This window comes from Zingiber officinale, chromosome 6B, assembly GCF_018446385.1.
Source record: "Zingiber officinale cultivar Zhangliang chromosome 6B, Zo_v1.1, whole genome shotgun sequence".
NCBI lineage: Eukaryota > Viridiplantae > Streptophyta > Magnoliopsida > Zingiberales > Zingiberaceae > Zingiber > Zingiber officinale.
The window spans coordinates 135,378,662-135,519,990 of record NC_055996.1 but is presented as its reverse complement, the minus strand read 5'-3'; the positions used below and the strand labels follow the sequence as shown (position 1 = coordinate 135,519,990).

Genomic DNA, 141,329 nt, shown 5'->3' with positions numbered 1-141,329 from the left:
TTCGGTTGACCGATCCTTCTTTTCGGTCGATCGAACAGGCTCCTTCCCTATTCGTCGAATTTTGCCAAGACCCTCATTTAATGCTGCATTAATGTTGATTGGTTCGGTCAACCGATCAACTCTTTTTCCTTTTGCTTCTGATCGATGCTGATGAACTGTCTTGTGCTGAGTCATCATGGTTCGGTCGATCGATAGTACTGTTCGGTCGACCGATCAAGTTTTGACCAGACTCTGGTCTGATCTGGTCTGATCTGGTCTAATTTGAAATCTGCTTTGATTTAGTCTTGTTCGATCGACCTATCCTCTGGTTCGGTCAACCGATTCAGCTAGACCTACAAAACAGTGTTAGACACAACATCCTGCAAAATAGATGTTAGCACAGTAAAATAATAATGCATGAGTAATATAAGATAGTAAGACTGTCTTGATATCAACTTGGAAACCTTCCCGGTTTCTTCAATTGGATCAGCGACCTAAGGTTGTTCCCTTCGAGAACTCGACCTCACTGTCGCTCCTCCAGTTATTTACCTCAACCTACCTGTCAAACTTTGACCCTCCAGATCTAGTTTGGACTTTTCACTCAGCCTTGATCGACTCGCCAGGACTTTTCTCTTGATATTCGGTCCTCCAGACCTCTCGATCGCATCGCCAAGCATCGGGTCCTCTCGACCCACTTGGACTTTCACCTGGGTTCCATGATCTGCTAAGATTTCTCTTGCCTAGCCTCCAGCTAGGTCTTTTCCGGTTGAGTAAACAGTCTGCACACTTAGTCAACTTGTTAGATCATAACAAAACTTAACTTGAACCTTTGACAACATCAAAAATTAGGTTTGATTCTGGTGCAACTTGCACCAACACTAGATTCTTCCTGATGTCGGGAACATGGAGCACATCAATGAGCGTTAGCTCTTTCCCAGACATCAATTTCAGAACAACTTTCCCGAATCCAACAATCGGGGATGTCATGAAATTGCCCATATAGAGCTTTCTTCCACTTATCGGAGTATACTTGGAGAACACCGTCTTATCAGAATAGATATTACGGGTTGCTCCAGTATCGATCCACCACTGCTTCGGGTTATCCATGTTAGAGTGTATACTAAAAGCCTGACTTTTGTATAAACATTTATTTAGAAATAAAGAATCACAATGGTCAAATACCTACATTTATATACTAAGTGTAGTTGTTCAATTAATTTATATTGTAGATGATATGGGTTAGGTCTAGTGGGTCCCCGATAAAAAGGAGATAGTAGAATTAAGCAAGCATGAATATAGGACGGGATAATACCTTAAGAAAGATAGGCCAATATTGGTCAAGATAATACCTTAAGAAAGATAGGCCAATATTGGTCAAGATAATACCTTAAGAAAGATATGCCAATATCGGTCGAGATAATACCTTAAGAAAGATAGGCCAATATTGGTCGAGATAATACCTTAAAAAAGATAGGCCAATATTGGTCGAGATAATACCTTAAGAAAGATATGCCAATATTGGTCGAGATAATACCTTAAGAAAGATAGGTCAATATTGGTCGAGATAATACCTTAAGAAAGATAGGCCAATATTGGTCGAGATAATACCTTAAGAAAGATAGGCCAATATCGAACGGGATAATACCTTAAGAAAGATAGGCCAATATTGGTCGAGATAATACCTTAAGAAAGATAGGCCAATATCGATCGGGATAATACCTTAAGAAAGATAGGCCAATGCCGGCCAGGTTTACACGTTTAAGATAGATAAACCAGGATTGTTGGAGTTATCACATCTGGACATAGACTAGTATCAAGTTGAGTGTATATGATCACACGGGTATGAAAAGATCTAAAGCTTTATAGAATTGGTAATATATTACTAAACAATTAGTTGAATGATAATGATAAACCGACCGAACAAGGTCTGGGTTTAATATTCGGTCAATACAAAACATGGTATAAAACCAGGCTGTCTATAACATAATAAAGACAGGACGAACAAGTAGACTCATAATTAATTTAATAAAGATATCTGTATGTGATTGAATAACAGGTTTACCTATTTGGTGGGAAGTGTGCTTCTAGATTTTTCTGCAGGTACTAGACGACAAAGAAGGTACATCTGGGGTACAAAAAAGATTCCTTAAAAGCTATTTTCCATAAATACGCAGCTTACGTCATCTCATAACAAACTCTAACAAACCGGGGTTCACTTCATGACTACGGAGGTTATATGAAGTGGTATAAAAGGGGGAATCCTCTCCGTTGGCCAGGTAAGTTCACATCATTGCGCACATTCATAACCCTAATTCTCAGCTACTATTCATCTTCTTCTTCGTTCTTCTTCCACACCAAGAGAGATCACTGACTTGGGCGTCGGAGGGCCTAGCCAGGGATTCCCACCCCGATCTTAGGTCACTGACGATAGTGTTGGTTGGTCTCTTGTGCGCAGGAAACTTTGGAAGATTCTGGATCTAGGTTTTCTCCAGTTGGATTTCTTTCTCGCCACCAGAGCTTCGCACAAGGAGTACATTCTGGGACTTCATTCTTCTTATATCCACTTTGGGTTTCTCGGATCGGCGTTCTACAGGTATTATTCCTCACCAACAGTAGGTTTTTTCTCCCAGCTCTCCGTTTTGTCAAGCTTCTCAGACAGGATCAAATTTGGCGTCATCTATGGGAAATTCACCTGAATCTGAGACTACAAGATGGAAGAGGCTGGAAAATCAAATCTACTCACCATTAGCCGAGAGGATCTAGATTTCCTCATCAACACTCATGTGCAGAAGGCTCTGCAACAACAACAACAACAACAGCAACAAGCTCATACCGGAGCCACTCTGCAGGTAGCTCACAATCCAGTAATTTCTACTACTGAGCACCGAAAGGGAAAAGAGCCCGAAGGGGAAGAACATGTATATTTTCCTCCAGCCATGGTTTCTCCGACAAGACATCCATGAGCCTTTCTCCGTACTCCTATGGAGCAAGGAGGACGAAGGCCCGTATTTCAGGAATCTTCTGGTGAAGCACTAGATAGAGAAAAGCGTAAAGTTAAAATGATAACTAGTGATAGCTCGCCGGAAAAGTCATCTCTCCATTCTCTCAAAGCGTGCTGGATGATCCGCTTCCTAAGCGGTATCAAAATTTACAGATCGGCGAGTACACTGGGACTACAGATCCAGAGGATCATCTATTAAAATTTGAGAATGTAGCACTACTGCAATAATTTTCTGATGGAGTGAAGTGTCGGATGTTCCTCACGACACTCGGAGGAGCCGCGCAGCGTTGGTTTAAGAGATTGCCGGAAAAATCTATTTGAAAGTTCAAGGACTTCAAGAAGGTTTTCCTACACCATTTCTCTAGCAACAAGAGGTACCATAAAACTCCCTGGAGTTTATTTTCAATTAAACAAGCACCTAAGGAGTCCATTAGAGCCTATATCAAAAGGTTCAATCAAGTAGCTATCGATGTACCCAACGCTACTACTGAAATATTAGTAAGTACTTTTTCTCAAGGTCTAAATGATAATGATTTCTTTAAAGATCTGGTGAGAAATCCTCCTGCCAATTTTGACTTATTAATTGAACGTGCTACTGAGTTTATTAATGTCGAAGAAGCTCAGGCTGCACGCCGAAAAGAAGATACCACTTCTTCTCCTGCTCCTATTAAGGAGAAAACTCCTGCTCATGTTCCTCCACCAAGAGGACCTAGAGTAATTCACCCACCCCATCATCATCCAGAATATCGTCCATAAGCAATACAACATGTGGAGATGCAGCAAGAAGCACCAAGAAGATGGTGCACTTATCACAAGACCAGCAACCATCATACAGAAGACTATTTTGTTTTGAAAATAAGAAAGCAAATAGGGATCGTTATCAAAGGCGAAACTATTATCAACAGCAATATCCCAGGCAACAAAGTCCGCTCAAGTATCTGTCAATTGGGGGCTTTAAGTAGGAACCGTCCAGGCTTCCTTAAGGATTCTCAAAGACGTTAAAAACATCACAAGGTTGGTGCAAGCATTTTAGTTTCCCTCAAATAATAGTCGATCGGGAAATCTCTTGAAGTAACCCGGACGGGTCTTCTTGAGAGGAACCGGAGACTTTAAACTATCATGAATATAGTCGATCGGGAAATCTCATGAAGTAACTCGGACGGGTCTTCATGGGAGGAACCGGAGACTTTAAACTATCATAAAAGCATAGTCGATCGGGAAATCTCTTGAAGTAACCTGGACGGGTCTTCTTGAGAGGAACCGGAGACTTTAAACTATCATGAACATAGTCGATCGAGAAATCTCATAAAGTAACTCGGACGGGTCTTCATGGGAGGAACCGGAGACTTTAAACTATCATAAAAGCATAGTCGATCGGGAAATCTCATGAAGTAATTCGGACGGGTCTTCATGGGAGGAACCGGAGACTTTAAACTATCATAAAAGTATAGTCGATCGGGAAATCTCACGAAATAACCCGAACGGGTCTTCTTGAGAGGAACCGGAGACTTTAAACTATCATAAACATAGTCGATCGGGAAATCTCATGAAGTAACTCGGACGGGTCTTTATGGGAGGAACCGGAGACTTTAAACTATCATAAAAGCATAGTCGATCGGGAAATCTCATGAAGTAACTCAGACGGGTCTTCATGGGAGGAACCGGAGACTTTAAACTATCATAAAAGCATAGTCGATCGGGAAATCTCATTAAATAACTCGGACGGGTCTTCATGGGAGGAACCGGAGACTTTAAACTATCATAAAAGCATAGTCGATCGGAAAATCTCATGAAGTAACTTGGGCGGGTCTTCATGGGAGGAACCGGAGACTTTAAACTATCATAAAAGCCTAGTCGATCGGGAAATCTCATGAAGTAACTCGGACGGGTCTTCATGGGAGGAACCAAAGACTTTAAACTATCATAAAAGCATAGTCGATCGGGAAATCTCTTGAAGTAACCCGGACGGGTCTTCTTGAGAGGAACCGGAGACTTTAAACTATCATGAACATAGTCGATTGGGAAATCTCATGAAGTAACTCAGACGGGTCTTCATGGGAGGAACCGGAGACTTTAAACTATCATAAAAGCATAGTCGATCGAGAAATCTCATGAAATAACTCGGACGGGTCTTCATGGGAGGAACCGGAGACTTTAAACTATCATAAAAGCATAGTCGATCGGGAAATCTCATGAAGTAACTCGGACGGGTCTTCATGGGAGGAACCGGAGACTTTAAACTATCATAAAAGCCTAGTCGATCGGGAAATCTCATGAAGTAACTCGGACGGGTCTTCATGGGAGGAACCGAAGACTTTAAACTATCATAAAAGCATAGTCGATCGGGAAATCTCTTGAAGTAACCCGGACGGGTCTTCTTGAGAGGAACCGGAGACTTTAAACTATCATGAACATAGTCGATTGGGAAATCTCATGAAGTAACTCGGACGGGTCTTCATGGGAGGAACCGGAGACTTTAAACTATCATAAAAGCATAGTCGATCGGGAAATCTCATGAAGTAACTCGGACGGGTCTTCATGGGAGGAACCGAAGAATTTAAACTATCATAAAAGCATAGTCGATCGGGAAATCTCATGAAATAACTCGGACGGGTCTTCATGAGAGGAACCAGAGACTTTAAACTATTATAAAAGCATAGTCGATCGGGAAATCTCAAGAAGTAACTCGGACGGGTCTTCATGGGAGGAACCGGAGACTTTAAACTATCATAAAAGTCTAGTTGATCGGGAAATCTCATGAAGTAACTCGGACGGTTCTTCATGGGAGGAACCGGAGACTTTAAACTATCATAAAAGCATAGTCGATCAGGAAATCTCATGAAGTAACTTGGACGGATCTTCATGGGAGGAATCGGAGACTTTAAACTATTATAAGTAAAATCATGCGAGATTGATACAGCATAATAATTTGTGGACCCGAATCACTCAGGATCACACGCCCGACCGAAATTTAAAAGGCATCTGGATTTCTTGTCACTCAGAATTACACTCCTGACTGGGATTCAAAATTCAGTGGGAATTCTTTCAAAATTATACTCCCGGTCAGAATTCATAGTCTTATGAGATTCTTATGATTTCCTTATATATTACTGCTCAGGATCACGTGCCTGATCAGAAGTTACAATCATATGGAGTTCTTTATATATAATCATTCAAAATTATACTTCTGGTCAGAATTCATAGTCTTATGAGATTCTTATGATTTACTTATATATTACTGCTCAGGATCACGTACCCGATCAGAAGTTACAATTATATGGAGTTCTTTATATATAATCATTCAAAATTATACTCCCGGTCAGAATTCATAGTCTTATGAGATTCTTATGATTTCCATATATATTACTGCTCAGGATCAAGCACTTGATCAGAAGTTGCAATCATATGGAGTTCTTTATATATAATCATTCAAAATTATACTCCTGGTCAGAATTCATAGTCTCATGAGATTCTTATGATTTACTTATATATTACTGCTCAGGATCACGTACCCGATCAAAAGTTACAATCATACGGAGTTCTTTATCTAAAATCGCTCGAGGTTATACTCCCCACCGGAGTGCATAAATCCTAGGGAATTTTTCACATAAAGTTGCTCGGGATTATACGCCCTTCTAGAGTACGGATGGAATCTTATATATATATATATATATATATTTATAGTCATGCCTGATTGAAGTTCAAGGAGTTTATGGAAAGTCTTATTGTTCAAAATCATATGATCAATTAAGATACCACAAATGGAGGAGTTTATCAAAACAGTGCCTAACTTCGAGAAATAAGAAAGAATTCTTGAACAAGATAGTACTTATTCTCATCTCTCACAATCATCTCAAAGGAAGCAGTAGCAAGATAACAAAGGTCAGAAAAACAGGTAAGTATAAATTTTTATAAAAATGCAAATATTTGATTACAAGTCTTTTTTGAATATACAATCATGCTTACTCAAAATTACTTGTCAAAGTTTTCGAGCAATTCCTGATTAAGTCTGCGACGGTTTATGAATAGAGAGGGGGGTTCTCGAGATAGATAACCACCTTCCCTCAATTGCTGAATAACCCAACTGAACATAAACTCATGTCTAGTCAGTCGGCTGACACCTCCTTCGACTAGACTTGGAGGGAAGGCTAGTGATATGGGTTAGGTCTAGTGGGTCCCCGGTAAAAAGGAGATAGTAGAGTTAAGCAAGCATGAATATTGGACGGGATAATACCTTAAGAAAGATAGACCAATATTGGTCGAGATAATACCTTAAGAAAGATAGGTCAATATCGGTCGAGATAATACCTTAAGAAAGATAGGCCAATATTGGTCGAGATAATACCTTAAGAAAGATAGACCAATATTGGTCGAAATAATATTAAGAAAGATAGGCCAATATCGGTCGAGATAATACCTTAAGAAAGATAGACAAATATCGGTCGAGATAATACCTTAAGAAAGATAGGACAATATTGGTCGAGATAATACCTTAAGAAAGATAGGCTAATATCGGTCGAGATAATACCTTAAGAAAGATAGGTCAATATTGGTCGAGATAATACCTTAAGAAAGATAGGCCAATATCGGACGGGATAATACCTTAAGAAAGATAGGCCAATATTGGTCGAGATAATACCTTAAGAAAGATAGGCCAATATCGGTCGGGATAATACCTTAAGAAAGATAGGCCAATGCCGTCTAGGTTTACACGTTTAAGATAGATAAACTAGGATTATTTGAGTAAGCACATCTGGACATAGACTAGTATCAAGTTGAGTGTATATGATCACACGGGTATGAAAAGATCTAAAATTTTATAGAATTGGTAATATATTACTAAACAATTAGTTGAATGATAATGATAAACCGACCGAACAAGGTCTGGGTTTAATATTCGATCAATACAAAATATGGTATAAAACCAGGCTGTCTATAACATAATAAAGACAGGACGAACAAGTAGACTCATAATTAATTTATTAAAGATATCTGTATGTGATTGAATAACAGGTTTACCTATTTGGCGGGAAGTGTGCTTCTAGATTTTTCTACAGGTACTAGACGACAAAGAAGGTACATCTGGGGTACAAAAAAGATTCCTTAAAAACTATTTTCCACAAATACGCAGCTTACGTCATCTCATAACAAACCGGGGTTCAATTCATGACTACGGAGGTTATATGAAGTGGTATAAAAGGGGGAATCCTCTCTGTTGGCCAGGTAAGTTCACATCATTACGCACATTCATAACCCTAATTCTCAGCTACTATTCATCTTCTTCTTCGTTCTTCTTCCACACCAAGAGAGATCACTGACTTGAGCGTCGGAGGGCCTAGCCAGGGATTCTCACCCCGGTCTTAGGTCACTGACGATAGTGTTGGTTGATCTCTTGTGCGCAGGAAACTTTGGAAGATTCTGGATTTGGGTTTTCTCCAGTTGGATTTCTTTCTCGCCATCAGAGCTTCACACAAGGAGTACATTCTGGGACTTCATTCTTCTTAGATCCGCTTTGGGTTTCTCGGATCGGCGTTCTACAGGTATTATTCCTCACCAACAGTAGGTTTTTTCTCCCAGCTCTCCATTTTGTCAAGCTTCTCAGACAGGATCAGTAGATAACATGGTGTGTGGTGTCATACACAGAAGATCATGTTATCAATTCCTTATAAATTATAAACAGTAGCTCACGACTAAGATGGAAAGGAACAAACCATTGGAATAGTCGTAGTGTAATTAGGTATTAGTTTATCTTGACTAATAAATTACACTAGTACACTCTAAGTGTATTGAGTAGGACCATTTAAGGTAAGTTCTTTTTATACTGACTTAATAAAAGAACAAGACCTTAGTTATTATGAAAGTGTGTGCTATTGATCCTAATATAATAACAAGCACATATATTTAGTACTTATTTCTTTGACTTATCAAAGGGTGAGATTTATCTCGATAAATCAATAGGCCCGATAAGTTGAGAAATGATATTACTTATAGTGTGTGTTGTTGATTATAGAAGGAAACTGTGTCCTAGTAGTCTAGGTTGAGAATGTCTCCAAGAGGAGCTCATAAGGATTGTCATGTTAAACTCTGCAGGTGGACTTAGTCCGACATGATGATAAGGTTGAGTGGTACTACTCTTGGACTAAGATATTAATTAAAGAGAGTTGTCAGTAACTCATTTAATTAGTGGGCATTCGACATCTTAAACATAGGGAGACTAACACACTCATAATAAGAAGGAGCCCAAAACGTAATTTGGGATTGGTGCGGTAGTTCAATAATAATTCTTTAGTGGTATGAATTATTATTGATGAAATTAAGTTGGGTGTTCGGGGCAAACACGGGAAGCTTAATTTCATCAGGAGACCAAAACCAATTCCTCCTCTCGGTCTCTATCGTAGCCTCTTGTATATAGAGAATTATACCCACCTATACCCACCTTCCTACCCACTCTTTTGTGGCCGGTCAAGCTAGCTTGGAGCCCAAGCTAGGGCCGGCCAAGATCAAAAGATTGAGCCAAGTAGGGGGTCGGCCAATGCTTGGAGCCCAACCATGGTGTGGTCGGCCCTAAGTAAATTAAAAGGATTTTTATTTTAAATTTTTTCTTATGTGGATTCCATGGTTTTAAAAGAGAGTTTAAAATTTAAATCTTTCATTTTATAGCTTTCTACAAAAGATTAAGAAAAGATTTGATATCTTTCCTTATTTGTAGATTGAAAGGAAGATTTTAATTTTGATAAAACTTTTCTTTTTTGTAACCATGTTCATGATTTAAAAAGGGAGTTTTAAAATTAAATATTTCTTTTTATAAGTTTCTATAAAAGATTAAGAAAAGTTTTGATATCTTTCCTTATTTATAGATTGAAAGGAGATTTTAATTTTAAAGATAATTTTCTTTTTTGGAAATCATCCACATGTTTAAAAGAAAGATTTTAATTTATAAAATTTCCTTTTATAACCAACCATAAAGGGAAAAATTATTAGAGAAATTTCAATTTTAAAATTTCCAGAAACAAATAAGAAAGTTTTAATCTTGTGTTTAAAACTTGCCTAATTTTGAGGTCTTAAGGTGGCCGACCATGATAGAGGTTAAAAGGAATTTTTATTAAATTTTCCTTATTAACCAATGACAAGGAAAATAAAGGGAATTTTAATTATAATTAAATTTCCTTATTTGCCAAGACCAAGGATTATAAAAGAGGGGGTAGGAGTACCTTCATGAGACACAACTCTATTCTATTATCCTCCCTCTCTTCCTTGGTGGTGGCCGGCCCTAGAGCTTCTTCTTCTCCTCTTCTCTTCTTCTTTAGTGGCCAGTTTCTTCCCTCTCATGGAGCTCTTGTTGGTGGCCGGTTCAAGCTAGGAGAAGGAGAGAAAGGAGGCTTTGTTTCTTGCATCCCTTGGAGCTTGGTGGTGGTGGCCGAATCTCTACATCCTTGGAGGAGTCTTGGTGGCCAAAATTTGGTGAGGAAGAAGAAGGGCTTGGGTGGTTCTCATCTCGGTAGATCGTTGCCCACACAACTGTAGGACCGTTGTGCCGACTAGGAGGGGGTTGTTGGATATCCTGCTAACACAAAAAGAAAACAAACCCTCCTCAAACTCTTTAAGCTAACACTTGCATAAATAAACTAAGCAGTAAATTAAAAGCATAAAGAAAAAGCGAGGCAAAAGTATTTACTTGGTTACAACCGATGTGGTTGTTAATCCAAGGAAGATTAAGCTCAATAAAACTCCTTCAGGCGGAGAAGCCTCGTACAGCAATGTAGCGCAGAAAACAGAAGCTTAGACTAAAAGACAGCGTGCAAGCACTGGATTTACAATCAGTGAGTTCATTTGAAAGCTTCTGGACCAAGGCTGTATTTATAGCCTTGGTCGGGGCGCCTGGAAGGGTTCCGGGCGCCCTGGGGGGGGATAAAACTTATCCCTCAACGTTTAGATCGAGTCAAAACTCGATCTGGTCAACTTTACTGCTCAGGGCGCCCCGGAGGGTTCCGGGCGCCCCGGAGGGCTCCGGGCGCCCCGGAGCCCAAAGTCAACAGTTGTTGACTTTTTCGTCCGGGACTTCTTCTCTGGTTCAGTCCCGCCTCGGTCCGGTTCTTCTCCTCCGGATCCGCTCGCTTGGGTGATCTCTGCCATCCGGAAAAGGGCTCACCCGAACCCAACTTCCGGTCTTCTCGAGCAGCCTTCCGCTCCGGCTTCTCGTCCCTCGGAATTGCTGCGTGTTTCCTTCTCGTCCACCAGCGTACTCATCCACAGTCTTCGTCCCTCGGTCGCACCGCGTGCCGACCTTCTCGCTAGCTGCGTCTCTTGCTCCCCGAGCAATCTTCCGCTCCGGCTTTCGTCCCTCGGAACCACCGCACTCTTCCTTCTCGTCCACCGGGGTACTCTTCCGCAGCACCTCGTCCCTCGGACGCACCGCGTGTCGTCCTTCTCGCTAGCTGCGTCTTCCGCTCGAGTACCTGTGCTCCTAAGCTCCTGGACACTTAGACACAAGGTTAAAACAACGCAGGACCTAACTTAACTTGTTGATCACACCAAAATAACCTTGGGGTTCCAACAATCTCCCCCTTTTTGGTGTGATCAACCCAAGTTAAGCTAGGGTTACTAATAGACATAGAATAAAACAATTTATTGCAATAACATGCAACATGATAGAAAAAATTGAATTTCAAAAATTTTAAATTTTAATTTTCAATTTTCTACCTCCCCCTAGACTTATACTTTTCCCTTCTCCCCTTTTGATCACAATAAAAATGGGGTTTCAAGAAAAACAATCTAAGGGTTTATACTTAGAAACATAAAAATATTTTTCAATGATTTTCTGGAAAAATATTTCTAAGTCAAGATAAATTTCTAAGTCAAGAAATAACTTTTGAAAAAAAATTTCCAAGTATTTGTCATCAAAAAAAACTTTCTAAGCCGAAAAGTTCATGCAAGAAAATTTAAGAAAGCATAAGAAATTTTCTATGCATTTATTTATTTATTTTATACTGATACTTATATCAGCAAGTTTTAAATTTTCATTTCAATTTTTCATAACTTCTTAAATTACACTTTTTCAAATTTAAAGCCACAGATATTAAACATGTAATAATTTGTATCATGTTAATTTCTATTATTTTTTGAATTTCAACTTCACAAAAATATTCAAATAGCATATATTCTAACTTGATAAAATTTTTCAACAATATAAAAAATTCTTTCAGCAATGTGCAAAATTTGTTTGAAGGAATATTTTGTAATTTGCAAGAATTTTTTAACAATAACAATTTGCAAGAATCTATTAATAATAGATTTCTTAATCCAAAATTTTTTTTCGATGAATTAATTTCTAATTCACAAAATTTTTTCAATAAAGTAATTTGTAATTCGAAAAAAAATTTAGATCCGGAAAAAGTTTTCGAAAAAATACTTTGTGATTCGCAAGAATCTTTCGTCAAAATATTTTGTAATTCGAAAAAAATTTTAGATCCGGAAAAAGTTTTCGACAATATCTCTAAGTTGCATAATTCTTTTGAAAAAATATTTTGTAATTTGCAACATTTATTCGACCGAAGATTTTCTAATCCGAAAAGTTCTTTCGATAATTCAAATTTTGGTTCGTAAAAAGCTTCAGGTAATTTGATTAATTGAACCAGTTGTTCAGAGGGTAAAGGCAATACCTTACTTACCTCGTCGGCCGTTGGTTCTCCCCCTGTTGATTTAATTTCTTCCGAAGTCTCTCCCTCTTCATTGATGGTCATCTGAGTTGAGCTTTCAGTGTCTTCGGGATGAAATTCAGTTGTCTCAGCAGTTTCCTCGTTCTCGGACTCTTCAGATGGCGGATTGGTGTTGGATTCATCCTCGACTTCAGCTGATTCTTCGTAGATTTTTAAGAACTTTTCCCAAAGTTCTTTTGCGCTTTCGTACTCTGCGACTCTTTTGAAATCTTCCTTTGGTATTACATTCAGAAGATGATATTTTGCCCGCCCATTTGCCATAAACTCCTCACGTTGCTTTTCGTTCCAGAGGCGTATGTCGAGTTTTTCTCCGTTCGTGTTCTTCGGTGCTTCATAACCAGTTTTCATTATTAGAGAAATACCAATATCAGAGTTAAGAAATACCGTCATTTGTTGCTTCCAAGAAGCAAGCTCCCCCTCGAATGCTGGTGGGTAGTCGCTAGCTCCGGCCATTGTTTTGTTGCTTCAGACGGCGGTTAGTCCTTCTGAGGTGTACTCGGCTCTAATACCACTTGTAGGACCGTTGGGCCAGCTAGGAGGGGGTTGTTGGATGTCCTGCTAACACAAAAAGAAAACAAACCCTCCTCGAACTCTTTAAGCTAACACTTGCATAAATAAACTAAGCGGTAAATTAAAAGCATAAAGAAAAAGCGAGGCAAAAGTATTTACTTGGTTACAACCGATGTGGTTGTTAATCCAAGGAAGATTAAGCTCAAAAAAACTCCTTCAGGCGAAGAAGCCTCGTACAGCAATGTAGCGCAGAAAACAGAAGCTTAGACTAAAAGAGAGCGTGCAAGCACTGGATTTACAATCAGTGAGTTCATTTGAAAGCTTCTGGACCAAGGCTGTATTTATAGCCTTGGTCGGGGCGCCTGGAAGGGTTCCGGGCGCCCTGGGGGGGATAAAACTTATCCCCCAACGTTCAGATCGAGTCAAAACTCGATCTTGTCAACTTTACTGCTCAGGGCGCCCCGGAGGGCTCCGGGCGCCCCGGAGGGCTCCGGGCGCCCCGGAGGGCTCCGGGCGCCCCGGAGGGCTTCGGGCGCCCCGGAGCCCAAAGTCAACAGTTGTTAACTTTTTCGTCCGGGACTTCTTCTCTGGTTCAGTCCCGCCTCGGTCCGGTTCTTCTCCTCCGGATCCGCTCGCTTGGGTGATCTCTGCCATCCGGAAAAGGGTTCACCCGAACCCAACTTCCGGTCTTCTCGAGCAGCCTTCCGCTCCGGCTTCTCGTCCCTCGGAATTGCTGCGTGTTTCCTTCTCATCCACCAGCGTACTCATCCGCAGTCTTCGTCCCTCGGTCGCACCGCGTGCCGACCTTCTCGCTAGCTGCGTCTCTTGCTCCCCGAGCAATCTTCCGCTCCGGCTTTCATCCCTCGGAACCACCGCACTCTTCCTTCTCGTCCACCGGGGTACTCTTCCACAGCACCTCGTCCCTCGGACGCACCGCGTGTCGTCCTTCTCGCTAGCTGCGTCTTCCGCTCGAGTACCTGTGCTCCTAAGCTCCTGCACACTTAGACACAAGGTTAAAACAACGCAGGACCTAACTTAACTTGTTGATCACACCAAAATAACCTTGGGGTTCCAACAACAACGTCTGAGATAAGAAGAGAAATACGATAGAAGATCAAGAGGTCGTTGCATACAAAGAAAGATATAACTAGTAATTATTTTCTGCATCATGCTAGTTTTTCTTTGTATGAATTCCAAACACAAGAGGCGTATGATTCTAGAGTTTCGAATTTGTGATTTGAGTTTGTGTTTTTTTTTATTTTTCGAATTTGTGATTCGATTGTTCTTTTTGGTTAAACCTAATGTTATTTTAGGAAATTAAATATTGAATTTATATAAAAGGCTTTGTCGAGGCAGTGGTGGATGATCCCATACCCAAGAAGGCCAAGTGCCTCGCCATGTTTGACCTGGGAGCCGATTTTAGAAATAAATATTTAATCAACTTTGTAACATGGGTCGGACTTGGATCAATAGTGTTAAGTTTCGCTTGCGATCCAAATCTAAACCATTAAGAACAGATAAGTTAAATTTGGAATCAATGATGTTAAGTTTCGTCTGCGATTTCTAATTTAATTTCTAAAGAACACAATAGGTTATTTAGGAAAGGTTCGACACTTGTACAAAATTTTTATACAGTGGAACTGGTACGATCTTCCTAGGACCAACCAACAATCCACCACCGTGTTGGCTTCAAACACGACTGTAGTGAGATCCAATTCCATGTTGTCAGAAGTTATGACTTGGTTCGCAGCATCCTTCTGACTCTTGGTTGGTTTCTTCGGGCGTCTGCAATCCTTGGACATGTGTCATGGCTTTCCGCAGTTGTAGCATGTGCCCTTGAATTTCTTCCCTTGAGCATTCTTTTTGGATTGCTTCGGCTTTTTGGCTTTTTGGCTTTTGGCTCAGCCAGGTTGGACATCTCGTCGACTACTCGCTTCGTTCCTCTGGAGTCGGACATCTTTCGATTATCTTCCTCTATTCATTGCCTCAGCATTAGATCTTCAAGTCTCATCTCCTTTTGCTTGTGCTTTAGGTAATTTTTGAAATCCTTCCACGACGGAGGGAGTTTCTCGATTACCATGACTACTTTGAATGACTCGTTCAGCTACATGCCTTCGGCATCCAGATCATGCATTATCAGTTGCATGTCTTGGACTTGAGATGTCACGCTCTTGGAATCCAGCATTTTGAAATCCAGAAACCGGCCGATGATGAATTTCTTCAACCCAGCGCTTTCGGTTTTGTATTTCTTTTCAAGTGACTCTCATAGATATTTTGTCGTCTCTATTGAACAATACACATTATACAACGTGTTGTCCAATGCGTTGAGAACGTAGTTGCGGCATAGGAAATCTCTGTGCGACCACGCATCGCATGCAGCCTTACTATCAAAATTACCTTCCGTAGCGGCTGGCAGGTCTTCATGCAAAAACTGTACGAGGTTTAATGTTGTCAGGTAGAACAGCATCTTCTGCTGTCATCTTTTGAAGTTGGCTCCGTTGAACTTTTCCGGCTTCTCTCCAGTTGGAACGTCGTTGATTCCAGCCATCAGTTTGCACGACGAAAATTCATCTTAAAAATGTTGGGTGCTTTATTGCTGATGCAAACTGAGTGTAGGCAGAATGACGGTATACCACCATTTTCGACTAAGTCGAGGCTAAAGTTAGACTCTATCTCTTTAAGATGAATTTGCTCCGCACACGGTGCTCACGGAATATGACAATCGTCTCCCAAGATACAACGACTTTTATCTTGCGATAGCAGCATTGCAAATCACAAGACATCCAAACCGAGGAAGCTTCTTGAACTCTCCAATGCAAGAATGCAATGTTTGCTTTGCTTGGAAGGAAGTGAGTGAATGAAAGAATAAGTGAATGAGTATGTGAGGGACATTATTTACACATATGAAAGGGTATAAGAACCTCTTGGTTCAATTAGATCTTATCCATCCATTTCAAAATCGATGATGCATGGGGATTCGACATTATCTCATCGACAGCCTGCATTCCAACCGTCGTTCCAATCGGAGAGAAGCCGGAAAAGTTCAATGGAGCCGACTTCAAAACATGCCAGCAGAAGATGTTGACCAAAGAAACCGACATGCTTATAATGGGCAGTAATCATGAGGTAATAATGAGTACAAAGAAAATGTTGACCAAGAATTTTGATATGAAAGACATGGGTCTAGCAAATGTTATATTGGGAATTAAAATTCTCAGGACATCTGATGGGATAGTTTTGACACAATCCCATTATGTAGAGTCAGTATTGAAAAGGTTCAATACAAACGATCTCTCTACAGTAAAAACACCTATGAATCTAAGTCAACACTTAGCGAAAAACCATGGTGAGCCCATATCGCAATTGGAATATTCTCGGATAATAGGCAGCTTGATGTATCTCACAAATTGCACACGTCCGGATATTGCATGTACGGTCAACAAGCTGAGTCATTTTACGAGTAATCCAAACGACACCCATTAGAAAGTATTGATGCGAGTTCTTAGATATTTGAAATATACTATGAACTATGTGTTGGAACCCCAAGGTATTTTGATGTGATTAAACAAGCTAAGTTAGGTCCTGCTTTGTCTAACTCTTGTGTCTAAGTGTGCAGGAGCTTAGGAACACAGGAAGTCGAGCGGAAGACGCGGCTAGCGAGAATGATGGCACGGGAGAGAGCCGACGGGCTCGGTGCGTCCGAGGGACGAGGTGACCGCGGAAGAGTACACCGGTGGACGAGAAGAACGTGCGCGGCATTCGAGGGACGAGAAACCGGGAAGGAAGGCTGCTCGAGGAGAAGGCCAGAACTTGGGTTCGGGTGAGCCCTATTCCGGATGGCCGAGATCACCCAAGCTAGCGGAGCTGGAGCAAAAGACCCGGACCGAGACAAGCTGAACCGGAGCAGAGGTCCTGGACCGAGAAAAGTCAACTCTGTTGACTTTCTTGGTCTGGGTGCCTCGAACCAGTCCGGGCGCCCGGACCCGGATTTTGATCAGGATCGCGTCAAACACGATCTGATCGTTGGGGGATAAAATTTTATCCCCCCCAGGACGCCCGGAACCCTTCGGGGCGCCCCGACCAGTGCTATAAATATAGCACTGGTTTGCACAGATCATTTAACACACTTGTAATCAGTTTTCTCTGTGCTTTCATTTCTGTTCTTTTTATTTGTGCTGTCAACGCTGTAAAGAGGCTACTCCGCCCGAAGGAAATCATCAGATAGTGCGCTTACTTTCCTTGGATTAGCAATAAGGTTTGTGTTTTTTTTGTAGGGAAATTCACCCCTCCCCTCTTGTCGGCCTCCAAAGGGACCAACAAATGGTATCAGAGCAAGGCGCTTCAGGAGGACTAACCGTCGATCGAAGCAACGAGATGGCCGGACCAAGCATCGTTCCACCAAAATTCGAGGGGGACTTCGCAGACTGGAAGCGTCGTATGGAGGTATTCCTAAAAATTAATTTTGAAATTCGGTCTATTATGAAGTATGGTTTTGTAGCTCCGATGAATCAAGATGGAGAAGAAAAAGAAGAGAGCCATTGGACAAAGAAGGAGCAGAATGAGTCTGTAGCGAACAGTCGTGCGAAATATCACCTACTGAGCGTGTTGCCGCCTCAAGAGGTCAACCGCATCGGAAGTTATTCATCTGCTAAAGAACTCTGGGAGAAGTTCCTGGAACTCCACGAAGGCACGTCCGAAGCGAAGCTCGCTAGAAGAGACATCCTCCGGAACAAGTTGATGAACGTCCGTCTTGAAAAAGGTGAGAAGGTAGCCAATCTACACGCGAAGGTAAAAGAACTGATTACTGGTCTCGAGAATCTCGGAGAAATAGTAACAAATCGGGACACCATACGCTACGCACTCAACGCGTTTCCCAGAACTTCAGAATGGACATCAATCGTCGACGCCTAATACATTTCGAAAGATCTAGAGGTAAGTACTTTAGAAGAACTGTTCTCCACTCTTGAATTACATGAAACCAGGTGTGCAGGAACAAAGGAATCTAGCCAGATGATCGCACTAAACGCAACCAAAAGGGATGAACCCGAGTCAGACTCAGAAGATGATCAGGAAGCATACATGGTAAGAAACTTTAAAAAGTTTTTTAGATCTAATAAATTTAAAGAAATGTAGAATAAAAAGAATCCAAGAAATAGAAGAAGGATGTGTTGCTACCAGTGTCAAAAGGAAGGACACCTAAAAGAAGATTGCCCAGAACTAAAGAAGGACAAAGGCAAGATTCCCAAGAAGCACATGAACCTAAAAGCTACTTGGGACGACACTTCTTCATCTGAGTCCGAGATTCAAGAATATGCTGGGATAGCACTGATGGCAAGCTACAAAGGACAAAGTACATCAGAACCCAGCATCGATGAAGGGGGAGCGACCTCAGATGAAAGTAGCAAAGCAGGGGGAGATTCAGGCTTCAAGTCTGATATGGTAAGTGAGGTATGCCTCTTATCCCCTGATCAACTTTACTTTGGTATTAAGGCAATGGCTAAATCCATGTATAAATTAGAAAATAAAAATACCAAATTAGAAAATGAAATTTTAGAAACAAAAAGAATTTTGGCAAAATCATGTCTTATAGAGGATTTTGATAAATTGAAAATTGAAAATGAAAAACTAAAAGAAGAAATAGAAAGATTGAAAAAATCTAATGGTTCAAATATTTCTACTTTTAGAAATTATAGAGGTTTAAATTGGTATTATAGATTTCATCAAAATCAAATTAGAAATATATCAAAAGTCTATGTACCTAGGAAATACTTGGTTAATCTTGTAGGTAGGAACCTCTATTGGGTTCTGAAAACATGTTTAACTTGAATTTTAAATTAAACTTAGCATCTTTCAGCAAGAAAGTTAAACAGTTAGTTTCTTTATGAGGCTTTGTCTAAGAAAGTGGTTGTTGCTCCAATAACCAAGAAGGCCTAATGTCTCGCCACGACCTGGAAGCCAAAATACTGAAATCAAATGTTTAATTAACTTTCTGGAAAAAGTATTAAAGTTAGAATTAAATAATACTTAAAAGTTGTTAAACATTTATTTTGGAAATTTTGTTTAAACTTAGAAAATGTTTGTTATATTTAGAAATTAAAATTTTTTTCATGTTTTTAACATAGAAATTTTTTTAAAAATATTGCCTTAGAAAAAAAATTACCTTAGAATTTTTTTTACTTATGGAAATTTTTTTAAGGAAATGTTGAAATAAGTTTCAAACTTAAATTTTAAGAAATTTTTGTTAACACTTATGATTATTTTTTCTGAAAAATGTTTTACTTAAATTTTTTTCGAAAGAAAATTTTGAAGAGTGTCTTTACTTAGACATTTTGCTTAAACTTTTTTATACTTAAGATTTTTTTTTTAAGTGAGAATTTACCTTAGACTTGTTTATAACCCCAATTTTTATGTGATCAAAGGGGGAGAAGTATGTTAAGTCTAGGGGGAGGTAATTATAATTTTTTCAATTGAAAAATATTTGGACTTATTTGCATATTAACTATTTTTTGTTATGCATCTATTTTACCCTAACTTAACTTGAGTTGCTCACATCAAAAAGGGGGAGATTGTTGGAACCCCAAGGTGTTTTGATGTGATCAAACAAGCTAAGTTAGGTCCTGCTTTGTCTAACCCTTGTGTCTAAGTGTGCAAGAGCTTAGGAACACAGGAAGTCGAGCGGAAGACGCGGCTAGCGAGAAGGACGGCACGGGAGTGAGCCGACGGGCTTGGTGCGTCCAAGGGACGAGGTGACCGCGGAAGAGTACACCGGTGGACGAGAAGAACGTGCGCGACGTTCGAGGGACGAGAAACCGGGAAGGAAGACTGCTCGAGGAGAAGGCCGGAACTTGGGTTCGGATGAGCCCTATTCCGGATGGCCGAGATCACCCAAGCTAGCGGAGCTGGAGCGAAAGACCCAGACCGAGACGAGCTGAACCGGAGCAGAGGTCCCGGACTGAGAAAAGTCAACTCTATTGACTTTCCTGGTCCGGGCACCCGGAACCATTCCGGGCGCCCGGACCCGGATTTTGACCAGGATCGCATCAAACGCGATCTGATCGTTGGGGGATAAAATTTTATCCCCCCCAGGGCGCCCGAAACCCTTCGGGGCGCCCTGACCAGTGCTATAAATATAGCACTGGTTTGCACAGATCATTTAACACACTTGTAATCAGTTTTCTCTGTGCTTTCATTTCTGTTCTTTTTATTTGTGCTGTCAACGCTGTAAAGCGGCTACTCCGCCCGAAGGAGATCATCAGATAGTGCGCTTACTTTCCTTGGATTAGCAATCCCCTGATTGCAAACCAAGTAAACCTCTGTGTCTGATTTGCATTTTATTAGTCTCTTTATTTTTTATTACAAGTTCTTTTAAATTAGTTGAATATCCGAGAAAGGTTTGTATTTTTTTTTGTAGGGCAATTCATCCCTCCCCTCTTGCCGGCCTCCAAAGGGACCAACACTATGGATTACATTACGAAAAGTATCCCGCTGTCTTAGAGGGATATTGTGATGCTAATTGGATATCAGATACAAAAAATTCCAAATCCTCTAGTGGGTATGTATTCACAATCGGTGGAGGAGCGGTATCTTGGAAATCCACAAAGTAGATATGCATAGCTCGGTCAACTATGGAATCCGAGTTTATAGCATTAGACAAAGCAGCTGAAGAAGCTGAATGATTGCGGAATTTCTTGGAAGATATTCCAAGCTGGACGAAACCTGTGCCCGCCGTACTTATACACTGTGATAGTCAATCGACGATTGGAAGGACACAGAGTAGTATGTATAATGGTAAGTCTCGACATATACGTCATAGACACAATACCATTAGGCAGTTGATCTCTAACGGAGTGATTGCAATCAACTATGTCAAGTCCAAAGATAATTTGGCAGATCCTCTTACGAAGGGGCTAAGTCGAGATCAAGTATACTGCTCATCGAGAGGAATGGGATTAAAAATTTACAACTAAAAATGACTGTAGCGGTAACCCAACCTTGTTGATTGGAGATTCCAATATCTTGGTTCAATTGGACAACAAAATTACAGAAGTTAGGTTACAGCACATGAGATATATTATCATTATCTATATCCCAATCCTAGGATGAACTTGTGTTGTCCTACCACATGTAGTGAAGTTAAGATTATGCTTTTAATGACTTCTATACCTTTATAAGGTGGAGTATGGTAGGATACTCTTGATAGAAGTGTCACCTATGTGAGTGTAAAAACTGGCTGTTTCAATGAAACACTCATGAATCCAAGATGGTATCCATGGCCAAAACGGAACCAACCATGAGAACCCAAAGTAAGTGAGATAAATCTTTGTGTGGGTGTTATTGTCTTAGTATACACAAACAACTCAGCAGTTCAAGACATCACGTTCACTGCGCAGCCTAGTATGCTCGATAGCTTTCCACTACGAAAGGTTCAAAGCCACAAGTTACCTCTCCCGATGCATTGACTTATCGATTGAACTCTCCTTAGGTGATAACATGCATGCATTATTTTTCATTTATGTGGGGGATTGTTAGAAATTATAAATGAAAAATTAATCAAAAGGTGCAAATGCCTTTTAGATGATTTAAGGGTGCATCTAATGAAGAGGTAGTATGCCTCTTAGTAAAGGATGCGATCTACATCACCCATTTTGAAATGGATGGATAAGATCTAATTGAACCAAGAGGTTCTTATACCCTTTAATATGTATAAATAAAGTCCCTCACATACTCATTTACTCATTCATTCATTCACTCACTTCCTTCCAAGCAAAGCAAGCATTGCATTCTTGCATTGGAGAGTTCAAGAAGCTTCCTCGGTTCGGAGGTCTTGCGATTTACAGTGCTGCTATCGCAAGATAAAAGTCATTGAATCTTGGGAGACGATTGTTGTATTCCGTGAGCACCGTGTGCGGGTCAAATTCGTCTTAAAGAGATAGAGTCTAACTCTAGCCTCGACTTAGCCAAAAACGGTGGTATACCGTCATTCTGCATACGCTCAGTTTGCATCAGCAATAAAGTACCCAACATTTGGGACATGTGGGTTATAGGTCCACCAAGCTTCCGCTGCACCACTCTGATTTTACAAAGTTGTTTGACTGGAACACTAGTCTGAAACCGGTCCCAAAAGGCTACATCTAAGGAATTGTTATCTTGCGAAATGGATGGATAAGATCTAATTGAACCAAGAGGTTCTTATACCCTTTCATATGTATAAATAAAGTCCCTCACATACTCATTCACTCATTCATTGATTCACTCACTTCCTTCCAAGCAAAGCAAGCATTGCATTCTTGCATTGGAGAGTTCAAGAAGCTTTCTCAGTTCGGAGGTCTTGCGATTTGCAGTGATGCTATCGCAAGATAAAAGTCGTTGTATCTTGGGAGACGATTGCCGTATTCCGTGAGCACCGTGTGTGGGGTAAATTCGTCTTAAAGAGATAGAGTCTAACTCTAGCCTCGACTTAGCCTAAAACGGTGGTATATCGTAATTCTGCCTGCGCTCAGTTTGCATCAACAATAATGCACCCAACATTTTTAAGATGAATTTTCTTCGTACAAACTAATGGCTTGAATCAATGACATTCCAACTGTCGTTCCAACCGGAGAGAAGCCGGAAAAGTTCAACGGAGCCGACTTCAAAAGATGGCAGCAGAAGATGTTGTTCTACCTGACAACATTAAACCTCGTACGGTTTTTGCATGAAGACCCGCCAGCCACTATGGAAGGTAATTCTGATAGTAAGGCTGCATGCGATGCGTGGTCGCATGGAGATTTCCTGTGCCGCAACTACATTCTCAATGCATTGGACAACACGTTGTATAACATGTATTGTTGAATAGAGACAGCAAAATCTCTATGGGAGTCACTTGAAAAGAAATACAAAACCAAAAGCGCCGAGTTGAAGAAATTCATCGTTGGCCGGTTTCTAGATTTCAAAATGTTGGATTCCAAGAGCATGACATCTCTAGTCCAAGACATGCAACTGATAATGCATGATCTGGATACCAAAGGCATGAAGTTGAACGAGTCGTTCAAAGTAGCCGCGGTAATCGAGAAACTCCCTCCGTCGTGGAAGGATTTCAAAAATTATCTAAAGCATAAGCAAAAGGAGATGAGACTTGAAGACCTAATGCTGAGGCTACGAATAGAGGAAGATAATCGAAAGATGTCCGACTCCAGAGGAACGAAGCGAGCAGTCGACAAGATGTCCAACCTGGCTGAGCCAAAAGCCAAAAAGCTGAAGCAATCCAAAAAGAATGCTCAAGGCAAGAAATTCAAGGGCACATGCTACAATTGCGGAAAGCCGGGACACATGTCCAAGGATTACAGACGCCCGAAGAAACCAACCAAGAGTCAGAAGGATGCTGTGAACCAAGTCATAACTTCTGATGACATGGAATTGGATCTCACTGCGGTCGTGTTTGAAGCCAACACGGTGGTGGATAACCCGAAGCAGTGGTGGATCGATACTGGAGCAACCCGTCATATCTGTTTTGATAAGGTGATGTTCTCCAAGTATACTCCGATAAGTAGAAGAAAGCTCTATATGGGCAATTCCATGACATCCCCGATTGTCGGACTCGGAAAAGTTGTTATGAAAATGACGTCTGGGAAAGAGCTAACGCTCATTGATGTGCTCCATGTTCCCGACATCAGGAAGAAACTAGTTTCTGGATCAGCACATGTTAAGGTCAGTTTCAGACTAGTGTTCCAGTCAAACACCTTTGTACTTATGAAAAATGATGTATTTATAGGTAAAGGGTACTTAGAGCAGAGTCTATTCAAAATGGTTGTAATGACTGTACACCGTGAATTTGATGGTAATAAAATAAAAGCTTCTAGCTATGTTGTTGAGTGTTTTAATTTATGGCATGATCGACTTGGGCATGTCAATAATAATACTCTAAAACGTCTCGTCAAGTTAAATTTATTACCAAACGTCAATGTTGACGAAACACACAAATGTGAAGTGTGCGTGGAAGCAAAAATGACGAGACTACCTTTTCATTCGGTGGAAAGTTCAACGACTCCTCTAGAGTTAATACATAGTGATCTATGTGACTTAAAATTCGTGCAAACTAGAGGAGGTAAAGAGTATTTTAATACTTTTTTCGATGACTGCATGAGGTTCTGTTATGTCTTTCTTTAAGAAGTAAAGATGAAGCCTTAGAAGCTTTCAGAACCTATAAAATAGAAGTTGAGAATCAACTTGATAAACGAATTAAAATAATTCGTAGCGATAGAGGAGGAGAATATGGTGCATCGTTTGATGAGTTTTGTTCAGAATCTGGCATTATCCATCAAACAATGGCGCCTTACTCGCCTCAATCAAATGATGCCGCTTAACTTAAAAATCAGACACTAAAAGAAATGATGAATGTCTTGTTGATAAATTAAGGGTCACCCCAGAACTTGTGGGGGGAAGCCATACTATCAGAAAACCACATTCTCAACAAAATCCCTCACAAGAAAAATGATAAAACACCATATGAACTATGGAAAGGCCGCGAGCCATCGTACAAATACCTAAAGGTATAGGGATGCTTAGCAAAGGTCGAAGTACCTAAGCCAAAGCAAGTAAAGATCGGACCTAAAACGTTCGATGCAATATTTGTCGGATATGCTCATAACAATAGTGCATATCGATTCATAGTTCACAAGTCAGACATTCCTGATATTCATGTGGGAACAACTATAGAATCTCGGAATGCGATATTCTTTGAAAACATATTCCCGAATAAGAAGGGAAACGTTCAAAGTGATAACAACGGAAGTTCTAACGAAAATGACGTTTCTGAACTTAGTTGTCGTAAAAGGACTATTGACAATCAAAACGAAGAGTCACGTCGGAGCAAACAAGCTAGAGTTGAGAAATCGTTCGGGCCAGACTTCATGACTTTTATGTCGGAAATGGACCCAAGAACATTAAGCAAAGCTCTCTCTAGTCCCGACGCCCCAATGTGGAAAGAAGTCGTCAATAGTGAAATCGAGTCCATCATGAATAACCATACTTGGGAACTAGTAAATCTTCCTTCTGATATCAAACCATTAGGTTGTAAGTGGATACTAAAATGCAAGTATAAAGTTGATGGATCAATTGACAAGTATAAGGCCAGACTTGTAGCCAAAGGGTACAAGTAAAAGGAAGGCTTTGACTACTTTGATACCTACTCACCGGTGACAAGGATTACATCCATACGAGTGCTGATAGTCATCGCAGCACTGTATGACCTTGAAATACACCAAATGAATGTTAAGACTGCGTTCTTAAATGGTGAGTTGGAAGAAGAAATCTATATGGAGCAACTCGAGAGGTTCGTAGCTCCATGAAAAGAGGAAAAGGTGTGTCAACTTGTTAAGTCATTGTATGGACTTAAACAAGCGTCTAAACAATGGCACGAAAAATTTAACAAAATAATGTTGTCAAACGAATTCAACATAAATGAATGTGACAAATGCATTTATGAGATAGAGTCTAACTCTGTCCTCGACTTAGCCGAAAAACTATGGTATACCGTCATTCTGCCTACGCTCAGTTTGCATCAGCAATAAAGCATCCAACATTTGAAATGGGTGATGTAGATCTAATTGAACCAAGAGGTTCTTATACCCTTTCATATGTATAAATAAAGTTTCTCACATACTCATTCACTCATTCATTCATTCACTCACTTCCTTCCAAGTAAAGCAAGCATTGCATTCTTGCATTGGAGAGTTCAAGAAGCTTCCTCGGTTCGGAGGTCTTGCGATTTGCAGTGCTGCTATCGCAAGATAAAAGTCGTTGTATCTTGGGAGATGATTGTCGTATTCCGTGAGCACCATGTGCGGAGCAAATTTATCTTAAAAAGATAGAGTCTAACTCTAGCCTCGATTTAGTCGAAAATGATAATATATCATCATTCTACCTGCGTTCAGTTTGCATCAGTAATAACACACCCAACACATGATGTATCATTTAATTTCCTTAATCTTTAAGTTATGCTACATCATTGGATGTAGAGTGCTCCAATGATGTAGCATAACTTAAAGATTAAAAAATAAAAATAAAACCATACATTTCAAACACCATAATTACACATTTCAGACACTCGTATAAATTAAATGTTTATAGCATCAAATTAAATATTACTATCTAATTAATGGAACTTAAAGCATCTGCCGCGCGAGGATAGATCGCTGACGGCAGCCAACCGTGAAGCACAGACGACAGTCGACCGGAGAAATTGAGAAAGGGAGAGTTTGGAGAAGATGAGGAAGAAAAAATCCAGTGACAGATCAAATCAGCCGCCGCCAGCCATGGGAGCAGAATATACCAGAGACGGCGATAAAGGAGGCGACGGCTTCATTGCATGCCTTGATTTTATAATCTTGTTTAAGATTTCCTCGAGGATTTCTTTTCTAATTTTCCTCAATAATTCTGATTTTTTCTAGATTCCTTTCTTAAATTGTTCACTTGCTAATGATTTTTTAGTTACGAGAAACTTAAAGATTAAAAATAAAAATAATAAAAAAAATAAAATGACATAATTCAAACACCGTAATTCTTTATTTATTTTTAAAGAAAGACACAAATGTTTATTTAAAAAGGAAATCAAACACTAGCTAGCTACGTACATAAAGCAACTGAAGTGAACATAAAGGCAAAAATTTGCCCTCGGCCATGGTTCAATGGTAAATACTTGGGGCGTGGTCGTAGAGGTCAGGGAGTCGAATCACGGTTGCCATTTGGGCTTCTTGGTGTACCTCTCTCAGCCTGGGGGCACTAATTCCACAATTTTTTTTTTAAGTGATTATAGACCTACTTACAAATTAATGGAAGGAGGTTGAGGGAGGCTGCCAATATAATCGGACAAAAGTCTTGTTGTCAATGCGACAATTCAGAATTTTTCTGAGCCAATTTCTTTCCATAAACATTAATGGCAGAAGGTAGACAGACCGAATGGGGGCAGAAAACTGTTGCAAATTTACTAGATCTTCAAACATGAGCCGATAGTAGGCGTCCAACTCTGTTTCTCCTCGAATATCTATTATATCGTAGTGATCATCCATGAAATATATAGAATTAGGTGTCAAATGTCCTGCAGGAAAATCACGAGGAGAAAGGCAAAATGGGTGGCGGCCGCCCAAGAAGACGCTCAAGTCTCCCAAGTCCTTGGCTTCTTCTCTTAGCATCGACAATTGCTTATCCACCACCGCCATGCTTTCGCTGTTGCCAAAGGACAAAATAAACTCTAGCATGTCAATCCCTTTTCCTACTCGCTCCTCCTCCTCATCATCATCATCTATCATCACCCTGTAAACCTCGACAGAGATGGTCTTCGTTTCATTTCTCTCCTTCCAAATACTCAAAAGATCCCCTCGAGGAGTCTCGAACAAGTAGTGTAGTTTGGTAAGATGTTGAGCTCGATCGACCACTCCAAATCTGGGCATCGCGAGATGTCGAGATCGATCGACCACTCTAAATCTGGGAATCTCGCCATGTCGAATTCGGGCCTCGTCCAAGTCACAAAAATACACTACCGAAAGTGTGCTCACATATAGTTTGCCTTTATGGAAGACCATATTTTCAATTGAAATGGAGCAATGTAATTCCAACCATTTCTCGTCGCCGGAGCTGATGAAAAAGATTCTCCCGGAAGGATATTGGATGAGCGCGACGGTGTAGCCATCTCCGAGCGACGGATCAGCAGATAGGATTGCTTTGAGGTGATGCTGTTCTAGACACAAATGGGTAAGGTTATAACCGTTTGTAGGGCACCGCCGTACCTGTAGCTCTTCTTCGTCCACTGGTATCGTCGGCATCCTGAAGCCGATTAGGCGCCCTGCAGTGTCGCGGATGGGGTGGGTGTGCTCGGAGAGCAAGACGAAGCCAGGGAGGTCGATCTGCGCGCCGATGATCGGGTTCAGCAGTTGAACCCGGAGGCGGACATCCATCGTGATGATCCAACCGTGAGCAGAGCCGAGGAAGATTCGGTCGCTTATGGGAGGGTCCGGGACGGGGATGGTGTACTCCCTTGCCTCGTCCAAGGCGTAGAAGGTGACGACGGCGGATCGATTGTCGTCGTTGTTAAGCACGAGCCAGTGGCTCTGCCCGCGGAACATAACGCATCTGCCGCGCGCGGACAGATCGCCGACTGCAGCCGACCACGAAGCACAGACGGCGGCCGACCGGAGAAATTGAGGAAGGGAGAGTTTGGAGAAGATGAGGGAGAAGAGATCAAGCGGCAGATGAGACCAGCTGCCGCCAGCCATGGGAGCAGAATATACCAGAGACGGCGATAAAGCAGGCGACGGCTTCATTGCATGCCTTCATTTTATAATCTTGTTTAGGGTTTCCTCGTGGATTTCTTTTCAAATTTTCCTCAATAATTCTGATTTTTTCCCCCTCAAATTCTCGATCACCTGTGTGATTTTATTGAATTTTTTTTTTATAAAATTCAAACAATATATGTCTTATTATAAAGTGATTGGACTCGATTTAATTAAAATGGGCTCTATCAGTATTCATCAAGTAAAATTTGATACATCATGATAAATAATTTTTTAAATATGAATTGCACTTTTTAATCGATTATTATTGATTTTATCTGGAATCTAAATGAGACGGATTGTTGGATGAGGTGGATCAAATATTGATCGAATCATGATATCCCAGAAGGAGTATGCTGAGATGACTTCTATGTCGACAGAAATCCTCTGGTCAACATTATCTGCAGCTACTAGCTAACGAACGGATCGTCCCGGTTCCTGGTATTCTGATACTCGAGGCAGATCCAACGAATATGTAAGTAATAGACTAAGACGTATAATAATAAAATACGTATAGAATATAAATATTGGAGAACGTACCCTAATCTAAGGATGTTCTTGGATAGATCAATGAGCTGATCGAGACGCTGCTCGAGTGATCATGATAAACGAGAGTCGGAATGGGAGGAGAAATCTACAGAGACATGAATGCGACGGTGATAAAGCAAGCGACGACTGCTTTCCCCCTATTTTATAATCATGTTTCAGGTTCTTCGAGTATTTTTTTTTCCAAATTTTACTAGTAATCCTGATTTTTTTTCCTCAAATTCCCAATTACATGTGTTATTTTATGTAAAAAATTTTTGATAAAATTCAAATAATATCTGTCTTAATTTTGAAAACAAGATTAAACAATTATTAATAATTCTACGTAAAAGTAAACGAAGAAGCAATTTACTGAATTTGATTATAATATTTTTCATCCTAGTAAATTTGATAGTTTCTTACAAGTTATTTAATTACCTTTTTCATATAAGACAGATAGTAAAAAAATGCATGAATGTAATCGTTAAAAAAACTTTAAATTTAAATTGATTTTGATATAATGTTAATAATGGAATATGCTTTTGAAGTACTAAAGGATGAAAATAAAGAAAAATTCGATGAACACCTCTGGATCAAAAAGTAGTACGATGAGTTTATGACAAATGACAAGACTAAGTTTCACCTTGTGAGCATATTACCAATTAAATAACTCGACAAAATCGACACATACAAATCTACCAAAGTTCTCTGGGATAAAATTCTAAAACTCCACAAAGAACCAAAAGAATATGAATCTGACTTTTCGATGAATATCGATTCATCTTCAAAAGAGTCTAAGGGGGGATTTATTCAATCAAGAGATTAAATGATTTTCATTGACTTTCTTTTAATGATAGAATTTTGTAGAGTTGATAGATTTTTATTGACTTGTATAGAATCTTGCGTAGTTGTGAAAAGAATTATATGGAGGTCTATAGACTTTTTTTGCAAAACTTTTACAGACATTTATAAACTTTTTCATGGAAACTTTTAATGATAAGTTTCGTTATTGCCAATGTGATAAACATCGCTCCACATTCAATTCGCTATTGTGTCTCTCTATGCATTGGCATTTGCTCATTGTTGTTCTTGAGTATCAGATAATTGATCAAAGCAATCGACATCATGAATTTGTTCGGGTAAGGATGATGAAGCTTCATTATCTGGTTCAACTAGAAATTCATCAGAACGACACTTCTTGCGTAGAAAATTATGTAATCCGACACAAGCTAAAATAAGTTTGACTTGTGTAATATATGTAAATGGAGGAGCTGTTTTGAATATTTTAAATAGTGATTTTTAAATATTCCAAATACCCTCTCAGTGACGTTACTCAAGGAAGCATGACGAAGATTGAACAACTCTTTCTCATTTTCTGGATGATGACATTGTCAGTGAATTTTTGGAGATGATATCACACACTTCAAAATGGAACAAAAAATTGATGCTAATTCAGATATTCACCATCCACTAAAAAAATAAAAAATTTTGTAAACTTTAAAAAAATTAAAGAAAAAAACATAAACTTTTTTAAAAAACTTAAACTAAAAAAAACGTAAAATAAGAAACGTAAAAATTAAAAAAACCATAAACTACCAAAAAAAAACGTAAAGTAATAAAACTCTAAAAAAACCTAAACTAAGAAAGCATAAATTTCAAAAAAAAACGTAAACTTAAAAAAAAATAATAAAGTTAAAAAAACATGTATAATTAGTTTTATAACATAGGGTAATCACGTCTGAAAATGGAGGAAAGTCTGCGGCTCAGAGCTGTGAGTCAGAGCGCTAGATTCTTTGCTGAATATGCGTCAAGTTGGACTATGTACTATTGTATTGGTAGGCTCTGGGCGGGACTCAAAGAAATAATCAAAATCGAGGAGCGGAAAGAGAAAGGACTTATTCGTAAAAAATTAAAATGATTTGAAGTCTATAGAAATCTCAAGGGCGAGGAGAAGACTTTTTATTTTATATTTAAACTTGTACCAAGTATTTTGGAGAGCTCTCATTGCTTAAAATTTATATCCAAGGAATTCTAAAAGAATTCATGAAAATCTATTAAAATTTTGAATACCAAAAGATTTTCATACCACATGATTTTTTAAAACTCTATAAAAATCTAATTTAGATACCATTAGATTTCTATAGAGTTTATAAAAGTCTAGATTGAATACACCTAGACTTTTAAAATCTATAAAAGTCATTCAAAGTAATTAAAAGTCCAGCATTGAATACACTCCCTAAGACTGAGGAGATTACTGGAACATCACAAATAGCTGAATATCTATTTGAAGACGATTAAAGTATTTCGGAAGATAGCATCAATGAAGGAAGAGTGTCTACTTACGAGTCCGACACTATAAGTGAGATAAGATTTATACTCTCCGATCAATTATATGAAGCTATAAAAATGCTAAGTAGATAATATCTGTTAGAAAATATAGTTATCAAAAAAATGACTTACTAAGTGGCTGCTTCACGTTTGTAGTTGTTACAACGTGTAGCAGCTAACGCGCAGATGTGGCTGTAGCCTGCAGGCGTTTGTAACCGGCGTTGTCCCTGCACGTTATATCATAGCGTTAATCCTTCTAATATATGTATGTTATAACGGTATGAAATAACAAATTAAAATGAAATGAATTACCATTGAGAATGGAGAGAGGTGACTTCAATCTCACAACAGCTGTGAGATTGAAGACGCCGGTGCAACTTTCCCGGTGGGAGCGCGAGGTCCGACGAACGACGGACGATGGAGACGGAGGGAGTAAGAGAGAAAGAGCGGCGAGGGAGATTTTAATTTAGAAAATTTCTCACGCAGAAGTTTTGAACAAAAGGCAGAAGGAGAGAGAGAATAAATGAAGTATTTTATTTGTAGCGAAGTCAAGCTGGCAACGGCAAGTATACGCGTCGCTCACGATCGTGTACAAAATATTGCTTAGCATATCAAATTTGTGTGTGTATATATATATATATATATATACAGATTTGATACTGCGCGCGACGCGCACAGTGCGCGACTGTGCGCGTCGCGCGCAGTATCAAATTTTTTTTGTTTTTTTTTAATTTTTTTTTATTTTTAAATTAAAAAATTTCTTTACGATTTTATTTATAGGGTTCAGGCTTTGGGTATAGTGTTAAAACTATTTTTTTTAATTTTTAAATTAAAAAATAATTAAAAAATTTCTTTACGATTTTATTTATAGGGTTCAGGCTTTGGGTATAGTGTTAAAACTATTTTTTTTTTTTAGATTTTAACTATAGGGTTTAGACTTTCTAATTAGGTTATAGTGTTTGGTTTAAAAAAAAATAATAAAATTAATTTAAGTATTTATTGAGTATTATAATGTGTTTAGGGGATATATCTATATATTAAATTTTAAATAAGGAAATGTTGAATTTTTAAAATTCAAAAAACAAAAAAAAATTAAAAAAAAGCGCTGTTATTGTGCGCGACGCGCACTGTGCGGTCGCGCACAGTAACAAAACTCTATATATATATATATATATATATATATATATATATATATATATTCCACACCTGAAGAACTAAAATGGTTCGAGGAGATTAGAGAAGTGGCTCGCAGGTCCACGGGTTCCATCTCGCCAACGGCTGATCGGTTCGCGATCCGAATCGAATCGGAGCTCGCCATGGCAGATCTCCGCTTTCTGCTGTGTGTTCTGTTCCTCTTCGCCATTTCCACGGCCGACTGGGTCTCGGCGGCGCGGTTCCCCGGTAGGATCTCGCAGCCGCCACCGTCGACGAACCAGGAGATGCTTCGGATTGCTGTGTTTGCTCTCGGGAGCTTCTGGCGATCCGAGGCGGCCTTCGGCTGTCTTCCTGGCGTCGTCCGTACTTCCGTCGGCTACGCCGGTGGATCCAAGACTAACCCCGAGTACCGCAATTTGGGAGATCATGCCGAGTGCGTCCGCGTGAGTCTTCTTTTCTAATGTGTTATCTGCACTGAAACTTGTGCTTTGTTGCTTCCTTTTGGTTGGTAATTGTGGATTGAGATTGATCTGTTCGACTGTGTTCCCTTTTCTGCTTCTATTTGTTATGTTGGACATCTAGGGCTTTTTGTTGGGGGACATGTCGTATGTCACCTGGAAAATTACCCAACCAAAAAAAAATCTAATTAGGATTATAGGAGGTGCATTCGTCTTTACTTCGAGCTTTTGACGGACTTGGTCGAATAAATTTGCGTAAGATGTAATTGCTTTACTCCTCCCCCATTTTGGTCCACTGAAGTGCTTGTGAAAGACTGTTTCAAGACTATTCGAAGCAGCAAAAACATACTATATAATCCTTAAACGATTTTATGTACTCTTGAATGATTTTAGATGATAAAAGCAATGGATCAGGTCTACCTTTGCAGGGAGAAAGTGTTTTCAAGTAAACCAATTTGAATTCCAATTAAATTCCAATTTAGAATTTTTTAAAAAGATTTAAAATCATTAAATAACCATGATTAGTCTTTTATAGTATACTGGAAGATATGAGCTCTCCTCAACATTTTTCTTATTAGTTTCTCCTAGGAAGTTATATAAGCGTAATATCCCTTGATTCTATGTCTGTTCCATGTTATTCGAAGTTTGTTCATTTTAAGTAATTAAATGGCCTTTACCGCAGGGAAAAATTATTTCAAAGTTGTTTTATATTGAAACCAATTTCACTTTTTATCATCTAGAGATATCATTTTTGTTGACAAGTTCTCATCCACTGATTCTTGTTCCTACTGAAATAAATTCCTATATAATAGTACAAGAACAGTTGCAATTGTTTATCTTGATTAATAATTTTTGAATCAATTTCTTATTGCAAATTCTCTAGTTGTTAGCATATATGGTTTGTACGGAAAATTGTTTTGGTAGAAATGCTTGTAGTTCACTACTATTAATCAAGAGTTATATGTACAACTGAAAATAAGATTCAAATATACCTTTCTAATTGTTTGTGAAATGTAATTTTTGGGCGCATGCTTTTGAGTGAGCCTCGGCTTGTTTAGCGAAGTAGTGAAACTGGATTTCAAGTTTCTGTGCCTGCTGAACTTAGTCTATATAGTGTGCCTGTGTTTTGTGGCTTGTCTATTTGCTCATTTTTCTGTAGTGAAATTTAGAAAGATTTGATGCTGATAGTTTCTAAACCATTACGTAATGGATATCCTCAGAAAATAACAAATAATAGTTATAAAAATTATATAAATACAATTTATGAGTTTATGGTTACATGGATTCTTGTGCTTATGGATCTCTTTAGTAATGATTTATTTGTTTCATTTTATGAAGATTGAGTACAACCCCAAGTTGATTCAATTCAAACAGCTCCTTGATGTCTTTTGGGCTAGCCATGATTCTAGGCAAGTTTTTGGACAAGGACCCGATGTTCGTAACCAGAACAGGTAATATTATTTTCTAATAACTCTGCTCTCATTTTAAGGCAGTTAATATATGCAACAGATGTATAAAGAATTAACTGTTTGGTCAGAGTTTATCCAAGGAAAAAAATGTTGTATAGTATGTTTTTGGTTTTGGTCCTATTTATTACCAAAATATACTCATGTGTAGTCTGTCGGTGGTACACAATTCAATCTCAAAGAAGACGAAGAAGAATTTATGAAATGAAGCTAATTAAGTATACGTGACAAACAAGCATTAACAAAAATATTCTTGTAGGTATTTTAATATTCTTGACACAGAATAATCTATAAACAAAAGAAATTAGCAATATATACAGAACAAAAACTCCGTGTATTTGCAAATAAGAAAACAATTTTGTTCTTCGGACTTGATCAATATTGCAAAGCTGGAATCACTGTGGCTTTCTTCCATTTTTGTTCGTACTGTGAAAAGTTGATACCTAGTCATCTTTTTTTCCCCCCATAAATTTCTTATTGTAAAATCTCCTTAATGCAAAAATGAATAAGTAAATAAATAAAATCCTGTTTTATTATTTCAGGGGCACTAAATTTAATGCTGGTCTGCTTATCTGTTGCTTTATTAAAGTAATATTAGTTGTTATTTGCCGTGTAAATTGAAACAAACTTTACACATGAATATTTTCTTTTAAGTATGACTGCCTTCCCTAAACTTCACTCTTTACACGATTAGTCCTCTTGGTGAAGTAACTTCTCTGGTATAAAAGCATATTTAACAATCAGAATATTGCTATGATCTATAAGATAAGATCATTAACATTTGGGGGATTATGGTTTATATAGTCGAGAAAGCTAAGTCAATATTTTTTTGTAAGTGACACTTTTCAATGACATACACACAGAACTGTATTTTCTCATTCTGATTATGCTATTAACATCTTGAGCTTTGTGAGCTAATGTGTATAAGCCTTGTGATAGTCTGATTCCCTTTTTCACTGGGCTATGTCATATACTTGTTATGCTGAATAGAGGCCAAATTGTGAGAATGTACGTGTGATGCTGCTCATAACAGTGGTTCTCTTGTTGTTACCTGTGTGAACTTTGCAAATTCTAAAGTGATTTGCCTCTCTACAGATCCATTATCTTTACAAATGGAACACAAGAGAGTAGGATAGCTGCTTTGAGTAAAGAGAGGGAACAGGCCAAGAGTAGGAGCAGTGTTGTGACCACAGAAATCCAGGAACTTGGAGTATTTTATCCTGCAGAAGCTGAACATCAGGTTTTTTTATTCCACCAGCTCGGGCATGACGGAGACGGGCTCCACGGTTACGATGCTCGATCCCTCGCCGTGGTCGTCCCCAACCGCCGTCCCCAAGGCTAGGCTTAAGTCCAGTGACAGAGGCGGCGGCGGCCTTCGTAGCTTTGCAGGAGGGTCGTCGTCCCCTTGCCGATCGAAGGGGCGTTTCCGAGTGCTTTTCTCCTCAGATCTTTCCGGAAGCCAGAGAGAGGTAAGGACGAAAACTATATTGCCCATACTGACTTCTCGTCCGCGAGAATCCGTCATCCTCCCGAGTTCCATCGCTTCCTTTATGCTTCTCCGCACGAGCACATTATCTGTTTGATCAAATTCCTCAATGAGAATCACCGACAACAGATTACTTCGAATAGCGTTCGCGAGGCGATCGACCGACGTCGAAACACGAAAGCGCTCGGTGCTCTCCCCTTCTTCCTCGTTGAGCTTGACGATGACGGGAGGAGCACTGAACACCAGCTCCGATAGCGCGGTGGTCATTTCTCGTTTGTCGATCTTGTCAGTCCCGAGATAAAGAAGCCAGGTATGGCCTCTCCTGTTGCCCTGCTTCGGTCGCAGCAAGACGGTGGCCGTGACGGAGACCGCTTCCGACTGCTAGCTGACCTTCTCCAGCAGGCCCTTGTGCAACTTCTTGAAGATCTCGTCCTCTTGAAAATTTTGGGAGCTTCGAGCTATCTGTATCGCCTGCAGATCCCAGTCGTCTTCTAAAGTGGGATGGTAGAATTTGTACCTTAGATACGTGGTGCAATTCGCCGTGCCAAGGAGGCGCACTTCCAGCACGATGGTGCGGAACCACCTTAGAAGGTTCGCCATCTCTGCCACCGCCGTGCAGGCGGTTTCTGAGACTGCCTCCACCAGAAACTTAAGGTCTCCGATATCAACCACCGCGCCGCGGAAGGCTTGCCAAGAGACGATGTCGTGCAACGCTTTTATTTTTGCAGCCATCACGGATCTGCGACGCGAGACACAAGCACTCATGAAGGCGATGATCCAAAAGATCGAGTCTGGCTTCGCCCCACAGCCGCTCCAGCACGCCAAATTGATATCGTTTTCCAAAGAATTACAGACGGCCTCAACGGGCAACAAATCCGTGATGGTTGCAAAAATAAAAGAGCTGCACGACATCGTCTCTTGGCAAGCCTTCCGCGGCGTGGTGGTTGATATCGGAGACCTTAAGTTTTTGGTGGAGGCAGTCTCAGAAACCGCCTGCATGGCGGTGGCGGAGATGACGAACCTTCTAAGGTGGTTCCGCACCATCATGCTGGAAGTGCGCCTCCTTGGCACGGCGAATTGCACCACGTATCTAAGGTACAAATTCTACCATCCCACTTTAGAAGACGACTGGGATCTGCAGGCGATACAGATAGCTCGAAGCTCCCAAAATTTTCAAGAGGATGAGATCTTCAAGAAGTTGCACAAGGGCCTGCTGGACAAGGTCAGTTAGCCGGAAGCGGTCTCCGTCATGGCCACCGTCTTGCTGCGACCGAAGCAGGGCAACAGGAGAGGCCATACCTGGCTTCTTTATCTCGGGACCGACAAGATCGACAAACGAGAAATGGCCACCGCGCTATCGGAGCTGGTGTTCAGTGCTCCTCCGGTCATCGTCAAGCTCAACGAGGAAGAAGGGGAGAGCACCGAGCGCTTCCGTGTTTCGACGTTGGTCGATGGCCTCGCGGACGCTATTCGAAGTAACCCGTTGTCGGTGATTCTCATTGAGGAGTTTGATCAAACAGATAATGTGCTCGTGCGGAGAAGCATAAAGGAAGCAATGGAACTCGGGAGGATGACGGATTCTCGCGGACGAGAAGTCAGTATGGGCAATATAGTTTTCGTCCTTACCTCTCTCTGGCTTCCGGAAAGATTTGAGGAGAAAAGCACTCGGAAACGCCCCTTCGATTGGCAAGGGGACGACGACCCTCCTGCAAAGCTACGAAGGCCGCCGCCACCTCTGTCACCGGACTTAAGTCTGGCCTTGGGGACGGCGGCTGGGGACGACCTCGGCGAGGGATAGAGTATCGTAACTGTGGAGCCCGTCTCCATCATGCCCGAGCTGCTGCAGCTCGTCGACGCCACAGAATATTCAAGTCAGCGGACAATGCATAGCATCGCACTTCCCATTTTGAAAAATGTCATAAAACTTTTGCCAGTTCTACCCTCCCATCTATTTTTTTGTCAGCCTGATTAAACATTTTTTTTGATTGAGCAAAGAATTATTTTGAAGTTGTCCTTGGCGATCTTAATTCAGATGTTGGACTTTTCTGGTTGTTAGATGCCTCTTTACAGTCCGGCTACCAATCGATTGGTAGATTTGGGAACTCGATGTCTGTAATTGTGGTGAGCAATGTGAATCACGATTGGCGCTTTCTTGTCTTCTGGTGAAAAACATGATTAAAAAAAAGGAGCTTTTCCGGTTCTTGGGATTCTTCATTATTTTGGCTTTGAACTAGCTCTCGGGCCCTTGTTGTTTTTTCTTTGGTGTGTGCTTGCTGCTTTTGGCCCCCTCTCTGGTAGTGATGAGGTTGTTCTGAAAGTGATAACCGAGTACTTCGTGTTCCCTCTTTCTAGTCCTCTACCTTGTAATTTCTAGTCCTCAACGACCACTCCTCTAGTTCCTTAAAAGGGACAAATTGCAGCAGAATCATATCAATAGGGGAAAGACAAAGTAGTCTTGTAGAGTTAGAGCTGTTCTAGATGTGATACCTGTTCGAATCCCATTCTTGGTTTTATGATTCCTAACTTTTCCTTCGGAGGCAAATGCCAAGTTTGGTTCAGTTTCATGGATCACACATTATGGAGTCTGCAGCATAAGCACGTCTAGCTGTTCAATATCAACAGCAATTGGAGTTGATTTTTTGCTGGAAAGAAATAGATTTTGTCTGTTTCATCAACTATTCAGAGTTCACTAGCATGGGAATCTTAAGCATAGTTAGGAATTCCATTGGTTGCTCGACCTCTGGAGAGCGATTGGTTATGGCTGCAAGAGAAGGGGATCTTGAAGAAACCAAGGCTCTTCTAGAATACAATCCTTGGCTTGCTAGGTACTCAACCTTTGGCCTGAGAATTGCTCCACTGCATCACTATGCATCCCATGGTCATCATGAGGTGATTGATTTTCTCAACACATTTTCTTAAATAAGATCTTCTGAAATATATGCTTTGTTCTATGACCAGAGCTAAGTTTAAACAAAAATCATTAAATCAAGGTGCTCATTTTGTGGTTCCACCTTCAGGTAGCTCTTGTTGAGTCTGGGGCCAATATAAACCTTCGGAATTCTAGTGGGCAGGTGAGGATTTTCTTCAGATTGATTGATTGCTTGTTACTTAGATACTAATCATCTTTCTTACTAAAACTTTGTAGCCTTCCCTGTTATAAAATCGGTATTTAGTCTTAGAGTCATGAATGATAAGATTCATATGTACATGCTTATATTTATTTTGTGGTAGATAACAATATAGTGGTAAATTGGTATGGCGCTTTACACTTTCTATTGTTAAAGATATGACGTAACAAGTGCTTATTCAGAAGATTAAACTTGTAGAAAAAGGCTGAACTTCTTGACATATAGTTGAACATCTCGCTCATGGTCAACCTGGACTAAGCTTGAACAGCAAAAGAGTGAAATCAACAGGCCGAAATTTATGAATGGGTCATTGATCTAAGTAAACAAGGACTGATGGTAGAAGAAAAATGAAAGACCTTTTATGATTCAAACTCACGGGGAATGCTATGATACCATGCTAAGATTTGATTGACAAACCACTTATCCAAAAAGCTAAGCCTTTTTTGAGCATGCTGGAGGTTAAATACTGTTATAGTTTACAAGCCAAGGTATGATACAAACTGAAGGACTGACAACAACTTCCAATGTCCAAAATGCTTAAGTCATCAGGAGTTCCAGATTTAGGTTTTGTTTTTGGACAATGACTTCATATAAAAAAATCAATCGATATTCAGCGACATACCAAAAAAGAGAATATCAAATTACCATTGGTTGAATCACTATCTTGATTTTTAGTTGATTCTAAATTACCTGATGACCCAACCAATTAAGCATCTCTTCAAATAACGAATAAAATTGGTCTAAATGCATTTTGATGTCTGAGCAGACACCTTTGATGCTAGCTTGTCTGCATGGGCACTGGGAGGTTGTGCAGATTCTAATGCTTTTCAAAGCCAATGTAAGATCCTTCTGTGGATAATACTTGCATGTGACATTCCATTTGAATCGTATCTTTTGGCTAAATTTAATATGCATGTTAGATACACAAAAGTGATTATCTAAGTGGCAGTACTGCTCTTCACTTTGCTGCTCTACATGGTCATACTCGCTGTATCCGCCTTCTTCTTGTCGATTATATTCCCAGCATGCCTGACTTTTGGAGTGTCATGAGGGGAAGATTTGCCAAGAAAGATTCACTTCCTTCCTTTGACGAGGTGTATGTTGAATTCTCATGTGCATCACAATAATAACTTTTTGCGACTATTAAAAATTTATATTTGCTTTCTTCCTTGGTTTCTTTAGTGATTTGTGTAAGGTAGTTAATAGACGTGCAGACGGAGGCATCACTGCACTTCATTTGGCAGCATTAAATGGGCATCCAGAGAGTGTCCAGTTACTTCTTGACTCAGGAGCTTGTGTTTCAGAGGTCACAGTGAATGACGGTGCCACCATAGATCTGATAGGTGTTCAAACCCTTAGTTCTTAAGTTGATTTTCTTTTTCATTGCACTGTCTCATCATGTCCAAATAAACTTACTTAAGATGTTTTTCCTTGTGGCAGGAGTCGGTAGCACACCTCTTCATTATGCTACTTGTGGGGGGAATGCAGTATGTTGTCAGGTATGCCTGCCTATTCATCAAAACAGCTATTCTTCAGTAGCTTGCTCGCTACATGCTAGCTATCAATCTCATTCAAGAAACATTGAAATTTAGGTTCTAATTGCAAGAGGAGCTAGCTTGACAGCCAAAAATGAAAAATGGGTAAGATTTTTCTTTATCAACCTCAAGTCTTGCCTCACATCAGAAACGACATATGTTTTGTTGTGAATTGTAGTTGATGAATTATGACAAAAGAAATTAACAATTATAAGACATAGTGATGCCAAATTATTGGCTTTCAGTTATCTTCTTTATTGACTGTCATTTGAACTATACCTATATTGACATACTACCACTATACCTAAGTAAAAGTTGCTTTCATTTCTGCTAGGCTAGCTTGGATACCATTTTTGGTTTAGATTCTAATGTTTATGGTTGAATGCTTTCTTCAAATGCTGTGAAAGTTGGACCCCTTTGATGGTAGCTCGTTCGTGGCACAAGAACTGGCTCGAGAGTATTTTACGAAATGAAACAGAAGGTCAAATAGCTGTTCTTCCATCAAAATATCTCTCTCTGCCACTTATGAGCATTGTCAAGATTGCTCGGTGAATTGACAAAATAATCTTTTTCTTACATTCTTTTCTTTAGATTATTTAGAAACAATTTGCTGTTTGAGTTATGAGCGGGAACTATATGATCATCTTTTTTTCTTTTTTCCTTGAATGCTACACAGAGCATGCGGCTGGAGAAATGTAAAACATAGATTGACTTGTGGCGATCCTTGTGCCATTTGCTTGGAATCAAAATGCACAGTAGCCGCTGAAGGTACACAATTTTCAAAATGAATGTGAAATATAGCATTAGTGACAGCTAATTTATTCTCATTAGTGACGCTTTATATGATTAGACGAGTAAGCTACTATTAACTCGAATTAGTTGTCATTTAAGAGATATGTAAAACATGGGATAGCAAAGATGCTTTATATGATTAAACTCAGGTAATCAGGCTAATAGATCCATTTTGTCATTTAAGCGAATCGTCACGCCAATGGCGAATTACTTTAATCTGAATGTACAAAAGGCACGCTTGAATCTTGCAGGTTGTCACCATGAATTCTGCACCAACTGTGCACTGTATCTTTCTACAACTGATAACACCTCGAAAGTGCAAGGCCCTCCTGGATCAATACCATGTCCTCTCTGCCGACACGCTATTGTCTCGTTCATCAAGCTGCCAGATGCTAACCTGATGAAGGCCCTGGTGACAGCCAGTTCATCGACATCTCTATTTACTGAATGCTCGATGATGACCTCAAAACCTGACACCAAGAACGATACACGGGTAACCAAACCTAACATCAAATACAAGTGAAGCAAGCAACATTCTGTTTCAATCACTCAGTTTTCATAAGTTTCCATAAATGTGATCTCAACTCCATGAACAATACAAGACAGCTGCATTATGAATCGAAGCAATTCTCGGTGAAAACTGACAATGTTTGCTTTCGACCGACATGTAGATATCTGTAAGAATATTTTACAATCTTTGTTTTCTCTGTTTGAATTTTCTGTTTATCGTTCCTTCTTTATTTGATCATTCTTTTTTTTACTGGTTTAAATGTAAAGGTTTCTAAGTTTCTTTGTTTGTCAACTTCGAATTATGAATGGGAGTTTGCTGCATTGTTAGTAGTATTAGATGATGATTCAAATCGATCGATTGTGAATGCATACCTTGACAGCATAGTTCACATTAGGACTGAAGACCATCCAAACTCCACAATCTTTCAGATTTCCATCAACCGAAGTACCGCCTGCACTCGAGTGTATGCCTACACTGAACAAACCCTACTAACTGCCCTTGACATAGAATCACATTAGTGATAAGTGTTACAAAGTAGTGACTTGCCCAGAGATCAACTTAGCTGATAAAGATAGGATTTGATTAGATTAAGAGAGCGAAGTAATAGCTTCGAAATCACAGTTCGATATCTCAAGCACAATGATAGAGAGAAGGGCTTTGAGAAAACAAGATCTTTCCTCATGAGAATCATAACATTTTTCATGTTCTTCATAATCAAGAGAAGGGCATCAAATCACCCATCTCATAGAATCCACCATCAAATATTTGTGATTACACACACACACACAATCCAGTTAGTTACAGTTGTTCATTTTCAGTAGAATATAATCTTATATACATGTATCAACAAATAAAAGGTAATTCCATACAAGTTTCATACAAATGAGATGATGATGCTAAAGAAGTTCGTAAACCAAAATGATTAATAATATCCTGAACAAGATGTAGAGACAGATGACCAAGATATGCATGCCAAGAGAATTTGTCCATGCGTTCTCTAATAAAAGTTTTGAGAGAGGTGGGTTGAAGATGCTAAAGACCATTTTTAGTGTTCCCTTAAGAGTAGAATAGTTCCTGTCATGGGATCCTTCACAAGACAATGATGAGGACGAAATTAAAAAATACATTATTATCAAGAGCAAATTGACGTACGAAAAGTAAATTTTTAGTGATAAAAGGAACCTATTCAATCTGTTTATTTCTTCTTCATGGGTATTAGATACCGGCTGCACATCTCACATTTGTACGAATGTGTATGAGTTGCGAAATAATATATCATTGATGAAGGGCGAAGTGGACCTATGAGTAGGCAATGACAAGGGTTGTTGCTATCGTTGTAGGAACATATTCCTTATCTCTGCTGACTAGGCTTATTTTAGAACTTGTAGAGTGCTCCTATGTGTCTACTTTATCTAAGAACATTATCTCTATTTCTTATTTGGACATGAAAGACATTTTAGTTATAATAAAGGATAAATATTGTTCAATTTATTTAAGTGATATGTTTCATTGCAGTGCTCCTATATGAACGAACTTTATGTTCTAGATTTTAAAAACCAATTTATAACATAAATATTAAACGGCTCAAGTCTAATGATTTGAACCAAACATATCTCTGGCATTATCGCTTGGGTCACATAAATGAGAGTCATATATCACAACTTTATAAGGATAGACTCTTTGGCTTATTTGATTTTGAATCATATGAGGCAAGCGAATCTTGTCTTCAAGGCAAGATAACTAAGACTCTTTTTAGTAGGCACAACAAAGAGCTAATGATTTGTTAGGATTTATACATGTTGATATTTGTGGCCCTTTCAATATAACAGCTAGAGGAGCTATCAATACTTCATTATGTTTATTAATGATTTTAGTAGATACGATTATATGTATCTCATGAAACACAAGTCCGAATCCTTTGAAAAGTTCAAAGAACTTAAGAATGAAGTACAAAACCAACTTGGTAAGCGTATTAAGATCCTTCAATCAGATTGAGGTGGGAAATACCTTAGCCAAGAGTTTCATGACCATCTCATTAAGTTTGGGATCGTATCTCAACTCACTTCACTTGGAATACTACACTGGAATGATGTATCAGAAAGGAGAAATCATACTTTATTAGATATAATATGATCAACGATGAGTCATATAGATCTCCGTACTTCCTTCTGGGGATATGCTCTAGTGACAGTTGCTTTCACATTTAATCGTGCTCTATATAAGGTAATCATAAAGATATCATATACGATATAGATTGGGAAGAGTTCCAAGATATCTTTTATGAAGATTTAGGGTTGTGAGGCTTATGCTCGACGTCAAGTTTCAGATAAACTAGGACACAAATATGGTAAATGTTATTTTGTGGATATTCTAAGGAAACGAAGGGATATATTACTTTTATAATCTCACACAAGGCAAAATGTTTGTTGCTAAAAATGGTATTTTTCTAGAAAGAAAATTTATTTCTAGAAGAGTTAGTGGGAGTAAAGTCGATCTTGAAGAAATTCAAGCTATACAAACTAGCATCGAGACCTTGAAGGATATTGAACAGACACCACAAAGTGTTGTGGATCATGAATCTGCTACACCGTAAGAAATTGTGGAGTAACAACTTGTTCGAGTAGGCCAAACTCTGCACAGTTCTGATAGGATACATTGTCAACCTGAGAGATATTCTTTTCTCTTATCTGACCATGGTGATGTAATGCTTGTTGATCTCAACGATCTTACATCCTATCAAGAAGCTATAATGAGCTCAGATTCTAAGAAATGGCTAGAGGTCATGAGGTCCAAAATGGAATCTATGTACACTAACCAAGTTTGGACTTTGGTTGATCCACCTGAATAGATCAAACCCATTAGATGTAAGTGAGTTTTTAAAAGGAAGACTAACATAGATGCTCATATGCATAGGGTGATTGATAGCGAAAGGATTCAAGCAGTTTCATGATATATACTATAATGAAACCTTTTCACTAGTTGTGATACTTAAGTCTATTTGGATCATACTTGCTATTGTAGCTTACCATGATTATGAGATCTAGCAGATGAATGTCAAAACTATATTTCTGAATGAAAATCTATTTGAGGATGTGTGCATGACACAACCTGAGGGTTTTGTAGATTTAAAGGATGTTGAAAAAAGAATGTAAGCTGCAATGGTCCATTTATAGATTAAAGTTAGCTTCTAGAAGCTGGAATCTTTGATTCGATAATGCAATTAAAGCGTTTGGTTTCATCAAGAATGAAGATAAACCTTGTGTCTACAAGATGATTAGTGGGAACATAGTCATCTTTCTCATATTATATATAGATGGCATACTTCTCATTGTAAATGATATCCCTACTCTTCAATCAGTGAAGACTTGGCTTGGAAACTGTTTCTCAATGAAATACTTTGGTGAAACAACCTATATTTTAGACGTCAAGATCTATAGAGATAGATCCAGGAGTTTGTTTGGTCTAAGTCAGAGTACATATATTGACAAAGTGCTTAATCGTTTCGCCATACAGAATTCCAAGAAGGGATTCATGCATATGTCACATGGTGTAAGCCTTTTGAAGGCTCAATGCCTCTCTTCTAAGGAAGAAAGGAACCGCATAGATTAGATTTCTTATGCATTTGCTATAGGGACTATCATGTATGCTATGCTTTGTACTTGCCCTGATGTCTCGTATGCGTTAAGCATAACGAGCAGATACCAATTAAATTCAAGTAAAGGTCACTAAACAATAGTCAAGAATATTTTTAAGTACTTGAGAAAAATGAAAGAATATTTTTTGATATTTGAAGGTGATGAGGAGCTTGCTATAAAGGGTTACAATGATGTAAGCTTCCATCTCATTCGAGAGATCATTGATAGTGGTGAGGATATGTAGAGTACCGATTGATGCTAACATTGCGGATTCTTTGACCAAGACTTTTGGCACAGAGGAAGCATGATGGTCACACTGGGTCAATGAGTATTAGATATCTCAGTGATTAACTCTAGTGTTAGCGGGAGATTGTTATTTTAAGCCCTAAGAGTCAATCAAGAATTGATTGACTTAAGACACATTATATCATATTTCAATAATAAATGGAAAAGTTTTGGTTATTATATTTACTTCAGATTTGTATCAGATGAAGAAGTATAATAATGTTCTAGGATAGTAGATTCTAGGCTACAGCATATCAATTGGTTAAATTGATAGTAGGAGCCTATAAATATATATAGACATTACTCTTAACTATTTCTAGTCAATCAGTAATATACAAGGATAATATTAATGTGTTGAGATTAACATGTAGGTCAATTGGTGACTTAATCTCATAAATCATCAATATGAGATATCACGTTGACATATGAGTATATATTAGAGAATATGTACTGAATTGACTCACCATGAGAATGTTTCATGAATCGTTATATCAGTGTCATAAACATTATCATAGTGATTATTGGTATGAATAGTCCATAGACCTGAAGTCATTACGACTCCCTACACATGGGGTTGTATGCTTTTGTATCAGCAAACGTCACATGTAACAAGATGGATTATAAAGTTGAGCACTGAGTATACAATAAGTTATGGGGAGGGATGTGAGTGATACAGATGAGATCTATCCCTTTCATATGATGGAAGAGATATATGTGAGCCCCTTGATTTAGTAGGACTACTAAAATGCATGACCATGCTTAAATAAATTAATATGAGATATTGAACTCATTTGATTAAGTGAGTCTACTTGGAGATTAAGAAACACAGAGATTGATAAGAAGATGACATGGTTTATGCCTCATTGATTAATCTAGATATTGTGAATAGGGACCAAGTCATATATGATAATAAACACTGAAAGGTTAGGTTGAATTTTGACATTCTCGTCATTTTGGTAGCAATGATATATTGCTAGATGTCACTCATTGCTTATGTATCTAAAATGTTGTTTTAGAGACATTATCAACGTTACGAGAACCTATTGGGTCATACACAAAGAATATATTGATTTGGAGATGGATTTATTTTAGTTTAACTAAAATATGATGGACCCTAAGATTATAGGATAAGTCTAATCCAAATTTGACTCATTGAATTAGACTCAAATGATTTTGGATTAGACTCATTGGCTTATTAGGTCAATGGTTAATCCAATGTATTACCATCCAATCCACTAAAGAAGATTAATGCCCATTAATAGAGATTATTGGAGTATTTATGAAAAAAGGAGATCAAAAGGTATAAACCTTCTGTATTTATTGAATGAGTATAAAAGTCATTTGTAAAAGTAACCTTTAAGTGAAGTGATCTTTTTGGTAAATAATCTTTGGTAAAGTAACCTTTTTGGTAAATTAACCTTTTGGTGAAGTAATCCGTTTGAAAAAACAACCTTTTGGTGAAGCAACCTTATATTGGTGAAATAACATTTTGGGTGATGGTCATCCTTTTGATTTTTGCTCTTCTTCCTCTTATTCTCTTGGCCAAAAACAACCTTATATAGTTGCTAACACAACAAAGGTTGTTTCTTCTCCAAGTTGTGAGTTCGTGAGACGGATGAAGAACGTGTTCGTATGGATACCGTAGAGGCACAGACGTACTGATCATGCTGAGATATGCATCCGAATCAAAGTTGTTGTCAGGAGTACCGGTTCAGACAACAAAGGTAATTATTCTATCTGATAGAATAGGAAAATATAGTATATAGTATTCGCAAGGATCTCTAGAGGATCTTTTTTTCACTACATTATGTGTTGTTTTATGCATGAGATCCTTACAATATAGACCATGCCCTAACCAAGTAGGTATAAGACAAATGAAAGGAATGAGTCATGACTCACTGTAGCTACTGAAAGGTTCAGAAGTGGTTCTGGAATCAACCATTTGATTTTTCGGTCAATTGGGGATCATGATGTACTACTAGATGTCACTCATGGTCGATCCATAATTAATAGTTAATTATGGATGGTCAAAGTAATTAGAACCTATTGGGTTACACACTACAAGTTTATCCGAAGGGTTTAAAACGAGTTTGAGAATTGGATTATCAGATTGAGAGAAACTGAATCTGATTGGACCAGACAAAGAGCAAATATGGAAGATATTTTGTCAGAATGGAAGCACGAGTGAACTACATCTTTTGAAGACGAGTTGAACCTCTTTGGTTTAATTATACTCCAAATTGGTTTGATTTTAATTAAAAGAGGTTTGGTTGTTGAAAAGTGTTTTGGTTTTGAACCAACTTGGTTTAATATTGAACCAAAATTAAGTTGGTGGGTTGGGTCAATGGGTTAATGAATAAGGGGTTTTGGATATGGATCCAAACCTATTAAGAGATATACTTATATCTAGGTTGAAGAGAGAATTTTAATTAAACTAATTAGAAACCTAAGGGTGTGTTTGGTTGGGAGTTTTATTTTTGATAATCTTGGTTATCCATCCAAGATTATCACCGAAAATCCTGTTTAGTTTAGGTAATCAATGATTTCCGAGTAATGTTTCATGTCCGACACGTCAGCAAAAGGGGCATGCAACCCGGAATCGGAAAACCTCGGAAAACAGAGTTTTTCTTGATTTCGGGGTAAAAAAAAAAATTTACCCAAAATATCCTCGAATAAAAGAAAAATGTGATAAAAAAAGAAAAATATAATAAAAAATATATAAAATAAAATAAAATAAAAACTTTTTAAAAAATTTAAAAATGTGAAAAAAAACATTAAAGAAAATGTAAAAATTTTAAAAATAGGGGAAAAAAACGTAAAAAAAATAATAAAATAGAAAAAAAATAGAAAAACGTAAAAAATTTAAAAACACATAAAAAATAATAAAAAACGAAAAAAATATATAAAAAATTTAAAAATAAAAAAATAGAAAAAAAAAAACAGAAATTTTTTTTAAAAAGTTAAACTATTTAAAAAAATAAAAAAACTTTAAAAAATTTAAAAAAATTGGGAAAAAAATAAAAAAATAAAAAGAAATAAAAAAATACATAAAAATAAAGAAAAAAAATGTAAAAAAGGAATTTTTTTTTTTTTTTTAAAAAGTAGAGTTTAAAAGATATATATGGTTGGTTTTGTAACTAAGGGTATAGTAAAATATTAAATTAGTTTATTCATTAAAACCTTCAAACAAAATTTTTTGTTACATTCTCTAGGTTGAACCAAACAACATTTGGTTATGTTTTATTTCCCATAACCTTGGTGATGTGATTACTTGGTAATCACGTAACCAAGATTATATGATAACTTGAATCAAAAACACCTAAAAATTATGCTTTTAGTTTCTCCCTCTCTTCCTGCCTCCTTGTCGCTGCTGACCACAAGAGGGCTCTCCCTCTTGTTCTGCGTCATCCAACCACACCTCTGACCGATCACCGCTAGCCATGGTGCTGAGAACGCCACCAAGCCCACTAACAACAACTGTCGACTGTTGTCCACCGTTGACAGCCCTTTCAGAAAGGCTATCTTATTGCCGCCGACGCTCCCTAGCACCGTTGACTGTCCGCCCTCCCTCGGTTGGCCCTCCACCGGTCATGGGACCATTTCTGGCTGCCGAACAGTAGGCAGAGACCTGCTGTGCCATTGGAACAGTAGCTCCTAAGGGTTGTTCTCATAGCTTGCTTCGTGTTATTGGGTTGCTTCGGCCGTCAAATATGAATCAAGGTTTGATCCTTCTCTCGGATCATTTTGTTTCCGTTTGTCAGCTAGTACCGAAGACGAAGATAGGACTCATGACTTTGTGAAGTCGTCTTGACGATCGTTAGGCGTGGATACGGATAGAATGAGGCTCGAGAGCGTCACTTGGTCGATGTCATTCCCGTTCTACGTCATCTATCAGACATATCTAGCATAAATTTAATTCAGTAAAATTTTATTTTATGATCATATTTGCATATGTGTATGGTATGTGTATAGTAATAAAAATAATTTACTATTATTTTTAAATTTCTATTGCATAGGTTAAGAAATATATTTTAGGCCGCATCTGGTTTGGGCTCCCCAACAGTAAAGCCCTCTATCGAAAAGCTCACTCGAAGGAATAATAGGTATACTGTCATGCATAATAATTTCTGAATTGCAATGTCTGTTTGAAGTTAGCCACTGTTTTAACATTTAGGATACAATTCTATCAGTCTATGTAACAAATCATGTCCAAGTAACATCTCATAATTATAGACGTGTCCAATTTTACTTGTTCAACCCTATTCGAGTCACATTTTGTTTAAACCGAGTCCAATCAACAACAATCGAATAAAAATTCAATTCATATTTAAAAAAATATTACTCTTAATATAATATAGTATGACAAATTGATATATCAAATTTTACTTGGTCTACACTAATAACGCCACATTTGGATTAAACCGAGTCAAGCCAAACCTTTTATAATTTAAATTCGATTTAGTTCCATCTTGGACCGAATTGAGGCTTTTACTTTCACTCAAAATTTGAAAAACAGAGAAAAAATATTTTAATTTTATTGTTTTTTTTAACCAAATACCGCTATGCATTCATTAAGATGTAGACATCAAATTATTTGATATAATTTGCATAAACCAACTAAGATAAATTCCTTCTAGACATTCAAGATTAAAAATAGAATCAAGCAGGGAGATAATAAGTGCAAGAATGAGTTTTACATGTACTAGTCATTATTTCAAAGGTTAATAATCATTCATGATTTACCTTTTTCGTATTGGTCTTGAGACAAATTAACGGAGACATTGAGAACGAATATATTTATCTTTTAACACAAAAAATGGGTTCTACATGTTAATATGTGCATTCAAAGAAAAATATAAAGAAGTATATTATTTTTATCATTTTGTAAATTTTAGTTTTAGAGACAAGTCAAACATTAGTAATAATATATTTAAATAATAACCTGCCTGAAATTATTTTGGGCTATTTTAAATAATTGTTTCGTTGATGCATTTTATAATTATAATATTTTAAATTATAAGGGTTAAAATGAAATTAATGTTTATTGATTGGGGAGAGGCCATGGAAGACGAACATGGCGGTGATGTGATGGAGGGGCTCACAAGACAGGGAAAGAGAAGCGCTCAGGGCGATTGCATCCATCTCCCACATTTAGCTGTCGTTGCTCCAATCATGGAGACATGCTTGCGTTGTGGGTTCAGTCTCTCCGCAACAATCCACTGCGAAAAAGAGTTCTAAATTTCGTGTTTTTTTGTGTTTTTGCCTCGTCTGGATGCGTTTTTTCTCATGCCGGTAGAAGGCTTTGGTGCTGGTATTTTAATTCGTTTCGGCTTATTTGACCGCGTTTGATCCGTGATCGCCTCGCTTCATCCCCTAAAACCATCAAAACCGCTATTTTTTTCTCTCTTTTTTTTACTGCAATTTTGAAGTTGTCCTTGGCGATCTTGATTCAGATGTTGGACTTTTCTGGTTTTTAGATGCCTCTTTACAGTCTGGCTACCGATTGTGAATCACGATTGGCGCTTTCTTGTCTTCTGGTGAAAAAGATATTAAAAAAGGGAGCTTTTCCTGTTCTTGGGATTCTTCCTTATTTTGGCTTTGAACTAGCACTCAGGCCCTTGTTGTTTTTGCTTCGGTGTGTGCTTGTTGCTTTTGGCCCCCTTTCTGACAGTGATGAGGCTGTTCTGAAAGTGATAACCGAGTACTTCGTGTTCCCTCTTTCTAGTCCTCTACCTTGTAATTTCTAGTCCTCAACGACCACTCCTCTAGTTCCTTAAAGGGACAAATTGCAGCAGAATCATATCAATAGGGGAAAGACAAAGTAGTCTTGTAGTGTTAGAGTTGTTCTAGATGTGATACCTGTTCGAATCCCATTCTTGGTTTTATGATTCCTAACTTTTCCTTCGGAGGCAAATGCCAAGTTTGGTTCAGTTTCATGGATCACACATTATGGAGTCTGCAGCATAAGCACGTCTAGCTGTTCAATATCAACAGCAATTGGAGTTGATTTTTTGCTGGAAAGAAATAGTTTTTGGCTGTTTCATCAACTATTCAGAGCTTGCTAGCATGGGAATCTTAAGCATAGTTAGGAATTCCATTGGTTGCTCGGCCTCTGGAGAGCGATTGGTTATGGCTGCAAGAGAAGGGGATCTTGAGGAAACCAAGGCTCTTCTAGAATACAATCCTCAACTTGTTAAGTACTCGACCTTTGGCCTGAGAATTGCTCCACTGCATCACTCTGCTTCCCATGGTCATCATGAGGTGATTGATTTTCTCAACACATTTTCTTAAATATGATCTTCTGAAATATATGCTTTGTTCTATGACCAGAGATAAGTTTAAATAAAAATCATTAAATCAAGGTGGTTCCACCTTCAGGTAGCTTCTGTTCTTGTTGAGTCTGGGGCCAATATAAACCTTCGGAATTCTAGTGGGCAGGTGAGGATTTTCTTCACATTGATTGATTGCTTGTTGCTTAGATACTAATCATCTTTCTTACTAGAACTTTGTAGCCTTCCCTGTTATAAAATCGGTATTTGGTCTTAGAGTCATGAATGATAAGATTCACATGTACATGCTTATATTTATTTTGTGGTAGATAACAGTATAGTGGTAAATTGGTATGGCGCTTAGCACTTTCTATTGTTAAAGATCTGACGTAACAAGTGCTTATTCAGAAGATTAAACTCGTAGAAAAAGGTTGAACTTCTTGACATATAATTGAACATCTCGCTCATGGTCAACCTGGACTAAGCTCGAATAGCAAAAGAGTGAAATCCAAAGGCCCAAATTTATGAATGGGTCATTGATCTAAGTAAACAAGGACTGATGGTAGAAGAAAAATGAAGGACCTTTTATGATTCAAACTCACAGGGAATGCTATGATACCATGCTAAGATTTGATTGACAAGCCACTTATCGAAAAAGTTAAGCCTTTTTCTGGCATGTTGGAGGCTAAATAATGTTATAGTTTACAAGCCAATGTATGATACAAACTGACGGACTGACAACAACTTCCAATGTCCAAAATGCTTAAGTCATCAGGAGTTCCAGATTTAGGTTTTGTTTTTGGACAATGACTTCATATAAAAAAAATCAATCGATATTCAGCGACATACCAAACAAGAGAATATCAAATTACCATTGGTTGAATCACTATCTTGATTTTTAGTTGATTCTAAATTACCTGATGACCCAACCAATTAAGCATCTCTTCAAATAACGAATAAAATTGGTCTAAATGCATTTTGATGTCTGAGCAGACACCTTTGATGCTAGCTTGTCTGCATGGGCACTGGGAGGTTGTGCAGATTCTAATGCTTTTCAAAGCCAATGTAAGATCCTTCTGTGGATAATACTTGCATGTGACATTCCATTTGAATCGTATCTTTTGGCTAAATTTAATATGCATGTTAGATACACAAAAGTGATTATCTAAGCGGTGGTACTGCTCTTCACTTTGCTGCTCTACATGGTCATACTCGCTGTATCCGCCTTCTTCTTGTCGATTATATTCCCAGCATACCTGACTTTTGGAGTGTCATGAGGGGTAGATTTGCCAAGAAAGATTCACTTCCTTCCTTTGACGAGGTGTATGTTGAATTCTCATGTGCATTACACTAATAACTTTTTGCGACTATTAAAAATTTATATTTGCTTTCTTCCTTGGTTTCTTTAGTGATTTGTGTAAGGTAGTTAATAGACGTGCAGACGGAGGCATCACTGCACTTCATTTGGCAGCATTAAATGGGCATCCAGAGAGTGTCCAATTACTTCTTGACTTAGGAGCTTGTGTTTCAGAGGTCACAGTGAATGATGGTGCCACCATAGATCTGATAGGTGTTCAAACCCTTAGTTCTTAAGTTGATTTTCTTTTTCATTGCACCGTCTCATCATCATGTCCAAATAAACTTACTTAGATGTTTTTCCTTGTAGCAGGAGTCGGTAGCACACCTCTTCATTATGCTGCTTGTGGGGGAAATGCAGTATGTTGTCAGGTATGCCTGCCTATTCATCAAAACAGCTATTCTTCAGTAGCTTGCTCGCTACATGCTAGCTATCAATCTCATTCAAGAAACATTGAAATTTAGGTTCTAATTGCAAGAGGAGCTAGCTTGACAGCCAAAAATGAAAATGGGTAAGATTTTTCTTTATCAACCTCAAGTCTTGCCTCGCATCAGAAACGACATATGTTTTGTTGTGAATTGTAGTTGATGAATTATGACAAAAGAAATTAACAATTATAAGACATAGTAATGCCAAATTATTGGCTTTCAGTTATCTTCTTTATTGACTGTCATTTGAACTACATACTACCACTATACCTAAGTAAAAGTTGCTTTCATTTCTGCTAGGCTAGCTTGGATACCATTTCTGGTTTAGATTCTAATGTTTATGGTTGAATCCTTTCTTCAAATGCTGTGAAAAGTTGGACCCCTTTGATGGTAGCTCGTTCGTGGCGCAAGAACTGGCTCGAGAGTATTTTACGAAATGAAACAGAAGGTCAAATAGCTGTTCTTCCATCAAAATATCTCTCTCTGCCACTTATGAGCATTGTCAAGATTGCTCGGTAAATTGACAAAATAATCTTTTTCTTACATTCTTTTCTTTAGATTATTTAGAAACAACTTGCTGTTTGAGTTATGAACGGGAACTATATGATCATCTTTTTTTCTTTTTCCTTGAATGCTACACAGAGCATGCGGCTGGAGAAATGTAAAACATAGATTGACTTGTGGCGATCCTTGTGCCATTTGCTTGGAATCAAAATGCACAGTAGCCGCTGAAGGTACACAATTTTCAAAATGAATGTGAAATATAGCATTAGTGACAGCTAATTTAATCTCATTAGTGACGCTTTATATGATTAGATGAGTAAGCTACTATTAACTCGAATTAGTTGTCATTTAAGAGATATGTAAAACATGGGATAGCAAAGATGCTTTATATGATTAAACTCAGGTAATCAGGCTAATAGATCCGTTTTGTCATTTAAGCGAATCATCACGCCAATGGCGAATTACTTTAATCTGAATGTACAAAAGGCACGCTTGAATCTTGCAGGTTGTCACCATGAATTCTGCACCAACTGTGCACTGTATCTTTCTTCGACCGATAACACCTCGAAAGTGCAAGGCCCTCCTGGATCAATACCATGTCCTCTCTGCCGACACGCTATTGTCTCGTTCATCAAGTTGCCAGATGCTAATATGATGAAGGCCTTGGTGACAGCCAGTTCATCGACATCTCTATTTACTGAATGCTCGATGATGACCTCAAAGCCTGACACCAAGAACGATACACGGGTAACCAAACCTGACATCAAATACAAGTGAAGCAAGCAACATTCTGTTTCAATCACTCAGTTTTCATAAGTTTCCATAACTGTGATCTTAACTCCATGAACAATACAAGGCAGCTGCATTATGAATCAAAGCAATTCTCGGTGAAGACTGACAATGTTTGCATTCGACGGACATGTAGATATCTGTAAGAACATTTTACATTCTCTGTTTGAATTTTCTGTTTATCGTTCCTTCTTTATTTGATCGTTATGTTTTTATACTGGTTTAAATGTGAAGATTTCTAAGTTTATTTTTTTGTCAACTTCGAATTATGAATGGGAGTTTGCTGCATTGTTAGTAGTATTAGATGATGATTCAAATTGATCGATTGTGAATGCATACCTTGACAGCATAGTTCACATTAGGACTGAAGACCATCCAAACTCCACAATCTTTCAAATTTCCATCAACCGAAGTACCGCCTGCACTCGAGTGTATGCCTACACTGAACAAACCCTACTAACTGCCCTTGACATAGAATCACATTAGTGATAAGTGTTACAAAGTAGTGACTTGCCCAGAGATCAACTTAGCTGATAAAGATAGGATTAGATTAAGAGAGCGAAGTAATAGCTTCGAAATCACAGTTCGATATCTCAAGCACAATGATAGAGAGAAGGGCTTTGAGAAAACAAGATCTTTCCTCATGAGAATCATAACATTTTTCATGTTCTTCATAATCAAGAGAAGGGCATCAAATCACACATCTCATAGAATCGACAATCAAATATTTGTGATTACACACACACACAAAATCCAGTTAGTTACAATTGTTCATTTTCAGTAGAATATAATCTTATATACATGTATCCCCAAATAAAAGGTAATTCTTTCATTTTAGATAAAAAAACATATGATAAAATGACCACGATTTTATATCTAATAGAGACAAGACAATTAACTATAAAAATATCCTGTTTACTCTTCATCTGAATCAAGATCAAGAGAGTTGGCTAAACACTCGACGAGTGACAGACTTCTTTTTGGTTGATGAGAACAACTTCCATCGGATGTTCTTGGAAGTATGTTTGCAGATGAATCCTGAGGGGAAAAGATTTGAAAGTACTAAAATTTCCACAATGTCCAACAAAAGCTCAAGTATGCTCAAAATCGAGTTTATCATAGAACTAGTTCACCTTCACGTGAAAAGAATCCCATATTGCTTCCATGATCATAATTTCCTCAAGATTTACTCGAAGGTTATCGTTCCTGCATGAAATGATACGATCAATCAAGAAATGTTTACTGGTAAAATTCATGCAGCTACAAAAAAGCCAATCAATTTCCACTGTTCCAATTGAGTTAATAATGATCATGCTAGAAGAATCCACTGACCTGTTATTATAATCTTGGCGAGACCAACTGAGATGATGATGATTCTCCTGTATCAGCGAGCAATCAAAATCAGGCATTTCCTTAACATGTGTTGCTCCTGCGATGGATGAAAAACATTCAGTAACCTTTTAACAGGAAAAACAAGATCTATACACATTACAGTTTTAAAGGAAATTTGAGACCTAGGAGATGTGCAATATGACCCGAGGGCATAACTTTCTCCAAATTTTGAGATTCACATTGCATCTTTAGTTTCGCCTCAATAACCTTCTGCTCTTCCTATAAGACAGAGAACCGCCATCACATAGTTCTATTCAGGATATTATCAACTCAAGCTGAGAACTGAGAGCAGCTACGTTTCTGGATTGCAGGAAGCATAACTTGTTTAAAAGAAAAACATACAGCTTTTTCTTGGGACTTCTCTTCCTCAGTTCTAGCACCGCGATATTCAACTGCGTAGCAGGAAGCCTTGCAGAATGGGCATCTTCGATTGTTAAGTACTCTCTTAAAAGTCATCAACTAAAAGTGAAAATCATTCATTCACTTTTTAACTAAGAATAAAGAGAGATCTAATGGTCACCCTTGATGGCAATCAAAATAGGGGTGGGGTATTGTATGGATTGTTGATTGAGCAAAGAATTACCTGCCAGTATTTTGCAGTCATATAAGAGGTGCCACAGCAAGAATAGAACTAACATTATTCTTTCATAAAAGAGCTCCAAAAATTCATTTTTCATAGAAGTTTATCATTAGCAACAAACCAGAAACAACTACAGATAAAATCTCTATATATATAGTTTTCCTTTTCAGAATAGCATTTTACGATTTCAGCAATTAATATCACAAGAACTAAGATTACAATCAGACCAATAAGTTAAGTAGAAAGAGAGACAGAGCTCAATGGAGATACAGATCACATAGGATACTGAACAGGATGATCCGCAACAGAAGGCTTCATCTGCAGGAAACACTCTGCGATTCACATTAAAGAAACAACTAAGCTTTCCATGAAAATGGCATCAGAAACAACAAGCGATTAAGCACCCCTTACCAGTGCAAATGCATTTGGAGCAGCACCGAGATTGATTCAGGCTGGGAAAGTACTGCTCGCAAAGAAAAGGGTCAAATTTTTCTCATCGAGATCCACTAAAAAAACAAAAAGATTCAATGTTTGGGAGTGATAGGGCAAGCGAGGGTTACGAGGAAGCAGATCGGGCATTCCTCTAGGTCGTCGCGGAGACAGGGTTCGTCGAGGGCGTCGAAGCAAGGGGCGAGCTTCCGGGCGAGAATGAGCTTCCGGAGCTTGTTGTAGTCCACGTCGTCCGGCTGTCGGACGAGGCGCTGCGGCCGCGTGAGGCGATCCTCGACCGGCCGCCGCCGCCTGCCGCCGCCGATCCTATTCCCCATCCGTCGGCCCCCCTTCGCTCTCCACACAAGGGACGGATCGTATTATCAGAAATCGGGAGGCGAAAAAGAGGGAGCTTTTTTGAACCGCGAAGCGGGCGAAGCGGGCGAAGCAAGCAAAGTGGCAGCGGTGGTGGTGGTGGTCGGAGCGGAGAATGAAGTGAAGCGGAAGACAGTATCAATGCTGCCTACGGTGCCTGATAATTACGAAATTGCCACTTTTCACCAGACGGTTTAATTTGGAGGGAAGAAATCAAACTCAATTGTTTATCAAAATAAGTTTAGCAGACGCACTTAAAATTACAAAAAATCTTCCGATTTTTAAAAGACAGATAGATTTATTTATTTATTTATTTTCTTTCTGAGCTCCCACCGACTACTCTTGTGATGCATCTAAAGAACATCATCACAGTAGTTAGAGCTATAAACGAGCTAAAATTTAGGATGTTCAAACTTATTTGATAAGATAATCAAGTTGAGCTGAGCTTAAAATGAACCAAGCTTAAAATGAACAAAGCTTTTAAAATGATTTATTCAAGTTTGTTTGGTTTATTTTTTATAAGCTTGAGCTTGTTTTAAACTTGGTTTGAGCTTAACTTATTTAGATGTTATTGAGCTCTCAATTCAAAATTGACTTGAGTTTGATTCGTTTAGATGCTATTGAACTCTCAATTCAAGATTATTTGATTGTTTGAAATTTTTAATTGTTTGATTGGTTATTGAATTGATAATTCAAATTTATTTTTTTATTTTATTATTTATTTAACATATTGATAAGAATTTTATTAATGAATATGGTTCATGAACATTGTTCACGAATATTATTTATAAATGTTAACGAACTAAACATATATTCAAATTTATTTGCTTAATTTAACGAGCTATTCAAACTTGTTTGTTTAATTAATTTTGTGTATATTGAACGAACATAAATAAACTTTTACCAAACTGAATATCAAACTTATTAACGGATGCTTACTTCATTTACAGTTCTGATTATGATGTTGGATTACTATGATGTTGGATTTCAAATAATAATATCTTATATTTTAAAAATTAATATCACTACAGTGTTGATTGTAGAATTATACTACATTAGTATACTATAGCAATGTTGATGTATGAAATATAACATCATTGTAGTATTGATCTTTAAAGTACAACACTAATGTTATTTTTTAAATGCAACATTATAATAGCTGATATGAGAGATAAAATAAAAAATAAATATGTCTTTTGGAAAATTTGTAAGTTAAATACGCTATAATAATGGTCAATATAACTTCTCTAATGCATATCAATTGGGTTGGAAAGGCCTAATTCAATTGTAAATCAAAATAACTTTGGGTCGGAAAGGCTTTCAATTGAATATCAACATAAATTCTCAATTGGACTGGAAGGCCCAAATATATGAACAAGAATAGACAATAAGAATATTGAAAATAATAATACCATGCATTTTAAAAATCAATGTTATTGTAGTGCTGATTTATTACTATGTTGATCTTTAAAAACTAACACTAGTGTTATTCATGAACATTGACCTTGGCCTCCGAAAGAGCCCGATGGCGACTCTTTGAACTCGTACCGACGACCCTTGATACCACAACTTTGCTATTTCAAAGAGGTGCACAGACAGGGGCGGATCCAGGATTTGAACATTGGGGGGGCCAAAACTTGTGCCGCTACATTCATTGTCGATGGTGCGGGAGAATTTAGAATTCATTATATATTTAGAAAAACTCGTGACCTAAGTTTTCTATTGGTAGTTTGATATCAATATCTCGAAGTAATATTGTGACATTGAAATAAGCTGTCGGCCCTTGTTTCACATCGGAGCTACATGCGAACTTGTATGGTCTAAAGACCAGTTATATGATAACGTTAGGGTAGAATTCAATTTGCCATCCTTTTGATCATTCACATCTATTCAGCATCTATTACTTTGCATTTCATTATTGCTATTCATAATATGGGTTTATTAATTGGTTAGGTACTCTAATTACTACATCAAGCTGAAGCGTCTGAGTATTCGAATTGCTTTCCTCTCACATTCGTGACATTCTTCACATGCAGGTACTCCTTATCTACAACTCTATTTGCCATCAAACAAAAATATATATAGCTTTCACCTGCTCAACTTCACCTATAGAGCCCAGTAAATTCTTCACTGTTGACCAACATAACTCGATGTTTTTCAGGGGGTCTATTTGTTGATCGCAAAATGCCTCTATTTGGCATCCTATTATCAATATATACACTATTTCCATTCCCTGAATTTTGTAATAGCAGATCTGGAGTTTGTCAATGTTTTTCTTTGGCTTAGTTTATCCTTTGTTGAATGTTCATTGTATCTTATTCTTTGGAACACTCCAGTCTAGTAGATATGGAGTCTGTCAAGTCTGCAACTGAAGAGTAGAGACCTCCTCCACACTGACAGCACCCTACTTTTATCTTTCTCGTTGTTAGCGACCTCAACGCCACTGGCTACGCAATATGCTTCAGTGTTGGGATAAACCTTCACCATGATCCACCAACTTTTGGTTTCTCCGGACGACAATTTTGAAAAGAGATCTCTGCTTGAGTGTCTTCAAATTTTGCTCATGAGAAGAGAGCTAAAAGCAGGACTGATCCAGGATTTACACATGGACTGGGGTGGGGGGGCCATGGCCCCCCCAAGTCACTATGTAAATCCGCCTCTGTGCACAGAGGAATAATCTATTTTCCCCCACTTGAATTTTGAATTGATCAATATTGAGCAAAAATGAATTCCACATTAACTAATGGAATATCTTTTTGGCAGCTTCTCTCCTCAAGTAAACAACAAACAAACAAGTCCTTGTCTAAGAAACGCACCCAATCATTCATCATTGGGTTTCTTCCTTTGTTGGCTAACCTTTTTTTTTCCTTTTCAATTTTGATAGAAAATTTCCTTTCTTTCTCCCCATTTTGTTTTCTTTTTATAATACACATCATAAATAAATAATAACGGCAAGAAGAATCAAGGTCGTTGTCCTTTTAGTTTTTTTTTAAAATATATTACTCACAATTATTTATTTTTTTGTGCTTTAAGATGCATGCCAAGGCACTCTTCTCTCCATTATAAAACATTTTGATTTCGCTTTCATATTCTTCTACGTGAATAATAAATATCATATTTGTTCTTATTGGAATCAAAGCTTCCAATCAATTCATCTCCTTGCACGATTTAATTGTTCAAAATGTGTTTTTTTTCCTTGGATGAATCCTAAATCATATAAAAATTAGTTGGGATATCACTTTCCTTTTCTTACCTCGTTAATTAGTTAGATATTCCAATGGTCACACACAGCCGGATCCATGACCATATGTGAGGAGCAGGGACATAACCAAGATCTAAATTACCTGGGGTTAACCGTCGAAATTATCCTCTTAGATTCTTCTTAGAATCAAATTTATTAATTATTATATCATTATCAATTTTTTCAATCAACTCCCATTCAATATAAATGACCATAGAATATGTTAAAAACTCTTCATCTATCTTATTATAACTCTTCCTCTATCTTATTATGAAGAGTTATTTCAACAAGTTTCATAATTGAAAATGCTAGATCGTTGTTGCGGTAGAAATGGAAAAAATTAAAACCAAACGAATTAACCTATCAATTAAATAAATATATTAGATTTAATATATAAGTAAATGATATAATTATAATATATAAATTATAACAAATGAGAGAAATAATAGTTGACTCGTAGAGATAATATCAAGCAAGGATATTAATAGTAGTTGACTCGTAGAGATGATATCAAAATAAAATAAACTTGCGGCAATGGTCGCACAGATATCACCTGTTATTTGAGAGAAGGGATGTCGCGGTTGTACTCGTCGAGTCACTGCTTGACGTTTGTACCAGACATGAATATGAAATATTAAGTGAAGGATAATGTAAAAATCTTTAAGAAATAGAGAGATTACATCGTTAACAAAGGAGGTTGAAGAAAATTCATTTAAAAAAAAAACAGATCTATTTGAACCCAATGAAAGAAAATGATAAAGAGGATCAAAATTAGAATTCTTCACACCTGCGGCTCTGCGGCTACGAGGAGTAGCAAGCAATTGCGGTAGTGTTGGTTGCTCTTGTGGTATGCGACAAAAACGTCATGCAGGTGGCACTAGACCCGACCCTGGGCCGGGTTTGGCCCGGACCCTGCCCGGGCTCGTAACCGGGTCAACGGGTCGGTTGCCCGTTGGCACGGTTCGTCGGGTCGAACTGGAACCGGCCCGGCAAGTTGCCGGGCTGGTTCCGGTTCATTCGCTGTAAACCCGATGAACCGCCGGTTCGGTTAACCGGCGGGTTGAACCGCCGGTTCAGTCGATAATTTTTTTTTCCTTAAACGGCTTGAACCGTCGGTTAACCGAAGGTTCATAGCCGTTGGAACCGCCGGTTAACCGGCGGTTCGTAGCCGTTGGGAGGGTTTCTTCGATATTTTTTTTTCAACGGTTAGGATCATTTAATCGTTTTTTGATCAATAACTATGATTTAGTGTCCGTTACTATCAAAACTCTATAAATAGAGAGCTCATTTTATCATTTTTCACACACATCTTCTCTACTCTTAATCTCATTTTCGTATTCTCTAATCTCTAGACTCTACACGCTTTCATTTTCAATTTTCAATTACAATGGAAGGAGGTCGCGGAGTTGTATCATCTCGAGCTCGGAAGGGAAAGCAAATAATGAATCCGCGGGAGGAGGACCCCAACATTCAATCCACCGATGATGAGATCGAGCATCATCCGAATCCGACACCCGAAACACAAGGAAGTACCGATGCAATTACTTCTATGGTTCGGGAACTTCCTCCTCTAAAGTCTTCTATTTTCACTAAACATTTTGAGAAGGTCACTCTTTCGTCGGGAGAAATGCGTGCAAAATATAAGCACTGCAATGCTTCCTACAAATTCCAAGCCGGCAACAGCTATGGGTCGTTGAAACGACATGTAGAAACGAAGCACCCGACGGAATATGGACTCGACCGTTCTCAAACACAATTATCAAGATTTTCTTCAACTAGCGGTAGTACCGATTCCGATTTATTTTTATATTCGAATAATAAATTAAGAGAATCATTAGCTAAATTTATTTCCGTAGAACATCTTTTTTTAATTTTCGATCTAAATGCACATTTGAAGATTTTTGTAAATAATCTCTTAATCCATGTGCTAAACGTGTTCCTAGGACTACACTTACTCGTACAATTAAAAAATTAGTAAAATAAGGAAAAAAGAATTTAATTGATGAATTTAGTAAATTAGATAATAAAGTTTCTTTATATTCCGATATTTGGAGTGATCATTGGCAAACACATTCGTATATGGGTGCGACTTGCCATTGGATCGATAACTCTTGGAACCTCCAAAAAAGATTATTAGCTTATAGAGTTTTTGATGAATCACATAATGCTCATAATATCGCACAATTATTATGTTTAATTTTAGAAGAATATGGTTTAACTCATAAAATTTTTTCAATATCATTAGATAATGCTAGTTCCAATACCGCTTGTATAAATGATCTAAAATTTGTTTGTCAACCTATTATTGGAGGTTTATTTTTTCATATTCGTTGCGTATGTCATGTTTTAAATTTATGTGTTCAAGATGGTTTAAAAATTTTAGAAAGTTATATTAAACCAATTAGAATTGCAATTTCTTATTTATGGTCTCATCCATCTATAATGAAACAATGAGGTAGGTTTTATAAAATTAATGGGATGAGACCTAAAAAATTTTCACGTGATGTACCAACACGTTGTAATTCAACATACCAATTATTACAAGATTCATTTCAATATAAAGAATTATTATGTTCATTTTTTGCACAAAACACTAATACTAATATATATTTATTTTCACAATAATAGAATATTTGTAGTAGTATTTGTGAAAATTTAAAAGTATTTAATGATGCAACCGAACAACTTCTTCCCGGTGTTTATTATCCCACTACTCAATTAGTTTTAGAAAATTTTTCTAATATAGTATTAGTTTTAAATGAACATATTAATAATGAATCTTTATCTCCTTGCATCTTAGCTATGAAAATTAAATGGGAAAAATATTTTTATTTAATTCTTGAAATTTATTTAATTGCATTTGTTTTAGATCCTAGATTTAAATTAGAAGTTTTACAAGAAATGTTAACTTTATATTATGATGCTTTAATTCCAATTAAAGATCCTTCTTCCCCTGATCCAGTTAATATTATAGATAATGTTAGAATTTATTTATATGATATTTATAATCAATATTATGCAAAATATAGAACACAAATTAATATTTCTGAAATACAACAAACTACTAGTAGTAATTTAAAACTTACAAAAACACAACTCTTACTAAAAGAACAAACAAAACGTCCACGAGGATCCTCAAGTTCCACACAGGAACTTGAGAATTATTTTACGACTTCTTTTGATTTTAATGAAGCAGATAGTGAAAACTTCGATATCTTAAAGTGATGGTCACAGAAGACTCAAAACTTTCCCATTCTCTCCGTGATTGCAAAAAAAATTTTAGCTTGTCCAGTGTCAACTGTTGCTGTGGAGCAGACATTCAGTGCCGGCGGCAACATATTAAATGAACGACGATCAACTTTGTCTCCCGACTCATTGGAAGCCCAAGCATTACTGGACGATTGGAGAAAAGAATCCAAGGAATGTAACTTTCAGATGACGAAGTTGAAGATTTTGATACTGAAGGAACAAATACGACAGGAGCAAGAAATGGTAGTGAGTGAAAATGTAAAAGGATAAAAATGTAAAAGAACTACGTGGATTTTGATTTCCCTAAAGAGATACGTAGGCAACTTAAATAAATGCAAGCCCTTTTTCCAATAAATTTTATTTTTTAATGTTTAATTTTTAATTTTTAATTTTTAATTTTTTTAATATAATAATTTTGAACCGTGACGAACCGTGAATCGATGGTTCCGAACCGTGAACCGTAACCGTCTTGGGCGGTTAAGGTTAAGGGTCGATCTGCCTGAAACTGTTGAACCGATGATTCCGAACTGTCGATTTTGAATAATGATCAGGTCTAGATGGCACTAATAAAATGTTGAAATTTTTTTTATTTAATTAAAGTTCAAGCAACATAAGTATTCTGGCTTTAAATAAGGAAAAAGTTTTTGAAACTTTTTCCATAACTTTTTTCCTATTTGAAGCCAGAGCATTTATAAAGAAAATTAATGATGATGAGACTATCTATAGAAAAACTTTAGTTTTATTTTTTTTTATGAAATTGGTGGGGTTAGAGCTCAATCCTAGTCAAGGGGGGCTCCGCCCTTGGTGAAAAGGTAAATCGAAAACTTATAGTCAGTGTAAGAGGATTTTTTTTTCTTGATTTTATCGAGAGATTTGAACCCTTATCCTATAATATAATAATTTATTTCAGCCAACTCAATTTTATCCAGGGGTAATTAGTTAGATATTCAAGAAGAGACAATAAGACGTTGCACTAGAAATGAATTTGATATATCCTATTTTAGTGGATCAACGAGATTTAGAAAAAAAAAATTATTATCTTCTTGTAATATAATTAAATGCACTCAAAACATGATTAGCCGCTAAAATTAAATGCACCAAAAGACTTAATTCTGATCCAAATTAAGAGTCAACAATTAAGGCTATATAGCTACTTGTTCTCTTTTAAATAAATGTCACATTATCCATCATTAAATAAAGATTCGCCATTGTTCTTTTAGTAAATGCTATCTATTCTTACTCTCCTAATCCTTATCCATAAAAAGCAATGGTTTATCATTGTTCCTTTAATAAATGCCATAATTAGCCCCTAATTTAAGGGATTAAATTAATCTAGTTTTTTTTTATCCATTTTATAAAAATAAAAAATGGGGCAAAAAAAGTTGTTGTCGAGTTAAAAAGAGTAAACAGTAATGGTTGCGCCACGTGGCGTCGAAGCAGCCGTCGAAAGCGGATGAGATGATTCTCTTCGCCGAATATGACGTGGCGAATTGGTTGAATTTTGGAAGATAAGGCCTCACAGCAGATTGATCTACCCACGTCGATCGCGGGGTACAAAAATGATGTGAGGAGGTAGATGTCTGGGTAGACTATGTGAAATGGCTGTTTGTAATGGCCGAGAGAGGATAAGGATGAAGAGTCACCGCGGCGGGCAACGTTCCCTGCTCTATATAACGCTACTCGGAGCGGTGGTCTTCTTCCTTCCATCATTGTTCGTGCGATCTTGATCGGAGAAGAGAAAGGTCGGGGTTTGATCCTGTTTTCGCTGTGTTTGTTTGGGCGATCGAGCGATGGCGACCGGAATGCTTCGATCAGCGTCGGCGGCGTCCCCGATCGGGGGACGGATCGAAAGGCGGAGCCGAGGGGGAAGACGGTGTGCCGGCGAGGTGCGGTGCGCGGCTTCGATGTCCGGGAGCTTGGCGAATCAGTACAGGACGCTGAGGATTCAGCCCGGCGCGTCGGAGAACGAGGTCAAGAAGGCTTTCCGGCAGCTCGCGCTTCAGGTAGCTTAGACTGCCCAAATTTTACCTTTTTCTTTTTGGTACGTGGATTCCCCGTTCCTTCGCATAGAAAGATGAGATTGATTGGGGTTTTCGCTTCTATCTTATGATCGAACTCTTCTTCTCGGAGTTTTGCGGCAATCGTTGGGATTCGCTGACTTTTTTGCTGTATTGCTGCTGATTTTGGGGATATAGGGTTCCGATTTGCTCCTTTTTTGAATACAATCCTGGTAACCCTCTTCTTACTGCAATCGTTTACCACTCTCGATGCAGTATCATCCCGACGTTTGTAAGGAGAGTAATTGCAGTGCCCAGTTCCAACAAATCTACGAAGCTTATGATGTACGTAGCCACCGTCATTCGCCCAATTCTCTATAATAATACATTTAAGATCACCCTCATTCATTCTAATCAATCTCTTCGTTGTATTGTACCAGATTCTAATGACCAAGTTCATCCAAGGCGAGGAAGATCAAACGCCGAAAACAAAGAAACCAAACAAGAGGGACTACGACGGGCTGGACGAGCCATTTAGGGGAAAGCATGATCCGAGTTGGGATATGTGGGAGGAATGGATGGGCTGGGAAGGAGCAGGAATTAGAGACTACTCTTCCCACATTAATCCCTACATTTAAATATTCGCCTCTAATCTCCAGTGGAAAAAAGCTTCTTTTTTTTTTTTAAAAATGTTTTTAGTCAAAATAATTAATAATGTACATATTCTCTCTTCCCAAGCTACAAATAGTTTGGGAGGGAGGCTACAGGCTTATTTTCAGAAGCCGATAGATGTTTATCGTATGTTATTGAAATTGAATACGAATTATTAAGAATATATATCCTCCAAAAATAAATAAATAATACAACTTAACATAAGTTTCGTGGAGTATTCCTCTACGCAATTACATTTTTTAAAACACTAGCAAAAGGAACAAAAAAAAAAAAATTAACACAAACGTTACACTGTACAAAATTGGTGTGCTAGAAACTTAATATGTATGAAAATAGGGCTGCTGAAAGAATATACACAGCCGTTCACTTTTCCCACTATTTTTCATTTGAATCAATCAATTCAGTATCAAAGAAAAAAAAAACCTAACAAGCATTTAATTTCCCTTAATCACTACAAAATGATCTATCAGATCATAACTACTCGTTGAAGTTTTGAGGTTTGCTGCTGGCAAATGTCAACCACACCAATGTGCCGGTTAAATAGAAGAAGATTGATGGGGCAAACAACGATAGCTACAGAAACAGAATGAGGTTTGATTAGTTGAGTTATGCAATGGAATGGAAGAGTCGGAAGAAGTGTGGTGGACTCTGTTAACTTACACTCCAGGAGTGAGTAGTGTCGAGAAGATATCCGGTGAGTGCGACGCCGACGATTCCAGGCACTGCTCCTACTGTGTTTGTGATACCCTGCGATATTGAAATGAGATTGTCTTTGTTATTTGGAGCCAAATGCAGATTCGAAGGGAAAAAAGGAAAATAGAGAATGCCAAAATTAAGACCAAAAACTACTTGAACAACAAATTTGTGCACGTCTATTTGTGTGGGTGTTGTCAAATTTTTCACACTATTGGTGCCAAAATAGGGAAAATATTGTCAAATAAAGCAGCTAAGGAACTTTACTGTATGCAATGAATAACACTAGTAATGATAAATTATCACGAGAATCCACACAATTATTAGAGAACTAAAGCATTTTGATTGTTATAAAATAAATTTCATTTCTTAGTAACTTTTTTTTCCTAATTTCACGAGGATGACAGGAAGTAATGGTGTTATTGTCATATCTTCTCAAGAATATGTGAAAAATTCTGGTAAATGATGAACAAAAGCATACCAGTAGTATACTTGCATACTTGGGAGAAATATCTTGATGGGTACAATAAAGGCCTGAAGAAGAGAGAAAAAATATTTGTTAGACTTGGTTGAGTACAATCATGCAATAGAAATATATAGATCCCATATCCAAACAAGTACCAGACAAGGCAAAGCTTGAAAGTGCCAAGCCACAGGTAACAAAAGCTACCACTTCCCAAGGAGGCAATCCTAGATCCAAAGAGGAAAGTGTCATGCAAACTGCAGGACAGAGAAAGGCAATTGTTTGGCAAATTTTTCGTACCTACAGTTTCAAAATGAATCATCAGAATTTTATAGGTTTGGAAATAATTTTCATTCAACATGGAAAAGTTCAGGTCTTACTGCATTGTTTTAGTGTATTTGTTAGCACAAGAAATCAAGAGAGCCATTTCATTGGGAAAATTCCGTGCAATGATACAGTGAGGGAACCAATACAGATTTCTAGGAGAACAAATTCCGAATTTCACTTTTCATGTTTGACATTTCAATAGACAAATTAATGCAATCAACACTCTAACAAGAAAAAAAAAGGTGACAACCCAAATGACTTTGTGCTTCACTTTAGATAAGAAAGCAACATCAAAATTTATTCCACCTTTTCACAACTCAACACATCTTAAAGTTGATGAGCAAAAGTGAAGACAAGGAAGCATTGTCCTCCGAGAAACAAAGATAATCTTTGTTAATGATCAAGCTACGGTTACCAGTACAAAACTACTAATAGATAAAATTAGCATTTGATATCTGATCATTAGTTTCTGCTTTTCATATTATGTTAGTAACGTACAAGACATTAAACAATCATATTCTAAACTTGCTCAAAGGATGAACATAGATAAAAGGTTAATGCTCAGGAAATACATGGAAATTTGATGAGCAAATAGTTCATTAAAAAGGAAATCTAGATTAAGTATGCATTTAGATTACAAAACAACGAACAGCTCAGAGAAACAAATCATCATGCAATGCATGCTCAATGTACAAAAAAGTTGGGAGCAAGTTAGATATGTCCTCTACCGTTGTAGTCTCAACTCCATTTGAAATTAAATGGTCTGCAAAAGTTGCTGCCATGGAGGTAGTGAGAATAGAACCCAAAGGGGGGAGGACTGAGACCTGTAAAATAACATAAATCATACAATTTGGAGCCTTGACAGTACTTGTACCAAAACTTAATCAAAGAACTATTGTCTTGCAGTAAAGTAGATGTATATTATTGTGAAACATTGGTAGGGCTGTAAACGAGCCGAGCCGAGTTGAACCGAGCCGAGCTGAGCTTAAAATGAACCAAGCTTTTGAAATGAGTGTTCAAGCTTGGCTTAGTTTATTTTTGAAACTTGGCTTGAGCTTGGTCCATTTAGATGTTATTGAACTCTCAATTGAAGCTTGGCTTGAGCTTGGTTCGTTTAGATGTTATGGAGCTCTTAGTTCAAGCTTGTTTAATTGTCTGAAACTTTTAGTTGTTTGATTGGTTAGTGAACTTGATAATTTAAAATTATTTGTTTATTTTATTATTTATTTAGCATATTGAAAAGAGTTTTATTAATGAATATGATTCGTGAATATTGTTCACGAACATTGTTAACGAACGTTAACAAGCTGAACATATATGTGTTCAAGCTTGTTTGTTTAGTTAACGAGTTGCTTGTTTATTTAATTAATCTGGTGTATATTGAACGGACATAAACAAGTTCTTACCAAGCCGAACACCAAGCTTGTTCACGAATACTTGGTTCATTTACAGCCCTAAACATCGAAATAAAATTGAGTCCTATGCATAACAAACATTGTAAAACAGTATAGAATTCTAAACTAATTGTGTTCATAAATAAGAAAGAAAACCAATGTATTTCTGTGAACCAAATAAAGATGCAACATATCAGACAGTGAGCAACAATTACTCTCCACCTCCACATCAACTAGAAGTTTGGTGTAATTTCTTGAGACTCAGACATAACCTAGGAGTGCATCCTCTGACTCTCATTACCCTACCAAGTCATAATCATCATCTGTTATGTTTGTCCCAATTATTTGTAAGTGGCTCTATGAATCTTGTTCCTTTATTGAGTTCAAGGTAGGACTGTCAATAGTCAATCAGATAATTTTTTTAGTCCATTGATTTTCTTTCCCTCCTCTACCCTTAATATCTTCCAGCTATAATGGATTCAACTCTGTTAAACTTTGAACATGTTCATACCATGTCAATTTATTTTATCACATTTTATATCAACATCAATTTTCTCTGAAATACCAATATCTTTTATTTTATCCTTTTTAGCAACTCCGTGATTTAATTTCGGTATTTTCATTTTTACTGCATTAATTTTTCTATTTGTACTTCCTCAACCTACTCTGTTCAATGAAGCATGACAAATCGTACCACAATCTCATCACCCTACCATGTGATCCCCACAAAATAGGCCAATGACCAGACAAAATGGGCCTCAAATGGTAGACTGGTCAATAAGTGGTAGAGGACAATTTGGGGTAGATAGTTTGGCATCATTGACTTGGAAGTTGCATTAATAGCACATTTTCTACTAGTCTCTTACTACTAAATTTAAGTATGCACAAACTATGAACAAATAAACTCAAAAGCTTATGCATACATGGATAGACACAAGAGGTAGAAAGTGGAACAACTACTAAATCCTCATGGTAGAATAATTGTCTCTAGGCTGTAAAAATTCGAGCCGAGTCAGAAGGCTGAGTTAATTTTTGATTGTTCGAGTTTGTTCATTTATCTTCTGACATTGTTCAAGAGTGTCTATTAAAAGTCTTATCGAGATTGAGCTTTTTATTGAGCTCAACAAGAGACATTACTATATTTATAATTTAGTCCATTTTTTAGTATATTTTAAATAATATAAAAGTATCTAAGATATGCATCATATTTTAATATAATTAAATATATATTTTTTTAAAAAAAAGAAAGATCATAATTGAACTTTATCCAAGTTAATAAACAAGTTTATTCATGAGTGGTTTAGGAGATTTGTTCATGAATGTTAATGAATAAAATTCACTACTGTTTAACCTTATTTATTTAGTAGTATCGAGCTTAGTCAACATCCTAAATGCCATGTTCATTTAAAGCCTAATTGTAATTGTATCAGGATTCAGGAAAAGAAATGAAACAGCTTTATAAACATAAATTATATCTCTTGGATATGGTCAGCTGAAAACCAAGGATAGAGATAGTAGTATCACTTGAGAAGCTTATAGGCCAAGAAGACATTGCAGCCTACCATTTCAATCAATCAATTAAGCTTGCGTAGCCAATTAAAGAGGTCAAGTTCCAATTTTCATAGATTGCATTAAGGATCAATTAACGAAGAAAAAGTAGACCAATTCAAAGCACCTAATTATAAATAAATGCATCAGTAAAATTCACAGTAAAAACCTAATCTTCTCAACTTAAACATATCCTATTAGCAACAAGTAGCCATGCATGTTTTCCAACCACAAGGGAATCATTTGATTAATATCCTATGGAAAGATAAAATGAAACAAGGCTTAGTACCTCAGCTGCTTCAGTCAAATTTAGGTTCAGCTCCTCACTGTTTCAAGTTAAATTGAAATTAGTAGTAAATAGAAATTGCACATGCACCTACAAAGAACAAGATTATTAGCAGAATATTGCAAACAACTAAAAGAACCAGTTAGCACTTATTGTTATGGATTAAGAATGGTTTGACTAATGTTGATGCATGCTTTGTTGACAAATCCAATATTTAAATCCTCGGGAAGTATTCTTTAGTACCAATCAACACTCCATTTTTTTGTTAAGATTCTTCATAAGATTTTGGTGACGATTCAGACTGAGACCACTGCAGTTAAACCATATAGGTTTCCACAAATCCCCCTACATATATTGAGATTTATCCAGCAAAAAATGGATCCAATTGCATAGCTGGAAAACCATGTGTTTGTTAAAATGTTTCTTGTGATGAATAATACAATGTTTCATGCAAGAAAAATCCCACCCTTAATAAGCAGCAGATCATCAGCCAAAATCTAAGAGTGTAGCTCGATGGCCAAAAAAACTACTTAACACGTCCATGAGAACACATTTATTCTTGGACATTCATGGATCTTTCATATTAATCAATGCTCATTCTCACATAGCATGTGACACACAAAGCCACAGCGTACATGTGCGTATGGAATGATTTAATTTTGTATACCATCATTTGAACACCACAACTATACACAGTATCCTAATTAAGAATTAAAGTGTTGGATGCACTGCCTGGTCTCACGTAGGGAAGTGGCAATGCCCATTTGGGCAGAACACCGACACTCACTGAAATACACACTTTGATATATATATATATATAATTATAAAAATTTATAAATGATAAATGTAGATTAGGATAAAATATATTTGCCATCACAAAACTACTGTTCAATATATTAGTATTAGATCTATGAAAACCTTCACATAAAAGTAAGAGGATTACAAAATGATTTAGTAACTTACAACAAGCTGCACATAAAAACATTATTTTTTTTTAATAAAAAACACAAGGATGATGATGCTATTAGCTTACTGTCAAATGTTAATGAAAAATATGAAGAATGAACATGAAAAATAATTAAGCTACCTAAAGTAAGTTGGCAGCCAAGATAGACAAGTATAGTGGCCCCAACTTCCACAAAAATGAGCATATATCATTGCCCATACTGCCTTGCTTTTGAAAAATTCCTTCCATGGTATATCCTGCAAATTAAAAACAACAATGTAATGTTCAACAAGATATCTCCACTTACTTTCGTCAAAGTAATATAAGCACATTCAAATAACTTAAAACTCTGATGTTTTACATAATTGCTTTTTGTAGAACAAAAAAATGTTGAGGATTTTCATTATTCAATCTCATTCTATAACACCACCACCACCAACAACAACAACCAAGCCTTTTCCCACTAGGTGGGGTCGGTTGTATGAATCCTTTTACGCCATTGAGCTCTATCTCCTATTATATCATCATCTATATTTAAATAAATTTTATCTTATTTTATTGTTGCTAACCAAGTCTTTTTGATCTTCCTCTTCCTTGTTCTATAACCTGTTCTTAAAAACTATATTCAAGTACATGCTAAAAGGACCAAAACATAAGCCAAGTACCTAAAAGTCTAAAACACTATGTTACTCAAAGCATCTGACACAGGTACAAGAGGTGTGGATATAAATGTATGGCATGGATATTTTTGAAAACTTCTACATGTGATCAATAGGAATATCAAGTGTTTCAAGTGGATCATTGAGGTCCAAGTGTCAGTATCCAACACTTGTTTCCTCATTTGATAGAAGAAACATAGCATCTTATTTCCAAGTATTAAAGGCTAAACATATAGCATCTTATATCCTCAATTGATTAAATTAATGAATCCAGGAAGGATTACGAGTTCCTAATGTGATAACATTATGCTGTTTACTTTTTGTCAGTTTTTAGTGTCCTTAATGGTATCACTTGGTGATTCTATTGAATTTGATGAGTAATCATGCTCAAGTTGGAAAAGAAAATATATGCGGTTTTTAGAAATGTAATTTTAAGTTGATTTTTAACATACCTAAAATGATATTCCATGTAGTATGTGCATAGACCAAAAACAGGAAAAAATGAAGAATGAAGTTGGTATATATGGATTTGTGAAAGTACGTAAATCCAAAGAAAAAGAATGAAAGAGGGGCTCTACCTTAAGTGAGTCAACCAATTGTTTTAAGGAGTCATTGCCTGAGTTGTTTTCATAGGATGATGTTGACAAAAAGCTACCAATACTCGATGCCTTTTCTCTAAAGCCTAAAAAAACATGAAGATTTTTTAGTCAACTTATTTACGAACCAAAGCTCTTTTATAAAAATACAAAATAGAAATTGATAAGATGTAATAGATAGAGAAGGGTAAGCACTTGATCTAAAGGATAGACTTACATTCACAATGAAGCAAAAAAAAAAAAAAATAGAAAGATTTCCTCCTTTGGTTGAAGCCTATTAAGCACGTAGATGGTCCCTAACAACTTGAACTTTTTAGGATAATTAGCTAGTCATCACATTTATCAACGTTAACATGGTAACAAAATGAGCAGTCTTGGGTACAAATTCTACCCATGTCAATAATATTATCCTATTAGTTCATGTGTTGGTTTGGATCAGTGAAATTCAGTAAAGTCCACCCTCACATGAAGAGCAAATATTAAGAATATAAATATAGATTGATCTCTTTCCTAGGTGTTGAAGCTTTTGGAATAAGTAATTAGTCAATCAGCTTTCACAAAGCCTGATATCGATGATAATTTTATTCAATTATCAATTACATTACATGGGTAACATATCAATATCCTTCTACAATGATACAATGCCCTACTGAGCCAACTAGCAAACCAACAGTAAGGTGTAGTAGTATACTTTTGGGTAGAACTTGAAGAAAACTGGTGGGTCTACTTAAAAAGATTGGCAAATAAACCACTTGTGTGATATCACATATAAAGTCAATTATATGTATTCAACAAAAGGAACGATCAAGATAAAAAAGGGCGGCCCGGGGAAGGGTCTATCGTACGCAACCTTACCTTGTTTTGCAAGAGGTTGTTTCCGAGACTCGAACCCGTGACTTTACAGCACACGGCAGCAACTTTACTGTTACGCCAAGGCTGCCCTTCAAGCGATCAAGATAAACACCCTAAAAAAATTCTGCACATCATGAGATCACATTGCAATTGCACACTGTGCATCCAGAAACAAGAACTGCTATGAAGATAGACAAGTACCTTAGTCTATGCAAATGTGGTCAAACAATTGTCCAATAAAATGGAAGCAGTCGAACATTAAATGTTACTAAATTATAAGAACCTAAAAGAATAAAGTGGATATATACTTACGAAAAATGAGATCATCACCAAGTAGTGACTGGCCATCTCTGACAAACTCAAATCCCAAACACCTTTCACGAAGAGAGATAATTAGACTCAAAGCACTCAATTTGACACTTCAAGAACATGTGATTGTATCAAAATCGTTAAAAAAACATAAAGAACATGTGATAGCAACAATTTGTTAAATATCATATTTTTGTTCTATTTTAATTTATTTGTAATTTAAAACACAATTCATTTTAAAAAGGAGAATACATGATTAAGTGATGCTTAATCAATGAAATGAATTTTAAAAACATTATAATATTGGCATAACTGTTGGAGTAATAATTGATAATTTTCTATGCTTATTATTATGTCAATTTCATATGAGATCACATTTGGAGGGGATAATTTTTAAATTATAACTAGATGCCCTGCTTGCTCGTCCACTGATACATATCATGTTCCACCTTCCATGTTTGAGATTGGTTTATTCCATTGCTTGTTTGCTTGATATCTCTCACTACCCCATTTAAAATTTCTTTGTGCAACGCTAGTCCACCCTTAACTAGTCAAAGTGGAAATCACTTAAATTTGAACACTCTACGCTAAAGGGAATACAAATATACTAAAAAGTGAAACCTTTGACTCTAGCCTTTTATAAGAGCTCCTGATCACCCATAAAGACACGATGGTGCGGGATGCCCATGGTTATTATTTATTTTGTGTGTTGATACTATATCATTGTTTTATCGATGAGGGCCTTTACCCATACATAACTTTGACTCCAAGGTTTAAAAGTGGATTTACTTGTGACAAATAAATGGTGATAATTAAAAGTGAATATAACCACAAATGATTATTGATAAGTGGCATAAAAAGTAAGAGTTGACTTTACGTTAAATAAAATCCCAACTTGAAATGAGAATTATTACTGGTTTATATTCTTGAACTCTTAATCAACAAGATTAAAAGTGATATAAATTTTTTCTATTTCCTCACTTTGCAAATTGTGCCTATGCCCCTTTTTTGTTGGTCTCTAGTATGCCTTAGTTGGTTTCAACCTGTGTAGAGTTGCTAAGAAATTTCTAACATTCTATAAATCATTTTTTTCTTGTTTTATTTAGTGTTCTTCTTATTGGACATTTTGTTCTGGTTGTACTTTCTTTTAATGGAAGGAATAAAATGCATTTTTGCTGAATAGTTCATGTTTAGCATAGTTATTTATTGTTATTATAGTTCATGGATACTTTTTATTTTATTGTAACTAGGTGGGGTACCTCTTAGTACATGCAATCACAATCGCAGGTTATGAAAAATTGGGTGTAACAATTTTTTAATGCTCAAAGACTCAAAAATAAAAAAAAAAACAAAGTAAACCAGGTGATCTGGACACACTATTCAGAATCTTTTCTTCAGTTATTTACTCACCAAAGAATCCCAAGAAAACCAAACATGTAAAAGACAGATTCCCAACCGAAATTTTGGATGATTGGAGGAGCTAATAGAAGCCTGCAAGTAAAAATGTAGAGAAAGTTTAGTTTTGACATTGAACTTGACAAACTAGTATCACAATTTGAATGGATCTCCTTTAGGTTGCTAAATGCTAATATTCTCAATTGTGGTGCAACATAGAGCACAAAAGTCCAAAACTACATCAGATAATAACCAAGTAAGGTAATCATCAAAATCCAATATTCAATTTCCCAGTAAAAACAAAACACCAAAAATGTACCCTAAGATGCTTCCTATGCTAAGACCACCAAAAACAACTGCAACTGCTCTTGAGCGCTCTTGCAATGGAATAAACCTGCATTAGACAAAACCGCCGAAGAACCATGTATAAACTCACAAAAAAGATGGAAGGGCAATGAAAGATGCCATTGTAGACAGAAATAATTTTTGTTGCAAGATTATTTTAAGTTCCATGGTGGAAGAAATGTATTTAACTAATAAACTTTTAAAACAAAGAGATTAATTAATTCAGGAGCATCTGACCATTCCATAATGCATATTCCTTTTAATTATTTCCTCGGTGCATAAGCATATTTATCACTAACAACCATAGAGCAACGTATACTTTACACAACAACAAGAAGTCGTCTACCCAACTATATGAAGACAACTACATAGAATTTATGGTTATGTTTTCATTGAGTTTTAATAAGGCAATACTCAAGTAGAGCTGTCAGACAGGTTAATCCGTGGTGGGGTGGGTCAGCCCGTGGCAGGCCAACCATTTGGCAGGGCGGGGTGGGCTAACCCGTCAACTTGGCTGGTTGGCAAATTTCCAACCCAACCCAACCCAATTCAAGGCGGGTTATAGGTTTTGGCGGGTCAACCAGCGGGCCCATCAATTTTTTTTAAAAAAATTAAAAAATATTTTATATCTTCAGCGTTTTACTTCGGAAAGATTTCATCAATCAAATGTATCCATAAATATGTATTTTAAATATAAATGGACACAAACAAGTACTTATGTGGGATGAAAAGTACTATTTTTATTTCAAAATTATAAGAAAGAAAGATAATTAATTGGCATAAAACTTAGCTTATATGTGTTTCTCAACCCGCAAACTAACCCAAGCCCGTCGCGAGATGACCCGCGCGGATCGCGGCCCTAGGCGGGTCGGCCCGTGACGGGCTTGGGTTGATAAAATTTCAACTCAATCCGCTTAAATTGTTTGGCGGGGCGGGTCAATTCGACGGGCCCAACCCAAATTGACAGCTCTATACTCAAGTCATTGAAATTACTTATAAGTGTAGCTTTACCAGTGCTGCAGTTCAATACTGAGACAAAATCCTAATAGCCGGCCCACAATTGGACATATGGTTTCTTATTGTATAGAAATGTACATCAATATGTGGTTGGTAGTTGATGGAAAAAATTGAAATACCCCATTAGCCATATGGTATTTGAAAACAAAATTTTCCCACATTATGCATTCTATGTATCTCCATGTAATATATTGGACAAAGGTAGGTAACTAAAGTTATGAATTATCTCATTACATATGGATTATGGAGCACTCTTACATGTGATGCAAATGTATGTTAATACAATTTTTTTACTCAACCGCTCAATCCTGCCACAATTAGTGGCATGCACCAGCTCAATATGTTGAGAATTAGCCAGTTCAGTAATCAGTGCTACTGAGTGTGGACATGAGGGAGCAGATCTCCTGGTCCACAAAAAAGTGGACCAGGGCATGGACCACTCCAATTGTGGCTAGATTATGGCCGCGATCCGGCCGTAATTGGTTGCGATCCCTCCCTAAGTTCACTGTCCCCACCAAGTTACAGTTTAGTTTGGGTTGGAGCGGGCGACCGGAGCCCCCCCCCAACGCCGAACAACCTGGACACTTGCCCACTTCTGGCACCCTCTGGCCGCTCGCCCCAACCCAAACTATAACTTGGGGGGGGAGGGGAACGGTGAACTCAGGGAGGAATCACAACCAATTGCGGCCGGATCGCGACCACGATCCGCCTACAATTGCGAGTGGTCCATTCCCTGATTCACTTTTTTGTGGATTGGGAGATCTGGTCTCATGGACATGATATAACTAAGTTTAAGCGTTTAGCAATTCATAAGTTCAAGGGAACTGGAGTTCATTCTAGAGGATTGGAAAACTTAATTCTACAAACTGCTTCAATTAAATCTTACTTGGCAATTAGGTCAGTTGCAGCTGATGGAGAAACACCTTCGCCAATTCCAACCTGAACAAAGACAAATAAACATCTGCAGTATTTAAGTGAAATTTTACAACAATGAAATAGTGAGTTGAACCATAATATATCTGAAATTCCTACAAATTGCAAGAAACGTATACAGCAGGCCCTGTGGCAAATAATTTCACAATAGTGGCATGTCCCCAAATTGAATGATGATTAACTAATATGCCTAGTTCAGACTACAGACAAATCTAGGCAATGGAAAGCAGAAAAAAGGTGTATGGCCAGTAGCACTCAAACACAAATATAATAGTGGAAATCCTTCAGCTAGATAAACAAAGAGTAACTAGGGAATTGTATAAAGTCTAATGCATGAAAAAAATATTATTAAATAAAATTTTCAACTAGTAGACTCCATTACAGTTAATCAGAATTCAGAACCCAGCATTACATGCAAGTCAGGCACTTTATAATATGTAACATGAACATTTTTACAAATGGTAGAATAGCATCACAAGTTTCAACATACCAATACTCTTGATAAAACCAGTCCAGGCATAAACCCTGCTACAACTGGAACCAATATAGTTGCCAATGACCAAGCCAGCACACCTACCTCTAGAACTCTCCTGCATTTACAAGACAATGAACAGAGAAATGCAACCTGTGTCATTGTCTAAGTATGGTGCAATATCAATATATATATATACAGAAATACATAAATCATTAGAACAAAAAGAGATATATGATCATGATGGCAGAAGACATGGAGAAACGAAAGGTTAAAGATCTTGTCTTAAGTGTAACAAATGGGAAAATAATATGCAAAAAAGAAGTGTGTACTTGTTCCTTTGGACACATGAACGTTAGTGAAAAGAGAAGACATGGTGATTCATACAAAAAGAATGAATTCAACAAATTACATTATCATATGATCTATGACACTGCTGATTGTTCTACCAATAACATATAGGATGAAAAAGCACACAAAGGTCATTGACATCCTACCTAGGAACAATGATGAAATAATAGGATAAGACTGTAGGACTGAGGGCGAGATATTAAGATCCTGCAATTTAACCAAAAAAATCAAAATTTGTTTTTGACATTTATAATTTATTACATGTATTAACTTTCAGTACCTAGTATGTGAATATTTCGAACTTTGCATCATTCTTATCTAGAAAAGAACTGTTAATCCTAACTATGTGGCACAGAAAAATGAATTTTAAAAGCAGTGTTAATCCCAACTTTATTTAAGACTATATTGGTAACAATATCCAATCATTTGAATTACTTTTAATTTTAATTAAGATAAATTGAGTCTTCTTGTCCCTCACCATTTCAACTCCAATTAATTCTACACATCTAACTATAGAGTCCAAATGTCATCTTTGGACATGTGTACAAACTTAATATAATTTCTCTTATCTCATCATTTGTTGGTGTTAAACCCAGTTATTCATGGATAATGGTATCTTTTAATGTCAATTTTATATTTCTTAGGAACCACGCTCGCTTGTCTCAACATTTCCATATTTGTTGTATTATTTTTGTAAACATGTCTCCAATTGTCCAAGAATTTGACCCACAAAATATAAGTGTGCAATCAACAATTTTAAAATCTTCTCCATTTAGCCAAGAGGCACATGGGAGTGGCACAAGATTCTAAGAGCTTTCAATCAATCACTCTTTAACCAATTAATGAGGCATTCGAGCAATGGAATATGTTGATTTTTTATAAAGCAAGTAGCAAGTAATTGCATTCATTAATAAATTGTTTAGCAAACATAAGATGCTCTCATTTGTAAAATTGATCCTTAATAAGGATCCACCCATGAAAAGCCATGCTTCTAATTTAATTTTCAGGTAACCTAACATCAAACTGCACCTTAATCAATCATATGGGCATGGGGTTAATGGATTAAAAAGCCAAGTAAGTTATAAGAATTAATAGTAATTCTTCAAAAAAGAATGAACAGCTTCTCAATTTTATATACTAGAAAGGACCAAGTAACTAGAACTTATTGTTTGCTACCTAGGTGTAAGTTTCTCATTGATTGAACTGAAGCTATAGTTGGATCGGACACTATAAAATGGATAATATAGAAAGAAAAGAAGCCTTTGTACTTCAACTCACAACTATTACCAACTAATATTGTGGGCATACAGCAAAAGAGATAAAGTGTCAATTATCACACTAATTTTCATAATCATAAAAAAGACATATTCATGGCACTAACTTTCCACCAAAAAACTTGGAGAGCCATCCACCAGGTAACTGACTCAAAGCATAGCCCCAGAAAAATGATGATTGAACCAAGCCGGCAGTTGAAGAATTCCAGCCAAATTGATGTGACATTGGTATGATGGCAATACTTAGGTTAACCTGAAAGCAACAAACATGGAAAATTACCGAAGGTATTGCTGTAAATATCACATATTTCCCGCTGATTCAAACTTTTGAAGCATCAAGAAGGAACTTAAATTACTGAAATAATGACAAAGAATAGTGTCAATTAATTCAATAGCAGAAGATACTAGGAGTCTAGGGCCTGCTCATATAAATTATCAGTTTTAAGAATGATATACTTTTCGTTTGTAGATCAAAATATGGGAATCGGCGAGTCTTCATTCCACTAAGTAACTGAATCAGAATCTAGATATCACATTTACCTTTTTATTTCAGCACTCAGCCACATGTCTCCATTCATTCCATTGGCAATACAAGGCAGCTGAAAATTTCCAGTTTCTACAAACAATATCTTTAATAATAAACTCAAACAACTTTTCATGTTCTTATATGTTGAAGTTGCTATGAAAGTCCACTATCTAGGCAAGTTGTTCGGCTGTAAGATCAATGTACAAATTGGTGAGGGCAAAATTTGTAAAGGTATTTGATAATGAAGCCATCATTGGTAAATCTTTGAATGTTGCTAACTAGGGACTTATTGCCCTAATGAACACCTTAAGTCTTAATTGGGGAAGATTTGACATCCAAATCTAGCTCAGATTGAAATTTGTGAACTATGAGGGAGGTTCATGAGATCTAGATAAGTGAACTACCATTAAGATAATGAGGTCAGCTATGATCTAGAAAGACCCATGTGGAGTAGAACCATGGTACCTTATTTTTGTTAGCAATTAACCTTGAAATTCTCAAAAAAAAAATCAAATTTATTTATAGGCCTCCTATTTCAAAGATTTACTCAAGACCATCTATTAAAATGCAAACTTTAGCTTAGAGACTAAAGCAGCGACCAAAGTGTAAATTCTAACACATTTTTCACTAGGTTAGACTCATAGATATCAAGCTTAATACTCACTTTTAACTGAATTACACCTATAACAGTAAATTTAGTTTGATAGTAAGTTTCAATTGTGCCATTATTTTAAAATCTCGAGGTATAAACTAAAATCTACAGTTTTAAATATAAAAGGCAAACTAGAGAAAGCTTCTTCCATATAAACCACAATGATTCACACTTCCAAAGTACAGATAGCATTGTTACCATGAAGAGTATTATGGGTTGCCAGTGTTTCAAATTACAGCAGCAAAATAACATCAACAAATGATTTATCTAGACAACTAGTTCTTCCATTGCACGAGCTTATGAGCTTTAAGCGTAGTTTAGAAAGTTGCTGAATTTGTCATTTTCAAAGAAAGGCCTGCTAGCATGTTTTTTCCCTAAAATGAAAGTGTTTATGGATAAATATTAGAAACTAGGTGCTTTATGAGGTGAATTGTCCCTTTTCTTTCTATTTATTGCATTTATAGCTTTTTGAATAACAATAATGGTAAACGATTAGAAAAAAGCATTACCCTGTGGTCCATGTCGAACTACCAGTATTGAAGCTTCACAGACGCATCATTACATCACCCAACAGTGTCTCCGAGTAACTGGTTCTTCCAATCCGAGAAACAAATATTTTTACCTATCGTAGTTTCTAATGCCCGATGAGTACTCATGAACCTAACTTGGTTAATGACCAAACTTCATGATTCATTTAATTACATGAAACTCCATCGAAAGTACGAAAAAATTGGGTTCTTTCCTACCAACAAAAAAGTCTCAACTCAAGAACTCTCAAAACTTCACCCACCGGCATACAAACAATAAGATTTGAACATTCCGCGAAACAACGCACCTTATCCATGTTGCAGATCACAAATGCGAGTGACGTCGTGCCAATGAGCTTATACCGCTGCGGCAAGTCCTTCCAAGGGGGCCAGTTCCACTCGGACTCCTTATTTTCCTCACCACTCACTCCCCCTCTTTCTTCTTCCTCCTCCGCCTCAACAATCAGGCGCTCGCCATCCAAATCTCTCTGTACACCACATCGAATCACTCCCCGAAGCTCCTCCGCCCTTCCATTCCTCCTCCCGGAGGAGCACGAAGCCATAACCCCAAGCCGCGAGAGGAGGCGGAGGGGTCGGGAGCGAGAATGCCGAGGAAGCGGGAAAAGAGGCACAGAGCGGCGCTCGAGGCAATCGCAGCGGCTCCACTGCAGGGCGAGGTGAGCCCTCGTGATCTCCATCGATCGATCCAGCGCTCGGGAGACCGGGGGGCGGTGCCGGAGCTCGAGCCCGGAGAATTTATAGGAGGCGAAATCTAGTGGACGGCCAGACGCCACGAGAGGCACGAGTGGAGGAGCGAAAGGCTCCACGAGCACACAGGCCAATGAACGCCACACACGTGGGACGTTACAGTCGTGGCTCAGAGGATCGCTTGTGGCGGAGACGCAACTCAAACGACGAATATGATATGTGATATGGACTTTACAATTTCTTTTTTTTTTTTAATAAAAAAATAACTTACTGAATAAACTTAAAAGAAGCTTATTATTTAACCAACAAGAGTTTATTTATTTATTATTTTGTTTCGATAGTAAAATAAAATAAATAAATAGTGAATGTTTTGGTTAAAGGAAATTAGGAAAACAAATTAACAAAATTAAATTCAACGAATTTTATTTTATTTTGTAGTAGTCACTGTCAAGGTTGACAAAGGGATGGGCCTCGGCCCATTTTCTCCTTCAATCGGCCCATTTGTTCAGATCTCGTCGATCGAGACCTAGGACTCACCTATCTCGGAGTCGGACGGTGTCTCATGCGCGCGCAACGCGGAGCTCTCGAAACCGAACATCAACCAGACGGAGGTGATGACTTCTCCTTGTTTCTTTCTCTGGATCGTAATCTTCCGATCTGTTTTCTTCTCGATAGATTGAGGTTGGCAATGCTTCGTCTTCCAGGGGTCGCCTTGTCGGCGATTACTTGTCTAGATTCATGGCCACCAAGCCCAACACCAAGAAGGGTACGAGTTACTGGGACATTTGTGCACTATTTTAAAGCAGTGTAGTTTGAATGCGCATTTGCTATAATGTCGTCTTCAGCACCAAAGAAGAAGGAGGTGAAGAAAGAGACTGGACTTGGTTTGACCCACAGGAAAGATGAGAATTTCGGTGAATGGTACTCTGAGGTGTGTATTATGAGGCATAAAAGGTACTTGTTGTTTAGTATGTTGTCATCATCGAGACGCTAAAATTTCTACTTGTTCCCGTCAGGTCGTTGTTAACAGTGAAATGATCGAATAATATGACATATCTGGCTGCTACATCTTGAGACCATGGACAATGGCGATTTGGGAAACCCTACAAGTAAGCATTAGGATTGCATTCATGTTCTAACATCTTTTTCTCTTTGTTAGAGATATGGTTTTCTAATTTAAATCCGCCAATGATCTTCCCAATAAAAACCAGTGGCATATCTTATATTTCTATAGCCTATTGAATGTTAAAGAAATATGAGCCGTAATTTATTTATCCATTTTTAGGTTTTAAGCTGTCCATTTATTTTATGATATTTGTGGGTTTTCTTCCTAATGGGTGAAAATTTATTGTATTGTACATGCAGATTTTTTTGGCGTTGAAATAGAAAAGATGAATATCAAGAATGCCTACTTCCCTCTATTTGTTACTGAAAATGTTCTACAAAAGGAGAAGGATCATATTGAAGGATTTGCTCCGGAGGTAATTCTTTTAGCTTATTTATGGAACTATGACTCTATTTGAAATTGATTTCTTTTTGTTGAAAATAGCTGTTTTTCTTTTCTCTTTTTTCCATGAATATATTCAAGATTACTATCCAAATATAGACAAGACATTAATTAACTTTAGATAGTAGTTGAAAGAAAGGCAGGAGGGCAGGAGGAAGTGAGCATCTTGATATAGTAGTAACACTAGTATATCAAGATTTCTTAAACATTGATAAGACATTGCTTAAATATAGATAAAGAAAGATAGGAAGGCAGGAGGAAGAGAGCGTCATGGTATAATAGTAACGCACTTTGAGTTTTTTCCTTGTCATGAAATATCTAGCTTGATATAGTATATTGTAACATCATTGTGGATGCCTACTATATCTGAAGTCGCTAGTGAAAGGCAGTTATCACTGTCTAAAGATAAAAGCTTTAACTTGCATGTTTAACTTTTTTTCCTCTCTAAAATAGATACACAAGCAAAAAGATAGACAGATAATGCAGTGAGAGTACTTCTAAGGTTTTAATTTCCTTAACTATCATTGCTTTCCAGCAATGGATAACTAAAATCTTTTATTTGAGTTTGGCAATTATTACTTCATGCTTATTTTGTTTTTAGTTGTGATGACATTTTGGTGTGATACAATCATACAATAAAGAGTAAAATTTCATAATTAAGATCCTGCTACAGATTAAGAACCCCCAGTTAGGGGTGTAATCAAGCCGAGCCGAGCCGAACTCTTGGATGTTTGAGTTTGGCTCGTTTATAATCGAACCGAGCTCGAGCTTTATTTAACGAATATATTCATGGCTCACGAGCTTATTCGAGCCTTTATCGAGCCTAAACGAGCTTAATAAATATAAATTATAAATTTAAATATTCATTAAAAATTAAATTATATATTTTTTAAAAAATTATAATATTCTTGTTAAAATTTATAATTTTATTCTAATAAATAAATTTAATATATTTGTCTATGTTTTTCATAAGTAGAGTGTAAAATCTATAAATTCAATATCAAAACTATTATTTTTTTTATTTAAAAGTTGATTCATGAGCTTAACGAACATGTTCACGAGCTAACGAGCCGAATATTGTGAAGCTTGAGCTTGGTTTGTTTATCTTAACGAGCCTCATTAAACGAGCTCAAACGAGCTTTTATCGAATCAAGCTTCAAATAGCTCACGAGCGGCTTGACTCATTTACACCCCTATCCCCAGTAATGCATATTTGAACAAGCACACAGGTTTTTTTTTGGATATTGAATTAATTTGTTGATTGATTAAGGAGCGGTTCTGTCTTAATATAGATCCTGCATTAGTTATAGCATGCTTAGTGTTGCATTCATATGGTAGTGATAAAGCATAAGAGCTTTTGCCATTTGAAGCAGTGATTGTGATGACTAGTTTTTGTTATCAATATTTAGCCTTGATGTCCATGGGGCAATGTACTGTTGATCTTTCTTGCAGGTTGCTTGGGTAACCAAGTCTGGACACTCTGAGTTGGAAGTTCCTATTGCAATTCGCCCCACAAGTGAAACTGCCATGTATCCATATTTTTCAAAATGGATTAGTGGCCATCGTGATTTGCCATTGAAGCTTAACCAATGGTGCAATGTTGTGAGATGGGAATTCAGCCATCCCACTCCTTTTATCAGGTATTTTCATGTTCTTTGGAGTTGACAGAAGGCAGGTCTTTGGCATCAGAAGTCTTTGAATTTGAATTCTTCAGAAGCATGTAGTTGTTTTTTTTAGATTCTTTAAGTTGTAATGACTGAATCTGGCTTAATGGATCGGTAGTTTTGAGTAGTTGTATACATATTTAGCTAATATCAAAGTTTGTAATTACTTAGACTCAAAAGTATTAAAGTTGTACTAGAGTTAGTCTATCATTGAGTACTAATTAAAACACTTGATGAATGGGCATCGAAGTTTGGCAAAGTTGATGGATGGGCATCTTCTCTAACACTTGTGTGTTCATGTACGCAACGCCAATATGTTGTCAAGTGTCAGCATTCACTTCATGCCTTCGAGATTTTCTTCTATTAGCCCAGATCAGTCTCTTTTTTTTTCTGTCGCCAACAGAGGAATGATAAATGATTTTAATTGTGATGCTGAGTTTTTTCCTTTGCACTATCGTCAAGTGTCAACTATTTACTGTTGGTTGCATGAATCCTATTGGCATTTGGCAATATCATTGGTAAATATTCAAATTGATTATACCATTCTTTATTATGTTGACTAATGTTTCTTTGGACTTACTCTAACTTTATGCCTTCTGTTGTAATAGATCAACTCATAACTCTAGAATGTATTGGTCATTTGAACGATGCCCATACCATCTTGGCCTATTTTTCCTCATTTTATCATCTGTTGGAGAAAAACCTCTTCTTCATTCAAACTTAATCAAAAAGTGACACAGCATTGACACAAATATGTCTCTTAAGGAAAATTTGATATCACTACTGGTAGCAACCTTCATATTTTTGTGAAATGACATCGATTTTAACTGTTCCTTTTTTAATGTGCTAATCTTTGAAAACTGAGATGCTCCATAATTGTCTGAGTTGTCTCTTTCTTGTTGGGATTTAGGCACTGTCTGCTTGATTGATTTTCCATGTTTTTCTAATCTGAAGGAGCCGAGAATTTCTATGGCAAGAAGGGCATACAGCTTTTGCGACTCAAGCTGAAGCAGATCAAGAGGTACCTTAGTACATCTGCATGGTAGTAACTTGGCCATATGAGCTAAAAATATGATTATCTTAGTTGGCAATTGATGCAATCATTATCATTATGCTTTCTTCAGATGTTAGTGAAGTAACAATCACTGAATAAGGCAATGATTGGACATCTAAATTAAATATGGTTAAAATAGTTATTAAAAAGTTTATTTCCTTTTATACCTAGTGATAGATTTCTTGGTCTCATCAATTTAATTATTCTTTATGTGATATCACATGCTGTAAAATGTTGTAAATACTGAGAAGCCTTCAAAAGCTCTTCTGCAAGGAGCTCATATAGGAAATTTGGAATCTGAACCCTGTGTTTTGACTACAGTTTGAGTTGAAAGTGGCATGGCATGCAATCTATTTGAAATTTGTAGCCATGCTCAAATTGATCGATTTGTTGATTAAGCTACTAACCTCACTACTATATATCATTGTTTCAGGTACTACAAATCTTGGAATTATATCTGAAAATATACGAAGAGTTCCTTGCTGTTCCTGTTGTTAAGGGTAGGAAAAGCGAGTTAGAAAAGTTTGCTGGTGGCTATTATACCACTAGTGTTGAGGTACTGAAAGATTAGTTCTATTGATTTTTTTTTCCTGTAACTGTATATAGTTGATTCATCATAAAAAACAGTACCTTGTCAGAAGCATATTTTTTTTCTTTAAGGTTTAATAATTTCCCACAATTTTCCAGGCTTTTATTCCAAATACAGGCCGTGGAATACAAGGTGTAACCTCACATTGCTTGGGACAAAACTTTTCAAAGATGTTTGAGATAAATTTTGAGAATGAGAAGGGCGAGAAGTCTATGGTTTGGCAAAATTCTTGGGCATACAGTAGTCGTGCGGTAATTTTGTTATACTACTGTTTTTTCATGATTTGTGTTTAAGCCCATCATGATTTGCTTTGCTTTGTGATCTTTAGATTCTTAGGTTCATCTGATGTATAGATAATTTTATTTGTAGTGAATCTTAATCTTAGCATTGAAATATTGGTTACTTATTCTGTCTAATGTTGTACTTTTAATTGTGTTTATATTGTGACATTACTGTTAGCATACACAATCTGTTCAAGCAATATTACTCTTCAGGTTTGTATGTTTGTTGTTTTGCCAATGCTTATCTTGAATATAGTATGATTGTTTTTTTCTAAACGAGAAAATCAAGCACTCAAAACAATTTTTGAAGGGGAGCCTTGGCGCAACGATAAAGTTGTTGCTTTGTGACCAAAAGGTCACGGGTTCGAATCCTGGAAACAGCCTCTTGCAAAAAAGCAGGTAAGGTTGTGTACAATGGATCCTTCCCCCGGACCCCGCTTGGCGGGAGCTTCGTGCACCGGACTGTCCTATTTTTTTTTTTTGTTTTACTGTTCTTGTAGGAAGTTATTGAGATCATTGTATGACTGTCAATGCTCAGGGGTTGTAGCTAAGTGACTGGTACTTCAGTTACAAATTGAACTTGAGATTGGTCTACCAACTATGAATTTGTAAACTTTGTAAATGAAAAAAAACAAAGGTTGACAAGGCCAAATGATTAAAAAAACATCATAGTGATTGATCATTAATCATTTTCAGGCAATTTGTAGATTTATACCATTATTCAGGTATATAATAGTATAAATCATTTTTTACCTGCAAGCACCAAGGGTAGATGATTTCCATAGTTGTTGGTGATCCATTTTGATAAGTGATTTAATATCGTTCAGGTTTCTGAATTTAGTTTGATCACACCAAATCTATGGCTTGTCTGCACATGTACAAAATAAGAAAAATGAGTATTATACATGAGGATTATCTTAGTATAAGCAAATTGATATTTGCCAGACTGGTGTGGGATGTTTAGCATATTACAATATGGAGTATAGTAGTGTACATTTCCACTGCTTGAATATTTGCCAGTTTTGTGCACAGTGGGGTTATGGTGATGCTCCATGGAGATGATAAAGGCTTGATTTTACCACCCAAAGTGGCAGCAGTCCTAGTTGTTGTAATTCCTGTACCATACAAGGATGCAGATTCTGATGCTATTTTCAATACTTGTTCTTCAACAATTCAGAGGCTTCGTGAATCAGAATTGAGAGCTGAAGCTGACTTGAGAGATAACTATTCCCCTGGTTGGAAGTATTCACACTGGGAAATGAAAGGTGTTCCTTTGAGAATTGAAATTGGCCCAAAGGATTTAGCAAATAACCAGGTAAACTAGGATCAGTTATAGTAATGGTTGCTTGGTAAAACTGTTGTTTCTCATGAATGACTAATGTTTATGCCATTCTTTCTTCAGAATTCAGATACCAGACACCAATTTGTTATGTTTAATGTTTTATTAATTGATATACATCCACTTTGGTCTTTATTGGTTGTCAATTCTCTCTTGAAACTCAATGGTGCATGGAGTCACCACTTAAGCATTCTTGCAATTCACATGGCCGGACCTCATTGGAGTCACCATTTTGTTCATTATATCATTTTTTATTTGATAGGTGAGAAATCTCACATTTAATTCTGCAGGTACGAGTTGTTCGTTGTGACAATGGTGCTAAAACAGATATACCAACGGGATATTTGGTGGATCAAGTGAAAGAGATACTTATAAGCATCCAGGAATGCTTGTTTAATGCTGCAAAGCAAAAGAGAGATGCATGCAAAAAGGTTGTCAATACATGGGATGAGTTTGTTTTGGCAATGAATGAGAAAAAGATGATCCTTGCTCCTTGATGTGATGAAGAGGTACATCTTTTTCCATGCTCGAGATTCTTGCCGTATACATTTATGCATCTTTGTATCTTCTGATTTGAAGATCTTCACTTTTTTGATCGTATGAGTAGAAGCTGAAACATTTAATTGTGCTGTTTATTTATTTGCAAGATGAGCTAATTTTTTTTATCAGCCTTATTTTTTTAAGGAATATTTCTTCTGTCTGTATTATTGTTATTCTTAAGTTATAATTTTTTAGTTGTATACATAAGTTAGCTGGCTTCAAGTCTCATTTAAATCCATTGTAGAATTAAAACTAATATTTCTGTTGCCCATCTGTTTTTCTTTTTTTGCTCTTTAAAAAATGTTAATTGTCTAAGTCAACAAATGGTGTTCTTGGAGCTCGAACAAAGGGTGAACTTGGAGCTGCAAAGTCTCTTTGCACCCCATTTGATTAGCCAAGACTCCCTCAAGGTACCCTTGAATCAATTTTTTTTCCCGCTATTATCTGTGTTTTTTTACGTCCTTGTACTTTTACATTGATCTCCTTCAAGTATACCTCAAGAAGTAAACAATTTGTTTACAAAATTAAGAAGAGACCAAGGAGTGGATGTGGTCAAGTCATCATTATTAACTCTGGCATAAACCTTTCAATAGCTACCCTGCATTGATTCAAGGTCTATTTATAAATTTGGAGTTGAAAACCTGTAGTGCCATGTATATGATACAAGATTCTGAACTTGAGATTATTCTGAACCTTGGTGGATCTTTTTTGATACATACGCAAACACATATATAATATATATGGAAAAATAAATAAGATGCTGGATGAACATCTTTATATGTTTTGTTTCTTCAAATTTATGAGTATTGTTCGTTTCATTTCGTTTCCTTAATCTTGTTAAAAGTACATTATGATTTTTTGCTTTGGGTTAGGACTCAACATCAAGACAGTTTTACCCTTGCAAAAATGTCTGGTTTAGAGTTCTTAGTGCCTTCCTTTTTACACTTTCAATTTTTCACCGTAAATCCCCCTGGACCATCAAGATTTTCTACTTTTCATATCATTTTCAGGGACTCTTTGCTTCGCCTCAGGAAAGCCTGCGAAGAAGTGGGCATACTGGGGTCGAAGCTACTAAATAGATGGATGCGTCGCAAGACACTTTATCTCGGATTTTTACAATCGCCGCTTCAAAGATTTTTTGAAGAGTGATGTGCAAGTACTTTAAGTCTGATGGATTGTCTGTATTCATTTGCAAAGCCTGATAAGTGAATTGAGCATTCATCAACGAGGAAGATCGGGCTCATTCTCTCTGGACTTGGCTCCATCGCTCTATTCACCATGGTCAGGCTTAGCTGCAGATAACTAAGTGACTGTTAACGGATGAAGATATCGTACCATTGTTTGCATTGATATATGGATCACTTGTCCACGAAAGCACAGTATGATATTCGCAGGTGTATATGATGAGCCAGAGTATTAGTTTGGTTGGTACGACTACATGGAGTAATTCATGGTAGTCAACTCAATGAATAAATGTTTCAGACTTTCTAGAATGAATGATTTCATTGAAACAACTATAATAATATTTAGCAAAATCTGAAAAACGGGCATCAACAATCAAAGAGGTTCCATCTCATACAATGCAATGAAATATACAAAGTAAAAGCAAATATTATGTAGCAAACACTAATACAGCCTAGTGATGCAAAGATTAAGTATACTTCAAATCATATACACTTTGAACAAGAGATTTTAGAATTTATCTTGAGATTTGCAAACGTGTATGGAATTGCTGAGCCCAAAACATACACCATAAAGAGAAGACCTTGAACCGAATCATGAGCAAATTGAATGTTTCAAGTATGAGCTTCCTTAGCCAGCCTAAAATTATGTTCCCTTCAGGCTTTTTGCATATACTTTTCTTATTTCCCACAGACTTTCTCCAACTTCCTTCATAGCAGGTCGGTCAGATCGTGTAGGCGCAGCACACTCAAATGCCAGATCGAGCATCTTCCTGATAACTTCTTCGTCGACTTTTTCATCCAGCATGGGGTCTAGTATCTCCTGGACATTTCCTTCGTTATGTTTTCTGAAGGCCTGCAGTAAAAGGAAGGATATCGAAGATCAGGAAGACAAACACTGGGTATAGAGTTACTTTCTAAGGAATAAAGGAAGATGAAACACCAACTACTAGTCTCTGACAATCAAATTTTTAGAAAGAACAAGATGCTGCTTACCCATCTTACTGTGATTCTTTCATCGGCATTTCTTTTCAGGTCTACAGGACGCCGTCCGGAAATAATTTCAATGAGCAAAATTCCAAATGAGAACACATCACTCTTTGGAGTGAGTTGATATGTCCTAAGGTATTCGGGATCAAGATACCCAGCAGTTCCCTTCACTTTGGTTGAGATGTGAGTCTGATCTGCATCTGTCGGACCAGACTTTGCAAACCCGAAGTCTGACACCTTGGCCCTATAGCTTTCTGTCAGCAGGATGTTCGATGACTTCACATCCCGGTGGATTATTGTTCTTTCTGTCAATGAGCCAATAGTTTAATTGTAGTTTCAGTTCACCAAAGAACAAAAGTAACTCAACCCAAATGTCAGCTTGGCGCTCATTTTAATAAACTGATGCCAATACAAGAAATCATTAGGTAATAGAAACTACTTAGGAGGTTCAATCGACAATTACATCTCTGGCAATTCGATCTCTAGCACAATTAGTACTGGACATACATAGAAAAAGTCCAAGACATGAGAAAGGGAACATGAAAATTCCATGCATCTTAACTTATACTTACAAAATTGACTTGGGACAGGATAGAAGAAATCCTTGATGGCTGAGCTAAGATTCAAGCAAAAATTTAATCAAAATTGGCAAGAGGTGTCTACTTCATTCATGAGACACTTGCATGCGAGTGAAACCAGAACTTATAAGAATTCTATCGAATCTCTCAATAAAGAGAAGGTTGAGATACCTCGAAATTGTCTATGGCATTGACTCTGGAAGAGAATAGACTAAGGTGTATTGAATAGTTTGCTACATTTGTAAAGCAAAAATACAAAAGTATTAAATCTATTTATAAATGAAAATAAATAAAAAAATGTGGGTTGTGAAAGAAATGGGAAAAGAAAAAAAAAAATTACAACACTAACAAAGCCACACCTGCATATAGATGGAGGTAAGTCAATCCATGAGCAACATCGATAGCAATTCCTAAACGCTGATTGAAGTCCAATATCCTTCCATGGATGACTGAAAAATCAGAAAATTAAACCCATGACAGTCGAGAACACAACACCACAGCAAGGAAATTTGCAGCTTACCATCTAAATGCTCCCTCAGAGTACCATTTGGAACGAACTCAGTAATTATAATTCGTTCATTTCCTTTGGTAGTTACACCAAGCAACCTCACCAAATTTCCATGTTCAATCTTTGTGAGCAATTCGGCTTCATTGGTAAATTCGTCTTTCAAAGACGAAATTTGCTCCTATCCAGAAACTTATGTCAGCAGATGGCATCCAAGTAATATGAACAGATGCAAATTTCTCATCAAAATGCTTGGTTGTGGTGTACCAGTCAGAATAAGAAGCATATAACATAGCAACAAAGCAATGATACAAAGACCACCGAGTGTGTTCAAGCATCATGGAGCCAACTAAAGCACAATGTTTTCTGAAAAAAGGTTTGCTACCCTAGAGTGCATTGAGCTATCAACAAGATTCAGTACTCAATCAAGTGCAAGGTATGCTTGCTAGAAATAGCACAATTGATCTATTTGAACAAGATCTAATATCCTTTTCCTCTCATTTATGGGAGAAAGAAAAATGTTGGTCCTTCAAATATATGAGTAACTTATGTGAATGGGACAAGCACTTTGAGGATGACCTTGATTTCTCCTTAAGAGGTATCCATGCATGCTCGGCGTTATTAGTCCTCATCTCAATTGTTACCATCAAGACCTCTACCTCAGCCACTTAAGTAATCGAGATAAGGGACTCCTCTTATAGTCACTACTATCTTCTCTAAATAAAGGCAATAACCTTGCAACTATATTTTCGGAAAGACATCAGCATGGGAATAGACACATTGTAGAAATGAAAGAGACGACTGAATATATGAGGATTAGACAAGTAAGGGCAAATATTCTAATTCTTTCATCATGGGATTACCAAAGTAGAAGCCTACTAGCTAGTGGGTGATGGAATCCTATATCTTACTTCCAAAAGAGCTAATCAACAACCAATATCATAAATTCATAATTCCCTCTAACCTTGATAAGTAGATATATCAGACAAAATCACTTGTGAGTAGAAACAGATCTCCCAATGTTTCTTACTTGATGGAAATTAAATTAATAAAATGTTGCATACATTTGATGCTAAGCCTATTTTATCTTCCTTTAGAAAGAGATATATAATTAGTTACCTTCTTTGCTCGTTTGATCGCAACGATTTGACCATCTGGTAAAACACCTTTGTACACAGTTCCAAATCCACCTTCACCTAATTTCATTAGAGGTGCAAAATTTTGAGTAGCTTTGACTATCTGATTAAGGGTGAGATGTACTGATCCAATTCTACTCAATTGAGGCGACGATGAAAATCGAGATGGACTGGGAGGAATTCTTGGAGTAGCTGGAATCTTTTCAGATGTGGAAGTTAATTCAAAAGATTCATTTAAATCCACTGGGACACAGAAAAAAAAAATCTAATTAGAACACAGGGAGAAACGTAACAGATAAGCAACATTTATGCCCATGGACCAACAATGATTTCACAACATGAGATTGGCAGTTTGTTTCAGCATGTACTTAATGGTGTGAAACATATAGCAAAAAAAAACACCATATATAATTTTCAAACTGTGATAAAAGAGTTCACTCTGGGTTTCGAGCAGCAATCAATTATTTTAAACCGGCAATTAAATCCTTTTTAATGTTTTTTTTCTTTTTCATGGACGGAAATGAAAATTTGTCACGTAAAATAATGGAATTCCCTAATCTATAGAAATATGAAATCCTTTCTTAACTATATGATAACTTCAATTTTCCACTTTAAAGAGTATTGTCTAGCCAACTTGCAAATGCAACCATAAACTTGAATAAAACTAAGGCAAGATGATTCATCATCACCAATCAACAACTACAGAAAATCATAAGTTGGTAAACTGAAACTACTGAAACAGATATATAATTCTGTAAGTGTAAGTTCATACTTGACTCGCTCGTTCCCTGCCGCCGGTCATGTACACTGTGATGGCTTTCTTCTTTTCGTTTAGCATAGAAGCAAGGACAGAAGATACCACAACACAGTAGGAGCATTCCTGGAAGAGCAAGAGGGATATCTTGTTTTTCTGAAGAAATTATATACCGTTGCCCTTCTTCGGATGTATTAAATTCTCTCCCCTGACTATAGTTAGTGACATTTTCCAAAAACTGTAACAGTTTTCTTCCACCTTGCCTTATCAAGTTAACTGCAGTAAGCAATAAGAAAAAAAGTGACAAAAAACATTCCACTGTGTTCTCTAACAAAGCAATAGGACCTTCAAAAAGTAAAACTTAAGAAAGGAATAACTATTCAACTGATAAGCTGTGAGCAGATGTGCAATTTCATATGTGAGCTAGTTATAGCAATGCAGTAAAACAACAGAAATTCACAGATATTTACAAGAATGTAAATCTATCTTCCTAGCAGTAGCAGAAATGCAGAATCATATAGTTCATAGAACAGAATTTAATATGAAGTGAACCATGTCAAAAAAAAAAAAACCACTTAAACTAATATTAATTACCCTCGACATGAAGTAATGGTGTGAAGTCTTCATTGCAGTACTTCTCTCCAATCTTTCCCCAATGTCCCATGTCGGGATCAGATGCAAAACAGCCATTACTGGAGTAGGACTCAAGTGCCTTGCAGATCAGAACTGGATCCTCTATCCGTATTCCATTAATTAAGAGGTAGTACTCGTCGGATGATGATTCCAAGTACTGGACCTGATCGTAACCACATACTTTCAGAAGAGCTGGAACTGCAACCGAAGCCAAACCCCACGGTAATTGTGATAGCACCAACAACCACAGAGTAAACGAAGCCATTCACCAATTTTCAAGCAAACCCCCCAAAACGCTCTCTCTTCTACGCGCGCATCATAAGATCCAAGAGAGAGGAGAAAAGATTAAAAGTTACGAACCCGAGCATATAACCCTCAAAAGATCGGATTTTTAGCTCATAGCAAGCAGGCGCATGCCTCAAAATCCGATGATCAACAGTACACTAATCCTCCAATCGAAAGAGGGCAAGGAAGAAGAAAGGAACTGAAAACCTAGAAAGATCTCATATTGATGAGGAAGTGGATGATATTCCGATCGTCAAAGCAATGAATTCGAGGTAACAATAAAATCCGGGGAGGATGAGAGAGGCGTGAAGCTTCGAAGAAGGAGATGGCGATGAGAGGATGAGGAAGCCGTGTGGAAGAAAGCAATAGGCGCGTGATGTGAGTTGTGCACGTGCTGCCGCGGTGGAATTGGGCGGGCGGCTGGGTAGAAACAACTAGGTGTTCGCCTGTTCGGTACTAAATATCAAAATCTAAACTCGTATAAAAAAATTTATATTGTATTAAAATTTTCATATATTAAAATTTTAGTATAATGATATCGAAAAATTTAATATGATTTTCGATATAAAAATCGTAGTCATTACAACGTTAAAATGCTAATGTTTAAAAAACGAAAAGACGGCATATTTGCAGATGATCAAGTATCATAGCCTTAATTTTATATCTAAAATAATATATTAATGTATCTTCAACTTCAAATAATTCTGGTCAAATCGACTACGATCAAAGTAGGATATTTCAGACATTAGATTATGAGTGAGATGACGCATAGGATGGTGAGCAACATACTACCAATATATATATAAATTAAAGTAAAATTATGATATATATTGGAAAACAAGCAGCAACTATTTTCATGCCAGAAATCAAGAAACAATAATGCTCGATAAACAGCAACTAGCAATAAACCAAATGTGCCATGCAACATATAGAGTTGATCCACCCACAACACTTGAAATGGAGAAAACATACGAAACTCAAATGGAAGTTTCGAGCTCCGAAAGACACAAACATACCACACAATAAAACACCATACTGGCAAAAGTTTCCTCAGGGTGAAAGGTAACAATAGGTCGGTTATTCATCAAGTTGCAGCAGCAGCAGCAACAAACCTCCGATCCGGAATCACTTTCTCGACCGTTTTTTATCTTCCTACTACTGACTGGTAAAGTAGACAGCTCGATAAGGACAACGAAAGCACACTCGCCAAGAAAGCAGTTGAATTTGAGCATGGAGGCCTATGATGACAATGCAAACGCTACAGCTTGACTGGAGTTTCCACCACGCAGCGAACCCCAGGTATCACTATCGTGTTTGAAACAACCATTCATAGGACTTGCTTATATTCCTCCCAATCGAAGATAATCAATTCTTTGTTCCCGCATCCTGGTAGCATTGGCGCATCCTCGTAAGGAGAAGGGAAGTGTAAGCATATTGATTAATCCCAAGTGAAAAAAAAAACATAAACACAGTTTTGCAACTAAAGGAAACACTGGCAGAAGATTATTACACAATGGCTGAGAGAGAACTAATGATACCTCATCATGAATTATGAACTGGACAATAGCTGCTACAAATTAAACGGAACATAGTTAAATGTCAAGTCGCTAAATGCTCCATGATATCAAGCTTAAAAACAAAATAATTAAATGTCAAGTCGCTAAATGCTCCATGATATCAAGCTTAAAAACAAAATAATTAAATGTCAAGTCGCTAAATGCTCCATGATATCAAGGTTAAAAACAAATTAATTCAGAGTAGTGCAGAATTTGTAATATCTGTGTGCATTACACATAAATAACACAATTTGGCTAAGTCAAGTAAATGCAAAATAACTTGTAAAAAGGTGCTGAAGTGATGAACATTTACTTATTAGTTTCCCTTATAGCAATAGTAGAGACCACAACTAACAATCAAAACCTGAGAGGCCGAGACTGGAAATAACTTCCACAAACTCAAGTGAAAACTGAGTCTAAAGCATTTCAAGTCAGACTGAGCAAAATGCAAACCCTCCTCAGAGGAAAAATATCACCAAATACATTAACTTCTGCAGCTGAGATTATACAAGCTGGAAAGTTTGAAAGAATAGTTACCGTCCACAATCTTAAATGAATTGTTATATGAAGATAAGTTGAGGCAGCTTTGCGGCAAAGGAGATGATCATTTAGATATTTTAATTTATGCTATAGTAAATGATAAGATATTAAAAGGTGCTTAAATATAGCTTTCAGCAACTAATAAAAGATATACTCATCCTACAACTGGAGAAATCCATCAAATAAATGAGAACTTGTTCAGCCATTAATTTCCCAAAAACAAAAGCACAACTTAAATGAACTATACCAGGCATGCCATATAAAATCCATTAAAAAAACTTAAAAGACAGCTAATAAAGTTAACAGCACCTACCATATAAAGTCCAAGCATTTGCAGTGCTCCCATGACTATCAATGTTTGACCATAAACTTGACGACAATTAATTCTGTGAATATGGGACTGATTTCAATAGGCACGAAGTTGCAAGCCACCCACCATGGAAGGCACTTCATCCATCACTAAAAACATATAAAAAATCAAAAACAATGTAATTGAAGATATTTCATCAAACATCAGAAGGCAAGTTAGTCATTGTATGAATGTATGAAATTTTCTAAACAAAAGTTATAACAGCAATACCTCATTTTTTTACCATTAAAATCTTCTTCAAATAAAGTATCACACAAAGTACTGATTAGACCAAAGTGATTGTGCTTTATATTGTTCAGGAAGCAGAGTCTGCTGTGGATTTGAGTGCTGATTTTGCTGCACATTGAAAGGTTTCAGTTGTTCGAAGAGCTGGAAATCATGCCATCTTCGTCCATCGACAATTTCAGATTGCACGTTAGAAACTTGCTTTCCAGGGAATGGGAAGGTGGAAACAGTTGCAAATGGAGTAGTATTGCTCGTGTTAATGCATGGAATCCTGTGTGTTATTTTATCAAAAGAATTATCCACGCCCATGCTTTTGGTAGATGATCTACTAGTATCTAACCAGCTATAATCATCAATCTCATGTAGCTGATCATTGGTGCAAGAATTTGGAATACCACCATTCTGCTGTCTAGAACTGATATGGCTAAATCCAGGAGGTGGCCCAGCATACCTAACTGGACGACTTACAGGACTTTTCTTCAAAGTTGGAAAGCCAGAGGGCTTCATAGCCAAACCATCAGAAATGGCTCCTGATGGCAATATAGTGTCAAATGCAGATGGCAACACTACATCTGCAGCTGTAATTTGATTGGAGAATGTGTTATCAGCATCCAGATTAACAGAAGTTGACAATACATGTGAGAACGGTTGAGGCTGCACCATAGTTGAGCTTTCTTGCAATACCTGCTTATTCAAATGCCCATTTTCTGTTATATTCATATTCTTAATACCATTTGATAAGCATGCTTCCTGCTTTGAGAACCATTCGTTATTCGGTAGTGCTGGCACATTAATTTGACCAAAATTTGGAGAAAGATGCCGAGCTGGCATTGCCTGATCAGAAAGAAAATATTCTTGTACAGGGTTGATCAAATTAAAAGCAGTTAACTTAGCATCTGCATACTTCTCAGAGGTAGGAGGCTTGAACACAATTTCTTCTTCATCATCTTCTCCTCCCATATAGATGTGGTCCTTGATTTCTGCCACTCCAAGACTAGACGTCCTTTGTGCAGCCCAAAGATCAGCCACATCTTTGATTTCACTTCCCTGCTTCTTAACACCTGAATCCAGCAGACCTTGAAAGGTAGGGTCCATATTACCATCAAATACTGGAGGCTCACTGCTCAGAACAAATTTTTTCCGGTTTGGATCGATATATAATTTTTTCTGTTCAATATAAACAATATTTGAAAGAGCCCGTCCAGCTGCCAGAATCCTTTGAACACGGGATACACTGTCTTTCATGCCACCATCATTCATAAGAGGATGCTTCCTTGAAAAATCTAAAATGAGTTGTGCTGGCACTAAGGGTAAGAATCCTCTCAACTCAAAATCCTCCCAAAGTGCAAGTCTATTCCCAGTTTCTTCTCCATCATACCTACTCATGTTAAAAAAGCAAGCTTCATCATCATCACCGTCAATAGATGCAAGTCCTGTCTCAATAAGTTTGTTCATAAAAGAAATGCAGTGATCCCAGAAGAACAGTCTTGCACCCTCTTCTTTTTCCTCCATATCAGAACTGGCTGCGATGTCTTGATGACATGCCAGCCATTCAATGAAAAGCAGAATACCAGGCAAAAGATAGCTTGATGCAGAATCTTGCAGCTCAACACATCTCTTGAGAATATACCCAGCAAATTTGAAGGCTGATGTAAAGGCGTTCTGCAATAACACTCTACGTTGAAGGATCTCTGCATATGATTGGTTCTCTGACTCCCTTTTCACATTGTGAACAGTGAATATCATAATGGAAATAAGCCTCAGCATGGTTAATGAGTTTTCAGCACCAGTCGATCCAAAATTAAGTTCCTCTTGGGGACCAGAGGAAAGGAGCACAATCAGATCATTAATTACTGAGCCAAATACTTCACCAAAAGTCTCCAAGCTGTTGAAGTCAGAAAACATGTTAATTAATCAGAATAAAGGTTGGCAATATATAACATATAAACTGATCGTACCTTGTCCTTGTAAAAAGGATTCCGTGAAGACGAACAAAACGAATTGAGAAGGCTTTAAATAATTCAGATTTTGTGAGTTTTTGATCTTTGATGTGTGAAGTTTCAATTTTAGTATCTTTTTGCATGAGCTTTAGATCCCCTCTTCCTCTACCTCGACCAGTTGAGCGCATACGCATTTTTCGGCCTGAAACAACCTTCATATTGCCGGGTAGCTGAGAGAAACTTTGACGATTCTATAGAAAAGATATTCATATATCAAATACAGACAAGGAAGAATCAAACACATGACAAATCAAATAGTCAAGTCTGATTTTACATGGAAAAAAGGACAAGACTGTACATTTTCAAGAAAGGGGGAGAGAGATCAAAAGCTAATAATCACAATGCAGTCAATGAACGATTATTGGCATCTATCATAGATAAATTCATCACTTGCAAAATCCACATTCAACATAAAAAAGAAGAAAAAAACACAACTTGCCAACAATATGTTCAGTTTGCTTGCAAGTTGGGCCATAATCGAGAAAAAAACAAATACCAAAAGCATTGTGTAACAGTATCATGGTCAAGTATTTAATTATTCAAAATAAATGATAACAGTGAAAGGTATCAGTGATGTAGCAAAGAGGTGGCAGTCAAATTGCTGCATTTGTAAGTAATCCAAAAAATCAAATTTATTTGAACACATTTAAAGAACACCAGCTCGATGCATGCATGCAAAAAAATTGGCCACATTAGTTGGATCATATAAAAAAGGTACCTTCTCAAAAGCAATTATCAAGTTATCTCTTGCAGTCGAAAAGGGAATTTCAACTGCCAAACTTCTGAAGTAGCGGTATACTGACAACAGCTCATCAGCTGAATAGGAAGCAAGTATTGCCAGCTGCAACCATATAGATTTTATATAGATAACAAATAGAACAAGAACCATGTAAACAGAAGCAGCTAGATAATCTGAACTGCTCAATGCAACAACATACAAACCTGATGATGTGGGTTGCCACTTGAAGGGTAGAGAGAAACTGCTTGCAAATAGTAACTTGAAGCAGCTGCAAAATCACGACTAACAGAGTCCCCTTCTCCATATAGTCCTTTATAACGCGCAAGGTCTCCCAAATATATCAGACACCGATGACAAGACACAAGCCCTTTCTGCATCTCAGACAAATTCTTTTCATCTTTCATCGAAACAATTTCAGTTTCAATTCCCTCATTAAAGTAGCTCAATGGCAGCCCATACTTTGCTCTAATCTTCAATATGAGATCATGGTAAAATCCAGTAGCTTCTGTCAGGAAGCTTCTGAAAACATAGTGGATTTTCTTAATTTTATCAGGGTGAACAAGGACCTTCCTACCTGCTGGTAGATTTGATCCTGTACCATCCGAGACTGCAGCATTAATATGCTGCCTAAATTCCTCGATTCTTCTGTAATGCAGTTGCCATAGGACAAACTCTATGTCTTTCTTCTCAGAAAAATCCCGATCTTCAAGAATTATGGCCTCATAGTTTTCTCGCATTTGAAGCCAAGCATTTGGGTCTGAAGGTACTTTTGACTTTGCAGATAGCCGTAGTCCATTCTCCAATTCAACATTCTAAGAGACAGGCCACAAATTAAAGTTAAGAACTGAATATGATGCAGCAATATCGTGATGGATAGAAAGCCAAACAAAATTCCTTTACCATTCAGGATAGATGCAACATTAAAATATAGGGGACAAAATACAGTTAATAACTTGAGAAGCCACATATGAAATGAGGGACACTGTCCTAATATGTCGTTTCACTCAATACGGTATCAGGAAACTTGAGAAGGGATGCATAATATTTTCGTCATTATGTGGGGAGTGGGGTAATCCAATACTTAACTATATCAGGTTTTTTTTTAAAAAAAAAAAGAGAATGAAATAAGAATTTTGTAGGTTAGGTTGGTTGATATGCATTGGTCTTCTTGTTCTATGATTGATTAACATAAAATCTAAATAAAATTAGTTTTCTTAGATTGCTTCATTTTATATAAAGAGTTACAATGTAGAAAAAATGATATTAATTGTTTTGATGGACTATATTGATATAGTATGGCAGATTTTTTTTTTTCATTTTGATACACAATCTTTTGCATTATTGTCAACATAATTAATTCTTAGACAACCACATAAGTGAATATATAAATCAGCTACCACAAATGACCCTCAGGTGGGTACCGTGTTAAAACTTTTATACAAAAAAAACTTTCTATAAACTATAAACTTATGGTACTTCTAAGTGGACCTTTTTAAAGTTATAATAGATGGAACTACAAAATAATCAAAAAACCAGTAAATGCCTCAAAATTATCCATGCATATTTGATTGGTACTTTAATCACCACTTTATCAAATCTACAATTAAATGACAAGAAAAAAAATGGAACTATGAAGATTCAAACCAAACAATTTCACACTAAGTAGTTGTACTGTTATAAGGGTAAAACACTGAAATTGGGTCTTTAAAAGGGCTAAAAGGACCATAAGTAGATCCTATTTCTGCATGCCTATAGTAGATCCCATGCTTATGGCATAGGCATGCGCAATGAGGGACACTATTGCATATTTCATATGCAGTCCTAATATGTCATTTTGCTCAATACAGTATCAGGTAACTTGAAAAAGGGATTCATAATACTTACATCATTTGTGGGATAATCCAATACTTAGCTAGATCAGTTTCAAAGAAATGAGAAATGTATTAGGAATTTTGGAGATATGAAGATTCAACCAAAAACAATTTCACACGAAAGAGTTTAAGGTCTACTGTTATCAGAGTGAAACACTGAAATTGGGGTCATTGAAAGGGCCCAAAGAACCATAAGTAGATCCTATTTCTGCATGCTTATATAACTAATTAACCTGTCAATATTGTGATACTGTATTTGGAGCTCTTATGTGTCCAGCTACATGGTTACATAATCATCAAAGTTTTGTAGGTGAAACACAAGTGCCAATTAAATTATAATAAAAATAAACTACTTCTGTATTTGAATAATGTATAAGAAAGTAAAAAACTTGTATTAGAATTAAATTACTACTGCAGCAAAAATAAGAGCTGCTCAAAATGACTAAGAATTCTCCACAAGGTCGCACCTTATCATAAAGCCGCTGTGCAAACTCCCATGATGAAAGAGAACTATCCATCGGAACAGTCATCATCCATCAAATGTGCATACCATGTCCTTCCTAGGAAAAAAAATGCAACTTTAGACCAACGAATTACAATTCTAGGTCAAGAAAAACTCCCCAAATAGAATCAAGCTCAATTACAAACAGAGAGAAAGAAATAATCATCGATCATAGAGACAACCTAATTCTTGGCGTGTAAAAACACCCAAAGAAACATCCAAAGCGTTATGTAGCCAATTCTCGTCTCCAAATAACGAATCACGAACCCTCTCAAAAGATCCCACTTTCCTCTATAACTTTACCTCGACCCACCCAAATCCAAACCTAACAAAACTACCACGTCCTAATAAGAAACCCCCAAAACCGACCAAAATCCCATCCAACCAAGACCCTGAACCCTCATAAACGCAACGCACATCGATCCACGAAATTTCAACGCAAAGCGATCCGGACTAAACAGATCCCCTCCAAACTGACCCGGGACACGCAGGTGGCGGCGACAACAAGGCCGACACCTTGGTTGCAGGTCCAAGACCTCATCGATTAAGCCGAAGAGCATTGTGAATACGATAATCGGCGTACCTGATGCGCAGATCGAAGGCGAGAGGAAGGGCGATGGGCGAAAGGCGGAGCTTTCCCGTCAAAGAAGGGGGAGCGATGAAGCAAAACAACGACCGCCTCTGCCAAATTTGGTTAATATATTTTTTTATTCCTCCCTTTAGCCAAGAAAAGAAGCGAAAAGACCTATTTATATAAATTAGGGACTTTTCGCATATTTACCTTTTCAAATAGAAAATATTTTTAACCCTTAAAACAAGTATTTTATTATTTTAAGATATTTTCTAACTCATTAATTATTTATAAATGCCAATAATTAATTAAATTATTTACATTAAAAAAATTAATCCAATATTAATAAAGCCTAATCCTAAAGGCACCTTCATATTTTAAAAAACAATAACATATTTTAAATATTAAACCTTGCCAACGAGTAAGATGTGCCAATATATAATTTCTGAAGTGCAAGGGACCGTTTAATAATTGCCATTTTTTTTTGGGATGGGGGTACTTTTTCATAAAACTCCCATTAGTTTTTCTATTCCAAATCTTCCGCCATTCATTTTTTTGTCTGGGAAAAGCTCAATCTGCGGGTGCAGCGAAATGAGATGGATGTCTGTGTTGCTTTCCACAGCTTTCTTGATCGGTAGTCCGTAGTCATGGTGCTTGTTTCAGTTGCACGCAGTTCAACAAAGGTGTGGGAAGTCACGCAGAGAAACCACTGAAGGAGCTCGTCTCCATCAAGTTCAGTAAGAACAGATCAGTTGCTTGTTTCCTTTGATTGCACGGTGACAATCAAGCTCGTAGATCTGGTCCTGAACTGGATGCAATTCAAGGACTGAGACATTGGAAGACTTTGCAGGAAAGAAAAAGATGAAAAGTGGTCAGTATTACTGATTATAATCACAGAGATGTTTTAAAGATAATCTTGCGTCAGATAACTTGTTGAGCTGCGAATTATAATTTAGTTTACTGATTCTAATTGCACATGGCCAGTGAATTCTCAGTCGAAATTGTTTCACGAAGAGGAAGAGCTTACTCCAACTCAAACTTTCCCCACTGCCAGTTAGTCAATCAATACAAGACCCATCAGCGATCGAAATATAGGAAACGTCGCAGTCGTGATGAGAAAGAACAGTTGACAGAGATTAGGATTGGGATCAGGAAGGTAGCCAGTCACTTTCCTTTGCGTTTAGGAACACTTGCGTCCTGCTTTTCCATTTAGTTAATGAGTGATGGCTAAACAAGGATGTGACAATCACTCACTCCCCTTCCCTATCCAATTTTCCACGGTGAAGCAGGATGGAGGAACAGAATCGATGTCAGTAGGTAAGCTGCTACCTTTGCACTCTTCAAAGTTGAAATTACAATCCTCTGCTGCCTTTGCCATGTCCTAGGTTTTGGTTTGAGGGAGTATAGATGAGGAGATGGGTGGAGAAAGGGAAAAGAAGTAGGATTGCTTGGAGGAAGGAGAAAAGGTGCAATCTTTAGGAGGTCCGAGATCGTTCCCATTTGAATTGAAGATGCTACGGAATGATCGTCTTGTTTAGGAGTTTCTTTTATCGGATGGTGTCGATCTTTAGATGGCAAAGAGGTTTGGTAAAGCTGCTTCCTTTGGGCACCGAACTCGGCGTTTCTACTGTCCTATGTTTTGATTTGGAAAGGAGACAGTATAAATGAGGAAATAGGAAGAGAGGGGATAAAAGTTGGAGGTTTGAGAGCAGTTGGGAGTTGTAAAAAGTGCGATTTTTTTTCGTCTTGTTGTATGTTTTTGATTTTGGTGAAGACAGGAATACAGATTGGATTCGAAAGGTGCGATTTTTGTCGAGTCAAGTCCACGAAGGTCCTGCCGATGGCTGGAGAGCGGAATCTCAACGATGGGGTGGTGGGCGTCGGCTCCGGCTGTGTCGTGTCTGAGAACGAGGATTCCTTCTCCTCCCGCTCCGTCGCCGAGGCATCCGAAGAAGGGGAGCTTCGTCCCGGCGCCATGAGGATCTTTGGGTTCTCCATCTCCGGCGGCAGAGAGGATAGTCCTGCCGTCGAAAAGGAACCCTACGTCGTAACCCGCCAGTTCTTTCCCGAGGGAGGTGGCTCCTCGCCGGAGCCGGAAGCGGACGGGAGGCTGTTGGAGGAGCCGCAGGCCGCTAAGAAGAGCCGGAGGGGGCCGCGGTCGAGGAGTTCTCAGTTCCGCGGCGTCACTTTCTACAGGAGGACCGGGAGATGGGAATCGCATATCTGGTCAGCTTCCTCTTCTTCTGCGATGGCTTCAACCTCTACCAAAGATTGCATTTTTAGCATCCTTCGATTACTTTTTCTGGCTTCACGTCAATCTTGTTTCCACCCATTAATTTTCAGGGATTGCGGAAAACAAGTTTATCTGGGTAATGTTAACACGACGTGGTTGAAATGTTTCATCTTGTTTCTTATTTGAATCAAAACCCTAGAAATCAAACACTGAATGTTTCAAGCTCGTTGACTTGTTTCCTTGCAATTTGTTTCTATAGGTGGGTTTGACACTGCACATGCTGCAGCAAGGTTTGCTCTACTGACCCTGCTTCATTGTTTGATTCTTCATCTAAATGCATCTCAACGCAGGGCCTATGACCGAGCAGCGATCAAGTTCCGCGGAACAGATGCAGATATTAACTTCGATCTGGATGATTATAAAGAGGATCTAGGACAGGTGAGACTGAGTAGGGCATTTGCATGATGAATCACACTGCTTCATGAACTTAACACACATGTTTCTATGGCTGAACGCAGATGAGGAATCTCACTAAGGAGGATTTTGTTCTCGTTCTTCGACGTGAGAGCACGAGCTACCCTAGAGGAAGCTCCAAGTACAGAGGAGTGACCTTGCACAAATGTGGCAAGTGGGAAGCAAGAATGGGCCAGTTCTTGGGTAAAAAGTATACTTCTGCTCTTTCTTTGAAGTAGAGTTATGGTTCATGTTCATGTTCATGTTCGATGGATGATATATTTGTTTGGGATCTCAGGTATGTCTATCTAGGTCTTTTTGAGACCGAAATTGAAGCTGCAAGGTACATAAAAAAATCTTGGTCTTTTCATGTTGGTGCACTTTGAGTGGATCATGGGGGTGTTCTCCTTTGCTTATTTGAATTTCTTCAGAGCTTATGACAAGGCTGCAATCAAATGCAACGGAAAGGATGCGGTCACAAACCTTGATCGTAGCATCTATAAGGAGCTCAACACATCCAGTGAGTTTTCTAGGGGAAGTACACTCTATTCCTTTACGATGAAATTGCTTCATTTATAACATCTCAACCAGTGAGTCGGCATTATCAGTGTGCATTATCGGTGGCATTTGTATTCAGAAATTTAACTGAAACTGTGACCGGAGATAAATTGATGATGGATAAGCTTTAGGTGCAAAATTATGTTATCTAAGTTTGAGGATAGACGATAAAATGGGTCGAACTTCAAGTCAGCAAACTGAAATCTGTGTTGTTTTAACCAGAGAGTAATTGTATGATTACAGCAAACCATGGCCAGCTTGAACACAACCTTGACCTTTGTTTGGGGAACTCAGGGTACAAAGGAAATCCTCTCGAGTCGATGATCAGTGAGTCCCGCTGGAATAGCACCATTAAATCTAAGGTATAATTTCTTTCTGACCTCAATTTTCTAGCCTCATTGCTAGAAATCGATTTCTTTTGGCTTCAGTCTCATTGCTAAAGAAAGATAGTTTCACAAACCTATAATTTTGCTTGTTGAAACCACTTAATGCTGTTTCTTCACCTCCTAGTTTGATGAGAAACTCCAGCTTCCTGAGGAGAAAAACAACACGAGTAGCTTTACGCATGGCAATGCTCTATCTTCCTCACCATTTCAGTTTCCTCCAATGAATTTGCCTCGAGCGAATCAGGTAAGCTTCCTCTGATTGAAGCAAATACTGGTTGTTTCTCTATTTCATGGAAGCTGATGACTGCCCATTAAGTATTCCAAATTGGACCATAGAATTTCAGTTAGGTTAGGTTCTTTCTAAACAACCCTTGGTTTTGTTTGGTGAAAAGCATAAATCTACTTCCATTGGTTTGATATTCTTAATTGCATCTTACCCGAGAAGCAAACCTAATAAGTAATGTAATTATCTTTATGACAACTACATTGTTTATGGTTATTGGTTAATCATAAATGAGTCATAAAGTGACATGAATACAAAGACAAAGTGATCTAATCTTAACTGATAATTATAGACTTAAATAGCTAAAACATGGTACAAAACTTGCAAGTTCAAATACATTTGCATATTTGGATGCTGACTGAGTAGAAGCATTCGATAAACTCTAGCCTGATTCAGTTTTAATAACTCCAAACCAAATACAAACTACTGTAAAACCAAACTGTCATTTTTTTGGAGAATGTTCTTGTTCAGTTGTTCTGTTCAAATCAAAACAGACAGAAACTTTTCGATCTACTTTTTCTGGTTTTGATTTTGTTTCTTATAAACCAACTGCCTTCCCTCAACTCTCCTTTGGCTCGTTGATGCAGAATCCAAGCAGCAGCAATGGAGTTGCAAGGCCTGGAGGAGCAGGGTTTTTGTACAACTTCATGGCCAGCAACAACAAGAGACCCATTTGGGTTGGCGAAGCAGCAGCAGCAGCAGGAGGAATCAATCATCACCTGCCATGCCATCCACCACATCACTCGATCATGGTTTTGCAGCATCATCAGGATTCCCACAAGTAGTGGCAGCAGCAGCAGTAGAAGAAGAAGAGGCCAAGAACTCTTCTTCTGCCCAATGAAGGACCCATTTTGGCTTTTGTTTTCTCCTAGTTTTATGGAAGTGTTTCTGACTCTTATTTTTATGGAAAAGCTTCATGTTGTCCAAATTTGATCTTTGAGAAGAAGTTTCAAGTTCATTAATTAGTGTTTATGTTCTTATCTTGTTCATTTGTGGCAAGAATTTTAGCTGTGAATGATTTAGAGTAACACTGGCCCTGTTAATTAGTGAATGATTTATGTTCTAATCTTGTTCAATTAAGGACCCATTTAAATAGCTGTGAATGATTTTGGTTCAAACTATTTTTAAAAAAATTTGGGAAGGTGTGTTTTGAAAAACGTAACAGATTTAAAAACTTTAGTGTGCGAAATGATATTTTTGAAAACTATTATATTACTCTAGTAGGAGGAGGGACGCAACTGAAAATTTTGATACAAAATGGGGCAAAGTAAAATTTCCACTAAACTGTAACATTCTCCCGTGGTTCCTGCTCGCTCGTTCTCTAGGCGTTCCTTTTCCTTGAAGCGACCGCATCAGAAAACCCTCGCGTTCCTCTTTGATCCCCGCAGCGATTCCTTCGGTGCGTTCCTCTCTTGATCTCTCCGGCTTCTTCATCGATTTCTCTTTGATTTATTGTTTCCGTCCTTGCTTCGTGAGTTCACCGTAGTTTTAACCTAGCATCCCTGACTCGCTTCGGTTTTTTTACTTTCTGCGGATTTTCCGTAAATTTTTGCGGGTAAAAATGTGTTCTTTGGATGTGGGGTTCGTGATTGCTTCCTTAAATTAACAGCCGTTTTGTGGTCTGTGCTACGGTATCTGCATCCCTTTTCTGCTGTGATCTTTCATTTCTATAGCTTTTCCATTTTATTCTTGTAATTTTCTTGTGTTTGATGCTTCAGATTCAAGGCGTCATCGTATCTCCTGACTCCACTAGCGTAGTAAGGCATTCATTGTGCTCTTTTGCCAATCACGCGAGCGGCATAAATTGTTTCCCCAATTCTATATTTTGCTAATACTACCAAGCATAGTAGAATGATTGTGAACCTATTTTCCCTCCCTCCTTGATTGCTTTTGTGGTCGTCTATGAAGTTAAAATTTCTTAATGATGTACTTGTTCGTGTTTTATTGCTTTACACTTAGATTGTTCTTCTCTGTCACTGCAAAATTATCTGCTACTGCAAGTTCAATCTTGTCTTTTGTCATTTGTTCGTCTAATGCTTGAGCTTGACTAAATACAGAGGATACACTGTGGCAAGTTCAATGTTTAGGGAACTTACTCCTCGTTCTACTATTATTATTACCTTGCAGTTCAGGACATTAACACTTTCAGTGCATGAATAGTACAATCATGAAAAGAAATTTCAATAATGTTTAAAAAAATCAGGAAAGAAACAGTAATGCATTCTTTTTCCTAATATTAATACGTGCTATTAGTTGGATGTTACTAGACTGGACTTTTAACTCAGGCTGTTTTATTATCTCTTTCTCAACTATATCTATTGGATCTTTGTAAGTTTAGCCTTACTGGATTGATCTTTTCATACTTATGGATGACATTGCTAAGAAGAATAGAGTATGCTTTAATATTTTTCTGTTCTCCGAGTGCAACAAATGTTAGATATTATAATAATGACTATACAGTCTACTACATATATATAAAAATTTGGAGTGTTTTGCTATCAGTATATTGTGTGAGGGAACAAGTAGGTCTTGGGGAGTTTTAGTTCATCTTTTGATGCTTATCAATACCATTACTTAGAAAACTACGATATGTACACCATGTTTTCTTTCATCTCAATGTATAATTGAAAATTTACAGTTTCTAATAAGGATTATGAAATCTTCAATTACATATACAAATTTCAGAGTGGTCTTCAATTACAGTTCTTGAGTATTTTATTGTTGAGCCAATCTGTTATATGTCATGCATGCATATTTTTAATATAATGCAATGGTAAGCGGAAATATCATGTGTATTTGTGTCTATTTTCTGCCTTCATAATTAACTAACTCTCTTGCCATAGACTCATAGTGACATCGGGAGAAATTGAAACTTTTCCTTTGCAACTATCTTGACAGACATGCACTAACATAACAATGATTGCTAACTAATATTTCATAAGTTTTTCATTTACTTCAACTTGTTTACCTTCTAGAAATGGAAATTGTGTTTTTCCACTCATTGTAATTTCATTCTTGCTTTGGTGTTGCCATCCTATTAATTAATATAACAACTCAGTATCAGTTTGTTGCTGTTGCAGACTATTGTTTGTTGGCTAGCTACGAAGAATGGTTTCCTTTGAGATGAATGATCAAAAAAGTATGGATTTCTTTCTAAAATGAATATCTACTGCTTTCTCATGTTCATTGTATGCTCACTTGGATGAGTTGAAAATACTTCCCAAGTCAAGTTTCTAACGTTTACCTGTGTACAACATGAACTTGAAGGCATCTGTAACCTTTTGAGATAGAAAACAATCATGTTCTATCTACAATTTTTTTTCCTTGCTTTTCCTTTTATCTAAGTTAATTGTGTTGGCTTGCTATTTATATCTGTAACTTCGATAAGTTGCCATGTGACCATTAGCGTGTTTCTATAAACTATACAAAAAGAAAAATCCAAGGAGAAGTAATTGAATGGTTAACATAATGAGCTTGATCAAATATTCTTTGGAAGGAGACGAATAAGCATATGCATGTAAATGTATCTTCTAATAGCTTAAATTTCAAATTCAGTAGTTTCTCAATGAAAGAAATAGTGGCACCTTAATAGTCTTTGATTCAAGAAATAGGTTCACAGTGAAAGATATGTGATTGTCCCAACTAAATTCCTTCTTGCCTAGAAAACCTAAATCTAGTTAGAATTCTTTTTATCGGCTCATCAAATCACACTTTGCTTTTTTTTTATTCACTAGATTCTTTTTTTGGTTTGCATGGACATGAATTTCAATAGTAGTTGTTGGTGTATTTAGTCAGTAATGTTTCTTCTCTATATGCTCTGATCGTCAAGTTTCAGTGCACTGTCTATGACTGCAGTGCTTGGCGGCATCATAGGCATCTATTATATCTTATATTTCTGTTACTTAAGTCAAAGAAGCTATATATATTTGTTTAGTGCAACCTACACAAGTACCTTTTATGCCACCAAACCATGATGATTCTTCACTCTTCAGTTGCTAAAGAAAGAATTATTGAGCATGTTATCAAATCTGTACCGAGACCTGTATCAAGGATCCTTGGTTATGACTCCATAAAGAAAACATGAAACTCAAAATAGTGCTTAGATTCTCTAGCACGGAACTTCATAGATTTTGTATAATTTGTAGGTTGATTAATATAGTAGGTTTTGACTCTTCATCTTAGTCCACTGACTTCAGTTTTCCTTCTCAGAGATTGGTCTGGGATTGACTGGATTCGGTATATTTTTCTCATTCTTGGGAATCATTTTCTTCTTTGACAAAGGGCTTTTAGCAATGGGAAATGTGAGTTTTATAATATTCATATTTTCTCGGTCTTTTTCTCTCTAAAGTGCTCCTGACTGTTTGCTTTACGCTTTTGTGTTCTACCAGATTCTCTTTCTATCAGGTCTCATGTTGACCATTGGTCTCAAGTCCACGATGCAGTTCTTCACAAAGCCTAAGAATTACAAGGTTTGCTCATTTCTTCTAAATTCGTCTACCATGTTTCAATGAGCTATATCACTTATTAATTTTATCTCTAATTTGACAGGGTACGATATCATTTGGAGTTGGTTTCTTTTTAGTCCTGATTGGCTGGCCTATTTCAGGCATGATCTTGGAGTCATATGGCTTCATTGTTCTCTTCAGGTGACTGTTTCGTTCGATATGTAGGCTAATGATTTTGTAATCAGTCCATTTGGTGAAAGAAAAGTTTGATTATTCTAGTAATTTGCCTGTCCAATACATCCACTTTTTCTTTCCAAAACTTTTAGGCTGGCTCACCTCTCCATAACAACTAACCTTTTTTTTTTCATCATACTGTTTTGATCATTGAGACTTTGTGTGGGTTTATCATCTGTCTTGCTATAACCTTCTTGCTTTGGTTTACTTCGCAGCGGCTTTTGGCCCACCCTTGCAGTCTTCTTACAAAGGATCCCTGTCTTTGGCTGGCTATTCCAACAGCCATTCATCACATCGGTAATGACATATGTATCGCAAAAATTTTGATTTCGTAGTTTGCTCCTCTAGATTCTCTCTTGATTACATGTTTGGATTTCTCTTCTTCCAGTTACTCGAACGATTTAGAGGCAAGCGAGTTCCTGTGTAACCTTTCACTAAGTAACAGCTCTGCAAAATGCAACTTGAAATTACAGCTACTTGTTTGTAACTTTCGATACTAAATGAAATATTTGCCTGTTCATATATGTATGAATATGATAGATTGTTGTTTCATTTGTTTTTTATTCTTCCGAGAGCTGTATAAGCATTGTTGCTCTTGTTTATTGTCTGTCTTATCGCTTAAGCAATAAATCGCATATAAAATCACACGATGTATCGATAAAAAAGCATCATCTTGACATGTCTAACATCAAAATTATACATAAAACTTTATTGTCAAGCAAGATTGTGTACATACCATTACACACCAAATAACAAACTCAATCCAAGAGACCAAAAACTAGACATCTTCATTCACATCTTTCTCACAATTTGGAAAAGTGATAAAAGAAAAAAAAAGAAGATAAATGACAAACAGATAGAAAACTACTCATCCATAATTCTAAAAGAAGTGATTTGTCTAAGTTGTTTAGGAAAAAAATCAATATCACTAAAGTAAAATTTTCCCCCAATGCTTTGCATCTTCAGGCTGGAGAGTTTAGTTGAATTGCTAGTTTAAGGGCTGATGCAGTAGTCAGCATGCTATGCATCAGAAAAGTAGTACTGGTTCAAACGATACTCCGAAGAGGATGAGTTCTCAGCTGACTCCTCATTATTGTTTCATCGCTATGTCGAATCCACTCCGACAATCGCCATGGTTTCTGCCATTTCCACTTGAATTGAAGCAGCCATTGGTGATGACTTCTCTTCCACCTCCAAAGCTTGCCTCCTTGTCCTATTGCTGCTACCTTCTTCCCCATGCTCAAATGCCCAATTGGGGCCATCTGCATGAGGAAACATAAAAGAGATGAAAATACCGAATGAAATCTCAAATTGCTAGTGTTTACACAATCGAAAATATGCGATGATGTTATCAATGAGCTGAAGACAATCGGAAATTCTATGCACAGTTGAATCAACTAACTCAAGATAGTACAGCAAGCGAAACGAAAACTCGAGTCTAGCAAGGATATGACAAGGAAGTGGATCCAAATGTCATGAAGTCTCAACTCTGAATGCCGAACTAAGTCGAAAAAGAATATGTGAAGAGTCAAGTAGTGTGTTCACCTTCATTTGCTGCTTGTTGAATGCTGCAGTTCCACGAATTGGACTACTGGCAATGCCAGCAGTGTAGTTTAGTTGCTTTTGAGCTGGGAGTGGTATCGGAGACGATGATTTTTGTTCGGTGCAGTTCTTCAGTGAGCCATTTGACCTCATCTGCAAGTTACAACTAAAGGAGTAAAGGAGAAGCTATACACAAACAAACTTTTACTAGGTTAGCACATTTTCTCCTACTTCAGAGGATAGTGATCAAAGAAATATATAAGCTATACACAAACAAACTGGTGAAACTGTAGCATTTTCTTTTCCAAATTATAATTCTACCATCCTGAAGAACTCATACTTCATTTGGCTTGTCTTATCCTTCCATACAAAGTAAATCTTTAATGTTACTGTTTTGTACTAGTTTGTGAAGAACTTACTGGAGACGATGTGGGTACTGCAATTGCAACAGTTTGCTCTCTCAATTTTCGCTCTTTCTCCATTTCTCTTCTTCGCGCTTCACTCCGTTGAAGAAGACCAATTAGCTCATTTAGTTGTTCTTTCAGTTCATCGACGTGAATTTCCTTCTCCTTCAGTTGGCATCTGTTTCCAAACATATTACGATACAATTATAACTGTAAAAGTCATCCTAAACCATACCAAATGTCTACATAGCTGCTAACTCTAACATTGTCTTGTTTTTCCTGACATTCAATCAGCAACTTCTGTGCACTGTCTTCATTTTAATTTTCTATGCAATATATTTCAATGGATGATTATCTCTGATCGATAAGTCACTCCTCCAAACAATAAGGTTTGGAGTGAAGTTGTTTTGTTAAGTAGATAAGAAACCCAAAATCATGATGTTCGGATTAAATATTAGAACTTCAAACCTTGAATCTGCAGCAACATTAAACATGTACTGAAGCAGGCACTTTGCATCGCCCAGGGACCGCAACTGATTCCATCTTCCACGTCCGGTGAATGCACGGTCTCGTTCTTCGGCCTCTGATAGCTGGGCAGCCATTGCAACAAGTGTGTTTGAAGAGACAGCCACCATGTTCTCCAGTGAAGAAATTCTCGCTAATCGTGCACTCTGAGACATTGTGGATAATCTAATGCAGATGACAAATAAGGGAGAGGATCAAAAGACTAATTTCATAGAATAGCACAGAATAATAGTATATGAATTGAAACATAGAAATCTAAGGATGATCTACTTTGAGTTTCCATTCCTTCCTCCCGGAGAGCTGACAACCGCGGACAAAACATCCTCTTGTTTCAAAAAAGAAAGTTCATTTGCCAAAGAAGCTCTCCTGATGAAAAGTATCGATTCAGGAAATGCAACAGACATACACAATTGGAACTGAAACATACTAGAAGCCTTCAGGTACACACATTTTACTTTGCTTCTCGTATTCACTTTGAACTTCATGCATATGCGTTAAAACTTCTACCTCATGATCAAGCCACTGTTGTAGGGTCTTTTCGTTGATCTGAAAGTGTAAAACTGAAGTCAATATAAACTGAGTCTCCTCGCTTATAGATCAACATTAGTTACCTGAATTGCTGGAGAAGTTCCCATAGAAAAGACTAGAAAAGCAAAAAACAAGTAAAGAATCAAAGATTTGGTGCAGAATGAAGTGTGAATTCAGGATATGTTAAAATGATGAACGTACCAGGGTTCTCATGTGATGAGGATTTACGAGCTTCTAGCAATTCTTTCAGTTTCTTGGTAGCCATTGCGGCCTCTTCTGTCTTCCTTTGAAGAGCCTGTAGAAGAAATATTTCATGTTAAAAACCAGTCCAATACAGTATAATGACTATATAACTAAAAGGAAAATGGAACATTAAGTTCAAGTTTTCAACAACATATTTTCTATAAAGAACCTAGACAAGAAGCGCCAGAATCGCCAAAATTTGTACAATGTGATGTTCAAAGACTTAAATTTACACCTGGTTATGGAAGAAGAACTAATATGAGCAAATCACACAGTTTGTTGTATCTATCTTTGGTACACAGTCTCATGACATACTATAGAAAGTGACCAGTAGCAAAGATAAAAGATAATTAAACTAGGAGATTTGAAAAGGATATTGCCTCATCCATTTGGAAGAAAATAACTAGGAGCCATAGAGAAATAATAAATAATCAACCAAATTGATCTTTATATACAACAATAGCAACTAAGCATAGCAAATGAATCCTCTCTGAAGCAAATTATAGCCTACCATTTTCTGTCGCTGATTTAAGCCCTGAAGTTTCTTTCGCTCATATTCATTTCTCCTTCCTTCTCTCCTTAACTGCTTGTGCAAATGCATCAATATTGAAATAAAATTAGTTAAGAAGTTTGAGATCCAAAAATTCCTTATAAACACAAATTAGCATCGTAAAGGTGGTCTTATTATTGCTTAACAATGAATTAGTAAAAATGCAGAACATCCTAGTTACATCATGCAACATTTAGCAAGTTGACTTTCCATAATTTTAGTTTAGCAGACTTCTTTTTTTCCTTTATTAACATGAAGCTACATGCATAATACATGTATGATGCACCTGTTGAAGTTCCTTCTCACGAGAAGCCTTCCAATCGCGAAACTGTCCTGCCTCTTGTTTCATCTTGTGTTGCAATTGAACCTGAAGGAAAGCACTGTCACTCTCACTGTCATATAGAACCCAAATGCACTACTATGACAATAGATATTAATCAAATAATAACCTTTTGAGCTTTAATAAATTGTATTTCATCTTGCAGCTTCTTTGCTGCTTCATCACTCCTTTGCTTTTGCTTTAAAAGTTGAACATGGTTCTCCTGTTTCTTCTTAAGATCCATAATCTGCAAGAATGATTTGGCACACATTAAATACAGAAAGAATCAATCAAAATGTAAGCAAATCATAGCAAATGCTACAATCAAATAATAGTAAATATAAGAATCATGTACAAAAAGAATAGTGAACCTTACCTGTGTTTCCGGGGTTTTCAGTTTCTGCAAGTAGTTTTCCGGCAATTTATGTGTGTGACCATCAGTGTTGGCAGAAGGCTTTTCGACTTGAGCAAGCAGCCTGTCTCTCTCTCGCTGAAGCACCAGCCATAACACCATCCATAAGTTCAATAAAAGTACAAAAAGGCAATAGATGAATCAAAAAAATCATTAAAGAAACTTCGAACAACCTGAACTGTTTTTTTCTCTTCTTCAAGTTCCATAAGCTTCTTTCCAAAGTGTTGTTTAAGGATGAGACAGTTACCTCCAAACATTTTCATCTCGGACTGCAGAGGAACAAATCCAAGTTGTCAGCAAGCTAACTTTATTTTAATAGAGAAGATCATATGCCATTGAATTGTACTAAATTTGACCAAAGTGAAGTTCACATAAAAGGAGTATATATTTAGTGTCAACATGTGATATTTGATTGGAGTCATAAGTGACATTTTCATGCTTGAGAAAGTGAAATGTAGTTCATCAAGTATGCTCCTTGCAAACATTTGATCAAGCATGTCAGGTACATAAAATACACTAATTTGAGCCCTGATCTAAAGAAACACAACTTACTTTTAGGATTGGTTAGATGTTTGATTAAAACATTACTTCACTTCCTCTGTGGTTGCTTATTTTTTGGTTTCAAAACGTTGCTTATTTATAGGTTTCAAAATCAAGTACAGCCTCTGATCTGGGACTGGGACACTAACAATTTACACTCAACATATAAAGGAATAAGATTTCAGTGATTGACCACGTGGAATAGGATTAACAGTTGTCCAAGTTCTTAAATCCAGATGGCACAAACCATTACAATTAAATATATGTTATTTATTAGGATCTATTGTTTAAGTCTAATGAGCATAAGACATTGCAAGCAACTTAAAGTAAACAAAGAAGTCAACACTCATTAAACAACATCACATAATATCTAACATTCTAACTTGGGGATGTTTTGGGGTGTCAAACTTTGCTTCAAGATGTTTGTGAAGCACACCTTGTGACTCAAAAGGTTTGAAATATATGTTGACTAACTTAGAGGGATTTTTTTTTTAAATGTGAGCTGACATATATCAGATGTCTAAAAAGGATTAGGGTCCCACTAGATGGCCTAAGGGGATTGAAGTGTAATTTAGAGCTCAGGGTTTCAAACTCAATTAGATGGATGACATTTGCATTCATTTTATTTTAAGCTAAATAGATAGCTAAAAGGGATTTGGACATGGCTTTAAGCTATATTTGAAACTTAAAGGAGTCCATAAAAGAACTCCACCTCTGAGAGATGGGCAAGCTTTGCGTTATTAATGAAAGGTGGCATTGAGGTAATCACATTTGTATCATATGAACACTCATTTATATACTTCAAATCACTAAATCCACCGTTTGGATCTTCTAGTACTTGAAAAGTGAACTCTTCATCTACTCCTCCATATCTGACTTGAATACTGCCACTTGGTTCAGAAACAGTCGTGCCAACCACTTAAATTCATGCCCATGTTAAATACATGTAAGAAGGTCAAAGTGACAACTTAAACCTACATGTGCTGTTCTTTATGAATGATGTGTCATACATTAAAGGAACTATATAATTCATCTAGATGGTCATTGAATAAACTAGCAAATGCATACTATTTTAAAAGTTTGTAGAAGTTTTATTTGTTACCTCTTTCTGCTCTAGTTGCCTATTTAACTCCTTCAATTCCTTGCCCATCAAATCTTGCGACATTTGGTATTCCCATTCTTTGACAATTTCTTCGTCGCTTCCACTTGAACTATCACCTGGTGCAATAGATGGACAAAGTAAAACTTAGAAAAGCAAACCACAAATAAACATAGTTTTAACAAAGAATATAAAATAGTATAGCAATTAAGCCGTGTTTATGAAACATCTTAGAGAATTGCCTTCTAGGATCTCAACCATTTCGTAGCCTATCTTTTCGGTGCTTTGCAAGCTCCTTCTCAACCCTTCTATGTTTGAAAAGCTGGTTCTATCTTTCTGAAATAACAATTATCAAAGGCATTATACCATCTATGGGATCGATAAAAACATTCAAAAAATATTGCGCTCCTCTCAGTCAGTACTAAAATGCCAAATTTTTCCATGTAAAAAAACAAAGATGTTTCTTGTACCTGAAAATCTTTTTCAAAATGCTCACTAGATTGACAATTACGGTACTCATAGAGCTCCCTACATAGATCATCATTGGTAGCTTCTAGCCAAGAGATTCTATCTTTCAGAACCTACAGAGTAGAGGCACAAAAGGAGCTAACAAATGAGCATGTGAGAAATTCTTTGAATTAACAAACACAATCTAAACATGGAGACCTAAAGAAGATGGTTGACCAACAGATAAGGTATCAAATGATTTCATTTTCTTATTTTTAGATGTTCTACTATGTATTTGGCCAGTAGTCTTCAGGATAGAGTTGACCTTGTTCAAATTTGAATTCAAAAAGGTTCTAGATCATGAATATGGAACATTCAATTGACAGCCTAACAATTTACAAACTTTTCATAGGACTCATTCTAAGCTGGAAGTTGATTCTGGTTTGCATGATCTGGCATAGAAGATAACTTAATAGTCCGAATATCTCATTTTTTGTGCATATAAATGCCATTGGGAAGAAGTTAAATGCAATGGATGCCCTATAGAGAAAGATATTACCTTAATCTCATCAGATGTAGTTCCTACACTACGCGAACAGGCCAGTTCTGCCTGTAAAGATTCAATGTGTTGGCGCATCCTCTGTATCTCATCAGATATTGGGTTCCTATTAACCTGGATAGAGATCTATCGTATGAGAATAGTTGCTTGCAAGAAAGAATAATATTCTCAATGGAACACAAACATTTTGTTTTTTTTAGGCCTACTTACCCCTTGACATTTAGCTTTTAAAAGACATCAACAGTCGATAAAAGAATAATATTCTCAATGGAATAAAATTTAAGACAATAGCTTTAAAAAGAGAGCAACAATCAAGAATCTCACAATGGGCTTATTCTCAATGTTGCGAGCTCGATTGGCATATTTCAGTGTGTTAAGTGTTTCCTCTGCATTGATATCTGCTGGGCTGATACATGCTGGACAAAATGATGCAACCAAACATTTAAATTCAGGTTTGAGAATCAAAAGTGAAAGATTCAATTTGATTTTCTTTAACTGTAAATGTTCTTCAAGCACATTGCAATCACCATGTGGAAATAATGGTTCGATCTTTAGAAATTAATATATTCGAAATGTTATTCAGATGCAAGAACAGTGAGAAGTTATAAAGAAAAAATAAAAGGTAATCATATGTAAAAGATATAGTACCTATCATTACTGTCCTGCTGTTTCCACCAAGAGAGTCCTGCCAAAGTTAAAGCAGAAGACAGTTACAGGAGTTTTCCTTTTGCAGTTATACGAGTCACCGACAAAAGATCATTCAGCCAAACTCGAAACATTCAGCCAGCATAAGAAAAAGATCAGTCAGCCAAACTTGAAACATTCAGTTGCAAAGGATCAATCATTATTCTTAAACATATGTTGAGTGGTCACTGACTCACTGCTTCCTATTAGAAGTGTTTCATTCCACATACAATTAATATCTGAGTGAACACTAGATTTCTGAGTGCTACCTTAGGTCAGAATCTGGTTTAAGCAGACTTAGAAACAATTTTGTGAATTCTTTAATGCCATAACATCATCTAACTACAATTTTTCTAAGAATTGCGTATCAAATTTAGGTTTCTATTAATTCACTCATTTAACTACTGTAAGATTGTGATATTGAAATCCCAACCAATGCTTTTGTTAGATCAAATGAAATAGTTGCAATGCCAAATCAGATGTAATGGGTTGCATGTCTATCTTTGGTCTTTGATCAAAGGAACACTTTCTGTAAAGTGACCTCATGCTCATTTCTTACATATAAACTAAGGTTGAGAGAAGAATCAGGTGTATATTGTATATGCAATTCAATGATGAGATGGTTAGAGAACATTACATGACCTGCAATAGTCGAGTTAGCTTGCTATCACGATAAGGGACATGAGCACCTTCTTTACGCTTTCTCTCATCTCCAAGAGCACTTATGACATTGCCAAGAGCTAAAAGACCCTTGTTGATATGAACCCCTGAGGTAAGAAAGCATATGGAGTTAGTAATCTGAAAGGGTCGAAAATGTGATCATCTAATCATGTATCAAGGAACAATATACTACCTTCCTTGAACCGAAGACCATCTGAACCTGTTCTCTTTGCTCGCTCTGATCCAGCAAGATCTACCAAATGCAGCTTCGCACAAAGAAAGTCTTCATTTATCTCCTCAATTGGAGAACCATCAGCTGTGTAACATGGGTTAATTTTCTGCAACTGCTCCAATGTGATAGTGAAAATGGCATGGGACCGACTATTCCAGAATAAAAACACAAACAAATTCACTGTTAACCAAGCAAATTTGAAGGCAGCATAAAGATTTATCCAGATTCAAAATAAGTTGTTGAAATATATGAGCAGAACTAATGGGATCTATTGGAAACCCCACAAGTGATTAACTAGGAAGTCGGTACTCTATAGGACTGTGATATTATTATAGTTGTAATAGTACTTCAATTAGAAGGATAAACTATTACCAAATTAACAGATTAGAACACGGTTAAAAAGAGCAAACTTATGAAGAAAACTAGCATCCAGAAATTAGAAAGTATACTGCAATAATATGCCAAAATATAAGTAATATATAATGCAGTGTTTCCTTGTCAAAATGCAATAAAATTCTATACTTCCAAGTATGCATTCAGCAAGGATCAGATCAGAAAACCATGATAAACCGCGTGCATCCTAGAACATACTAGGAGATATGGTCTTCACCTTGATTGGTTGTTCATGTTTGTACTTCCAGTTGCACGACTAATAGAACCTTGCTCTAGACATGCAGCCATTTCGTTTTGGGTGCTAACATCAACTTCAGTGGACCCAGAAAGTGTTATTATGCCATTTGATGATTCACGTATTTGTACTGGAGACTTCCCAGGTGTTGCCACCTTTCCTACTTGTCCATTGCAAAACTCAACTTTGCAAAAAGTTGTAGAATCTAGCAAGTCTTTCACTTCTTCTTTCAGAATCTTGACAATCCAAGTCAAATATATGATATCAAATGAAATTGTGCTTCAAAGTTAAATCAGTAATGAAAGACTATCTGATATATTCATAGAAATCGAAAAGAAGTTAGATTACACTCATTAAAGGAAACAATAATGATAATCACAATTTTGCAAAAAGAAACAATAAAAAAAATAGACAACTGAAGATGACAGATATCTTAATTGATAGACTGTGATCATTTATAATATTTTGGGAAAGAAGTGTAACTTAAGCAAGATGTCAAAAGCAGATAAAGTTTCACCTCAATGAATGAGACACGTAGATGAAATTCTGCATGATGCTTCAAAGTTTCGATCTTGCTAAACAGTGCATTCATGACCTGGGGGATAAGGCCTGTTTGAGAACTTTCCTTGAATCCAGTTCCCATGGTATATGTCTTCCCTGAACCTGTCTGTGGAACATAAAATATCAAAGATGCCAAAATCTTTAGTATACATTCTAAAATGCCACTTCATCCTTGAAAACAGCAAGTAGCTTCAGGTATTTTTCTACTGAACCTGCCCATATGCGAGAACAGTAGCATTATATCCATCGAACAAACCATCAACAAGTGGAGCAACACATTCATCAAACATGGCAGAGGATGGAGAACATGTACTCCCATATACATGATCAAAGGTAAAAGAATGGCTCCCTATTTGCACCTGCATTTTGGTAAACCCTAAATAAACACAACTTTGGAGTAGACACCATAGTGATTCTTCTAATTTTCGTATTGAGAAAAGCAATACTGTTCATGTCCTGTAACTCAATGAGATTATTCAGATTCTTCAATTACTTGCAAAAAAGTACAAGCATAAAAGCACAGACCACAGAAAGAATACTCCAACAGAAACAGGCACGCTATCCACCACTCCTTCCACTACCTCAAGAATCCATCCAGAGAAAAAAAAAAAGGAACAAGGGGCTTGCCAGAGAGGAAAAAAAAAAGAAGGATATTTGTTCACCCGTTTGTACTTTGCGTTTTAAAAGGTGTACAGTGTAATTAAGAGTTGAAAGAAAATTCAAAAATATAGAGTGAAAAGAAAGAACAGAAACACGTAGATTTTGGAGGAAGCATCATAAAACTAGATCATCTGTAATTGTCTACAAACATGTCTTAAGAACTAAAAAGAGCACATAATGGATAAACCAACTATGGTGCCTCCTAATATCCAAATGGATCAACATTAAACTCTTGGAAAATTAAAATTTTAAATTGGCTATGCAAAGTGGAAGAAACAGAGGAAGCTTGAACAATACTCAGATTTCACTGATTTGGTTAGAAATGAGAAAATAGACAGATTTTTTTTACCAAAGAGTGAACAAGAAAATTCAGACGATCTATTACTCAAGATAAGGCATTGCACGTCAAAAACAGTGAAAATTCAGTGTGTGAGACATGAGATGGAGCACGGGGTCAGACAATAGGTTTTCCAATCGCTTTGTTTGTATGGGAACAAAAACAGAAGAACACAGAAAAAGGAGCAATCAGATTGGATGGAACATGATTTATAGCGTAAGAACAAATGAGTGTTGGAAAACAAAATTTACATCACTGGTAAAAGGAACATGTTTCTTCTTCCTTCACTTGGAGGTAACCACAAAATCATTGTCCCGGCCAAGTAATGAATACTATACACAAAATGCCAAAACCACCGGTTGATGGTCGGATCGCAATCCAACGAATGGAAAATAAAAAAATAGAAATTAACCAATCAGCGTTGTCGTAAAACAAAAGGCCAGATTGACCAAAAAAAAAAGACTAGATCTTCTTCCAAACTCGACCAGCAATTTCAACTGACTGAACAATCTTGAAAACAAACCACTTTTTCCTCTATCAAATAATTAACAAGAAATTGATCATTGCAACAAGAAAAAGGAATCGTTTCAGAAGCAAAATGCAATAACCTGCGGCTTTCCAGGGACAACGACGACACATTCCTTGCAACCTTGCAGCCGCTCGTCTTCAATGAGTGGCCTGATGTGAACAGCGACGTTCACGCAGCAATGCTCCTCACTGTCCATCTCAATGTTTCCAAGGAAATCCACCAAACAACCAATTAGCCAATCAAACTACCACAGATTCAAGGAGAAACCAGCAGTGAATAGCGAACAAGGTCGAGGGTTCAAGACGACCGTGCAACAAGATTGCTCTTTTATTCCGCTATTCGAGAGGACGGCAACTACACTTACGGCTTCAGTCCGCAGCTCTTTATCACTCTCTCACAAACAACGCAAGTAGGGCTCGAGAAAACCACACCACACCTATTACTTCCTCAAAAGGTTGCTCTTTTATTGCCCTGAGGAGCAAGGCTGAGAGGTAATAACAACCCACGATGCTTAGGGAGAAAGAAAGGCGAATGTTAAGCTTGAGAATCGAGGTGAGAAAGGGAAATGAAAAAGATTGGGAGCAGAATCGAAGTCAAAAGTCAACAACACGAACTGCAGCAACAACCACGACGGATCATCACGCTTTCTTCAACTTCACTTCAAAGCTCTCCTCCTCCTCCTCCTCCTTCAGTGCAGAAGCAATGAAGGCTACACCGCGCTTCCCAAGATGCCTCCTTTCTCCCTCTCCGCCAGATGCGGGGACAGACCGAAGACAGTTGATCAGCGATGGAGCTGGCATCTAAAATGAGAAAGGTGAACGGAAAAGTGAGGCCTTGGCAATATATCAACAATGGCAACACAGCGACCAATCGCGAGCTGCAACTACTGTCATTGCCACAGACAACGGCATCTTCTTCTTCGCTGTCGCTGCCACGAAAAGCGTTCTGGTTCTTGCCGTTATTGGCGTCGTTTTCATTTCTACTCCTATAAATCCATCAATTTTCAATCTTGTCTACTTTAGAATTAATAAATTGACCAAACAAATAAATTTAGGGGGTTTAATGTTATTAACTTACTTTATTTGATAGTTGTCCTTGATTAAGGGAATTTATTGGGGGCGGAGAGTAATTAAATGTGGCTCTTTGGATTCTCTGGATTATTAATTATTTATATACATTTATTTCAGCTTCACTCTTCCTCCACTTACTTTGAATTCCAAGCGACATTGTTGGAATTTGGGCCACACTATCTTAATTTTGGATTCATATAATGCTAAACAGTCAGAATCTGATCAGCTAGAATAGAGCTTTTAGTAATTTTAAGGGTTATTATTAAGAGTATGTAAGTAATATCATATTTTATTGGTCAATTATACCTGTTCCACTTATTTTAATATTTAATTTTTAAAAATTATCACTTTATATTGATATTGATGATTAATTACATTTCCAATGATATGTATTTACAAGAGACATGCAAATTATCTCTCTATATTAATAACTAATTATATTTCCAAGATAACATGCATTTCTAAGAGATATTCATTCATTAAAGGAATCCTTTATAAATACGAATTTTCAAAAATCTTAAAAATTTTCAAGAATATGAAATGTTCTTTTTTATTGCACATACTCTATTCTTAATAAACTGAAGTTGAAGAGTCTCGTATATTTTGTAATGGTAAATCAAAATACATGGGAGACCATGCTATCATTAAGAAACTCATCTTGGGCCCCTAAGTCTAAAAATTTCATTCTCTCAATAATCTAATCCTCAATATCCTATTCTATCGTTTCCTTCCCCTTGCCAATAAATATTATTTTTTATTCTTATTTTTGAAATGTTATTATTTTTTATATAAATTTGATACGGATTATGAGATATTTCTCTATGTGATAGGGTCACCTCCATAATTTATGGATCCAATCCAAATTTTCATAATATGTAACATGTCATAATAGGGATTATTGAATAAAATCAATCCTTATTTTAGGAGCTAATTAGTAATTTTTATATATAAATATTATTAATAATATTTAAAAATAGTATAATTAAGAACGAATTATTAATTTTTTATAGGGAAATATCATTAACCGTTTTTAATAAATTCTCTAAATGATTTCTAATAAACAAGATTTACTGATTTATTATATATAAATATTAGTAACAATATTTAAAAATAGTATAATTAAGAACTAATTATTAATTTTTATAGGAAAATCTAGCGGGCCAGTTTCCAATAAATTCTCTCACTGATTTCAAATTTCTAATAAAATTTCCAACTAATTTTAAGTAATTTCAAGAAAAGAATAAGTAATATTTTAAGTAAAGGCTAATTAGTAATTTATTAAATATAAATATTATTAATAATATTTAATTAATTTTCTAGCTGGCCAGATTCTGACCATATAGATTTACCGTTAAATGAATTAGGAGGACAATTAAGAGCCATCAACCAATTTTACAATAAATCAAATAAATATAGGAGGATGCATATTCTAGAATTTTTTTTTCAAAAATTGATGACCTGAATTTATTCTATCGTGGTCTAGCACATGTATCTACATTGACCTTCTTCTATATTTAGGGGATCAACATTAAGAGATGATTAAGGTAGCATATTTATCTTCTTTCTAAAAATAAAATTTCTTTTGTTTAAAAAGGCATTGCTCGATTATCATGATGTACCTCCCTTTTAAATACCTTGACGAGTGTAGAAGGAAACATGGGATGAACACATCATCTTTTTATTACAATAAATTAAATAAATAGACCTCCAGACCTTAGTGTGATGATAAAAAGAACATGAATTTTTCAAACAATCAGAATTCAATTCTCACACGATGATTAGACTAATGATGAAATTGGGATGTTATATAAGGAGTAATTGTACTTTCTAGAATTACTTGATAGGTTAACGTTAAATATGGAGCTAGTCGATCATCTATTTCAGAATTAACCAAATTATAATATTTAAATATCTCATGTAAAAAAAATTCAAATAATAGATAAAAATAAATAATATTATTTATCTTTCCCACCATCACATACAACTATCAATGTGTTTACTTGGTGGGTTAAATATGGAGTTAGATCGTCTATTTAGAATTAATGGGATTGTAATATTTAAATACCTCATATAAAAATATCAAATAAATAGATAAAACAAAATAAAATTATTCATCTTCCCGCATCATCACATGCAATTGTCAATGTGTTTTATATATTTATATGTTTTGCTGAATGAATTATTATTTTTCAAATAATAATAATAATAATCAAACGTTTATAATAATATATCTTCACATATAAATAATCGGTGTCGCTTCGTTAATTGAAAAATACAAATTATTTTTTTTATCATACTTCATGCAAAAAAAAAAGTTTTAAAGAATAATGGGAAAAAAAATGAAAAATGCATATATGAATTGGAATCTTCTTCGTAAAAAGCTATAAGAATAATTAATTATCAAATAGCAAGAGAAGAATCTTACATGCGCATGAAAGAATCTTGCGAGGATGGTATGTTGTGTAATGTATAGGTCAAATATATATATTATCTTATTTTAATTATTTTACAATTTAATTTATGCCGTAGTATTATCTTTGTATACACCTTAATATAAGAAAAAACATGTCAATTTTTTTATTTGAAAAGTAAATTGGTTAGATTCAACTTAAAGGAATGAGAATTTGATTTATTTATTTTAATAAATAAGTATATTATTTTTTTATGATAATGGGTCAGGTCGGGTCGGATCAGATTAAAATCAACATCCATTATGAGGTGTCATCTCTGATCCTCACCACTGCCGTCGTCGGCGAGGTCCACAATGGACGTACTGTACAAGAATTAAGGGGAAAAAAGTTAACTTTATGTTAGAATGTAAATGGAAAATGAGGAAGGAGACCATACGTCCATTGAGCTAATAACATGTGATACGGTGCGTCGTGAGTGGGTGATGTGGAGTCGATGATTATAACGATATCTCTGTCTCTGTCAAAGTCAAGGGGGTAAAATAGATAAAGGTACACTTTGTTACGAAAACAGAACGGTCGTATTTATATATTTATTAAAATAAGAACCCTAATTTTTAAATCATCAAAAGAGTATCAAACATAGTGATATTTCCTTCCTATTCCTTCCGTCAATCTCCTCTCTTAAACATTGTTTTCCGGTGCATCCAAGCCACATTAGTTTATGTTTAAATTTAAAATTAATAAAATGGTTCGGATGTATGCGAGACTCATTCCCCTCTTTCTTACCTCGTGGAAATCCATTGTCATCGCCCCCCCCCCCCTCACCGAAACCTTGGCTTCGCGTGTCCCAGCATCTGAGGTTTTTCTGACGGAAATCCACACAGTGTGTCCCTCTAAGGCGACACCAAGGCATTCCGACGAAATTAATACAGCTAAGGCGATGGACGTTAAGGGTCTCCGATGAAATCCACACAGAGGTCTGTCCATTTAAGTGTTTAGGGTTTTGTTCACCGTAAATACTCTTATTTCAGAATGAAACAAGAAGTTATGACGGCAAAGGTAAGTATCATGAATTTGTTCATCTTAGAAACTCATAGGATATATCCAGAAAGCGCCTAATATGGGATCATCACGTTGGACATGATATGGTAAAATATCAGGCCCACGTTGATATATCCAGAAAGTGCTTGATATGGGATCATCACGTTAGGTCTTATATGGTAAATATCAGGCCCAACATAGGCCCAACGTTAGGTCTTCAAGTTGAAGGCGCCTTCAAGCTGAGCTGGATTTTCCAGCTCAGCTCCTTTTTCCAGCTCCTTTGCGTGGGCTTCCGATGCTCCTATCTTTTGGGTGATTTCGGCCAACCAGAATAGGGCTCACCCGAACCCAATTCCCGGCCTTCTCCTCGAGCAGTCTTCCGTCCCAACTTAACGTCCCTCGAACGTCGCGCACGCTCTTCACGCCCACCGGAGTGTTGGTGCAATATCCCTTAGGTCAAGGTTGACTGGTTTGACCAAGCTTGAGTCTTGGTCATAGTTTCGATGTTTGACAATACATGTAGACACATGGACAATGCAGGTGCAGGTGTTCATATGGGAAGATTCTGATCAGGGATTGATCAGTGTGAATGAAGAAGAGTCAAGTAGGTATACTTGACTGGAAGGAAACCTTGGTGAGTGAATCCAGGTGAAAGTCCTAGTGAGTGAAGCTAGGCAGATGGAAATCCTGGCGAGTGAAGCTAGGTGAAAGTCCAAGTAGGTCAAGTGAGTGACCGGATACTTGGCATGAAAGAAAAGTCCAAGTGGGTCAAATGGATTGACCGGACACTTGGTGAGGGAGTCCTAGCAGGTCAAGGGAGTGACTAGATGCTAGGCGTGACGTACCAACAGGTTAAGGCTGACCGGATGTTGGTTTGGGAGGTTTGGGACTTGGTTTTGGGCAAAAACCAAGCTCTGGATCGATCAGTGAATCGATCCAGACCTTTCCCATCGAACAGAAAGCCTCTGGATCGATCAGTGGATCGATCCAGAGGTTCCAATCGATCAGTGGATCGATTGGGACGCTACTGCTTCGCGCGATAAGCGCTGGATCGATCCGTAGATCGATCCAGGCGTTTCTCCAGAGCACAGAGGCGCTCTGGATCGATCCGTGGATCGATCCAAAGCCTCCCCGATCGATTGGGAATAATCGAATCGATTGGGATCCGACCGTTGCGTCGTATTTGAGCCGCAGGCGAGTGTTGTCTTCGGCACTTCTTCACCGATTCATTTCAGATCTTCACCAGCTCCTCCACAGCTCTTCTCAAGCTCGAGATCGCCAGTTCTTGAAGGTTCTTGGAGGCTCTTCCAAGTCAAGAGGCGGATCAAAGCAAGAAGAAGAAATTAGGGTTAGGGTTTGTGCACTCATTATAAGCTTGTAAGCTTGTATTTCTTTACTACCCTTTCTTTTTCTTGTATTGAGTCTTGTAGGGCTTCTCCGCCCTTGGTAGTTACCATAAAGGAGAGTTTCATTAGTGGAGGGTGTATGTGTTGGTGTGGATCCTTGGACTAGTCACCTCTTGTGAGGTGAATACCAAGTAAACCAACCGTGTTAGCGTTGTGTGATTTGTTTCTGTATTTTCCGCTGCACATCTTCGAAGAAACAAGCAACGCCGAACAACGGGCACGCGACGAGCTATTCACCCCCCCCCTCTAGCTACTTTTGGTCCTAACAAGTGGTATCAGAGCGAGGTTGCTCTTCACCGGAATCATCGCCGGAAGGGTCAAGCATAACAAGAAAAGTTAGAGGGCGAAGAAGTTGGAGCAAATTCATCAAAGTCAAAGAAATCAAAAGGCTCAACTTCAAGATGCAATTCCAAGATGGACTTGGATTTGACACAAGGGTGGCTCCACCATACACATCCACAAGCTTCGATTCTTGGAGATCAAGAATCGAAAATTTTTTGATGATAGAGATAGAGCAATGGTTTGCCCTCATGGAAGGTTTTGAAGCTCCAACAAACTCCAAGGGCAAGCCTCTCAAGAAAAGCAAATGGAGCCAAGAGCAAGTTCAAAGGAGCAAGGCAAATGATAAAGTGACCAAGCTTTTGGTCAACTTATTGCCAAGCAATATTTTGGCTCAAGTTGGAGAATTCAAGGATGCCAAGGAGCTTTGGAGCAAGTTGGCATTAATCCATGAGATCCCCTCCACTGTACCGAATCAAGAGGAATCCAAAGAGGGCGACTCAATGGATCAAGATCAAGAGGAGGACTCCGAAGTTGAGAGATGCTCAACTTCCGAAGAAGAAGTCCAAGAGGAAGCTTCATCCTCAAAGGAGTGCAATCAAAAGAGCAAGGAAGTAGTATATTCCTTGTTTCATGTACAAGAGGATGAAGAAGAAGGAGAAGCCTCCACCTCTAGGATTGAGGGGGAGCAATCTTCATTGACACCGGATCAAGAAGAAGGAGAATCCTCCACATCCGGGTCAAGAGAAGAAGAGGATGAAGAAGCGTCCACCTCCACAAGTCAAGCAAAATCAAATGGAGGGGTATCAAATTTGGGTCAAGAGGAAGCTTCTACCTCCGGATCCAAAGGAAAAGATGTCACCCCTACAAGCAAAGGTATAAATATTTCAATTAATAATAAAAATCATATTATATGCTTTGAATGTAGGGAACATGGGCACTACAAAAGCAAATGCCCTAAATTGGCCAAGAAGAAGGGTCAAGTGGCACCAAAGGGCAAGGAGAAGCCAAAGGAGACCATCCCCGGAACAAAGAAGAGCAAGGAGCACATTGTGTGTTTCTCTTGCAATCAAAAGGGGCATTACCGGAGTCAATGCCCTAAGGGGGAGAAGATGGTCAAGGCTCAAGGAGGAAGCTTAAGTCAAGGGGGAGCCTCTAAGGTAAAAAGGAAGGTAACTTTTATTGAGCCTACCCCTTTACATTATGGTAAAAAGCATGATAATTCTAATTTTTATCATTTTAATGCAATTTACCATAAGAATAGAAAGCATGAGGGCTTTAAGGAAAAGCATGTGGCCCTACATGCCAAAACTACCCAACCTAAGGTTAGGAAGGTAGATAGACACTCGGGCGGGAACACTAAGGATAATAGATACATGCCCAAGAACAAAAATGCTCATGGACTAAAACCTAAGGATTTAATGATAGAAAATCAAGTCTTGAGGTCAAGACTTGATAAAATGGAAAAGACCCTAAAAAGGATGGAAAATATCCTAAAAGGGCAAAATGAGCATAACCTAGGTTTAGGGGTGCAAAAGCCATCCAATGACCATAGAGGTTTGGGATACAAACCCAAAGCTAAAAAGGATGTGCCTAGTTATCATAGGGTTCCATATAGCTATGGAATAAACCCTAAGTCTAGAGGTCAAGTCAAAGATACAAGGGAAGATATCCCTAGAAGTATCTTTGCAACCAAAGTGACTGAGACTTCAAAGAAGTCTAAGAAAGTCACTAACAAGGTCACAAGGGAGGCTATCCCTAGAGTTGATCTAGAAAATGTGACCAAGGCTTCTAAGAAGCCCAACAAGGTCACTAGGAAGGTATCTAGGGAAGTTATCCCTAGTGAGTACCTAGAGCACCCAAGGAGCACCAATAGGTGTTGGGTTCCTAGGAGCATTTTCTCTACCCCATAAATGGGTTAGAGAGTGTCAACTCTGATTAGAAGGGTAGTTAACCTAACTTTGAGGAAATTGACACTCAAGGAGCATTTTCAAGGTTTTGTTAACCTTTGAAAATGAAATGGAATTATTATTTACTCCTTGAAAGAGTAAAATGTGCCGAATGGTGGAAAAATTGATTTTAATCTTAAATGACACATATTGGGAAATTCATAAGAACTACCAAGTTGAGATTTTGGTATGTTCTTAGGAAATTTAAGGCGATCCGGACCTTAATTTAAAGGTGCTACTCTTGTGGAAAAATGAAATATGCCAACATTTGAGGATATGCTTATATTCAATTGGCATACATTAATCAAGGGAATTAGAAATGCTAATTTAGGCTTTGGCAATTTCTTGAAGCACTTTAGGGCAATCTAGGTTTAAGTTGTAAGTTTAGCTAAGATTTTAAGGATACTTAGATAGTTAATCTAGGTATATTTTATTTATGCTAAATCTTGCCATGATTGTTTACCCATCATATGCCATGACATCATGTCTATTTTTGCATTCATGTTGTATTATAAAAAATTCAAAAATACCATGTCATGACATTCATACATCATGTAGTTATAGAAATCTTTCTTTTGAAGTTATTTTATTTTGATGTATGCCATAACATTATCATGCATTAGTTTAATTCCTTATAATTAAGGACAAATGACATTTAACAACACTGATTAACAAGTGACATCCTAGGTGGATGTCTAATATCTCTAAAATGCTTAGATAGATATGCATGATCCCTAAATTAGGGCAAAACCAAAATCTACATCTCACAAAGACTATAAGGTGACTTGTATGTGTTTTAGTGCACATTAGATACAAGTGAGATGTTAGGATGATGAACAAAGCTCAAGATGTTGATTTAGTGCATTCTTTTGAGTTTTTAGGTTCATCAAAACACATAGTTATGTGTTTTCCCATCATTGGGAAAGCTAAGGTACAAGTCATGTGCATTATGCCCAAGGAACGTGATGGGATATTGGTTTTGAAAATATTTTTAAAGATGCTTTTGGAAAACCATGGTGAAGGCTATCTCTTGATAGTAATCACCATTGAATAGTTAGACACAAACTTGAAGAAAACGCTAAAGTTGTAGCAAGTTTTCAAGTTTATGTCAATCTTTGAAAATGTTATGTATTTTCATAGAAAGCTATTTTCCCATTATTAAGTATGCCCTAAATAATGTCTACACGAAATTTCATGATTTTTGGATTTTTGTAGAATTTTCTAGGGGTTTCTGAAGTTGACTGAAATGGAATTTCAGCAACTATCAGAGCTCCGATCGATCCATGGATCGATTGGAGTGCCTGAATCGATCCATGGATCGATTCAGAAGGCAAGTCTCCCGCGAGCAGAAGCTCGCTGGATCGATCAGCCGATCGATCCAGGAAGTCTGAATCGATCAGTGGATCGATTCAGAAATGTTCAATCGATTGGAACCCAACTCCAATCGATCCAAGTTGCTGATTTTGGCTGGGAAAGCCTGATTTCAGTATCTTTAAACCTATTTTAGTCTAGGTAACCATTCCAAACCCCTCAAAATACATTTGTATACATAAAAAGGGTGTTTTCGTGTTGAAAACAAGGGTGAATTGGTTAAGGAAGACTATATTGAAGTCTAGGGTGAGGTTTGTTTCAAATTTTTAAATATTTGAACCTCAAAGCTTCTAAATTTGGGTTTCCTAAAGGATTAGGGATTCCAAGTCATTGTTTGTGCAATGACAGAAGTTACCACCATGTCTTTAGGGGGAGGGACTCTTTAAAGGCATGAAAATTATTTTTCATAAACCTTGGAAGGTGGTTAACCTTCCGTTAAGTGGATAATGCTCAAGGATGAGCATTTACCTACATTGAGGAAGAATGTAGGGTTAAGGATAAATGAAGGGTATGGGACCTTCATTTGGATCATTAGACCATGTTAATGCTTCAGAGCGAGTATTCTTTGAAAATGAAGGGAATGGAACCTTCACTATTGTGTTGGTCACAACGAGTGAAGTTGTGAACAACGCTGAGCAACTCTTCAGGGGGAGAGTTTTCAACAATGGGGCATTTGTTGAAGAGTGCCCAAAATTGAGGCACGGGTTTATGTGTGCTCAAAGATGGGTTGATGTGTGCAAATAGGGGGAGAATGTGTGGTTTAAGTTAGGTCGTCATTACCTATGGGGGAGGTCATAGGGGGAGAATGAAGGGAACCAACATTCATACTTTGGCATGAATGGAGTTAAGGCTATGGGATTAGCTTAACTCAGAATGGTCCAAACTTAAAGGTATTGTCAAATATCAAAAAGGGGGAGATTGTTGGTGCAATATCCCTTAGGTCAAGGTTGACTGGTTTGACCAAGCTTGAGTCTTGGTCATAGTTTCGATGTTGTACAATACATGTAGACACATGGACAATGAAGGTGCAGGTGTTCATATGGGGAGATTCTGATCAGGGATTGATCAGTGTGAATGAAGAAGAGTCAAGTAGGTATACTTGACTGGAAGGAAACCTTGGTGAGTGAAGCCAGGTGAAAGTCCTAGTGAGTGAAGCTAGGCAGATGGAAATCCTGGTGAGTGAAGCTAGGTGAAAGTCCAAGTAGGTCACGTGAGTGACCGGATACTTGGCATGAAAGAAAAGTCCAAGTGGGTCAAAGGGATTGACCGGACACTTGGTGAGGGAGTCCTAGCAGGTCAAGGGAGTGACTAGATGCTAGGCGTGACGTACCAACAGGTTAAGGCTGACCGGATGTTGGTTTGGGAGGTTTGGGACTTGGTTTTGGGCAAAAACCAAGCTCTGGATCGATCAGTGAATCGATCCAGACCTTTCCCATCGAACAGAAAGCCTCTGGATCGATCAGTGGATCGATCCAGAGGTTCCAATCGATCAGTGGATCGATTGGGACGCTACTGCTTCGCGCGATAAGCGCTGGATCGATCCGTAGATCGATCCAGAGCACAGAGGCGCTCTGGATCGATCCGTGGATCGATCCAAAGCCTCCCCGATCGATTGGGAATAATCGAATCGATTGGGATCCGACCGTTGCGTCGTATTTGAGCCGCAGGCGAGTGTTGTCTTCGGCACTTCTTCACCGATTCATTTCAGATCTTCACCAGCTCCTCCACAGCTCTTCTCAAGCTCGAGATCGCCAGTTCTTGAAGGTTCTTGGAGGCTCTTCCAAGTCAAGAGGCGAATCAAAGCAAGAAGAAGAAATTAGGGTTAGGGTTTGTGCACTCATTATAAGCTTGTAAGCTTGTATTTCTTTACTACCCTTTCTTCTTCTTGTATTGAGTCTTGTAGGGCTTCTCCGCCCTTGGTAGTTACCATAAAGGAGAGTTTCATTAGTGGAGGGTGTGTGTGTTGGTGTGGATCCTTGGACTAGTCACCTCTTGTGAGGTGGATACCAAGTAAACCAACCGTGTTAGCGTTGTGTGATTTGTTTCTGTATTTTCCGCTGCACATCTTCGAAGAAACAAGCAATGCCGAACAACGGGCACGCGACGAGCTATTCACCCCCCCTCTAGCTACTTTTGGTCCTAACACGGAGTACTCTTCCGCAGCTCTCTCGTCCTTCGGACGCACCAAGCCCGTCGGCTCCCTTCCCGTGCCGTCCTTCTCGCTAGCTGCGTCTTCCGCTTGACTTCCTGTGCTCCTAAGCTCCTGCACACTCAGACACAGGGACCAAATACAAAGCAAAACCTAACCAACTTGGTTGATCACATCAAAATTACCACGGGGTCCAACAGAAAATACTCTTTCAACAGAAGCAGTCGTAACTGGTAAAACTAATGTCATCTCAATCAGATGATAAACCAATGGATAAGCTTGATTTTTTAGAGTTTCAATAATTTTCTGAGCAAAACTTCCCAAATCTGCAATTCCAAAAAAATTTGGATCATGTCGTATATTATGAATGAAATTCTAAAGTTGTTGTTCAATAACTATATAATCATTTGTTGAGAAGTCCTTAGGATATAAATCACAAAGTCGAACTAGTTTCTGAACATTGAATTCAGAAAAAGAATTCCTTGGATGAAAACATGTTATACAACTAAGCAATTTTGTGTCAACTTCTGAAAAGCAAGTATTCATCTCTTGTATAACTAAATCAACAACCTAACATTGTAATTTGCAAAAATAATAATTAATAAGTAAAGAAAATCTTATTGACGAATATCACACAAAGAACTCGAATAGGGCATATCACAAAGGCAAGCAACCAAAAAAGGGCATATCACACGGGCAAGCAAACAAAAGGACATTTTAACGCGTTTTCGACGACCACCAATCAAATAATTATCTTTCATCTTCGGCACTGGGATCTCATTCAACTCATAAAATGTGTTGTTGACTTATCTGTAATTGTATGTCATCTTTCTTCCCTAAGTATTTAAATTGATCTTTCACACTCTCAATCAAACTTATGACTTGGACAATATTTTGATGCTTTTGTTGTAACACAAGTGATAACTCATGTGTCATTCCCAATATCATCTTCATCAGGTGCAATATGAAAACAAACTCATAATTCTCCATTTTCTGAATCAAACTTTTGGCAACCCCTCTACTATCAAAAGAACTAGAATCATTACAAATATTCTCCAACACTTGTATCACTGAAGACCACATAGATAATAGACAACCCAATGTCAAGTAGTGTGATCCCCAACGAGTATCTCCTGACCTTACTAAATTAGTTTCTTGATTTTTGTCACTGCTCGTACTAATCTCTCCACCCTCCAACATTGCAACAATCCTATCATGTTCACTTTACCTAAGTTGTTCTCTCCTTTTACATGATGCTCCCGTCGTATTGGCAATCATAGTGACATAGTTAAAAAAATCACTCACATTGAGATTACTCTTCACAACAGTAACAATAACTAACTATAATTGGTGAGAAAAACAATAAATACACATTGCATATAGATTTTCTTGCAAAATGAGAGATTTTTGTTAGAGTGTATACTAAAAGTCTAGCTTTTTGTAAACATTTATTTTTGAAATAAAGAATCACATTGGTCAAATGTCTACATTTATATGCTAACTGTAGTTGTTCAATTAATTTCTATTGTAGATAACATGGTGTGTGGTGTCACACACAGAAGATCATGTTATCAATTCCTTATAAATTATAAAAAGTAGCTCACGACTAAGATGGAAAGGAACAAGCCATTGGAATAGTCATAATATAATTTGGTATTAGTTTATCTTAATTATAAAATTACACTAATACACTCTGAGTGTATTGAGCAAGACCATTTGAGGTAGTTTCTTTTTATAATAACTGAATAAAAGAACAAGATCTCTGTTATTATGGAAGTGTGTGCTCTTAATCCTAATATAATAACAAGCACATATACTTAATATTTATTTCTTTGATTTATCAAAGGGTGCGATTTAGTTCGATAAACCAATAGACCCGATAAGTTGGGAAATGATATTATTTATAGTGTGTGTTGTTGATTATAGAAGAAACTATGTCATAGTAATCTAGGTTGATAATGTCCCCAAGAGGAGCTCTAAGGATTGTCATGTAGACCCTACAGATGGGCTTAGTCCGACATGACGATAAGATTGAGTGGTACTACTCTTGGAGCTAGATATTGATTAAGTGAGTTGTCAATAACTCATTTAATTAGTGGACATTCGATATCTTAAACACAGGGAGACTAACACACTCATGATAAGAAGGAGCCCATATAGTAATATGGGATTGGTGCGTTAGTTCAATAATAACTCTTTAGTGGTATGAGTTATTATTGATGAACTCGAGTTGGGTGTTCGAGGCGAACACGGGAAGCTCAAGTTCATCGGGAGACCAAAACCAATTCCTCCTCTCGGTCTCTGTCATAGCCTCTTATTTATAAAGTGTTATACCCACCCATACTCACCTTCTTACCCACCTTAAGGTGGCCGGCCAAGCCTAGCTTGGAGCCCAAGTTAGGGCCGGCCAAACCAAGGTGAGATGGTTTAAGAGGTGACCGGCCCTAGCTTGAACCCAAGCTTGCAGTGGCCGGCCACAATAAAATAAAAGGAATTTTATTTTTAAAAATCTTTTCTTATGTGAAAGACATGGTTTTAAAAGAGAGTTTAAAATTTAAATCTTTCCTTTTATAGCTTTCTACAAAAGATTAAGAGAAATGTTTGATATCTTTCCTTATTTGTAGTTAAAAGGAAAATTTTAATTTTTGATAAAACTTTCCTTTTTTGTAACCATCTTCATGATTTAAAAGAGAGTTTTAAAATTGAATCTTTCCTGTTGGGACCTTGACGTCCGCTAGAGGGGGGGGCGAATAGCGTCTCACCCAAATCGTCGCTTCCTACAATGGTTAGTGTGCACAGCGGAAATACAAGATAAAGACTAACAATAGAAAGCAAACCTAACACGTTGATTTAACGTGGTTCGGAGATAAAACTCCTACTCCACGGCTGTCCGTAAGGTGGACGATCCCGATCCGTCGGTGGATGACTCCCCGGAAAACCTTCGGCTAGCTCGTGTAGCTCCTTGTGGGTGGAGAAACCTCGCCACAAACTCTCACCAAGGACTCTTGAGAAGCTAGGGCACTGGTAGACTACTAATAGGGGTTAACCACCTCTATTTCGTCAACTTCAACCAAGCTTCCAATGCTTGGTTATATAGGACACGGGTTAGAAAACCCCGCCTACCAATCGAGTGCCAAAACATGCAGTCGACTGCCCTTCGTGGAAATTCGACCGTTGCAGCCCAACGGCTCGATACCTACCCTCTGTTCGCTACCAGTCGACTGCACCAGTCGACTGATGAAACCACCAGTCGACTGCTACAGTACTGCTACATTACTGCTACAGTAAACCCTAATTTTGGGATTTTACCCCGAGTACATTCACTCAGCACTCGTTCTCGCTCGACCAACCTAGACCTAGCCTTCTAGCCTCCTCCATCAGCCTTGCGTCCCTCGGATGCCTCCCCATCCTTCACGTCTTGCCTTCTGGAGCTTCCATCGACCTTGTCATTGTTGTCGGGTCTTCCTTTGCCAAGAGGTCGCGCCTCCGAGACTTCATCCATTGCCAAGTCACACTTGGACTTACGTTACCAAGACTACATGCTTGGACTTACATCGCCAAGACTCATCCTTGGACTTTCCTCCTTTGCCAAGATCACACTTGGACTTATGTTGCCAAGACTACATGCTTGGACTTACACTGCCAAGACTCACCCTTGGACTTTCCTTGTTGTACCTGTATCCTGCATACTCACAATGCATATCAAATACAACAATAAACCTAACTTAAACCTTTGCCCAAACATCAAAACCTAGGGTACCCAGATTGCTCCAACAATCTCCCCCTTTTTGATGTTTGGCAACCCGTTTAAGTTAGGGAAACAATATAGCAATACATAAGCAAATAAATATATGTAATCTACACATGCATAAATCATGGAACCTAATCCTAGGCTCCCCCTTCACCTAAGCTCCCCCTTGAGCTAGGATTTCTTGCAAAGGTAAACTTCTCCCCTTTTGCTAATAAATGAGCAATCGCTCCCCCTTGACCTAAGCTCTCCTTGAGCTAGGATTTCTTGCAAAGGTATGTAAGTTTCCCACTTAAACCTAAACTTCTCCCCCTTTGCCATACATAAAAAAGAGCTCTAACAATATCCCAATTATTGGACTCTTTGACCTCTAATGACCATAAACATCATGTATTAATCCCCCATAAGATTACATACATGTTCACCACTCTTTTGGTCATTTTCTAATGCTTGAAAAATATTTTCAGACCATATCAGTCGACTGCTATAAGTACCAGTCGACTGTCATCGTTAAAATGAGCTTACAGAGGTACTCTGTGCTGAAAATTACTGTTACCAGTCGACTGATAACTTTATCAGTCGACTGGTACTCTTTTTGGGCAAAAATCAGCTTTTTTACCCACTTTCAGAAATGCGTCAAAAATTCCACAGACCTCCAAAAAAAATCCAAATTTTGTGGAGAGGTCTATTTTATCCATGTCTACTTGGGAAAAATATATATAAAAATATATTTATCACAGATCCCAAGATTGACACAAAATTCAAAACTAGCTAAATGGTTCAATTAAACCTTGACCTAAAGTCCTAGTTTTGGCTTCCTTTTGATGTATCTGCCCATACTAAACCATAATGCATCACTAGTATTAGTTTATATGGAATTTATACATCAAAAACTAATTTTCATGCAATATGAACTCAATTCATATTTCTATGCATGAAACTCAACTCAATTGTGTCAACCTACTATGTTAGAGACTTAAGTCCGTCTCCTAACCACTTGGCACATTTGATAACCCATCTACCATGGGTCCCAAAGGCTCTTCCTAACCTTAGGAATCTTAACCTTAGTCACCT

At 37.3% G+C, this 141,329-nt stretch overlaps 11 protein-coding genes, 1 long non-coding RNA gene and 2 pseudogenes across 24 annotated transcripts; 8 read left to right on the top strand and 6 right to left on the bottom strand.

The window, feature by feature from the left end:
- Positions 1 to 27,011: 27,011 nt before the first annotated feature.
- Positions 27,012 to 28,502, bottom strand: LOC121991605 (F-box protein At2g14500-like). The gene has a single exon (XM_042545588.1). It carries the CDS (start codon positions 28,500 to 28,502, stop codon positions 27,012 to 27,014), a length of 1,491 nt encoding a protein of 496 aa, XP_042401522.1.
- A 4,070-nt stretch (positions 28,503 to 32,572) lies between these two features.
- LOC121989724 (peptide methionine sulfoxide reductase A5-like) lies at positions 32,573 to 37,956 on the top strand. 2 transcript variants are annotated; one of them, XM_042543934.1, is made up of 4 exons: positions 32,573 to 32,962; positions 34,316 to 34,428; positions 35,539 to 35,692; positions 37,751 to 37,956. In XM_042543934.1, the coding sequence occupies exons 1-4, from the start codon at positions 32,681 to 32,683 to the stop codon at positions 37,817 to 37,819; spliced, it is 618 nt and encodes a 205-aa protein (XP_042399868.1). In that variant the 5' UTR covers positions 32,573 to 32,680; the 3' UTR covers positions 37,820 to 37,956. The 2 variants fall into 2 exon arrangements, with proteins under 2 accessions (XP_042399868.1, XP_042399867.1); XM_042543933.1 differs by lacking the exon at positions 37,751 to 37,956 and having other exon boundaries at positions 35,539 to 35,800.
- Positions 37,957 to 38,224: 268 nt separating this feature from the next.
- On the top strand, positions 38,225 to 42,110 carry LOC121989723 (annotated as a pseudogene).
- An 8,759-nt stretch (positions 42,111 to 50,869) lies between these two features.
- On the top strand, positions 50,870 to 55,409 carry LOC121989722 (probable E3 ubiquitin-protein ligase XBOS32). Of its 3 annotated transcripts, none has more exons than XM_042543931.1 (10): positions 50,870 to 52,076; positions 52,194 to 52,253; positions 53,078 to 53,149; positions 53,232 to 53,407; positions 53,494 to 53,654; positions 53,754 to 53,812; positions 53,906 to 53,952; positions 54,244 to 54,384; positions 54,512 to 54,603; positions 54,879 to 55,409. In XM_042543931.1, the coding sequence occupies exons 1-10, from the start codon at positions 51,882 to 51,884 to the stop codon at positions 55,148 to 55,150; spliced, it is 1,275 nt and encodes a 424-aa protein (XP_042399865.1). In that variant the 5' UTR covers positions 50,870 to 51,881; the 3' UTR covers positions 55,151 to 55,409. The 3 variants fall into 3 exon arrangements, with proteins under 3 accessions (XP_042399865.1, XP_042399864.1, XP_042399866.1); XM_042543930.1 differs by having other exon boundaries at positions 53,751 to 53,812; XM_042543932.1 differs by having other exon boundaries at positions 53,751 to 53,812; positions 54,860 to 55,029.
- A 482-nt stretch (positions 55,410 to 55,891) lies between these two features.
- Positions 55,892 to 58,085, bottom strand: LOC121990706 (E3 ubiquitin-protein ligase GW2-like). Its single transcript, XM_042544792.1, has 8 exons — positions 57,695 to 58,085; positions 57,546 to 57,597; positions 57,421 to 57,466; positions 56,897 to 56,978; positions 56,677 to 56,773; positions 56,495 to 56,591; positions 56,296 to 56,368; positions 55,892 to 56,200 (listed from the first exon to the last, which is right to left on the bottom strand). Exons 1-8 carry the CDS (start codon positions 57,899 to 57,901, stop codon positions 56,078 to 56,080), a joined length of 777 nt encoding a protein of 258 aa, XP_042400726.1. The 5' UTR covers positions 57,902 to 58,085; the 3' UTR covers positions 55,892 to 56,077.
- A 1,442-nt stretch (positions 58,086 to 59,527) lies between these two features.
- Positions 59,528 to 60,253, top strand: LOC121990704. Of its 2 annotated transcripts, XR_006114671.1 has the most exons (3): positions 59,528 to 59,601; positions 59,892 to 59,974; positions 60,100 to 60,253. It is a non-coding gene; the product is annotated as an uncharacterized LOC121990704 (long non-coding RNA). The 2 variants fall into 2 exon arrangements; XR_006114670.1 differs by having other exon boundaries at positions 59,892 to 60,253.
- A 5,855-nt stretch (positions 60,254 to 66,108) lies between these two features.
- Positions 66,109 to 67,077, top strand: LOC121989720 (chaperone protein dnaJ 8, chloroplastic-like). The gene is made up of 3 exons (XM_042543929.1): positions 66,109 to 66,431; positions 66,702 to 66,770; positions 66,866 to 67,077. Exons 1-3 carry the CDS (start codon positions 66,219 to 66,221, stop codon positions 67,061 to 67,063), a joined length of 480 nt encoding a protein of 159 aa, XP_042399863.1. The 5' UTR covers positions 66,109 to 66,218; the 3' UTR covers positions 67,064 to 67,077.
- Positions 67,078 to 67,404: 327 nt separating this feature from the next.
- Positions 67,405 to 83,453, bottom strand: LOC121989718 (probable anion transporter 6, chloroplastic). The gene is made up of 15 exons (XM_042543927.1): positions 82,971 to 83,453; positions 81,065 to 81,210; positions 79,351 to 79,450; positions 78,814 to 78,866; positions 76,885 to 76,959; positions 76,581 to 76,661; positions 75,174 to 75,235; positions 73,992 to 74,095; positions 72,896 to 73,011; positions 71,812 to 71,848; positions 69,309 to 69,404; positions 68,412 to 68,553; positions 68,272 to 68,324; positions 67,758 to 67,844; positions 67,405 to 67,670 (listed from the first exon to the last, which is right to left on the bottom strand). The coding sequence occupies exons 1-15, from the start codon at positions 83,358 to 83,360 to the stop codon at positions 67,575 to 67,577; spliced, it is 1,638 nt and encodes a 545-aa protein (XP_042399861.1). The 5' UTR covers positions 83,361 to 83,453; the 3' UTR covers positions 67,405 to 67,574.
- Positions 83,454 to 84,440: 987 nt separating this feature from the next.
- On the top strand, positions 84,441 to 91,848 carry LOC121989721 (annotated as a pseudogene).
- Positions 91,849 to 91,894: 46 nt separating this feature from the next.
- On the bottom strand, positions 91,895 to 96,810 carry LOC121989719 (calmodulin-binding receptor-like cytoplasmic kinase 3). The gene is made up of 7 exons (XM_042543928.1): positions 96,083 to 96,810; positions 95,507 to 95,764; positions 94,718 to 94,977; positions 93,614 to 93,779; positions 93,453 to 93,542; positions 92,522 to 92,820; positions 91,895 to 92,381 (listed from the first exon to the last, which is right to left on the bottom strand). Exons 1-7 carry the CDS (start codon positions 96,384 to 96,386, stop codon positions 92,172 to 92,174), a joined length of 1,587 nt encoding a protein of 528 aa, XP_042399862.1. The 5' UTR covers positions 96,387 to 96,810; the 3' UTR covers positions 91,895 to 92,171.
- Positions 96,811 to 97,278: 468 nt separating this feature from the next.
- On the bottom strand, positions 97,279 to 104,939 carry LOC121989717 (protein SMG7-like). 5 transcript variants are annotated; one of them, XM_042543926.1, is made up of 9 exons: positions 104,793 to 104,939; positions 104,175 to 104,267; positions 102,040 to 102,648; positions 101,816 to 101,938; positions 101,056 to 101,288; positions 99,083 to 100,982; positions 98,816 to 98,961; positions 97,945 to 98,035; positions 97,279 to 97,792 (listed from the first exon to the last, which is right to left on the bottom strand). In XM_042543926.1, the coding sequence occupies exons 2-6, from the start codon at positions 104,238 to 104,240 to the stop codon at positions 99,122 to 99,124; spliced, it is 2,892 nt and encodes a 963-aa protein (XP_042399860.1). In that variant the 5' UTR covers positions 104,241 to 104,267; positions 104,793 to 104,939; the 3' UTR covers positions 97,279 to 97,792; positions 97,945 to 98,035; positions 98,816 to 98,961; positions 99,083 to 99,121. The 5 variants fall into 5 exon arrangements, with proteins under 5 accessions (XP_042399860.1, XP_042399859.1, XP_042399857.1 ...); XM_042543925.1 differs by having other exon boundaries at positions 97,945 to 97,973; XM_042543923.1 differs by lacking the exon at positions 97,945 to 98,035 and having other exon boundaries at positions 97,279 to 97,811.
- Positions 104,940 to 105,321: 382 nt separating this feature from the next.
- Positions 105,322 to 109,665, top strand: LOC121989716 (AP2-like ethylene-responsive transcription factor TOE3). Of its 2 annotated transcripts, none has more exons than XM_042543921.1 (12): positions 105,322 to 105,651; positions 105,765 to 106,097; positions 106,559 to 107,006; positions 107,124 to 107,149; positions 107,273 to 107,303; positions 107,364 to 107,451; positions 107,532 to 107,677; positions 107,765 to 107,809; positions 107,898 to 107,986; positions 108,268 to 108,386; positions 108,535 to 108,654; positions 109,281 to 109,665. In XM_042543921.1, the coding sequence occupies exons 2-12, from the start codon at positions 106,004 to 106,006 to the stop codon at positions 109,476 to 109,478; spliced, it is 1,404 nt and encodes a 467-aa protein (XP_042399855.1). In that variant the 5' UTR covers positions 105,322 to 105,651; positions 105,765 to 106,003; the 3' UTR covers positions 109,479 to 109,665. The 2 variants fall into 2 exon arrangements, with proteins under 2 accessions (XP_042399855.1, XP_042399854.1); XM_042543920.1 differs by having other exon boundaries at positions 108,247 to 108,386.
- Positions 109,666 to 109,952: 287 nt separating this feature from the next.
- Positions 109,953 to 113,974, top strand: LOC121989715 (vesicle transport protein GOT1-like). 4 transcript variants are annotated; one of them, XM_042543915.1, is made up of 8 exons: positions 109,953 to 110,092; positions 110,412 to 110,450; positions 111,774 to 111,832; positions 112,903 to 112,994; positions 113,082 to 113,162; positions 113,242 to 113,339; positions 113,588 to 113,669; positions 113,761 to 113,974. In XM_042543915.1, the coding sequence occupies exons 3-8, from the start codon at positions 111,802 to 111,804 to the stop codon at positions 113,797 to 113,799; spliced, it is 423 nt and encodes a 140-aa protein (XP_042399849.1). In that variant the 5' UTR covers positions 109,953 to 110,092; positions 110,412 to 110,450; positions 111,774 to 111,801; the 3' UTR covers positions 113,800 to 113,974. The 4 variants fall into 4 exon arrangements, with proteins under 4 accessions (XP_042399849.1, XP_042399851.1, XP_042399853.1 ...); XM_042543917.1 differs by having other exon boundaries at positions 111,758 to 111,832; XM_042543919.1 differs by having other exon boundaries at positions 110,412 to 110,455.
- Positions 113,975 to 114,229: 255 nt separating this feature from the next.
- On the bottom strand, positions 114,230 to 125,716 carry LOC121989714 (kinesin-like protein KIN-4A). The gene is made up of 25 exons (XM_042543914.1): positions 124,911 to 125,716; positions 123,518 to 123,664; positions 123,262 to 123,411; positions 122,727 to 122,980; positions 122,078 to 122,265; positions 121,867 to 121,991; positions 121,189 to 121,225; positions 120,865 to 120,956; positions 120,541 to 120,654; positions 120,005 to 120,115; positions 119,777 to 119,870; positions 119,538 to 119,653; positions 118,069 to 118,164; positions 117,860 to 117,973; positions 117,614 to 117,730; positions 117,451 to 117,531; positions 117,126 to 117,197; positions 116,573 to 116,666; positions 116,455 to 116,486; positions 116,292 to 116,389; positions 116,114 to 116,209; positions 115,787 to 116,008; positions 115,334 to 115,496; positions 114,918 to 115,067; positions 114,230 to 114,634 (listed from the first exon to the last, which is right to left on the bottom strand). The coding sequence occupies exons 1-25, from the start codon at positions 125,025 to 125,027 to the stop codon at positions 114,419 to 114,421; spliced, it is 3,096 nt and encodes a 1,031-aa protein (XP_042399848.1). The 5' UTR covers positions 125,028 to 125,716; the 3' UTR covers positions 114,230 to 114,418.
- Positions 125,717 to 141,329: the final 15,613 nt, after the last annotated feature.

What these genes read in the sequence shown, in the direction of transcription:
- LOC121991605 (XM_042545588.1), bottom strand. Translation starts at nt 28,502, where the DNA reads ATGAAGCCGTCGCCTGCTTTATCGCCGTCTCTGGTATATTCTGCTCCC.
- LOC121989724 (XM_042543933.1), top strand. Translation starts at nt 32,681, where the DNA reads ATGGCAGATCTCCGCTTTCTGCTGTGTGTTCTGTTCCTCTTCGCCATT. An exon ending in ATCATGCCGAGTGCGTCCGC is followed by an intron (nt 32,963 to 34,315) that starts GTGAGTCTTCTT and finishes CATTTTATGAAG; the next exon opens with ATTGAGTACAACCCCAAGTT. An exon ending in GATGTTCGTAACCAGAACAG is followed by an intron (nt 34,429 to 35,538) that starts GTAATATTATTT and finishes GCCTCTCTACAG; the next exon opens with ATCCATTATCTTTACAAATG.
- LOC121989722 (XM_042543930.1), top strand. Translation starts at nt 51,882, where the DNA reads ATGGGAATCTTAAGCATAGTTAGGAATTCCATTGGTTGCTCGGCCTCT. An exon ending in TAATGCTTTTCAAAGCCAAT is followed by an intron (nt 53,150 to 53,231) that starts GTAAGATCCTTC and finishes TATGCATGTTAG; the next exon opens with ATACACAAAAGTGATTATCT. An exon ending in ATGCACAGTAGCCGCTGAAG is followed by an intron (nt 54,604 to 54,878) that starts GTACACAATTTT and finishes TGAATCTTGCAG; the next exon opens with GTTGTCACCATGAATTCTGC.
- LOC121990706 (XM_042544792.1), bottom strand. Translation starts at nt 57,901, where the DNA reads ATGGGGAATAGGATCGGCGGCGGCAGGCGGCGGCGGCCGGTCGAGGAT. An exon ending in AATGCCCGATCTGCTTCCTC is followed by an intron (nt 57,598 to 57,694) that starts GTAACCCTCGCT and finishes CTTTGCGAGCAG; the next exon opens with TACTTTCCCAGCCTGAATCA. An exon ending in TCATATTGCACATCTCCTAG is followed by an intron (nt 56,592 to 56,676) that starts GTCTCAAATTTC and finishes CATCCATCGCAG; the next exon opens with GAGCAACACATGTTAAGGAA.
- LOC121989720 (XM_042543929.1), top strand. Translation starts at nt 66,219, where the DNA reads ATGGCGACCGGAATGCTTCGATCAGCGTCGGCGGCGTCCCCGATCGGG. An exon ending in TCCGGCAGCTCGCGCTTCAG is followed by an intron (nt 66,432 to 66,701) that starts GTAGCTTAGACT and finishes CTCTCGATGCAG; the next exon opens with TATCATCCCGACGTTTGTAA. An exon ending in AAATCTACGAAGCTTATGAT is followed by an intron (nt 66,771 to 66,865) that starts GTACGTAGCCAC and finishes GTATTGTACCAG; the next exon opens with ATTCTAATGACCAAGTTCAT.
- LOC121989718 (XM_042543927.1), bottom strand. Translation starts at nt 83,360, where the DNA reads ATGGAGATCACGAGGGCTCACCTCGCCCTGCAGTGGAGCCGCTGCGAT. An exon ending in GCAACTGACCTAATTGCCAA is followed by an intron (nt 76,960 to 78,813) that starts GTAAGATTTAAT and finishes TGTCTAATGCAG; the next exon opens with GTTTATTCCATTGCAAGAGC. An exon ending in ATTTGACTGAAGCAGCTGAG is followed by an intron (nt 69,405 to 71,811) that starts GTACTAAGCCTT and finishes GTTATTTTACAG; the next exon opens with GTCTCAGTCCTCCCCCCTTT.
- LOC121989719 (XM_042543928.1), bottom strand. Translation starts at nt 96,386, where the DNA reads ATGGCTTCGTTTACTCTGTGGTTGTTGGTGCTATCACAATTACCGTGG. An exon ending in ACCATTACTTCATGTCGAGG is followed by an intron (nt 95,765 to 96,082) that starts GTAATTAATATT and finishes TGCTTACTGCAG; the next exon opens with TTAACTTGATAAGGCAAGGT. An exon ending in TCTGAGGGAGCATTTAGATG is followed by an intron (nt 93,543 to 93,613) that starts GTAAGCTGCAAA and finishes CTGATTTTTCAG; the next exon opens with TCATCCATGGAAGGATATTG.
- LOC121989717 (XM_042543926.1), bottom strand. Translation starts at nt 104,240, where the DNA reads ATGATGACTGTTCCGATGGATAGTTCTCTTTCATCATGGGAGTTTGCA. An exon ending in CACAGCGGCTTTATGATAAG is followed by an intron (nt 102,649 to 104,174) that starts GTGCGACCTTGT and finishes CCTGTCTCTTAG; the next exon opens with AATGTTGAATTGGAGAATGG. An exon ending in ATCCTTTTTACAAGGACAAG is followed by an intron (nt 100,983 to 101,055) that starts GTACGATCAGTT and finishes TGACTTCAACAG; the next exon opens with CTTGGAGACTTTTGGTGAAG.
- LOC121989716 (XM_042543920.1), top strand. Translation starts at nt 106,004, where the DNA reads ATGGCTAAACAAGGATGTGACAATCACTCACTCCCCTTCCCTATCCAA. An exon ending in ACTGCACATGCTGCAGCAAG is followed by an intron (nt 107,304 to 107,363) that starts GTTTGCTCTACT and finishes ATCTCAACGCAG; the next exon opens with GGCCTATGACCGAGCAGCGA. An exon ending in ATAGCACCATTAAATCTAAG is followed by an intron (nt 108,387 to 108,534) that starts GTATAATTTCTT and finishes TTCACCTCCTAG; the next exon opens with TTTGATGAGAAACTCCAGCT.
- LOC121989715 (XM_042543915.1), top strand. Translation starts at nt 111,802, where the DNA reads ATGGTTTCCTTTGAGATGAATGATCAAAAAA. An exon ending in GGCTTTTAGCAATGGGAAAT is followed by an intron (nt 112,995 to 113,081) that starts GTGAGTTTTATA and finishes GTGTTCTACCAG; the next exon opens with ATTCTCTTTCTATCAGGTCT. An exon ending in GGCTTCATTGTTCTCTTCAG is followed by an intron (nt 113,340 to 113,587) that starts GTGACTGTTTCG and finishes TTTACTTCGCAG; the next exon opens with CGGCTTTTGGCCCACCCTTG.
- LOC121989714 (XM_042543914.1), bottom strand. Translation starts at nt 125,027, where the DNA reads ATGGACAGTGAGGAGCATTGCTGCGTGAACGTCGCTGTTCACATCAGG. An exon ending in TACGTGTCTCATTCATTGAG is followed by an intron (nt 122,981 to 123,261) that starts GTGAAACTTTAT and finishes TGGATTGTCAAG; the next exon opens with ATTCTGAAAGAAGAAGTGAA. An exon ending in AATTTATTAAAGCTCAAAAG is followed by an intron (nt 117,532 to 117,613) that starts GTTATTATTTGA and finishes GCTTTCCTTCAG; the next exon opens with GTTCAATTGCAACACAAGAT.